The 102,772-nt window shown below is 40.5% G+C and overlaps 2 protein-coding genes across 2 annotated transcripts; one reads left to right on the top strand and one right to left on the bottom strand.

Moving 5' to 3' along the window:
* Nucleotides 1–816: 816 nt before the first annotated feature.
* On the bottom strand, nucleotides 817–88,646 carry GTF2F2 (general transcription factor IIF subunit 2). The gene is made up of 9 exons (XM_085215832.1): nucleotides 88,445–88,646; nucleotides 81,222–81,295; nucleotides 80,724–80,742; nucleotides 79,251–79,395; nucleotides 72,110–72,148; nucleotides 49,088–49,169; nucleotides 16,599–16,698; nucleotides 8,180–8,323; nucleotides 817–1,183 (listed from the first exon to the last, which is right to left on the bottom strand). Exons 1-9 carry the CDS (start codon nucleotides 88,508–88,510, stop codon nucleotides 1,064–1,066), a joined length of 789 nt encoding a protein of 262 aa, XP_085071958.1. The 5' UTR covers nucleotides 88,511–88,646; the 3' UTR covers nucleotides 817–1,063.
* Nucleotides 58,546–60,037, top strand: KCTD4 (potassium channel tetramerization domain containing 4). The gene has a single exon (XM_010728829.4). It carries the CDS (start codon nucleotides 58,805–58,807, stop codon nucleotides 59,576–59,578), a length of 774 nt encoding a protein of 257 aa, XP_010727131.1. The 5' UTR covers nucleotides 58,546–58,804; the 3' UTR covers nucleotides 59,579–60,037.
* Nucleotides 88,647–102,772: the final 14,126 nt, after the last annotated feature.

The following is a 102,772-nucleotide window of genomic DNA, read 5'->3' as shown; positions in this document are numbered from 1 at the left end:
CACAATAAGTTCTTTTTCACTGTTTTCTTTGCTCTGTTTTTTAACACACAAGCTCTGAGAATATAATTAAGTGGTCCTGTACCACCTTCCTCCCTGCTCTCTCCCAAAAAAGGATGCAACCCTACAATCTACATTTCAAAAATGGGGAACACAGAGAGACAGACACCTTAAGAAATCTTCCCCAAGCACAAGGGAACCCTGTCAAAAAGCCACCAATAAAAACATGCTGTTTAAAAAAACTGCATACTTAGACTTTCTAAATCATGACATGTCTTCAGTCAGTAAGATAGGTCATTGCTTGGTACAAATTAAAATAATGCTTTTATTGGTATGCTTAAACACAAAACATAGGTAACACTAAAAAACCAAAAGATAAATCTGTTCCCTGATGTACCTAGCAGACAGTTCTCTTTTTGCCTCAGTCATCACCTAGAAGGGACTGCCATCTTTCCTACAGAACTGTGTATCTAGTAGCCCTTGTTTTAAGGTTTTCTAGCTGTGCTGATTTGTTCCCAGGAAGTCTCAAGGCTGTGATGAGCTGTTTTGGCTGTTCTTCCTAAAGCCTGATTGCCAAAGGAGCACAGTGTCCGTGCACCAATCACTACACAAGCACTGCACGACTTTGGAGCCTTCCAGGTGAAGCCCTGAAGGATGACAGCAGAAGTGAGAGCCTGAACCTGGTTCTACTTGGATGCACAAAAAGGAAGTTACAGGTTTCTCTGGGACACGTTATCCTTCCAAGTCATTGAGGCTTAGAAGAACCAGAAAGCTATCAAGAAAAAGCAAGTCAGAACTTAAAAAGATTTCTAAGAAAGATAAATCTAATCCAAGTTTATTCTATAAATATTTTTTTTTTTTGTCAAAAGACAAACATTTATAGAAACTTAAAAGAAATATTCCTTTGAAAAACAAATGAAGCTAAGGAAAATTACAAAGTATGGTTGCTTTCATTTATATTTAACCTTGCAGAATTACGCTGTGCTCAGTCCTGTCTGCAAACCCATGACAGCTCCCTCACTGCAATCGCTCTCCGTCGTTCTCTTTTGCTTCATGAGCAGTTTCCTTAATCACTTTTGTCTTCCACTTGGTAATGTCTATATTCTGGCTTCAGCTCCCATGTGTTTTTGTGGGTCCCCTTCACATTGTAGATGCCTATTTCTCTTAGAATTTCTTTCAAGTATATCTGAAAGGAAACAAGATAACAAATTACAAAGGCAACTGCCAATATCATACATGATGTCCCATCATCCACCAAATCCCATTGACTTTGCTAACACAGATGACAGAGAAGACAAGGGGCAATGGGTACAAGCTGCACAACGAGAGGTTTCATCTTGATATAAGAGACATTTTTACAGTGGGAACAGTCAGTTGCTGGGACAACCTCCAAGGGCCATGGTTGAGTGTCCACCACTGGATGTTTTCAAGATTTGGTCGGAGGAGGTTCTAAGTGATCTCGCCCAGGCTCTCTTTTCCCATGAAGGGAAGGACCTGCTGATATTTCAAATTCCCTTCCATTCCAGTGACCCTAAAAATGGGACACTCAGAAAATCAAATGACTGAGATATAGCCAACGTACCCGAAGTGTCAGACACGCAGTTGGTCTCAAAATCTGTGCACGGCTACATTTCCTGCTAAGTGACAAAGGCGTGGGGGTGCTGCTTTGCTTTCTGCTTCGGAAGCTTGCTGCCATGCCAGACGTTAATGGGGCAGATGGCAGATCTGCATGAGGAGCACTCCCGGAGGTGGCTGTCACACAGCTCTGTCACCGCAGCCCCCCGGACGTGCTCCTGGCTCTTGCTCCCTGTGCAGTCACATCAATGTCTATTGTCTCAACAAAGTAAGGCATTATAAAAGCCTATTTCAGGCCCTTGGCTTTTCTCAGCTCCACTCTATGTACACACGTCTTTCCGTCCACAGCTCCCTGTGACCTTCACCATGAAATTCATGCAGCTTGCCTTAATGTGGCCACTGTGCCTTTTGGTAAGTTGCAGTTATCAAAGAAACCTTCCTGCTGGAATTTCACAAGCCAAGCTAAAAGCTCCTGGCTTACAGTAGGAGAATCAGCTTCCTTACATTAGGATTTTCAGTACCTTTAAACCCGCTGTTATATTCTGATCCGACCAAAGCCTCAAGCTGTTGGTTTTCAGCTGTTTTGCAAAGCTTTCAGCATTTTATTTCTGCCTTGTTTTTAGGGGAGCGTTGAGTAGGTGCCAGAGAATTTCCTAATATATTCAAATATTAAGACTAGGCAGGGAAAATAGGGAAGGAAAAAAAAAAAGAAGCAAAGCTACGATAACCAGTAGCACAAACTTTTACATAAGACAGCTCACAAATATTGCCTTCCTTTACTCCTTATAATAAACATCAATAATTTGTTGTATTTTTTAAAGAGCCATTTCCCTGCTTGCTTGTTTAAATATTTATCAGTGCTGACTTTGGAGGATCACCATGGCAACTGCAGGCCACAGTTTAAGAATCTCCACATGAAAATCACAACTGCTTTAGTCCGAATACTTCAGTCCTCATTGAGGGCATATACTGATCAGGAGCTATGGGAACCCTTGTATATTCTGTATCTCCAGTTACACCAAGTGAAAATATCGACATCTTCCGAGTCATTAATGGCAAATATTTGTTGATGACAGTAAAGAAGTACTGCCTGATCTCTTCATAGAATCACAGAGTTGCTAAAGTTGGAGAAGACCACAAAGATCAACCAGTCCAACCATCAGCCCATCCCCACCATGCCCACTGACCATATCCCTCAGTGCCACAGCTACATGGTTCTTAAGCACCTCCAGGGACCTTCCTTACACTCTATTCATTTTTTGCCAAATGAAAAAACTGGGAAGTGAAAATTATTTGCAGTGACTAAAACGAAAAGTTTTGTTTTTTTTTTTTTCAAGAAAGCTGTTGTTATTCTCTCTCCAGTTACACGTAAAAATTTACAGAGCCCAAAATAGCTTGATCCCACACTAACAATGATACTTCATTGAAGGCTCATGTAGCAAAAACGATCCTTTGAAAAGACATCCCAAAGCAATGAGATTGCTTAAAAGATCACTTTGTCCACATTAGAAAGATCCCCACACCAGACTACAGGCACAAACTAGTTCCTTAGGGTCCTATCTTTGCCTGAGGCAGCTGTGCTTCTGCTCACTGCAGGGATGACTTCCTTCAGCCTTGAGGCAAGCACGACGCAAAGCCCAGCAGGTGGCAGCAGGAGATCGGTGCGAGGCTCCTAACACACCTTCCCAATGCAACCTGATGTACAGATGCTGTCACTGTTTGAGAGTTGGGCCCCTACGACAAATCTGCTCAATAAAACAGCAATGGAAGTGCAAGCACTTTTCATAGAATCATAGAATGGCCTGGGTTGAAAAGGACCACAATGATCACCTAATTTCAACCCCCCTGCTGTGTGCAGAGTTTGCCAAGCACCAGACCAGGCTGCCCAGAGCCACATCCAGCCTGGCCTTGAACACCTCCAGGGATGGGGCATCCACAACCTCCTTGGGCAACCTGTTCCAGTGAATATTTCTGTACACTGATGCTGCTATTGTGCAATGCTTTTTCTAAAAAAGGTGATCAGAGCAGGTGGGAAAGCTATTTATCTGAGTGCATGTAGACATGTATGCATGCACATCCACTGCTTTGTTTGCTATCATTGTGTTATGCATGTATATTAGCTTTTGGTAGTGTCACCAACAGATACTTCAATAGATGGCAGCGTGGGTGGGAGAAATACGCTCAGATTCAAGGTTAAATTCTACCATGTGGACAGATTCATGAGAATTAAATACAAAATGCACCCAGTCACATGAAGCACAGCAAGATGCAGTTACTGTGCTGAGAGACCCAACCTGCAGCGTGAGAGCCAGGTCCCAAGGTGGGAATGGGAGAAGCACAACACGGTGAGCAACTTGCTGCTCCTTTGTGGCACTGCCTTTGGGTGATGTTTTGCATGATGTGATTCACAGAATCAATCATAAAATCATAAGGGCTGGAAAAAGCTTTAAGATCATTTAGACCAACTGTCAACCCATCGCCACCATGCCCACTAAGCCGTGTCACTAAGTGCCACATCTACATGCTTTTTGAAAATCTATCTCCTATCTCACCTAACGCTGCCTGCTGCGTGTCTCCGTGCCATCCACACAGTTAACAGAAGGTTACTTTCAATTTCACAGAATGACAGAATGGCCAGGATTGGAAGGGACCTCAAGGATCATGAAGCTCCAACCCCCTGCCGCATGCAGGGCCACCAACCTCCACATTTAATGCTAAACCAGGCTGCCCAGTGGCCTTGAACACTTCCAGGGACGGGGCATCCACAACCTCTCTGGGCAGCCTGTGGCAGCACCTCACCTCTCTCTCTGTAAAGAACTTCCCCCTGACATCCAACCTAAATCTTCCCTCCCTCAACTTCAAACCATTTCGCCTCGTCCTGCTGTTATCTACCCTTACAAAGAGTTGACTCCCCTCCTGTTTATAGGCCCCCGTCAGATACTGAAAGGCTGCAATGAGGTCACCCCCCAGCTGCCAATTTCAGCCCATTTTCAGATGCAGTTCCCCAGGCAGTGCCACTTCTGTCTCAAACTTTCTAGACTTCCAAGAATTTCAGTTAGACAGAAAACTAAAACGGAACAAAATTAACCCAATGTGATGAGTGAGATAACAGTTCTGCCACAAATAAGGGCAGTATAAGCCTGCAGTGACTGAGGGTTTGAAACTATCTGCCATCTCTGCTCCGAGTGGAGGAACTAAAAGCAGAATTGAGAGAAACATTTTTGAAAAGCTGAAAGAGGTATTCACTTCCAAGCTCTAAAAGCCTTTCTGAAACTTCAACAAAAAATAAAATCAAACCAGAATTAGCATAACCATTACTTAAAGCTGAATGTAGGAAAAAACTGTAATCAACCTACACTATTTTGAAAAGCTACATTTCTGATTAGATCAATGGTTCCATTCCTTCTTGGTTCCAAATACTCCAACTGTTTGACTGCTCACACAAAAAGTGTATTTCTTCTCAGCCATTGAGCCCAAATGGAGAATTACAGCAATATTTCCAGGGAGCACTGCATATTTGCATGTGGGTAGGTGACAATGGATTTGCCTAATACTGCAAATTGTTACTTTTAATTAGGAAGAAAGCCAAATAAAACCAGGCTTCTCTAAAACAACAGGAGTTTCGCATCCAGAAATGACTTGCTTTATGATTGCACAATCCCAAAATAAAGATGGCAGCAACTTCCTATGAGAGATGCAATATATTCTGCAGCAAGGATTCCATTTACTATTTACATCTACTGCTGCATAAGAAAAATACCCTCACTTATTTATTATTTTCCTGGCAGAGACTTTGATTCCCTTGGATAAGTGTATTTTACATATTATTAGTTAGAGACCACGGGTTGGCAACCCTGCACATAGCAGGGGGTTGAAACTAGATGGTCATTGTGGTCCATTTCAACCCAGGCCATTCTATGATTCTAGAGATACAGGCACCCAAGACTTCATTTCAACAAGAGCTGCAGCAACCACAACATTTTTTCCTCACTTCTGAAAATAACCCCAACGTTTAGAAATCAGAGCAGAAATTACATATCCAGAAAATCTTAGACACTATGACAGAAAATGAAGCAGTGAACACTCAGCAGAGATTAATTAACAGCCAACCTCTGTGCAGCATGTGTGTGCCTATTCAACCTGCTGGCATTTATGATTTTTCTTAGGAGGTCTGGCTGCTCTGTGAACAATAGGGTCACAGTGAGCGCAGGGAACAGATACTTCATTTTCAGTGAAGAAATAAAGTTTCACATCGGAGGTTGAAGCCCTGAGCATTAGAGAAACCTGCACACAGAGTGAAAACTGGATGAGCAGCAGGATGTGATGGGTAATGCTCTTAAATGGAAATGAATGCCATCAGCAACTCCTAACAGAAGTTTTCAAAGGGAACACAGTTGGGAAATTATCACAGCTTTACTTTTGAATTTATCAGTATATTGGCTATTCAGTGGAAGAAGAAAGGCACCAGGAAGAGGGTTTGATTCAGTTAGAGCATCCAAGCGTGAGGATGCTGTAAGGGCACAAACACCTAAGGCAAAAGTCTGCCATGGAATTAACAAGAAATCCCAATTCTTACAGTTTGAAACTGAGACTGCACAGTCCTCTTTGAGGAAACGGTCTAACAGCTGGCTGCTCTCAGGAGCCCTCAGCTAATTAGGAACAGAGGGGCTGTCACCCAGACCCTGCATACACAGATGGCGCATTGTGCTACGGGCAGAACACATTCAAGAGCATATATTGACAGCAGACACACGTAGGGAGATTTAGAAATTCATCATAAATGTAATAAAAGTATTCACCTGAGGTATTTTGCAAATACTGAATACGAAACCACAAGAAACTTGTGTCAGAAGCACAGCTTTTCCAGGCTCCTTGGAGATGAGCAGAGCAACAGGTACATTCCAGAGGTAAACTGCATTGCAGGAAGATGATGACTTTTGTTCCCCTATGGCTTAAGTGGGAGTTGCAGAAGACTATTTCTATCTGAAGTCATGTTAGATGGGATAAATCTGCTTCAGCTTACATTCAAAGTGATCAAGATAGTGACTGTCACACCTATCTCTTATTAAGAAAAGAAAAAAAACATTCTTGCCACTGCTTTCATGTCTTTCTCCTACTCCTTCCTCCTTCTCCTTTTCAATCAGCTGCATGCCTTCTATGCCACACAGATAAGGAGTTGAATCATTAGATAAATTAATGAAACAGCAGAAAGAAATACATGATCCAGAAGTAGTTTCTTCCAGGTTACTACAGTACTGTGAACCTACATGTATTTGAATTGGGAAACATCTTTGTGCAGTTTCTTGACAGATTGCATTGTGTACCTTATACTATACAAATCCACTGGTACTGATCCACTTACCTTAACCACGAAATGAGCAAAACTGGTAAGCATTTCTTTTCTTCCTCTATTCTTTTGCAGAGAAGTATTTTCGTCTACAATCCTGCTGTCACTGTTCCTTTTTCTGCCTTAGCTCTATTAACTTTTGAAATTGTAGCTCCATTTGAACTTAAACACAATTAAGTTTCCCTAAGTCTTCTGAAAACTCAGCAGGGTTGTAGACAGACATCAAAGTCAACAGTAAAAAACATCCAAAGTACAAAAGATATCCTCATCACAGTGGAAAACAGGCAACAACAGATGCTACAAGCGCTGTTCAGTGGAAGCCACTGATCAATAAAAGAAGAACAGTTTCAAACTAGAGGTCAGGAGCATGGGCAAGTGTTTGGAGCATGACTGTGGGTGAGGCTAAGGTGACACAGATCATAGGAAAACAGATTTTGTTAGTCCTACCAAATAGCCACACAGCTTCTGCAAACACTTCTAATTTTATTGTGCTAGAACTTTATCTTCTCTGTGTGTTCATTTGCAATAAAGCCAGGAGACAGGAGACAAAAGAATCAGCTACACAATTTCCTGACCAGCCATCCCATTTCCTCAAGAACTACAGCAGCATTTGGTAAGCAAGCAAACATTACCCATTTTGTCTGTTGCAGTATCCCCTCACTGTATCCTGGTCTATAAGGAAAGCTTGAAGAGTAGAAGAAGGGAAAGAACTGCAGAGTTTCTGTTGACAGATAAAGGAACTGGCAAACACTGAAGATTAGCACAACCAGCATGTGAGTGTAGGTCTTCATGCTTTTCTTGTTTGTGTATCCAAAGAAGTCTTTAAGAAAATCAAAACAGACACTCAAACCCTCTCTACTCTAAGATTTCTTCTATTTGTAAAGGAAATTAAGAGCTTTTGCAGGTGCTGACATAACGCTCAAGTTCCTAGCATGAACTACTTAGATAAATAACATTCACAGAAGACACAGAAGCATTACAGAATTTGGTTTCTAGTATTGAATAGAACCTAAATAAACAAGAGATCATTTAAGTTACTCAAACCACCTCTCTAGAAAGTTCACTCACTGCAATGCTTTGTATCCTACACAGTTCAATAAAGATGAACTTAAAAGCTGGTGATTTCCATTAGTTGTAAAAAAACACTAAAAGATTTGTTTCAAATGCATACAGTGTACATTAAACTATTTTCTGGATATGGAAAGTAAACATAATGTTAACTACTGAAAATGCTTATGTTAGAAGACTACTAGTACATACCACTGGCTGTTTGGTTATGTCCACCAGGTCTTTAATGTTGTAATACTGATGTTTCTCAAAGGCTGAAAAGAGCATGTCCAATACTTGTTGTTTATCAGCTCGAGCCCGTTTTCCATCTTCTTTCTTTTTCTTTTCATATTCAATCTATTAATGAGGTACAAAACATTTTAAATACATTCATATGTAAAACCACATGATTCTCAGCACTGAATATTAAGACATAAAAAAACTCTATATAAAAATAAAACACTGTTCAGTGCTTTTTATCTGAAAATTTTTCTTTTGAGCACTCAAATATTCTTCTATGAACATAAACTAAGCATTATGTCCTTGCACAATGAGCTTTTCAGATATGTATCTCTGCTTTAAAAAACAAAAAAACAAAAAAACAAAACCAAAATACCAGCAACAAAGCCTGCATGACGTGCCTAAACCTGAAGGGAGAATTAATATTAGTACAAGCATCCAAACTGAGCTAGTATTTTTGTTCCACCTCTGTTGATATAATAACAATAAACAACCTTCAAATTGCCATGCTCATGAAAATCCACAGAGCAACACAGCTGCACCATGACCACAGATACCACCTGCTCAAGGCATGCTTAGTTGGTCTTTAGACATTGCCTCATCTGTTTCAGAAATGGCACTCGAGACAACTACTCCATAAAGAGGAAAACAGAATTCTGAGTAACATGCACAAACTTACTGTTGTCTAAAACAAAAACTCTAATCAAGTACAGGCCCTCGTTATCATGTATCATCCTATTTCAGGATGTATATTAAAAATGTTTAATTGTTACAATCTATGCAAGTTAGCCATGTATTTTTGCAGAAACTTTTATCCAACCACTAAAAATGTTTTTTGTGTTTCACCAACTTCATCATCAGAAGCAAGACTTGTACAAACCAGCATACATCAAAGCAATAACAGACACTACTCAGCACCAATGGCAAAATTTGCCCGTACATTACCCCATTCACCCTCAAAAACATCCTCAATAGCAGAAAACCATCAAACTCCCCAGAATGTAATGCATTTCACATAATCAGTAGGTACTTTCAAGCAAAGTCTATGAAAAGCAGCATGACACAGCAGATAAAGACCTGGTTGCCTGTGGGATAATTTCATACAAGTGTCATCCCATCTCTGATGTCTCAAGATCCTGATCCTGAAGGAAGATGTTCAGAGAAGAAGCCTACAGATGAAAATTCACAGTTCTATTGGAGGCTGAAAATCATCTTTTTGAGGGGAGATATTAATTTCATTCCAAATTTTTCCTGTACTTCATTGCCAGCTAACTCCCTCCTTCTTTCTGATTGATAATAGGCTGTCTCTTGCTATCTGTCTCAAAGAGGCTAAAGCCTGTTACTACTTTGCCCTTGTTCACAGGTCTCTGGACAAAGACACCTTTCCCTTTCAAATTCTGAAACAGCTTTATTACTAAATGAATGTAGAGCAATTGCTTCCAATCTGTAACTTGAAGGTTGTTCCTTCAGCTAAAAACCTGGAGGTAGGCTCAGGCATTCACATACTTGATTGTTTTCCCAAGTATATATTAGTGCTATAAAAGATGCAGCCTATCTAATTCAATTAATTTTCATCCACTGATACACTATGGTGAAATTATTTAAATCTTGAGTCTCTGCACTAAAAAAAAAAAAAAAAAAAAGTCCTACAAAACAGCAATAGCTTTGTAATGGTAGTAAACTGTAACAACAAGTAGAACAGCTTTACGTACGTCATCTTGGTTGCTGTGATCTGTAACAAGACCGCTACACCGCACAGAAACTAGACTAGAACATAAATGAAACATTGCCCCTGTTATAAATAACAGTTTGTCAAAATATTTGCTGCTTCTAAAAGTCCAGCAGACTAATCAATAGGGTTGCCTCTTGACCTTGGAAAGATTTCAGTTGTAAGCTTTGGAAACTCCATTGTGGATTCAATTTCTTTTTACCCTTGGCACAGTCTCACAATAGTTCAAAACTACACAAAATACAGCCAGGATCCATTAATGTAATAGAAAATAACTACATAGCTTATAGAATGACAGTGTTCTTCTGGCTGTAAGGCTGAAATCTTTTCCAGGGATGTACTCAGAGTCATCTGCCTTGCAGCTCCACTAGCAAAACAGCTGGCCAATTCTCTGCTGGGTATATTTACATGGAATTTGGAGGGGCAGGGAAAATCTCATTCGTCTAGAAGTCTACAACTACATTCTGCAATGAGTCCAATGAATGGATACCAAAATAGGAAAGGGCCTGAATCACCTCTCCCATGAGGAGAGGTTGAGAGAACTAGGACTGCTCGGCTGGAGAAGAGGAGGCTCAGGGGGATCTCATCAGTGTCCATAAATTCCTGAGGGAAAGTGTCAGAGGCTGCAGCCAGGCTCTGTCAGTGGTGCCTGGTGCCAGGACCAGAGGCCATGGGCACAAACTGAAGCACAGGAGGTTCCCTCTGAACACCAGGAGCCCTTCTGTGTTGTGCAGTGATGGAGCACTGGCACAGGCTGCCCAGAGGCTGTGGGGTCTCCTCCTTGGAGATCTCCCAGAGCTGCCTGGATGTGGTCCTGGGCACCCTGCTCTGGGTGTCCCTGCTGGGGCAGGGGCTGGAGCAGAGGGACCCAGAGGTCCTGCCAGCCTCAACTGTGCTGTAATTCTATGAGTCTATACTACTATAGCCTACAGCACTTCTCCAAGTTCTGCTTGCTGAGCGGAGATTTCTGCAGCATGAAGAGTAGAAAGTAGGAGACTTGTCGTTGGTTGCATGAAACATAGGATAAAACACAACATAGGTGAGACTGCTGTCCCTTTCTGCTACCTGCAAGATAAACAGCATACTAAACTGACAGATTGATTGTCAAAATGTTCATGCATCTTATCTTTGACAGCTCTGACAGTGGTCAGCTTTTAATTTACATTTGGCTCAAGTCAGCACTTCATAAGATATATGATTATATCTGAAATATTTTTCCTGTCAGAGTAATCATCTTTCCACAGGAAGCATCTATAAATTATGCAGCTACCACTGTCAAGTCCTAACTCAATGCATAACCATAGGGACTTGCCACTATAACTTGTGCATACTGAGGAAAATGAGATATGCATGCTTTAAGACATGCATTTGGGATTTATTGCAGTATGATAGTCGTCCCTTTGGTCTGAAATACATTAATGTGTGACATCTCAGACTACAGTCTAGTTCATACTTCATTCTAACATTGAAAAGTAGCTGTAATGATCAGAATTCCATTAAACTGTCTAGTTAAGAGACTGTATTTACATCTACAAGAACAATTTTGGTTTCTATTTTCTAGTATTACTTGTATTAAAAATCTTTGCTTTGTAAGCTGGAGAAAGCTGATGGGAAAAACCCACTGTCATAAGTAATGAAATTGGAAGTGCTTCTTAATGAGTAAGATCACCACAAAGTGATCTTTACATGGAAAGACACCAAGGTAGAGACAGTACCGTGTTATATTAGGTTTTAAGAAGAAAATGAGTAAACAGTAACCCAAACATTACCCAAAATAAGCAAATGTAGTTGTGTACATCAGGCATTTTTTGTTCCTTCACTGACAATTGTTTCAGATTTTTTTTTCCCTTTGGTAGTTCACAGTCAAGCACAGGAATCGTCTTGTAGGATTTATCCTATGTTTCCTTCAACATAAAAGGAAAGAAGGAACTGCACTTTTACTGGGTCCTCTTCAAAGACCCAGCTTTCTTAAGCCTGACTTTTCAGCCTTCTCTGACTAGGGATTCACAACATTTTCTAGTTTTTCTGTGCAGCTGCTGGCATTGGTAAACAACACTGCACTGTGTTGTCCATAGAGCACCACTACATTTAAGACACTGGCATATGCCAACATTACTAACATTTTCAATGCATGCAGAGTAATCTATTACAAGAGGAAGAGAAGAATTATCCAGCTTTAAATTTGTTGCCAGAAAAGCTTCTGATACATCAGAGGTTAAGTCCAGAGAGATGGCATGAGAGATGAAGGCATTTTTATTTTCAGTGCTTGACTGAGTTCTGGTTTCCTGTATAACATCTGAGGTCACTTTTCAGTGTAAAGATCTCTGTATTTGGTTTTGGGGATAGCAACTTCTGTCTGAGTTAAAAGTACAACAGCTGAAAGATGTGGTGTGAAAGATTACAGACTGCATGGCTCTGCTACAGGAGCAGCTATTATGTCTGCTATTCCCAACCCTTCTGTGATTTTCTACCTGCCCAGAAACAAAAATAAAAGGAACACAAAGAATAAAAACAGAATCAAGCTGCAACCTCCTCGAGTAGGAAGGTCAAGCTAAAGTGATGGAAGAAAACAATCCCATCTTTTTCTGGTTTCTGGCTTGTTTTTAAGGACCAAGAACAAGAGCCAGGCACTGAGGTTGTTCATCCTGTACACGGTAGGGCTGCAGGAATAATGAGTAAATAACACAGAGTGATAAGGAAAGATACGATGACTTTCAAAACAATCTTAAAAATAATGAAAAAAAATCACAGTTCTATTTGTGCCTCTTCAAATGAAGTATAGTGAAAATGTGCTTAGCTGGCAACTAGCTACAACTCTCTCCATGTGGAGTAAAAAAACAACATTAATTTTAAAATTGATGTTTCCTGCACAAATAAAAAAAAAAGTAACAGTAAGGAAATTCTCAAAACTGCCTTTACTGATGCAAGGTCTCTGACGGGATCATTTCGTGACTAGGAATTAAATAATGTGAATAAAAGTCTTCCTACAGAATAACATTAAGTGGTATTTTAAACTGAACAATCTGTTTTTGCTGTAAATTGTACTGCTCAGCATTCTTCTTTCTCCATTATTTTTGTGACTCAGCAACTCTTCCCCAGTAGGAATTTTTATTTTACAGCCTCCTGATTCTCCAAAGCAAACCAAGTGGAAGTGTTCGGTTTCCCTATAAAAATACAAAGTGAATATTCGAAAATATTCTAAGAGCCTTCATTCATTAATGTAGAAAATGAACTCACATACAAAACTGATGACCTAACTCTCCCTTTGCTGAAAACAAGTTACATGCAAGAAGTGTCTCAGCTGCCTATGTTTTAGTTAGCAACACTCTAGCCCTTACCTCCAGCTTCAGCAACAGCCACCACTGTTGTTTAGAAACACTGAGCACATTGTGAAGTGTGTTTAAGAGAAAACCACATTGTTTCAGCTGCCATTTTCTTCTTTTGTCTTGTGAATACACTATTTACAGCAAGTTACAATGCATTCTTTCATTTCTTCCCCTTCTATTTTCTTTGCTAACAAGATGTTTAAAGAAATAGACTTAAAACACTTTCTGAGAGCCATATGAGAATATACGTACATTGGAAACGAATTAGATTTATTTAAAACTGTGTAGTTTTCAAATTTAAAGAGCATTGAAATATGATTTGATTTCAAGGACCGATCATTTTAGAACAAGCTGCCAAATGTAGAAGTTGTTAGTTTATCCCTGCAAGACTTCATACAGGAATCAATTTCTCTTTGTTTATCATCACAGTATGTTGCTCAACTTGCTGAAAAGCTGCCAAAATTGCCTTCTTGAAGGTATAATTAGTAGGAAAGCAATGTATTACACCTCTTTGTTAGACAGATAATGTAAAAATGATAGATAAGGCATTATAAAGCGAAACTAAATTTAAAGTTCCACCTGAAGATGTTACAAATATGTTTTAAAAGGTCTTATATTCTTTTTACTGTTATTACTATTTTTTTATCTAACAAATTATCAAAACAATTCCGGTGCATTGCTCTATTGACTGAAAAACAGAGATTTTAGTCCTATGCAAAGCAATGGAAACCACACCACGCAATACAGAAGTGGAGATCAGCTGGTCAAATGCAAAGCTTCCTTTCTTAAATCTGTGTCTATTAATCTAACTATGAGCTCACTACATGGCTCCAGACAGCCACCACTGTCAACAAAATATTCCACAGACTGACCGAGGTGAAAAACAGGCCAGCATGTTCAAGTAGTGCTTTTGCACGCATGCATGAGTAATTGGAAGCCCTGCTGCTTACCCATTTACTCTTATTTTGCTGATGTCTTCTCACAAGTCTCCATTCTGTCCATTAGCTGCCAGTCATGCATGCATGACTGCCTCTTCTATGCATCACTACCAATGGATGTGAGTGCATGAGACAGTACCAAGACCAATCACAAGATGAAACAATGGTCTTGGGAAGTAATAAAATACCCCAGTGGCAAGAAGTCATTTTGTTTCCAGGAAGTTTTTGCAGTTGCCCTGAGGGCCAGTTCAAGGCTTACAAGCAGTTCTGCCTGTTTATGTAGGATGGAGATGAATAGAAATGTTGGGAATATATGAGCAAGGATTTAATCCTATCTTTTTAAGATTCTCCTCCACCTACTCCTGATGTTTACTAAGTAAGAAGCATTGTTTTTAGCATCTGTTTTCAAGAATCTGACATAAATGTGGTTTGTTATTTTAAATACTGCCTTGGAAAGGAAACGATTACACCTAGCTAGCTAGCTAGCTATCAACATTTATCCATACCTACGTGCAAAGTAAAACCACAGTATTTATCACTAAACTGGGAAAAGAGACTCAGAAAGCTTTTCTATCTCTTGGAATATGAATACCAACCTCTACAGTAAGAGAAAAGGTGAACCAGGAGAACTCAAAGAAAACTCACTTTGTGTTTAAAAAAATGACTCTGTACTTCAGAACAGCAAAAGGATAAAATCAATTATTTTGTTCTTGCAAGGTCATAAATACTCTATTTTACACTAACTATATTTAAAATAATTATGTCTATTGCATGTATGACTGACATATTATCCAATTTTTGCTGAAAGAAGCGATCTGAAAGCGATGGAGGGATGACCCAGCAGGGTCTAGAGAACTTTTCTGCTGTAGTATGAACAATAATTAAGTCACAGAAAGATTCCAGCTGCAAGAACATTAATATTGCAACCATGTAGACATAAGCACCACTTGTAGATATAGAGAAAATGAAGGTCCCTTCCTCAGAGAAGAAAAGCTAAGCTGTAATCATGGCATATATTCTAATGGAATTGCAAATTCCTGTAGTGAAAAGGTAGGTTTAATGTATTTATTTTGCAGAAAAAGCAATCACTTCTCCTGTCCTTACTAAAGACAGAACTGGTCGTCAAACAAGCTGTCACTATTTCCCCTCTACAGGTAATTTTTCTCCTTCTTCCTTCCATCTGTGTGTTCATTTAGGAGTACATGGAGCAGTCATATTTATGTCCCATTTAATATTCTATCACTTCTCCCTTCAGAAAATTTTATCCTTTCTTATTTCAGTAGATGTTCATTCATTGCTCATAAACTCCCAAGAAGATGACAGGGTTACAATCAGTACACAGAAAAGCCATAACTTTTTTAACAGGCCTTGTGAAATCCTGGTTATATTGCTCAAAGCTTACACAAGACTATACTCATATGAAATTGCAATTACATAGAAGGATATAACAGTGTGACTATTTTGATTAAATGTCATTCCCCTAACTGAAATAGTTATATTGCTACGATCATCTATCTATAGATCAGACTTTTAACAGTAACTACTACAAAACAGTCCCATGAGGGAGAGAAATGATTATTTTGGGTTCTGTAGAAATAGACATTTCAGAATAATGCTTAAATATCAGCCAGTATATTGTCATTTGTTTTATGTAAATAAAATCTTAATAAAAAGTGTAAAAGTTTAAATGACTAACACACTGACTCATTTTTAGTATGACTTAACATTCTTCACATTCAACAGTAACAGTGATTATATATGCATACATACAAATTACTCAAAGAGGATCTTTAAGGAAAAGGACATTATAGTTTGTATGTACATCAACTGATCTGGAACAGCAGCGTGGGTGTAATATTGACAAAGCTAATGATGCAAATAACACGTACTATGAAGGTATGAAACTGTGAAAAATTACCAGCTGTTATTCTTTCCTACTCAGTTCCAGCAAAGGACTAGAAAATAAAGATTCATTTCATGTCTTTTACCCACCTCCATGTGGTATTTTATTTGTCTCAAAGGAGCTCTTTATTGCACTAAGGCAGAATTGCTTTTTATCCCCAAACTTTAAAACTATATTTCAAAGAAAGACTAGAGGAAGAACACAATCAAGACATTAGAGAGGGTCTGGGTAAAGGCAGTCTGCCTTCCAGCAGGTAACATGAGAAGGTAAGAATTGGCAAACCTTAACCCCAAAGGTGATGTGGCTCTTGAGGTAGAAGGAAGATTCCCAGAAGAAAAACCATGGGAGAAACAGCAGAACGTGGAAGATTTCCAAACACTGTGTTCTACTGTGAGCAACAGGGCTACAGAAAGCCTGGACTGATGGCAGCAGCACTGCAATTGTGGAGTCTGGAGCCTGGTTAGGAGAAAAAGTGAAAGTATTCAAAGCTACTTACATTATATTGATGATTAGCCACAGGTTTATAATTGGTGGTTACTGCTTTGTCCAGTTGCTGCGATAACCTTACAGGTTTAGAAGATTCTTCTATCTGAAATCTTTAAAAGAAAAGAAAAATAGAATTAATAAAAACTTTGCACAAGCACACAAACAAAATGAATTATAAAAATCTGCAAGTATGAACCATCTCTTATCAGAGGTGAGCTGCAAACAAATAATGCAATCTTTTGAACCTTTTCCTGCTCTTTTTGCTCGAGGAAAGCATGGACACTAGATGTTACTGAAGATACTGAAATACTGAAAACCAAGCAACTGCGAAGGGATGATACTAAAAGTCATGTCTGAACAGAGACTTTAAAAGTCTGACACGTGTGATAAAAGCCCTTGCTTTTAAAAATGATCAAAATCAATGGAAATGAATGCCAAATTTCCCAGCTTACTCAACCGAGGGCTGGAAAAGCTTTCAATTTACTTCTACCAATAGTCAGACAACAGTGAAAATGACCTTCTCTTTTACTCTTAATGTAAAAATAAAGATTTATTTTGCCATAATAGAGCATCAAAGCACAAATAACCATTTGAAGAGCACTTTTAAAGACACAAAGACAAAGAAATCCACACAGGTTCAAACCATGTACAATCATGTCTCAAATAAACCGTTGACAAATGCTGACCTTGAGTATAGTTTGGGAAAGATTAGGAAAAGTGCAGAGGTTTTATATACTTTGTTAAGTTAATCTCTAGTTATAGCAAATAGGAAATAAAATCAATCTTCCTCCATATATAGCTAGTACTGCTGAACTGTGTAGTTTTGTCCCATATGTATGTAGATATGTATCTGCCTGTTTCCCTTTGAATTTTTGCAAACATGTCATTTGTTCTACAGTTTTATTATCCTTAAGAACAATACAGTGCCTTGTATTCTAGATTTCTAATCTGCAGAAGGTACATTGATGCCTTCTGTCCAAATACAGCATGTCTTCTTCTTAGCTTGAAGGAAAATCAATCTGAAGTTAAATGAGTGATGAACCCTTTCTACCACCATTCTAGCATATAAGGGTAGAAGTTTTTATCAGAGGAGTTTATCTTCTGGCCTTCAATCTAATTAAACGATTTTAAAGATTTTAATGATCTCATTATCAAAGGTCTCCTAAACATTTAACTTCCACAAAGAGGAACAGACATTACAGGAAATCTAAACGCCTATATTTTCTCTAAATCTTCTCCTCATTTTTATTTTTTAATACAATCTTGTCTATATAGTGTGGCTTTATTCTTTGTTCTTACTTCAGGAAAACAGCCAAAGAATATCAGCCCTTCTGTAATTACATGACAGAATACTGCAAATATGGCTTGAACACATTTTCTCTGAAGAAAATGCTTTATAATGGCAGCATCAACCCCCCTCTAAATTCTTAATAAATTAGATATTTAAGCATGAAAATAATTGATAACTCTTTAGCCTAGAACCTGTGATGAACTTCATACCGCTGAATGCTAAAGGGCTCCTCCTGTTCTGGCATTTTAAAATTACAACACAGGAAATTTCACCACTCATTTCAGTGCAGCTTCCATAAATTAATCTTTGCTCTCCTTCTCTTTGCACAGGAGAATTCCAGCAATTTCTTTCTTGACATTTTCCACTCCAAACGATTTGCTAGGCATAGTATTGATTTCAGTGTTTTCATCTTAACTTGCAAACTGCTAATTTTTAGAAGAATAGAAAACCGTATGTGTAGAACTACTGCACTTCTCAGAGACTTCCAAAGTCTGATGGCTGTGACATTACATATAACATGTGCAGTTCCCCAGAACGCAATACAGAAAGCAAACAAAACAATCTGCATGCTTAGGAAACAGGCTGAAATCCTACAGCGTAAAAATGGAAATCTGAGTTTGTGAAATGACAGAAAAGCTCTGAAAGATCTACAAGGGTCCGGGGAGACCTCATCATGGCCTTTTAGTACTTGAAGGGAATGTATAAACAAGAGGGGGAATGATTGTTTATCATACAATAATATGAGGGTGGATAGTGATAGAACAAGGGGGGATGGTTTCAAACTGAGACAGGGGAGGTTTAGGTTAGATATTAGGAGGAAGTTTTTCCACACAGAAGGTGGTGATGCACTGGAACAGGTTGCCCAAGGAGGTTGTGGATGCCCCATCCCTGGAGGCATTCAAGGCCAGGCTGGATGTGGCTCTGGGCAGCCTGGTCTGATGGTTGGCAGCCCTGCACACAGCAGGGGGTTGAAAAGAGATGATCATTGTGGTCCTTTTCAACCCAGGCCATTCTATGATTCTACATGTACCATCTGACAAATGTATCAGCTACAAATATACGTGTCTCAGATGGAAATCTCAGACATATCAGTGTTGTACTTCAAAATCTCTTCTACCTGTGCCAGTGGTTTTCAAATTATAATCTACAGATCTCATCTATAGAAAACTGGCTAACGGTACAGTGCTGACTTTTCTTCCTGTTCCTAGTTGATCAAGTGCTGTAGTGAAAAGTAAAAATACATTACATCCCCAGCACTACTTTTTAATGCAAGCACACACAGCAGTTGCAACATGTCCGTATGGAAATCTAAATGGGAAGCACAGTGACTCATGAGGCAAATCTTTTTATTAATATGCATTTATTCAATGCATGCATCCTGCACTTCTCCCTAATGGCTGCCCTTCCCGCTCCTTTTCTGAAGTGTTCAAAATCTCCTGGAGAATGACAGTCTATGATTGCCTTCCTTCTGCCAGATTTCCAGGCTCTACACAGTCCCAAATTACCAAACTGTTGGTGTACTGAAGCACTGAAATTTGCTTAGTGCACAGCAAGGTTAAAACAAATACCCCACAATCACTTTATCCAGGTAATTTGTTCCTAAAGACACTATTTGCAGTGAAAGTATAATGGGGTGGTGGTGGTAGAGGTTCAAAATCCTGCCATAATTTTCCCATATTCATAAAGTAGTATGTCTGGGTAAATACATTTGACTTCTCTAATTTGTCTAGCTGTTGTTTGAAAAAAAATTAATGAAACATATATATTTATGTATTCTAATAATACTACAAATTTATAACAAAGGCTGTGAATTAGACATTATATTCACCTTTTAGACTGAAGTTTTCATGTTAGAGATATTACTTTAAAATGCTCATTTCTTAAAAAGAAATTAAAAAGCAGTATTAAATGAAAAATATTACAACACGTTTTAGACTGGCTGTTCTCAGAGTGGATCTGTTGAATCTTAATTGAAACTGTTGGTAGGAAAATAATTAAAAAAAAATCAATAGGCATTTTGAGTCACTGGTGACCCTGATTTAAAAGAGCAGTCAGTGGCTTTTTACCTATTACTCTTTATTACAATTTGCATGTGCGTGACAGTTAAAAGCCTTATCCAAAGATTTAAACTTTCCACATGACTTTTGTTGAAATAGCAAACACTGTAACTCATGCTGATACCAGGAGTAAAAAAAAAATAAAGAGAACGCAGATATTTTTTTTCCAAAACTGCCAGTAAATTAATGACAGATCAGCCACCAGCTTGCACACTGTAGTTTTCTCTTCTACCTCAAGGATCAAATATAGCTCTTCTGCCCTGAAATACAGCATGTAACCGGCATGTCATCAAATTCACCACAGTTATTTCCCAGTAAAATACATTTTATGCTGCAATTCTGATTTGTCATTGTGACTAGAGTTGAATAAGGGAAAAAATATTCAAGCAGGTTGGAAATAATTGTATAGGACTTGTCAACATGCAACAGACTCATAAGGGGAGACAGATGAAGGCAATATGTATATTTGGATGAGATGCTCATTGGCTTTTAAATTCATGCATCTCTCAGCAACAAGAAAATAAAACAAAGGTAAACCTTAAAATAAACCTTTAGAATAGATGATTTCCTCTGATTAATCTTCTGGCACAAAACAAATGTTTCAGAGATTAGAAGCAGGCAATAATCAGAAGTGTTGATCGAGCTTCAATTCTTGACATTTCTAAAGAAATTATTGTAAGGCTGAGACAGAACAGTTTCGAAGTTTTCATGCTTGATTTTATTTATACAGGGTACTAGCAAGGCAGGAACCAACACTACTGCTGTCCAAAAAGAGAGGTTGCTCAAGGTTGGTCTGCATCTCCTTCTGCAACCTCATCTGACAGATGAACTTTAAAGATGCATGACCACTGCTCAAAGCTTTGGAAAGGTAAGAAACACAGCTCTGGCTCTGCACAACTGTGCACCTTTTTTTTTTTTTTTTTTTTTAAATACATGAAAATGGCAACAAAGTTTTCTTCATCTTCTTATTTTGATAGAATCATAGAATCCCTAGAGTTGGAAGGAACCTTTAAAGCCCATCTAGTCCAGCTCCCCTGCAATGAACAGGGACATGCACAGCTACATCAGGTTAACAGGGCCTGATCCAGTCTTGTCTTGAATGTCTCCAGGAATTGGGCATCAATCACAACTCCGGGCAACCTGTTCTAGTGCCTCACCACCCCCACTGTAAAAAACTTTTTCCTTATATCTAACCTAAATCTACTGTATTTTAGCTTGAAACCACTTCCCCTTGCTCTATCACAACAGATCCTGCTAAAGAGCCTGTACCTTTCTTTCCTGTAGCTTCCCTTCAAACACTAAAGGTCCATCTCAAGTCTCCCTGAAGACTTCTCTTTTCCATGCTGAACAGCCCCAGCTCTCTCAGCCTGTCCTTGTAGGAGAGGTATTTCATCCTTTAGATCATTTTTGCGGCCCTCTCTGGATATGCTCTATCAAGTCTATATCTCTCCTGCACTGAGGACTCCACATTTGAACGCAGTACTCCAGGTGAGGCCTCACAGCACAGAGCAGAGGGGCAGGATCACCTCCCTTGCCCTACAGGCCACACTGCTTTGGATGCAGCCCAGGCTTTCTGGTCTGTGAGGGCACCTTGCTGGCTCATGTCCACCAGCCTGCATTGGTAATAGTATTTTTGTTTTTTGCTAAGCACAGGTATGTCCTAGAAAATCACATCCAAATCAAGCTAAGAAATTAAATAATATATGTAACAACATGGGTTCCCGCCTACTTGTCTGCATTTATTTGAACCACACTTTGGTTAGGTTTGGGCAGTGCCTTTTCTGACTTCTTTCAAGCAGAAGCATTAATTACACAACAACTGAGCAGATGAAAGACAAGAGATAGGTATTCCTAAGAGATGCTGAAACATCTAATTGAATCATAGGATAAGTCACAAGTTGCGAGGGATCACAAGTCCAACTCCTGACTACAAAAATCACCATCCAAAAATCAGACCCTGTGCCTGAGAGTGTTGTCTAGATGCTCCTTGAACTCTGGTAGCTCGGTGCTGTGCCCACTGCCCTGGGCAGGCTGTTCCATGCCCACTGCCCTCTGGTGCAGACCCTGTCCCCAACCCCCAGCTGCCCTTCCCTGACACAGCTCCATGCCGTTCCCTCGGGCCCTGTTGCTGTCACACAGACCAGAGCTCAATGCTGCCCCTCTGCTCCCTGTGAGGAGCTGCAGCCGCCATCAGGCCTCCCCTCAGCTCCTCTGCTCTGTGGTGAGCACACCAAGAAATCTCAGCTACTCCTCATAAGTCTTGCCCTCCAGATCCCTCACCATTTTCTTAAGGTTTTGTAGTTCCATGAAGATTCCATGAAGATTACAGGAAGTCACCACCCTGTGGGACACATCCCACTGTAACAATCCCATGGCACTGCCCAACCACAAACAGCACAGGAAATTAACAGAATGACTTCATTTGTAAAAACACACATTAACTAATCAGACAGATGACAGTCTGTCACTACCCAAAGTTATCTGTCATATAGTCTGAAACATAAGAATTAGCAACATGCCACTGACATGTAGAACCACTGACTGTTCTCTTTCAGACACTGAATGTTACCCTAGCACACACACCAAGTCCATTTACGGTGAGCCCAACGCTGCTCATAAGGACAAGGACAAGCTCTGAATAGAAATGGCATTACAAAGTACACTTGTCAGCCTTCATGAAGAAAATACTTTAGATTATTAGTATAGTATATGATTTGTAATTGCTTTTAAGTCCTGAAATCTTGGCATTTCAAGAGAAGTACCTCAATTATTTTACGTTCAGGAAACCTTTTCTGAAGTTGATATCTTCAACTATGTATGCTGAAGGTTGAGCAACGAATCATTTGAAAATATTTTCAGGCCTAATAGTGAGACAAGCATCACAGCCATCAATGAAGACTCTCAGTTCCTCATATTTTTTTCTAGAACAGAACACGAGATGATACGAACAATAATTCAGCAATAAGTAACAATTTCTTATCACGGAATCACCAAGGAAAAGACCTTCAAGATCATCCAGTCCAACCATCAACATCATTATATGATTTTCTGTTTGACAAGATGGGAATAACTGATTAATAAACTTTCATTTTTCTCTCTGAGTTTAGTATCACAAAGGATTTAAATCCTTTTGGGCCAAGGTTGTGACAATAAATGACGCAAAGATAAAGTAAGACAGACTTCAGCATTTTAGGAGTGATACAATTGAATATCTTTCCTTTAGCATTAGATGCTTATCATTAACCACTTTAAATGATGCTCTAATGGAATCAGTGTGAAGAAAATTACAAGGTCTGCTTGACGTCATGGATATTTTTGATCAAGCTCACATGTGTCTAACAGACTCTTCTGGAGGATGCTGACAAAGTTTGGCACTGGTGGTTGCTGGTCCATACTGTGGACATGGTATAAATGTGCCACTCTTTTTAGCCCAGAGGTTTGTCTTATGCAATGTGACTGTTAACAAAGGTTATAAGGGGCTGCTATCACCAGCTGGTTTTTTTTCGTTTGTTTTGTTTTTTTTGCTTCTTCTCTTTGCTTCTTCTCTTTACTTACTTACTCTTGGATAAGAAGGACCCTTTCCAGGTGCTTTCTCCTTCCACATGCCCTCACATTGATCACTCAGCACTGTGGAACACTCTGCATATCCCCTGCCCACCCTGGAGGCTTGGTTCAAGCCAGCACAGTACTCACGCAGGTGAAAAGCTCCTTTCACAGCTGTAAGGCACACCATGCCTCAGCCAGGATTGCCTGTTGCAGCCCATCGTACTGACTGCAAAGATACGAACACTTGCTTATTACAACTGACCTCTGCTGAAAGTGCAGAGAAGTCTGCACATCTGCAACTTCTCTAAATGTCAATGTTTCACAGTCCTCTCCATACTACAATCATCACAGTCAATCATTCAGTGTCCATAAGGGAAACAAAACCTTCCTTACTGGTTCTTAGATGTATACAATTCTGTTTGCAGCTCGTCTCAGTTTTTAAGGAGATAAAACTGCAGGACACAGAGCATTTCTATAGTTGGAAAGTTACATGCATGGCATTTTCCAGCAACGAACAGGTCTAAAACTAGGTAAAAGGAAAATGTGAGAGCACTTTTGTATAGTCCAATGCAGGCAACCTCCACCACTGACGTGAGATGTGGAAGAAAACTGGCAGGGTTACAAGGAACACAGGGAAGAAGAGATCAGGTAACATGCCAGAAGAAATCAGAGCGAAGGTGAGATCAGGAACATTAGCTATTTCTGAATTCCCTCAGAAAGAATTATATACAATTTTAACTACATACATAACTGCGCACGTATATTTCATAGTTGTTGCTATTAAAAAAAGATCCTTTAGGAGATAACTATACAGCACCACTTCTTCCTCTTCTGTGCTACACAATGTAAAAGGAAAGTTGGAAAAGAAAATAAATGGCTGCGTCATTTTTGGAAAGGCTCAGACTTCCTGACAATGCACAAATGATCTTAAATATATGCAAAAAAATGTTTTACAAAGTAAGACGAGCATAGGGAATAATTTTATCCTCCCTATTGTTGGTTGAAGGCTTTTTCTTGCTTCAAAGCCAGATGTTGGCAATTCCTGCCTCTTCCTAAAACTGTTTATCCTAAGCCATCAACAAAGCCAACAAATCCAATCCATCAAATGAGAAATAAAGTATATGAAGCGCTGCTGACAACATTCAGACTGCTAAAAACAACAGCATGGGTGAAAGGATTAAAAGCACCTTTCCTAACTCTGCACAATGCTCTACCATGTACACCTTTCTGAAAATTATGTAGTTTGAAGTTCTAGGCTTACTCAAATTTGACGGACTTCCAGACAAAGATCTTGGCAGAGCACTCTAGCCCAGTCCAGACTGCTGGGGAAAGTTAGCATTCAGTTACAGCAACTGCTTATAGGAAAGCCTGCAATTTGAGTGGCTATTTCCTCTCTTCTTCAATGGAAATGAAAAAGAAGAGAGGTGGGACCTGCAATTATCAGTGCCTGCTCTTCGCCATATCTAAATGACCACCAGCTGCGCTGCACTACCATGAACTTCCCATGCAGGCCAGCTGCCCACCTGCAGAAGGAGAAAGGTAGGGCAGAATTCATTTTTAACCACCCCACTTCCCTCCCCTCCCCCCTCCCCAGCAGCCTTTCCATCAGAGTGCTGTGCACCAAGAACCCAAAATCTCCCCCTTCCTTTCTGACATCCCTAAGAAGCCCAGGAAAGGTGACCTGTGGGGTCCTCCTCTGGCATAGCTGGTCCTACAATTCTGGTCCACCCTCACTAGCCTGCACTGCCTACTCTCCCACCAACATGAATAAACTACCCTGTTTGAAAGCATGTGCCTATACTGAGAATTTGGAGCTGTAAATAATTTCTTGCTTAAGAAAAACTTCAACATGAATAGTTTTCTTGATACCATAAACCAATTAGTTCCAACAATAGAATTGGATGCCTGAGGAGATAAGAGGAAAGACAAGATCTGACTTCCTAATGTAAAAACCTAGACAAAACAGATCTATAAAAATCAAGTTACCTTCAGGTATTTATACATTTTAAAGACAGAAATGACTATTATAATCCCTAAATTATCATTAAATTTTTCTCCAGCATATAACTGACTAAGGAGTATCCAGTGATACTTCAAGCTTATAATGTCAATTTTGCTATGCTACATCATTTACAGAAAAACATTCTGTCACAGCTTAAAAAAAAAAACACACCTAAGTATCACAATATGCTTTGGCTTTTTATTATGTTTTTAAAGATACAGCCTCCCTTTCCACTTCCATTTTCAGACACACAGCTTCCTTTCCTGTATCCATTTTCCTCAGTTCCCAAATCTCTTCATAAAAAAATGAAATGTCTTTGTTAGACATGATCTAGATTTGGCTTTTAGAGGACAAATTTTAAATTCTTAACTACTCGCTATTTCTAAAATTAAAAATTTTCCTGCCAAACCAAATCTGTTTTCACTTGTTGCTGCTTTGAGAAAAATGGTAATAAATAGCAAGGACTTCAGAACCCTGTCAACAATAAGCTACACATTTCTTTTCAGCATGCTGAGATGGAGTTAATTTTTTTCATAGCAGCTTTTGTGATGCTGTTTTAGATCTATGATCAAAAGAATGCTGATAACACAGCCATATTTTAGTTACTGCTGAACAGTGTTTGCACAGCACCTTTGCACAGCACCCAGACTACCCCTGTTTCTCACCCCTTGGTGCACAGGGGAAAGGACAAAATATGGCAGATGACCCAAAGTAACCAAAGAGACATTCCAGTTCATACAATGTCATGCTCAGCAATATAAAAGGGAGAAGAGGGGGCTTAGGGAAGTTAGCCATTTTTGCTCAGAAACTGGCAAGGCATCAGTCAAGCAGTGGCAGGTGGTTAGTGATCACTTCTGTATCACTTCTTTCACTTTTCCCCTGCTTATTAAGCATGTCTTACCTTACCCCATACGTTTTCAAAGAATAACAGAATCATTAAGGTGGGAAAAGACCTCTAGGATCATCTAGTCCAACCAACAACCCATCCCATCATGCCCACTAACCATATCCCTCAGTGCCACATCCACACGGTTCCTGAACACCTCCAGGGATGGTGACTCCGCTGCCTCCCTGGGCAACCTGTGTCAGTGCCTGACCAGTCTCCTCTCTGAGAAGTTGTTTTTCCTAATATCCAACCTGAACCTCCCCTGGTGCAACTTAAGGCCATTACCTCTCATCCTATCAGTAGTTATGCAGGAGGAGAGCTCAACGCCCAGCTCGCCTAAACCTCCTTTCAGGTAGTTGCAAGAGAGCAATAAGGTCTCCCACAGGCCTCCTCCAGACTAAACAATCCCAATTCCCTCAGCCATTCCTCATAAGATTTGTGCTCCAGACCACTCTCAAGCTTCAGTGCCCTTCTTTGGACATGCTTTTTTTCTGGTTTTTACCTCTACCCTTCCTCTTCCTCCATACTACCACAGGTGTACAGTTGTGAGGTGCTTAGCTACTACCACAGTTACCTCAACCCAGTGTCTGCAGATCCACAACTACTGTGACATTTTGCTATGAGCAACAAAAAAGAAGAACTTTATGAAGGAGTCTTTTAGACAGAAAAGCCACATCTTTACCAAATTCTCCAAAGATCTAGGTTTTGAATTACTGGTAAGCAAGTAGATGATGTACAAGCTTATTTAATTTGCTCTGCAGTTCTTTTGATGAAGCTGCTCATTTAGCTAAAGACAAGCTATAAGGAAAGAGACAGATTGTTGGTTACAAGTTCCCAAAGGAAAAGAAAAAATCTACAGCATCTCTGCTACCTCTTCTCTTGCAGTGACAACTGGAAAAAGGCTCCCCTTCACTCAGCCTTTAGGGAATTACAGATGCCAGCATTGCCTCCAACTAGGCAATTCCACCTCTAAAGCTCCACTCACAGATACCTCATCACTCCCCCAGTAGCTCTGCAAACAGCCACAGCATCTGGCTCGACTAGAGAGCTTCCAGTTAAAATTTACTGTAAACAATTTAACAGTTTGTGGCAAGCTGGGAAACATTTGGACTATGTCCCTAGAAAACCTCACTACCTCAATTTCTTAAGGTTTTTTTCCATCTATTCTTTAGTCTGCAGACCTAAAATGCCAGGCAGCAAGTCACCTTTTTGTGGATGTCTACCTCCTTTCTGGTAAAATAGACTTGGAAACAACCAGCAAGGGGCTTTTGCAAGAGACACTGAAATGAAACCACTCTGAGAAAGCACTGCACTTGGATATGTGCTGTCATGTCAAAGACTACACACTGCTGTTGGTAGCTGAAAAGGTGAGCTTGCATAGCTTATCTGCTCTCACATAGCTCACACTAAGCTACTGAATTAATCCACTCAACACTTCCCAGCAAGCAAACAGAAACAAATTATTGCCACCTGAACTTTGAAAGCATGCTTAAGCATTCTTTAAAGCAAAATCAGCATTAGGTTAAAAGGAAAAGATGCATTGCCTCAGCAGCCCTAAGGAATCCTCCATTATAAACAACACACAAAGGGAGAGAAACATATCTTTCTCCTTAGCCCGTGAAAAAGCAGCTTTGCTTATCGTCTCTAATGGGAACACCTTACCAGCTTCTGCTGTTAGTCACCAACAAAGAAATGAAGCAGAGCAAACCAAACAGTAGACTGAAAGATGCATCAGTTAAAGCAAGAGACAGATTTTTTTCTTAAATTTGATCATCATTCTTTCAGCCAACTCTAATTCCTTTGCCAACTGCACAGTACTCTGCTGCTGTGCTCTCTTTGTTCAAATATCTTAATTACATTTTACTTCCCTCGGTTTGGCAAGACCAGTGCTTCCCTCTCTTCCCATGGCTTTGCCCACCCAACCACCTCCACTGAAAACTGCTGCTATGCCATCAGGAAGGACTGTGCTTCTACAAGCAGAGCAAGGAGACACAGCAAAGCCAGAGACAAAAACCAGCAGTGTGGATGGAGCCCAGGAATAGGGAGGGATAGGAGCTGTTGAACTGCTTGGTGGCTGGGAGGGGATAAGGGGAGAGGCAAGCTCTTTCTCTCTGAGTTGGGTGAAGGATGGCTTTACATTCAGCCTTACTTTCCTCCAGGTCTTTTCTGTGAAATCCTGCAGCAGAGACCAAACACTTGTTCCATTTTCTCTAAAAAAAGCCTTCTTTGAATCACAGGAACACTGAGGTTGAAAAAGACCTCTAAGATCAACTAGTCCAACCATCAGCCCATCACCACCATGCCCACCAACCATATCCGCAAGTGCCACATCTACATGGTTCCTGAATATCTCCAAGGATGGTGACTCCACCACCTGCCTGGGCAGCCTCTTCCAATGCCTCACCACTCTGAAAAGAATTTTTTCCTTATATCCAGCCCAAACCTTCCCTCGCACAACTTAAGGCCATTACTTCTTGTTCAACTGCTGTTACCTGGGAGCAGAGGCCAACCCCCATCTTGTCACAACCTCCTTTCATGCAGTTGCACATAGAGATGAAGTCTTCCCTGACCCTCCTCCTCTTCAGACTGAACAATCCCAGTTCCCTCAGCCACTCCACATAAGATTTGTGCTTCAGGGCCTTTGGCTTCTGTGCATCATCTCTGAAGTTTATAGTGCCTGTCACAGGCACATATGTATCATTTCTAAACTCTGATACAAGCTCTCGGTATGTTGAAAATACCTTCAAGACATGCAAGCTCTGGATCAAGTCACAGCTCCAGTTTCTGCCACAACTGAAGTTGTTTTAAAAAAAACTTTCCAATACTTTCTTTTAAAAAAACATCAATGACTAAAAGAAGAAATGGCTAAGTTTTAAGGTAACTAAGTCCAAAAGCATAAGATTCAATTTTAAAGGTTAAAGGTATAACTTTATAACAAGCAAGAAAAAATCCATAACATAAGTTTGGCAGCTCAGTACATTAATTTCAGAACACTCCCTACAGAGCTTGTTTGTTAAGAAACAAACTTAAAACCCTGCAATTCTGAGCTCTGCTACATGAGTATTCTTCTCTTAATTAGTGTCTTCTGAAAAGTGTCTGTTACTGTGAACACACTGAAACTCACCCAAGCTTTGTGAAGCTGTACCTATTCTGTTATTAAATAAAAAACCAACAGATCCGATTACAGATTCATCTGGCATGACAAATTTCAAAACCAGTAAACGGCTGAAGCACAAATGTTGACTAGCTTCCCTAATAAAAAGCAGTATAATTGCGTTTGTCCATAAGATCTGTGTGAAAGCAGACTCTGCATGCGTAATTTAATTGAGCAAGTCATCCACAGAGAAAAAAAAAAAAAAAAAAAGCCTTGAAAGGCTTTGGAATCACAATATATAAAATACAAAGTGTGCTCTGCATCACCTTTCTTAATTACACCTATGGCTACAGTTCAAAATGCAGACATATACAATAAAAATACAACTTTCAATTCAGAACGCACCCATATCAAATGCCAGTATAGAACAGCATTATCACAGAATCATACAACAGCTTGGGTTGGAAGGGATCTTAAAGCTCACCCATCTCCAACCCCTGCTGTGGGCAGGGCTGCCACCCACCTGCTCAGGCTGCCCAGGGCCTCATCCAACCTGGCCTTGATTGCCCTCAGGGATGGGGCACCCACAGCTTCTCTGGGCAAATCATAGAAACATTAATAACTCTTTCAACTTTATAAGAAGTATCTTGGGATTAGATATATTGAGAACAAAAATTGTCATTTTTTTAATGGTTTAACACCAATGCAGAGTCTTCTGTATTAAGTAATGCACATACATCATCTGCAGAGGACATACAGCAGTAAATATAGGTCAGCTCAAAATGATGTGAATCGCACGGCATTCGCACACTTATCGGTGGCATACATTATATATTTCTAGGAACAATCACTGTCTATCACACATACTTACCATTTTGCAAAATGTCAGGTTTTATTTCCTCAACTCATACTTCTATTACATTCCTTTCTTTTTACATAGTACCATCACTGAGAGGGTGATGGGCATGGAACAGCCTCCCCAGGGCAGTGGTCACAGCCAGTGGTCAAGAAGCTTTTGGATAACGCAACGCTCCCAGGCATACGGTTGGATTTTCGAGTGTTCATCCTTATGGGTCTCTTCCAACCAGGGACATTCTATGATCCTAGGAAAGTACCTAAGTACCTTCTTCACAAAATAAGTACTGGATTTGTTAAAAAAAAACAACAACAACAACAACACAAAACCTAACAGGGAAACAAATCACCTTTTGTGCAAGTTGTGATGTTTAACAGCTTTGGAGTTGGTGGACAGAGTTTATACTGTGTGGGAGATGAAATTTTAGACTCTAGCCCTAAGTCCAGAGCAGCTAACAATGCTCTGAAGGCAAGAACTGGAAAAAAAATCGCTTCAAGGAAAGTAACAGTTGTAACAATCATCTAATTCTCAAAAGACAGAGAACAGTGTAAAAACCCTAACACAAGTTTCTTCCAAATGGACATTTCTGTATCACAGTACTTCTGTACTATTTTTGGAATCCTTGCTTTACTCCAATGCCTTTAATTTCATTAACTACACACGATCTTGGACAATTCTGACACAGAATCATAGAATGGCCTGGGTTGAAAAGGACCACAATGATCATCTAGTTTCAACCCCATGCTGTGTGCAGGGTCACCAACCACCAGACCAGGCTGCCCAGAGCCACATCCAGCCTGGCCTTGAATGCCTCCAGGGATGGGGCATCCACAACCTCCTTGGGCAACCTGTTCCAGTGTGTCACCACCCTCTGGGTGAAAAACTTCCTCCTAATATCTAACCTAAACCTCCCCTGTCTCAGTTTAAAGCCATTCCCCCTTGTCCTATCACTATCCACTGTCATAAACAGCCATTCCCCCTCCTGTTTATACGCTCCCTTCAAGTCCTGGAAGGCCACAATGAGGTCTCCCCAGAGCCTTCTCCAAGTCAAACAAGCCCAGTTCCCTCATTCTTTCTTCATAGGAGAGGCACATCCTTCAGTGCAGAAGGAAATGGAATGTAAATTAACTAATGCTTTCTCATCTTTATTGCTTGCAACATCTGTATCCAGAGCTGCAAACATTTTGTGCTGTAGTAAATGGGGAGAGGAAAGTTTTCCGTGTTAGTTCATTTATTCATCTACACAGAGTCTCAGGAGTTTATCATTCCTGACTAAACAGTTCCTGCTTTAGAGGCTCCAGGATCTATCTGAGCTGAAGGAGACAACACCATATACTGTAATCTTTTCTGCACTTGGCTGAGCAGACACAGAACACAAACAGCTCTTATGTTTTTGGAACAACTTTGGAAAATTCTTCATTCTGAAGGAAAGAGGAAACTTCTATTTTTTTTTTATTAACAATGGGAAATATGCCAACTTCTGTGAAGCGCTGTTATAATTAATTTGAAATTCCTCTCTACTTCACAAATTAAGAAAATAATTTGCCATCATTTCTTCTCAAGTGCAAATTTTATTAATGACTACATGAAAACAACGTTTGCAAAAGGGACTGGCAGCCCACAGCCTTAAACAGAAAAGCATAATGAAAAATGACAATACCAAATTACAAAGAATACAGTCTCGTGGATTTACATAACATGCCTTTACCTCAATGCAATGAAATGCAAACATGAAACAGGACCTCTCCCTTTGCACACATTCCACAACAGACTGTACTGGAGCGGTATTTGCTGCAAACCAGCTTAAATCAGTTTGAGAAACTGAACTCCATCGATGAACAGATTGCACCATCTGCTTCTACTAACATACATTAGAGAATGTGTATTTTTCATAGCTGCTTACTTACTCTGTAATCAAAACACCATAAGACAAACAGGTATAGCTTGGCTACGGAGAGGCTGAAAAACGTTATTATTTGTGAATGTCAAGGGTGTAAACAAAAAAAAAAACAACAAAAAACAGTTGGGTTATCTCAAGGCTGTGCTATGAAGTCATGAAAGGAAATTAGGCAAAAGAAAACTGAAGAAGCACACTGGGATATATCATGTCATATCATATCATATCATATCATATCAATGAATGGCCTGGGTTGAAAAATTCTTCATTCTGAAGGAAAGAGGAAACAATGATCATCTAGTTTCAACTCCCTGCTATGTGCAGGGTCACCAACCACCAGACCAGGCTGCCCAGAGCCACATCCAGCCTGGCCTTGAATGCCTCCAGGGATACTACCAATCACTGCAGTCATGAGACAACTACACTATTAAAAGCATAGATGTAATCAAGTTTCTTGCTAATATCATGTAGAAACAAAAGAGAAATAATCTCCCAGCAGAAGTGGAGCGGTCTGGAAATCTGAATTTTTATTACATGATTTTTGTGTTTCCAAGAAAAAAAATCTAGAATCGGGAGGTAAGCCAACGTTTCAAGTTTTCATGGAACAGAAATCCTTCAAAAAATTTTGTTTTGGAAACCCAAACATGATGTTCCCAAAACAAAATATGCTTTCCCAGTATCCTCAGCAGCTGCTGACTGCAATTAATGCAATTCTTGTTATTTCACAAGTGCTATTTCCATAGCTTGCTGTGGTGACAAAAATGACAAAAAGCAGGTTAGGTTCCAGCCTGGTGCCTCTCAGGGTTCCACGGTGTGATGTCCCCAGTAGTGTAGTCACTGGAGCTGCACTGTACACCAGAGCCCAGAGCTCCACAGACAGGAGACCAAAATGAGTTCAGAAATACCTGCTGCAGAAAGAAGACTGATGTATGGTGAGATGCTCACCTACCAGGCTGGCTGTGCAAAACCAAATGTGACTTAAACATCTGAGAGGCCAATATGAGATTTCAACACTATGATTCTATGCTTTCTCACTAGTGATGATGATAGTAGAAGCTGCAACTAATGTGACAGTATTTCCTCAAAAACAGCAATTTTCTCTTCTTTATAAGGAACTGTTTAGTCTAGAAAAGAGGAAGCTCAGGGGAGACCTCATTGCTCTCTACAAGTGCCTGAAAGGAGGTTGTGACAAGGTGGGGGTCAGCCTCTTCTCCCATGTAACAGTGGTAGGATGAGAAGTAATGGCCCTAAGTTGCATCAGAGGAGGTTTGGGTTGGATATCAGGAAATATTTCTTCTCAGAAAGAGTGATGAAGCACTGGCACAGGCTGGTCAGAGAGGTGATGTAGTCACCATCCCTGAAGGCATTCAAGAATTGAGAAGATGTGACACTTGGAGACATAATGGGCATGGTGGTGATGGTGGTTGGACTAGATGATCTTGGAGGTCTTTTCCAACCTTAATTATTCTATGAAAAGCATTAAATCCTGAAAGGTAAGTGTATTGAGGACTGTTAAATACTTGGACAACACAGCAATCGTGGAGTTAGAAACTGTTGGGGACTCAAAGATTGTGCAGCAGAAGAGTCAGCAGGCACTTGGCCAGCTCCATGGCTGTCTCTAAGCCACTCAATTATTAACTGCTCATGTTGTGGCAATGGAGATGTTCTTAGATTTAGGAGTTGGACTCAACAATCTTTATGGATCCCTTCCAACTTGGGATATCCTATGATTTTATAAAAACACGTTGTATGCATCTGATATAATCTATTGTGTTTGTTGTCAGAAGACAAGCATAAAACGTGCTGGATTTAGCAGGAAAACTGAAAGAGACTCAGCAGTGTGAAGACTGCCCTCCAGGTCATACCAGAAGTAAGCAGACGTGTGGTCTGTCCTCTGTAACTCCAGCACAGCTCTATGCAGGTCCATAAGAAGCAGATGACAATTTAGATGTGCTACATGTTCATTCCAGCTAAATAAAACTGACAGTTGACAAAGAGGAAACTTATAAGGCAAAGTGATTTCTTCTTACTCAGTTGAAGTGACAGTCCTGAGAAATGTTAATTACTGGGCTAGTAACCAAATGTCATAAACAGTTACACTACACTAGAAAAAAAAAAGACTTATAATGTCATTCCAACCGTGCAGTAGATTTAATTAACTTCTCAGAATTATCTCAACAGAAGCATAGGTTTCAATACAGGGATACAAAGGCATGTGTTGCTTCTATCCCGTGACTGGAAATAATTCCAAAAGATAAACGAAAAGTTCACTGGAAGACTTTACAAGTTGAAAAAGTATTATTTCAAAAGGATAGCTTTTGAATTTGGACTATTGGAGGGAAGAAAAATTCTCAGTGACACATATGGGAAAAAAAAAAAAAAAGAAGAAAGATTTAATACAGTTTTGCTTGAAGGTGGGAAATGATTGTGCCACCATTGTTTCACTCTTTAAATCTAGTTTGGACAGATTCTTCAGACAACTATTTCCCCACTTCAAAACACAGCATAAAATCAATCATCTAAAACGTAATGCTTTTCATGGCCCTTGAATACAAGCATAGGATAGAGAGAGTTAACAAGCCCCACTTGGCTGTGCCCTGGAGTGTGTGCATAAACCACTTTGGAATAACATGCAGGGTACACAGTTAAGCTAAAAAGAAGAAGAATGGAAAAGTTAAATATTTTTTCTTGCTGGCCAATGAAACTCCAGAGGAATTAAATTACTGCTCAAGATGGACGTCCATGACGCTTGGTATTTACACTCTGGTACAACAGAAAAGAATTAAAATGACTGAGAAAGGAAAACAACAACAACAAAGCCCAAATCACAACAGTTTCAGAGATATTGGATTTATAGAGGATAAAGTGACATGCTCATGACCTGATCAACATCACAAGCAAACAACCTTTGTACCTGTACCTCATATCTTCAGATCAGTAATCTCCTAAAGCCAGAAGCTAAGTGAAGAAGAATGAAAACATAGACAAAAGTGTTGCAAAAAATTGTTTTTGTAAAAAGGTTTTTTTTGTTGTTTTTGTTTCCTCCCCCCCCCCAAGTAGACAAAAAAATTTAACTATGTAAATAAAAGAGTCTCATTTCTTCTAAAAGGAGTAACGGAACAGTATGGATGAAAAAAGATAATCAACAAATACAGAAAGAGGGCCAACAGGCAGCAATTGTAAGATATTTATTTTCTGTACCTCACACAGGAGGTTAGGGGCATCAGACAGAACTCTGTATGCAAGGGATTCTTAGGAGAAACACATCCGTTTGTAGGTAGAGACAGTGAAGCTGTGATTGTCCTTTAATCTTCATTCAGAAATCAAACTACAGCATCCTCGAGGCATTTTAGTGAGGAATAACAAATGCTGCTGGAATCAAATATTTCTATCTGGTTTATTTTAAAAAAACCTACACAGCTTCATTTTGCTTGGGGATTGGCTACTAGCTGTTGCTTTGAGTCATTAACTTTGAACACGTTGTTTCCGAAAGGCTGCTATCTACAGCTGCCAGAAGCTATCCTGAATACAAGGATTCTCTTGTCAGCTGGATTTTGTATAGCTAAAATCACCTAAATTTGGCTTTTCTTTCCCTTATTAACTAATACTTTCATGAACTGGAAATATCTCTCCATCGTTCCAAACCTTCAACCTTTAATTTTTTTCTTTAACTTAGGAAATATTCTGAAGGTAGGAAAGATGTCTATTCTTTGAATGAAAACTACTGGTTTCTCTTAGCAGAGAGCAATAGAGTCCTGAGCACTTGCTTGTGTTCAAGGTGATTAATGAAACGACCTGTTGATCCAGTGTGAAAAGCCAGAATACCTGAAAAGCATCTGGGCAACAAAGCAATGCTCAGTCATTCTGAAGGCAGTGTTACAAAATGGTCCCAACTTTGCATTTTGCTAGGGGAAAACAACAACAAACACTACCATAACAGTATTCTCTTTTCTTACATAGAGCAGAGCAGTGAGAAAACAGCAAGGTATGACCACAGATGACAGCTAAGGCATATGACTGCAACATCATAGAATCACAGAATCACTCAGGTTGGAAAAGACCTTGAAGATCATCGAGTCCAACCATGACCTACCCTAAAGAGGTTAGTATTAAAGGGTTGGACAAGACACCTGCCGCCATCCATGGAAGTCTTCCTCCTTGATTTCACAGGGTTCAAAGTTCTGGCCCTAAAGCCTTGTAATAAGCACTTAATTGGTGCAGTATGTCACAACGCAGCAGTCAATTCAAATTTAACCTTTGCCTTTAAATTTTTGAGTCACTTTTTTATATAGACATACAAATATATCCAAGGGCCAAGTAGACATCCAAGCTGATCACATATAACGAGATTTTTCCTTACCTCTATAAAAGGTACTTATCTTTCTGAACTTAATAAGAATTTGTGTGCATGCTTTTTAGCAATTTTTGGACATTTCTACTACATATGCTTTTGCATTCACCAGGCCTCCTAAAGCCCAGGCTCAAACCCTGTGTTTGTTCTTAGATTAAAATGATTGCATATGGCTTGGACAAAAACAGTTATAAATTCTCTTCATCTTCTCTGGATGATATATAGGACACTTGTACTTCACCCATTAGTTTCTGAAATTGATCTATCCATAATCTATGCAGCTCCAAATTACTTCATACATAATTAGGCACTTCCTTGTTTTCATTACTCATGTCCCTTTCTGTAATATTTACACATCACCAGTCATACAGCTGCCTGTGTACAGATTGGAACACACCACTAATTACTGATGTTTAATTTGGCTGTGTTCCTCTATGAGAGAGGATATTGTTTTCAAGGGCCTTGTTCCATCCTCACCATCCAGATGTTCAGGGACCAAGAAGTAAGCGAGGTGCATAAATTCTGAATTTACTGACCACAAATGAAATCTGCATGCCATTTTATTTCCTTGCATATTTATTTCTAAAACATGGTTCATTAAGGCTGCTAACACTTTACCTGTGATCTCTTACATAATGTTTTACAGTCTTTTTTGTTTACTTTTATTAATATATAGGTATTTTATCTGTTCCGTTTGAAAACTTTTTTTTTTTTTTTTTAAATAGTATCTGTAGATTAGTCCATAACTTACTTGCTTTACTCTCACCAGTTTGGATGAATGTCTGCACACCCTGTTAAGCTGCTGGAGAGGATGCCTGCAGAGAAGGACCTGGGTGTTCTGTTACAGGTTAATAAAATTTAAGAAAATAGTTTTTACTATGTTTATATAATAAACGTTCTCAACAGAGTACAAAATAATATCCAAGCGACATTGAGAGTTTTGTTTGTTTGTAACAACAAAAGGATGTATCAATAGATAATTCTTTCTATGCCACACCATGCAATTCTAAGTGCACAGGACAGAAAAGAAGGAAGAATATCTTGTTTGTTTATAGTCAATTGGCTCTGAAACTGAAAGAACCATTTGCTAGCTTTGCCTTTGCTAAGGTGACACAAACTAGTAGTCTGTCAGAAGCATCCTCCACTTAAAATGGATACTGCATTGGATGTTCATCTACTAACACAAAATAGAGGTAAAAAGAGTTTAAAAAAAAACAAGACTTACAATCCACCACTTGGTTCAGGTGATGTAGGCATCAATTTATAAAACCTACACCATTACTCCTACTCTATTACGCAGCAGTGTTAACTGTGCTGTAGACGTTTCTTTTTAGTTACCCAGAACACCTTTTCTAGTCTATGTCACAGTAATAAAGAGAATTTTATATTACTTTCGATTTGTGCTAGAAAGATAGGAAAAAGGGGCTTAGGTGACTATTTAACATTCGCTACAGAGTTTGAAATGACAACAGATGCTTTTATTTTTCCACAGAGTAATAAGAAATATTTGTATGATTCAGTTTCACCTGATGTGTGACTATAAATCCGGTAGGGATTTAATTAGCTGGATTTTATCATAAATTTCATTCCCATAGACAGACGCTGCTACTGCATCATGCCGATAACAACAAAGACCAAGTGACACTGAAGACATCATCTGAAATGCGTTTTTCTGAAGATATCAGGTATAGCAAGAGAACCATTCAGCTGTGTTGAACAAAAGTACAGATGGTTTTCTCCGTCGGGTTACCACACCTACCTGAAAGGCAGCTTATTTCACGTAACATCAACAAGTTAACCTTCTTCAATTTCATGAAGATATATCTATTATTTTGCCAATCTACAGAAATTACTTTTCACTCATGATACCAAAAATACCACGAATGGGAATTCTCAGCTTGCTGTATCCATGAAGGCTTTACAAGAGCCTACAAAAACACCCACTTGCTTTGAAAATCATTATTTTGATCCTCTTTATCAGTTAAAAGGTCATTTCTTCAACACAGCCATCTCTTAATGCTCTAAGCAATTTGACCTCAGATACAAAATTTTAAGATGTGTTACTGATTCCCTGCATTTTACTTCTCGGAAAGAGCCAAAATGTCCCTTTTCAACATGGAACATCAACTGTAAAGTTGTTAAACAATCTACACAACTCTCAAAGGCAGCAGTAAGAGCCAATGTCTGAGTTCAAATTAGAATTCAGAATTATTTGAAATACAACTCGAGAAGTTGTTTTTTTTCCATATTTTAAAGTACTAAATAAATTTATCTCTCAGATATTAGCATATAACATCTCCAGTGTTGATTTTCATGTAGTCTGCTATTTTTATCATACATTTTTATGCTCCCACCTACACTTACAATACAGTGAAATTTTTCTTTCAAGATGACTTCTCAATTCAGAATATATTCCAGAAAGCTGGGATTTTCTTCCATTTTTTACACAGAGAAATCTGGCCATGAATATTTTTGTGTGCTCATTTCTCCTATCTGTTTTTCAGATGGAAAAATGAACTACAATGCAGATAACATTAAGCCTTATACTGGGTTTTGAACATTGGACTTCCTCCTAACCTCAGAAATAGAGCTGTAGTTAACACTTTTGGAGAACTAGAGAAATAGGATCCCTTCTTTTCCTTTTTTCAGATACAAGATAAGAAATTTTAAAAATAAGCTTGGCATCCCTTCTAGCTCCAACCAACCCCTTTTTTTTTGTCCCCATCAAAATGATTTCACAATTTTCTCATCACTCTCTGCTCTTAAACTGAAAGTGGTCACATGTTTGTAGATGTGATGGTCTAAGGATTAAAAAGAGTGGACTTGTGAGAAGTTAAACTCTTGTATTGGCCTATTTTTATTTTTATTTTTACAATTAGTTTGTTTACATTAAAGCTATGTCACCTTCTGGCCTTATTCTGACCAGAATTAACACAGTTCAACTGATTCTGCGGGAGGATGGATGTCCATTTGACTCCACAGCCTGCAGACTGGAATCCTGACCCCTATAAAATTCCCAATTTTTGTGTCTATTAATGGGAGCTCTGTACAAAGCCTCAGAATTGAACACAGTCCAAAAGCAGAAGGAGCAGAGGAAAGCTCTTGGGTGAGCTGTCTCTCTTCTTAATTCATTACTATTTCTTCTTTTATCTTCCTCTTTGGCAGGGTCTCAGCCAGCACTCAAGCACACACACGGTCTGAGGGAACAGCAGGACAGTAATTCAAATGTGTATTACACGTTGCAGGGTACAGTTCCTCCTCATTCTGCCACCAGCATTAAAAAAAGGGTTAGCCAGATATTTCTGCAAAAATACTGAAGCATTCAGAGATCTAACATAGATACTGAATTCTTGTTAACTCGCCGAGGACTGAGCGAAGGAGGCTGTTCACACTTCTCTCAATTACTGTTTCAGAATGTCTGGGACCTAAAAGATGCTGCTGTACCTGTTAATTTTTTGGCGGGGCTTTTTGCACTTCCAGCAAAAAAGGATTCTGACAACTGTGTGCTAGGATGGTTGGACTAACACATTAATAAAGCTGGATGTTAGTTATCTCTGGCATTATTTATTCTTACGTAAGTCACTCCAAAAGTAATGCCTTCTCTATTTTATTATGTGCGCCCACACAGCATCAGAGGCAGATGTCGGTGGCATGGCAGTAGAGGTTGAACATTCCCACCAATATTTCATTAAATTTATTGCTGTGTAACAGATGGCAGCAGAAGGACAGTCTGATAGAACAGCATTTGACACGGAAGTGCAGATGGAGCAAAGGTGTGTGACTGAATTCCTTCATGCAGAAAAAACTGCACACACTGATGTTCACTGATGCTTTCTGAGAGTCAGTGGAGACCAACCAGTGGATGTGAGCACAGTGAGGCGATGCACGGTACGTTTCAGTAGTAGAAACAGTGATGTGAAAGACCAGCCACATTCTGGATGGCCATGAAGATCTTTATGAGTGTGGCATCCAAGCTCCTGTTTATCGTTGGTGAAATACATAGCTACTGATGGTGACTATGTTGAAAAACAGTGTTTCATAGATGAGAATTTGCTCTATTAGTGTCACAATGCTCTTTGCACCTATCGTAGTTTCCATGGAAATGAGCAGGAGGCATTACTTTTGGAGTGACCTACAGAGGTGTGCCACAGAAGACAATCATATGATCCAAAAACAACCTCAAACAGAATCGCAATGCAAAGTAACACTGATCCTAAACCTTACTGATTACAGAGTAGTTGGCAAAAAATGGCTCAGCACTACAGGAAAGGAAGGAGCTGGGCAGCAGAAAGCCCACAGTGCTTTTATGTGTTTTTTTTTTTTAAAGCAGGGTACATGACTCATGGCAATCGTGGCATAAGGGAAGCTCAGGAAAAGCTTCCAGCTCCATCCTGAGAGATGGATAAAGCACCCCAGTCCCACGATGGTTTCACACAGACACTGTGCAGCAAGCATACCTTTGGCTAGCTTTTAATAGCTCTATCTAACCACTGCAGATGGTTATGTGTTCAGCTCCACTGACTATACCAGCTTATCGCATAGAGCAGAATTTCCACTAAAGCATCAGAGGTACTGAACTGGCAATGATGAAACGCTGGCCATAACCACTGGCTGCAAACAAAGGATGCAACAGCTTGCCAGACACATCATAACAGATCATAACAAATAGCTGTGTGATCATTATTTACAGGGTCCACTTCAGAAATGTATTTCATCAGATAAACACAAAGCAAATGCAAACTGCAAAGTCAATGCAGACCCATAACTAAGGAATAATTTTATGATTTGTACATCACTAACACTGGCAGGCCATATTCTATTGATAAAATATCATTTTAAATACGATGTTCATTTGAATTCAGTTCTGCAGACACTTAAAAAACGTCCTGAACTGGGGCACTGGCAGGTGGCAGAACAATATTCTCTCTTTGTAAAATGTTTCCTGTGTACTAACTGATGCTTCAGTGCTCCAGGTATCTGAGGTACCCAGGGGATGACAGACCCTCCGATTAAATGTAATGCAATTAATTTCTAAAGCTGTGATCTCTTCCACCCACAGAGCCTGTGAGTAGCACAAGAGATACCTCATTTGCTCCCTCCATGCTGTAGCTGCCCTATGGCAGTCTAACTGTTAAGCTCCTGCTGGAATTCTGCCCATATCTCGAGGAATTAAATCACTCACTGCTCACAGGGAAGCCCAGTTTGAGAGGCACTGGAGCTCTACAGTCAGATGCTGCTGCAGAAAAGAACCAGCAATGGAGGACGAATGGTTTGTCATCTATGAACTTGCTCTGAACTTGGCTATATCCCAAATAACAAGTGCTATTTGGAGGCAAGCACCCTGTCACCCTCCAGACAGTTTTACTGTTCTTACAGTGTCAAAAATCTCAGACATATTTTAATAAGCCAGGAAATCAATACATCACCAACAGAGCTTGCCACTTGGTGAGTGAGCACAAGGATAACTTTTAGTACTCACCGAGATCATACAATTTTTGGAGCTTCTTGGCAGCAGGGTGGCTGTTGGACGATACCAGTTTACTGATCTTTCCCAAATTGCAAATATCATCAGTAGTATGTGAACAAAGTTGCTTAAAAATAGAAGATGTACTGTGGTGATGACATTCTACATATTGTGTAAATTTGAGCTCGTCAGGCTGGTGGCTGCCAAAGCAGTTTTGCAGAGCCCAGAACACCCGCAGTGTTCAGCATGACTATAGCATCTGGCATAGTGGCTAGGGAGACATCCATGAGCTTCCCTGAGCTCTGCACCAGAGAAACCCACAATTAGCATCTGAACTCTGACACAGAAATGGCTTTCTAGATACCAATAAGCTACCTCATCTTGTCTGACAGGGGCAAGCATGATAGTAAACAAAAAAAACAGAAGGGTGGTAAGGTAACTCATGACAGCTAAATTTGCATTCTCTCTCAGAGGTTTTCACCCAGTACAGTGTGATAGCCACACTACAGAAGGAAAAGTAGCTGAAAAGAAGAACTGGTGCTGCTTAAGACTTGAGAACAGGAAGGATAATTGCAGTCAGTACTAATTAAGAACTTCTTTGAAATCAAGAAAACACCTTACTGGAAGAGATGCCTTTACAAATACCAAAGGCTTGGTAGCAGTAAACTATAATGACCTCCAACACTGCTGACATATCACAGGCTTTGATTCCAAGAGCAGGAAATTGTGTCACTGACATTTAGGCTCTCTGGAAACACAAGAACTGAGGACTTCTGGTGCTGGTACTGAATATGACTTTTTTCAGTCTGAAGAATTGCTAGGATTGGAGCTGGAACATATTCCAGAGTCACTATTTTTAGTCTCGCCCCTTTCAGCAAACAGCTTTTTGGCTAATTGCCACAAAGGCAAAGTAGCTACAACCTTAAATGCAATGCCTGTGATAGCAGAGGAAAAGAAGCAGAGTAATCAGAAGAATATTACTACATAAAGCCTGGATTAAAAAAAAAAAGGACAATGAAAGCTCCTCAGTTGCAACTCTGGATTTCTTTCCCCAGTGGATAAGGAAAAATCCATTCAATATTTGCCATAAGCCCCTTTTTAAATACACATCCCTAAGCATCTTTATTCTTTTTGAAAATGACCTCCCAGCCAACTTTGTCTCAGCAATGTGCCTTCCCAAAAATCGCAGGAATCATTCCACGTGCCTGCTATAAAGGAGCACAACAGCTCCCAGCAGCACCTCATCGCACAATTTCAGCTCCCAAGAAAGGCAGAAACATCTGTAACCTGGAATTGATGATGTTTAAAAGACAGCGAGAAGACAATTCTCATGTTTTACCCATTTTAAGGCAAGAGAAAAGGAGAACAGTAAGTTATCCAGCAGAGAAGCCCACTTTCTCCATCCTGTGTCTCCATGCATTTGCAAGAGGAAGGAAACTGAGATCCAATGACTATTTATGCAAAATTAAAGAATACCCTTTTTCCATAACTGATTTGACTGATATGCAAGGAAGTATATTGGGGAAAAAAGTTCCATGCTTCACTTTTTATTTTTTCATTTTTCTTTCTTTCTGGCTAGCAGAAGCTAAAGACAACAATGGGGCAGGAAGGATGTGTTGACTATGCAGGTTTAAGAGAAACTTGATAAAATATCTGCTGCATTGCAAACAGTAGTTTATTCCTTATTTGTTAGCATTTTTATAATGGCCAGAAGCAGCAACCAAAATTAGAACTGTTTCATATAACTGCACAAAATAGCATGGTAATATAACAGACCTATTAAAATACCATCTCAGAACAGCACTCTTAAAAAATGGAAGGGAAAAGAGACATAGGAAAGAGCCTAAGATCACAAAGCAATATGTAGCAAACCAACAAAACAATCTCTGAAGCGAGAAATAACCACTCCTCCGTGCTGCCGAACACATCTCACTTTAACCATGTTTTTCTTATTTGCTTCTCTTCCTTACTCTATTCCAAAAGCCTGAAAAAATCACAGAATCGTAGGGGTTGTAAGAGACCTGCAGAGACTGTAGAGTCCAACTCCTCTGCTAAAATAGGCTCCCTACAGCATGTTACACAAAAAGTGTTCAGGCAGATTCTGAATATCTCCAGAGGAGAAGACTCCATAACCTCTCTGGGCAGCCTGTTCCAGTGCTTCATCACTCTCAAAGAAGTATTTTCTCAAGTTCATATGGAACTCCCCATGTTCCAGTTTGTGCCCATTGTCCTTTTACTGGGCACTGGGCACCACTGAAAAGAGCCCACTTGACTCCCACCTCCCCTGAGATATTCAGAAGCGATGATAAGATGCCCTTTGCTTCTTATGAGGCCCCACCTGGAGTACTGTGTCCAGTTCTGGGGCCCTCAACACAAGAAGGACATGGAGCTGTTGGAGCAGGTGCAGAGGAGGGTCATGAAGATGATTAGAGGGCTGGAGCACCTCCACTATGAGGACAGAATGAGAGAGGTGGGGTTCTTCAGCCTGGAGCAGAGAAGGCTTCGAGGAGACCTTATAGTGGCCTTCCAGTGATGATTCCCCCTCCGTCTTCTCTTCTCCAAGTTACTCAGTCATTCCTTATACAGGAGATGCAACAGGCCCTTCATCACATTTGTAGCCCTCCGCTGAACTCTCTCTACAAGTTCTCTTTCTTGAACGGAGGAGCCCAGAACTGGACATAGTATTACAGATGTGGCCTCATCAGGGAAGAGTAGAGGAGGAGGATCACCTTCCTCGACCTGCTGGCCATGCTCTTTTAATACACCCCGGGATACCACTGGTCTTCTTGTCCACAAGGGCACACTGCTGGCTCACGGCCAACCTGTTGTCCAACAGAACACCCACATCCTTCTCCACAGAGCTCATTTCCAGCAGGTCAGCCTCTAACTCATATTAATGTATGTCGTTATTCCTTCCCAGGTGTAGGACTCTACGCTTGACATTATTAAACCATCACAGAAGGCAACCATATTAATAAAATGGACGAATAAACTTAAGTACTTGTGTGCCTGCTACTTTGCAGTCCAAGTCCTACTGGCTTACAAGTAGAATGGCACTTGCTTGATTGTAAAAAAATGATGGATGTCAAGGAAGTTTAGGGAAATATACAGCACCTCTCTAGACAGTATGTCTTAACCCTTATGAGCATGTACATTGTTCTCTAGAAAAATGCTAGGACTGGAAATGTTTTTCCACGAGGGAAAAAATACCAATTTAATGGTGTACTTAGGGAACATCTTTTTGAACTACAGTAAATTTTATTTCAAGACAAAGAAATGGATCTTCAATACTTGAAAACCACGGTTGCACTGACTGACAGGCAGATGCAATCTCAGCTGCGCACAGAAACAGCCTCCCACTTCAAACAAACTGAACAGCATTCGTGCAGCATGTCAGCTTTTGTGGAAAATGCATGAATTTATTCATACATATTTTCTTCAAAAGGAAATTCGTAGCCAACTGGGAATATCTACAAAAATATATGTGAGGTGGCATGCTGGTCAAATTCTTCATTTTCTTTTCCCAGTAGGGGGTATTTGAAAAAAAAATATAAAAAACAATCAATAAAATCCTGGCATAATGTTCATTTTCAGCAGCATTCTGAACTGTCAGCCAGTCAATACTCTTTAACAATATTTTTGAGATGAGAACTAATTCAACACATCCACACTAATTAAATTTCACTTTCTTGGCCTAGACTAGCAAATGTCAGGACTTACAGCAGCCTACGTAACAAAGTAGGAAGGAAATGTGACTTTTCAAAGGTAAAAGATCATTAACTCCTGAGCTTACAACCCATTTTTCCAAAAAGCCCACAACACATGTTCATTCCAGTAGTTTTCTCTAAGAACATTCATCACATTCTCCACTGAAACCTTTAAGCAGAAAAAGCAAGAAGACATACAGAATTCATGTAACCCTGTTACGAGATGCCATTTGGCAAATACCATTTTCATTAGCAACACATCAGGTTGCATTTTTAAGTTACTTGAAACAATTCTAGATATTATTGGTCTCACTGAAGCCTTAAACATCAGCTCTTATAGGCACTGTGAATACATTTTTTTAAATCTGAAACACGGTTTAGAAGAGTTCAGTAATTCAGGTTAAGTATAACTGATCTAGAGTCTCCCAAAAACCTTTCTGAAAGGCAACAAGCATTTGAGAAGCACATGTGAGAATGAAATACCTACTCTGATTTCCTTCCAGTTTTTGCTGTCCATTCATTACTTTTGGGGAAGTGCTATCAAACCACATTCATCAGATACTTGCACTGTATTTGCATTTCTCTTCAAAACCTCTCCTTAGAACTGTCAGACTGGAACCCAGCTAACATGTTGCACACATCTTGAGCAATCCTAGAGAACTAACCATTACAGTGTTAGAAAGAACAAATGCACTGTTAATTACAAAAAAATAATAATCACCTATGAAATTGATCAGCGTGAAGCTGTACTAATGCAGTGCAGCAAGTGTTTCATGGAATTTATTCCCCTTCTAGAGCCTGAAGTTCAGGAAAACAGAACAAATAGATAAACATAACTTCCAAAACAGAAACTATTGACTGAAGGTCACACAACTTCTGCTTTACTTTTCCAACTGGACACGTTTGTACCTTGCATTTAAATTGTTCTGAACATCAGCTGTCTACACTCTTCCCATAATCAAATCAAAGGCTCTTTCCCAGGAAAAAGCCCTGTAATCTGCCAGCTTTGCCAACACTTGCACCCATATGTACGTGTCATCTAATTCTGTGCACATTACCCACCCTTAAACCCACATATCTCACTCATCTCCCACCTAACTGCTGGTAGTCCCATCACAAGGCGGTTGCTCTGCCCTCTCTTTGAGAATCAGGATAGAACCCAAGCACAATGCTGCAGATCATCCCCATTAGCCTACAACCTTCAGCCAGATAAAGAGGGTGAAACAGAAGAGATCTGTATCTGCATTTGATACCAGGGAGGCATGTAACTCCTTTAGGTCACTGCCAGCTCGTAGAAAACAAATGATTGGAGTTATAGGAGTGTGCAGCTTAACTTCATTTTCTAGATCTTCAAAGTCTGAAGCAACTGCACTTATCATTTAATTTTATTTCCTTACTAAAGTCAATTTATTGTTGTAGCACTTAAGCCTACACAACAGATTTGCTGCTTTCTCAGTATTATCAATCCCATCTTTGGAGAGTCTCTCTCATGTAAAGCATAATAGTAAATAAAAAAGCAAATAAAAATAGTTTAATATAACACTATTCTATAATTTATGTGGTTTATCTTCAATGTTCTCACTTGTCTTTTAGGCACCAATACAAGCTGTAGCATGCTGAGGGTGGGAGAGAATAAAAAGGGAGTGAAAAGTCAGATTCTGCAACTGAAATACCAGAAATTCTGTTTGGACATAAACCAATTTCTTTTGAGGCTGTGACTGCTAGATCTGCTAAATCTCATGCTGATTTCCACCAGATGAGATTTTAATTTATTTTTTTTTTCCCCAACAACATGGAAAGTTAGAAAGTAGGCATGCACAACCTGCCAATTTTGCTACAGGAAAGGGAAAAAAATAAACCACGCAATACAGTCAGTTTTCAGCTTCTCAGTGCCTCCAAAGGCAAAACCCGCTTTCATGTTTGTATCTTTGGTGCTCCTGCAGTTCAACGTGGAAAAAAGCAAAGATCAGGAGGGGCTGTGTGCATGTGCACATGACAGAGTACAGAATGCTGAAAAATTGAAAGTTCAGGCAGCGTGTCATTAAAGCTATCGGTTCTGTTTTGACCTCCTGCTGTGGCCTTATCTGATCTGAATAGGAGACAGTGTACAAAATGCTAAAAAGCACTTGCATCAGGCAACCTGCAATTAAAACAATTACGAAGCAAATATATTCCACAGACTATATTCATATATATTTAAATTTGCCAGAATGGAATGAGTCCTTTTCTAGTAATATCACATTTGCTTCATACTCCATTTCACACTGATGATAGAAATCACGATAGCAATCACAGAACACAGTCTGAAATGAAGTAGTTCACTGTACATGAGCAAAGTTATGGCACTGATTTGCCAGCAGCTAAAACATAAAGTCTCAGAATTGAATAAAAACAATAAGGAAATGCTGGAGCAATTTAGATCGAAGAGGAGGTTAATAAAACAAGATACTGGAAGTGTAGTGTCTGATGCACATAAAACAGATCAGGAACTGTGGGAAAACATCAAAATACCACTTTGCTTTTTTGATTTTGAACATTCTGAAACTAAGTCTGCATTGTTAATTCTCTTCCTGAAATTTCCTGCTTTGCACTTCTCTCTAAGTAACAAACTGAAAATATTAAGAGTGATTTAATTAAAATTCACATGCTTAAAACATGCAAATATGTATTTAATATAAAGCACAACTGAATTCCAAATTGGATTTATTAAGAGAGAGCATCATCAAGTTAATTATGCAAATTATATATGAACTACGTGGCAACTCTGAGATGTATTGAATGCAATTTTGTGGTCACTAAGTGAGACTGTAAAAGAGAGAGACCATTTTGTGATCTTCATGTCACTTCTACTATCTTTTCTAGAAAGTATCTTAGTTTAGGTCTCCAAGTTTAGGGCATTTTAATATCACTGGTGCTCCTTGCCCACCATAGCACAGTATTAACTGTTCAGTGGAATTCAGGTTGGACAATCCACACAGATGTGTATACACACAAGAAGCTTGTCTGACCAAACATAGATAAACCTTTAAGCCTTCAGGAAATGTTGTTTCAAGAACATCAAAATACAGACACGTATTCATATGTTAATTAGATGTGTGCTCTAGCAAGAGTTTTGCACATGATGAAATGCACAAGCCAGTATCACCCCAACAAGTAATATAAGAGGGAGGCATAAGTGTCATGACTCCATTCGTCCCTTATGGTAAAATCCACTCCCATAGAAAGATCTATTCCAATCCTGTATAAATCTTATACAAGACCATGAAAATACTGACATTGTTCATCTCTTGGAAAACAGAAGCATCAAAGTAAGCTATCACATATCCATTTGTAGTAGAGCTGTCCTACCTTTTCAGTTTCATGTAATTTTCACTAGCTGCAGGTCTGCATTCAGCACGTTGCACCACTATTCCTTCCAGGGAAAGTTTATCTAGTACAAGACAACAAAGCAAAACTGGACATTAAAAAAAGAAAATCACCAACACAGTCAAAGTTTGCATTTCTGTGTAATTCAGCATACAATAAATACAATGTATTATTAATAAATACAATAATAAGTTCTCAAATGTCAAATTAAGTTCTAAAGTCTCTGCTATTTTGACACCGAGAAAGAAGAAGGAGAATCATTCTTGTACAGGTGGTGTTCCCAACACATCTTCATTTTGCAATCAGATGTTTTACATATTAAGAATGAATCACAAAGATGAGATTTTAAATAAAAGTGTGGGCCTAATTTCTTTAGACAGTTCCACTCACCTAGGAATGGTTTTCTAGAAATTCTCCCTGAATACAGTCAGCATAAAAAAACCAAAAGCTTATCTCCAAAGAGAACCTACCTACCAAAATATCCAAAATTATTGAAAGACAAAATGAGATTTAATTTTGTTTTTACCTTCAGAAAAAGAAATAATTAATTTCCATCTTATTACAATAAAACGTTGCTCATCAGTGGAACGTTATTTTATTGCATTATGTATGTGCTAATGCTTGGGGAAAAAGGAAATAAATTGCTGCTAGTAACCTAGAAAACCACCTACCAAGTTACATTTAATAATGTTCTCTCCACATTCACCTCAGTAGCAGTTGCTTCGTAGTCTGATGTGAACACCTTTTAGCTTAAAGCAACAGTACTTAGACTTAGCAATGCGATAGTACCAGCCTACAAAGAAGGAAAAGCCTAAAAACTAAAAGCAACCATAAGCAGAAAGGAAGAGAGACGTAACACTTTTGCCAAGCACTTAATTTTCCACTACTGTGTCCTACTGTATAAAGGGTAGCGGTGCCAACTTAACAATTTCTTTTGGGCATAGCCAGTGCAATATGTATAAAACATACACCTCTCTGGAATAGCCTTGCTTAAAAGAAAGGATGAGTTTCTTAACTTCAATACCTTGATTAATTCTCTCTATATAAAATTCCTTCTGGAAGTCTTGTCTTGCTGTTGGTGCGGGGTACTACACCGTCACTGTCAGTTCCAGCTGACAACACCACTGATGAGAACAGAAACACTCAGAAAACCAACATCTAGTAACACAAGGCAATTTATGAGATGCCTGAGATTTCTACCAATGCCTTATCAACTTAAAAACTATTACACCTGGAAATCCCTAAATAATGCAGACAGCAATTGCTTCAACAACACATATCTAGAAAATAATTTAATTTAAAAATTCCTGTTTTGATTTAAAAATTCATTAAATCATTTAAAAGGAAAAGGATACGCCACTTTTGCAAGTAATTTTGAACAAAATTTGATGAACGAGAAGCTGGACATGAGCCAGCAGTGTGTACTTGCAGCCAGGAAGGCCAACTACATCCTGGGCTCCGTAAGAAAAGGGATGGCCAGCAGGGAGAGGGAGGTGATTGTCCCCCTCTACTCGGCTCTTGTGAGGCCCCATCTGCAGCACTGCGTCCAGACCTGGGGCCCCCAGTACAGGAAGGGCGTGGAGCTCTTGGAACGAGTCAAGAGGAGGGCCACTAAGATGATCAGAGGGCTGGAGCACCTCTCCTATGAGGAAAGGCTGAGGGAACTGGGCTTGTTTAGCTTGGAGAAGAGAAGGCTCCAGGGAGACCTCATTGTGGCCTTCCAGGACTTGAAGGGAGCATATAAACAGGAGGGGGAATGGCTGTTTATGACAGTGGATAGTAATAGGACAAGGGGGAATGGCTTTAAACTGAGACCGGGGCTTTAGGTCAGGTATTAGGAGGGAGTTTTTCACACAGAGGGTGGTGACACACTGGGACAGGTTGCCCAAGGAGGTTGTGGATGCCCCATCCCTGGAGGCATTCAAGGCCAGGCTGGATGTGGCTCTGGGCAGCCTGGTCTGGTAGTTGGTGACCCTGCACATAGCAGGGGGGTTGAAACTAGATGATCATTGTGGTCCTTTTCAACCCAGGCCGTTCTGTGATTCTATGAAAATAAAGCATCATTTTTATGAAAGCATTTCTGTTTTTACTGATCCTTAAGGTTTTGATGAGAAGAAAAAACTTGGCCAATTTGCCTGACTGCCTGAGCATCACAGACAATTAAATGTTATCCTCTTTCTTCTGTGCAGAATCTAACAACTTGTGTATGACTAAAGTGCTACTAATATTGGTGCTTAATTTCCAATATGAATTTGTCTCCAGCTTCTGGCACTTGGTTCTTATTATGTCTTTCTATATTATGATAAAGAGCCTTTTAGTACCTGGTATTTTCTCTCTGTGAAAGCACTTTTACACAGCAATCAAGTCACTTCTCAATCATCTTTTCAATAAATGAAGCTAGCTAAAGTTCATGCATTATCTCACCGTAAGGCACTTTAATAAAAACCACACCTCAATAAAGTCGTGTGGCTCTTACCTGCACTAACTCAACCCTTCAATGATATTTTAACAATACGGAGACCAGAAAAGAGACGTAATACTTCTGTATCAGTCTTACCAAAACCATATAAGGAAATAAAATAACAGCTACAGGAGATGAGCTTGAAATTTATCTTGCCTCACTTTAGCCATCTCAAGGTTATTCTGCACACTCCAAATTCAACACACGGAGGGAGACTTTCAGAAGACAATTGGCCCCATCTCTTTTAGGATTCAGTGAACTGCTCTGTGTTGGTGGTTCCCCCCAAGATCGATTGTTCGGGGACTTGATGGAGGTGATTGCTTATTATAGCACCACTGCATCTATTCTGAGTCTTCCAAAGCCTCACGTTTTATCTCTGTGCTCTGCATTCCCCGTTCTTAGGGAATACATATATGTAATTGCTTCTGTCTTGGTTAAAATGCATTTTCTTTAAAAAGATTCTGTGAATTAAGTGATCCAGGTCACAGTATGACAGTCCTGTCACAGTTATTCACTGCCTGACCAGCACTGGTGTCAATCATGACACATCCTATAAGCAGTGACTCTCACTTGCTGCCATCTCTCTTGCTAATCCTGGAGAAAGCCCTTCAAACTACAGCCCAAGTGACTTCTTACTGATAATTACTTTCTGGTAACTGTCAGCTAGTTTTTAATCTTATTTCATGCTTGCAAATTTTTTTTTTTAGACAAAAATCAGAATGTCGCAAGATTCTAAATTGTGTGCAATATGAGATATTAAGCAGGCTGCAAACACGTTGTCACTTTATCAAGCACATTTGCAATCCCCCAAATAACAAATTAGGTTTGTTCGACTAGAAAACCTTTACATAAAGCCACATTTGCTAGTAGCCATCACATTTCTGTTCACTTCTGCCCATGGAACTCTGTGACCATTTTTCCATTAGTTTGTATGGCACAAAGTTACTCATCTGAACCCCCCAACCCAGCTGTCTGAACACTGACACTGCACTATCGATCTCTGCACAAAACCCTTATTGAATTTTGAAACTGATCTTCTGTTTTAAGAATCAGTATCAGTGAATTTAAAAAGTTCCCCATACCAACGAGTTAGGAAATAAAGAAAGTTGCTGGAACCTACCAGTTAAGTATGATTATCTTTAGTAGTATCTCTTGATATAGTTCTTCAGTAATATCTCCTTTTAATTACCAGTGACCTGGACTTGGTTTTTAATGATCCCAAGGGTGGGATTCCCAGTACCAGGCTGACAGCAGTGTCTGAGAAGACCTTACAGCTAACCCAGCCTGGTGTCAAATTCCATTTGCTACCCAAAGCTGAGGTTTGTGTCCCATTTTCCCTGGACTCTCCTGGGATTTTAAGTCATCCAGAGAGGCCATTAGAATAAATCCGCAGAGATGCGTGCAAACTTCCAAATGCAAGAATGCAGCAGGGAAACAGTTCTTACTCTCTTCACAGCCTAATTAGCCTTAAATCACCAAACAATCCTTGCTATCTTCAGAAACCTGAACCACTTCTCACCTGTTGCAGGGCCAGAGCTGCAATGAAAAGACATCCAAAGTGTCGTGTCTGCCTTTACACTTCCATAATACAGTCACATCAACCTAGAACCCAAAGGAGGAATAAGGCATGAAAGCAGAAATTCCCCATTAAAAAAACCTACTTAAAATAAACCAGCCAGTACAACAAGAATGAGCCAATACCTGGAAGATCAGCTAAGACCAGTGATTAGATGGGAAAAAAGACGTCTCCCCAGGTGTCTGACACCATCAGTGACCACAAACAGGGTCAGCACAGCACAAGGTAGGCTGCTCGACACGATCCCTATGTGCAGCATCAGCCACCAGATGCACTCACGCCTCTACTGAGCATCCCTATGCTAACCCATAAAGAAATTTCAGCTGCTGACTCCTTCAAAGAAATGACAGGGAGATGTCGGTTCCAGCTTCAAATTCTGCTGATGATCACCACCAAAATGCAATTAAAGTGCTTAAGGCAGTCTTAGTAAACAGGCGCTGGGGAAATTTACTGGAACTGTGCAGAAGATGTTTTGATAGGTTTTTTTTTTTTTTTTGAGAGAGAGAGAAGGAGACAAGGAGCCACAGAGAAAGACAGGCTGGCCTGGAGATTTTAATGTGTTCATTTCCTAGTCTGACTGCACTGCATCTAGCTCTAAGTTCCAGCACCTAGACCTTGTTAGACCTGTGACTGCTAAGTTGAAGAGCTGCGTATAAAAATTTCCTGCCCACCCAGGCAATTATGTATTTTCCACCTCCATTAAGCTTAACAGGCCATGTTTTCTCAAATCTTCTAGTAGGCTTATTTTTCAGTTTCTTAACTGGTCTGAGAAAGTTGAGCTCATTCATATCTCTTTCTTAATGATGCATGGAATAGGAACCAGAGCTTGCTGTGCACTGCCCACAGTGATGACCTCATTTCAGTTGTTCATGATGCATTCAGTACACACAGGACAATACCACAGTCCTTCTCCTTCCACAAACACATGGGCCACAAGCCCTGACTACACTGTATTTCTTCTCAGAAAGGGCCGTAAGGCACTGGAACAGGATGCTAAGAAGCACGTAGATGTGGCAGTTAAGAGACATGGATTTGGGGCATGGTGGTGATGGGTTGACAATTGGACTACATGCTCTTAGAGGTATTTTCCACCTTTAATGATTCTATGATTCCTAAGCATATAAACTTTATATTTAGCCATATTAAAATACTGTCTTAACCAAGTATCCAAATGATTCTCCATCAGAAATCACAGAATCACAGAAACACCAAGGTTGGAAAAGACCTACAGGATCACCCAGTCCAACCATCCACCTATAACCAATAGTTCTCACTAAACCATGTCCCTCAACACAAAATACAAATGTTCCTTGAACACCTCCAGGGTCGGTGACTCCACCACCTCCCTGGGCAGCCCATTCCATTGCCTGACCACTCTTTCAGAGAAGCAGTATTTCCTAACGTCCAGCCTAAATCTCCCCTGGAACAGCTTGAAGCCATTCCCTCTGGTCCTATCACCAGTTACATGAGAGAAGAGGCCGACCCCCACCTCACTACAACCTCCCTTCAGGTAGTTACAGAGAGCAATAAGGTCTCCCCTGAGCCTCCTCATTCTCCAAATGTGTCTCCTTGACTACTACACTTTCAGTCCGTATCATCTCCAGACTTCAGCAGTAACTATCTCCTTGATCACTGCTCGAGGACCAAGAACCAAATCACATCAATGTATAGGTGATAATCCTCTGCTTAATATTTACCAGTTTGAAACCTGGCAGACAATTTTTGTAGTTTACATAGTTTTACATTCTATATAATTTTTGCATTTTGACAAGCAGTATCTACTTAAAAGGTGAAAAGAAAAAAGCATCATCTCCTTTGCTGAACAAATTATAACCAAAAACAGGAAAAAACTTCTGGCACAGTCTATTTTGCCTACACTCACATAGATTAGCATTATATCTTTCTCCCTTAATTTTGAACTGATTGATTTCCAAGTCAGATGTTTATTGTTTTTCATGCAGTCGCTTTTTGTTTGGGTCATACAACTTATCTTTTAATGCTGGCATAGCATTTGTTTCTTCAGTCTTGCAGTGCTCAAAAGTTATTGAAAAATATCAACAGTAACTGTTGGTAAAATTTCATAGACAAAACTCTTGAATGTTCAGACTTTCTTATTTGAAGTTCTTCACTTTTAATTAGTGTGTAGAGCTTGTCTTCAATAGCCATTAATCAACATCTTGCAAATATTTACTGGGATGAGAATGGCTATGCTACTATTACTGTGAGACAGTAACCACTGAATGGTTTAATTGTCCCAACAACCTGGCCAGCTTTCTGTGTTATAACATTAAATGCTTAATACATTTCCTCAATAACCCAAGCAGATTTTATTAGTGTGGCTTCCTAACACGTTTCAAAAATTCTCCACCTCTTTTAGCTGTAGATTTCCCGTTATCATTTTGTACTGAAATAAAATTAGCTGCTTTCTGTAACCCAAGACAATTTCATTGATAACAGAATCTGAGTCAAGCTGATGCTGTTCAGATGCATAAGATGAAGCCTTGGTAAAGCACTGGTTTCTCAGTGGTGTGCTCCAGCACCAGATCCTCAGCTCTGAGGCATGCTCAAGCTCCACCAAATATTGCTTCCTGATCAGCAATCAGGAAAAAAAGACGGAGGCTGAAGAAGAGGAAGGTTTTTTCCACAAAGAAGCACAACAGTCAGAATGAGGGATAGCTCCCTAGTTCCATTATCCTCAGCTCTGCTTCCCTTGTAGCTGATGGATTCCAGAACTGCATTTTTACCATCTCTAGGACAGTGTCTGAGAAGAAACTAGATAGTTGTAGGGTGACAGTGCTACCCAAATGGTCAGTTCCAGTGACCAAGTGACACACTAGCAGCCTGGAAAGCGATGGTTACTTCAGGACTTCCAGCTACCAACATCAGCAAGCACAATTCAGTTGCACAGAGCACAAACAGAGGCAGTTCACCTGTGGCATGGAATAGCATTCAGCACCAAGTTGTTCAGTCCAAGTGGGAAGCAGAAAGGATTGAGACACGCTGAGTGCAGTTCCCTCCACTCCCAGTACACCACACAGACTCTGAGAGCAGAAAACTGGGCAAAGTCTGTAGATTTGCATACAATTAGCCTACCTTTACCAAAATGGACTTCAGGGCAATCTTCTAGAGAAAGGGAAAAGGGAATCTCGTTCTTCTGGAGTACATTAAGCTATGTGAAGCCACTGAAATATCTTCTACTTCACTAAACCTACAGGCACTGCAATAGTACATGCATCATCGAGTGTATGCAAAGAATGGGGGCTCTTTGGAAAAGACATCTTACAGTAGATCACAGGAAGTGGAAAGTTGTCACAGCGATGTGCCAGCCTCAAATTCTGTATTACAGACAACTGTCAGCTGCAGTGAAGTAAAGCTGCATGGGTCTGTCACGAGTAAAATTTTACATCAACTCTAAATGTTTCAAGCCTCAAAGGTTTAAATGCATATATTCATGATCTTCACAGTCCATTTGCCATATCAAACAGATTTTGAATATTTTATCATATGAACCACTAGAATGATTTAGTGTGATCTTTCAAAGAATATGTACTTGTTCATGAAAGCGGAAAATTTCAACTGTAAGTATCAAAATATCCAGAAGATTACGAACGTGGAAAATCGAAAGAGCAGATACTGTTCTGTAACTGCTGCCTCTTAAAATGTAGAAAGTTCAGCTCTCCTATCCTTTACAAACCTCAGCTTCTTTGAAATCCCTGCTTAATTCTGCCAGGACGTTACTTGTTCAGCTTCAAAGTGTTTCAACAACGCAACCACGCAAGACAAAAGCACTGCAGAAATCATTTTCTTAGGAGCCACTAACACTATATTTAACACTAAAGTTATATATGATACAAGCACATTAGCTGAATTTTCCATCACTGGATAATAAATTAAATTTGAACGGAAGTCTCTTGCAATGACAAAAAAAAAAAATTAAATCAAACTGTTCCAGCCTTTCATTTTCTTGATTATTCACTCAATAATTGAGAATGGAATTGATTTGGGAAAAAAAGTTTAAATGTTTAAAGATCAGAAAGTGGTTGAAATCTCTGACTGAAGCAATGCTAAACACTTCAATGGTCTCAAAGAGTTAACATTAAAACCATGACTAATTCCTGATAAAAAAAATCTAATGAATAATATCTGTTTAATATACCACACTCAACAGCAGAAAAAAATAGAGTATCAGTGGTAGGGATACCCTGGCAAGGCTGAATAGCAAATTTTAAAAGTGCATTTATTTCTACTAGGTTTAATTACCAATTAATAAAATATTATAGTGATGATTCCACAGTTTCAATAAACAGCCTTAGAGACAGTGAGAACAGTATGAGTAACATCTTTAGAAACAGAGCAGAAAAATTCACAAAAGGATCATCTGACTTTCTGTCGTTTATTGGAGCCAAGCATGAGGCATTCACCTGTAGAAGTGAAAAACTCATCTGGACAAAGATGGGCTCTGCTCCCCCAGGCCAGCCCAACATAGTGCTCACAGTGCTCACAGTGCTTGCTCACTGCTCATGCTGCCCTGGATGCACACGGTGCCTCCCACCCGCCCGTTCCCCCCCTGGCCCCAGGAAATGTGCACAAAGATGTGTGCTGAGCCTTCCCCTCCCTGCTTAAAGAGGAAACCTTTCCTAAAAGGAGCCCAAAAGCCAACCTCAGTGCAGCTTCACAGAGAGAAGACAGCCATTTGATTGTAGCATGCTCTGCCGCTGCTCCCCCCATACACAAGTGTTGCTAAGCTGTAATGTTATGTGATGTTCAGCACGCTGTCTGTGAGCACACTAACCCTTTGTTTCACGGGGCAGCCGTTGTTGCTATTGAAAAAGAAGGAATTTATGCTACTTAGAAACTTAAGAAACACCACGAATGTGAACAGCAAACCGCTCTCCTTTCCAAAACAGTTTTTAACTATGGCACAGATAAAGCCAAACCTCTTTAGGCTGCAGTGCTTGTATTGGTGAGGATGCTTCCATCAGCTGAAAATGGAAGCTTTCATCACAAACTAAAACTCACCAGACCGACAAGTCTTCAGCATCACTTCCAAAGTAATAGTATGCAAACATCTCAATGCCACACACACGTCTTATATGTGAGGAATAACCATAACTGATAACTCTTTGTGTACCACTAGGGATGCCTTCACTTTCAGCGCTGCCCTGCTATACGATCAGGTACCACAGATAATACAAGGGAAATGTGAAAAAAAGCTCTGTGCAAACTGAGATCCTTGCACCGTAAATGAAGAGGAGTGTTTAACTCCAGAAGCATTACACACAATTTGGCCAGCTGATACTACAAACACATTGCAAAGCATTAAAAACAAGGTGCCCTTTAGAACAGCATTACTCATTTCTGTGCGGAACTCTCAAAACTCTGTAAACTTCCTAGGTGTAAGGACAGAAAGAGAAGTGGTTTTTATCCCCTCCTTCCCTCACACAGTTAAATGCAAATTCCCTCTACAGTCATATTCCTACCATCTCCCTGCATACACAGCTGATACGCCACCTACTGCAAAACCCAGCTGACAGCCCGAGCAATGCTAGCAGCATTTCCATTCCAACATCGTGCCTGAGCTGAAGAAAGGTGCTCTTAAATAAAAATTTCTCTCTTTTCAAGCTGACAAGAACAAAGCAAGATCGCTGTGCTCGCTTCGATAATGGAGAGAAAATCAAACAGAAGAGCAAAGGAATCTGAAGAAAACCACAGCAACTTCGAGGGCTCTGAGCAAGACAAGGACTATAAAACCTCTCTGATTACTCTGAATGTTGGTGGCTATCTGTACATCACACAAAAACAAACACTAACCAAGTACCCAGATTCTTTCCTCGAAGGCATCATCAACGGAAAAATAATGTGCCCGTTTGATGCAGATGGACATTACTTCATAGACAGAGATGGACTCCTATTCAGACACATTCTGAACTTCCTACGAAATGGAGAACTTCTTCTACCGGAAGGGTTTCGAGAAAATCAACTTCTGGCACACGAAGCAGATTTCTTTCAGCTGAAGGTCTTATCGGATGCAGTGAAATCGAGGTGGGAGAAGGAGCAGCTCGCATCTCGAGAGACCACTTTCCTGGAAATAACTGACAGCCACGACCGCTCGCAGGGGCTCCGGATCTTTTGTAACGCTCCTGATTTCATAGCAAAAATAAAATCCCGAATCGTACTGGTGTCTAAAAGCAGGCTGGATGGATTTCCAGAGGAGTTTTCAGTCTCTTCGAATATAATTCAATTCAAATACTTCATAAAGTCTGAAAATGGTACACGACTTGTGCTGAAGGAGGACAACACCTTCGTCTGCACCCTGGAAACTCTTAAGTTTGAGGCAATTATGATGGCTTTAAAATGCGGATTCAGACTGCTGACCAGCCTGGATTGTTCCAAAGGATCTATTGTTCACAGCGATGCACTTCATTTTATCAAGTAATTACAAAGGCAGAGGAAACAAGCATGCAGTCGGCAGACCTCCTTTAACGGCAGCGTCCTGGCATCACAGATCTCGTATCTAACCAGCCCTGTACCGCACAGCTCGGCTGCTAATCACTTAATGTGAGCTAATGGTATGTAAATCTCGTAACGACATCCATCTCCGGCTTATTCGAGCTGAATGAAATTTTTATTAAATTCAGGCATCAAATTTATCTGCTAACCAGTGTAAACAGAGACCGAATGCTTTCTGGTATTTGTACTATGTTTTTTTTCATGCTGGCTTTCAACCGGGAAGTCTCGCTGAATTTCTGTGTACTTGTATGACTAACATGCATACACCTAACTGCTCTGCCGAGCAGCACCGAGACTATTCTCATACAACAGGCAGGCTCACAGTATGTTCTGCTCCTCATGAATTCAGTATGGATTTTAACTGGAATAAATGTTTTTAAATGTTCCTTAGTGTTGATGCTAATTTGTTGTTATGCTGAATTTGCAAAAAAAAAAAAACAAAAAAACAACCAACGTGGTACTGAAAGAGGGTTTTAAAATTAATCTGCTTGATTCTAAAGTTAAACAACTCTGATTTTCAACTCTCTTAAAAAGAAATTTACAGCTGTGCTACTACATTAATAGCAACTGCTAAGAACATGTCAGCCAACCAATAATGCTTTGGGGTCAGTTTCTATGATGGGAAATGAGTTGACTCTGCAGAGAATGTTACATTTTTCTGCGTATATCTATTTATCAGATGGCTAATAAAAATGTTTGGCATAAAATTTCACGTAGCAGGTTTCCAACAATTTCTTGTAACAGGTTTCCAACCTCCTACAATTTTCCAGTCACTATTTTCCACTAATCACCGGTGATCATAAAGACAGGCAATTAGCAGAGCCCTTGCTCTGCACAACAGCTTACCAAAAGCAGGTAGTAGTATTAGTTTTGAATAGATCACCTGTAGCATTTAGGAATCATCAGTATAAGCGATGGAATAAATACCTTCTTTCTCCTCATCTGTACAGTTTATTATATCTTCCCATTTGTATTTTAAACAGAGCTTACAAAGCAGTCACTCCACAAAAGCCAAATGAAAAATCATCACATAACGCAAATGGAAGCTGCTCAAACTCTGAGTTTAAGCTTTGATCGTCAGTGAACTCTACCACCACAAACAGCTCAAATGAACCCAAAAGTCAAGTGAAATCCCATTAAAGAAAGCAAACCCAGTTAAGTGGTTTCTTAGCTTTCCCAGAACATCTAGTCTGTACAGAAAAAAGAAAGCAAACATTAAGAATGTACAAAGAAAATGCAGTACAATCCATGCTAAAGTGACAACTGAGGAGAACAGACAATATCTGACGAGAACAGCCTTCTTTTGGATTTTAGAGGGAATAAATCCATCTTCAGTAACAGTGACCAGGAATACAATGGCATACAACAACTCCCTCCTTACCCTCCAATGTCAAACTCTGTTTATATGTTCATTATAACATACAACAGCTGCTGGTATCAGAGTCCCCACAGACGAACTCACAGAGGGAGACCAGACAGAAGTGACTGAACAATAAACTACTATGATTTTATCTAGTGGGAAAATCCACTATCTCCAGAATACCTCTTTAGAACAAACCCTCGGGCTAGAAACTACAAACTTTTCTGTCCTCCCTGTGTTAAAAACGTAATGATTAAAAAAGATGTGGCTTTAAGTGGAACTTTCCCAAACTGTTTGAAATTTGCATCGCTGTAAATTTCAGGCATGCAGGTTATGTGTCCCAGAACTGACCCACGTTTGTCCAAATGCATTAACCATCCACAAAAATATACAGTAAAATGTAATTTCTTACATACGCACCACTTTTACACTTTCAGGCCATTTCAGCCAGAATGCTATCACTGTGTACGTGTCTGACTCCCTCCTTCACCACCACAATTGTCAGAAATCCTCACTAATCACTAATCTTATACTTTAAACTATCTCCAGAACTTCAGTGGAAAGTAAATGCAATAGCTCACCTGAAACACATTCAAATTCCTGCTGATTGCTAGGACAAGTACTAGAAATACCCTCACATAGAACGACTGTATGAAAAGTCATTTGTAGACACACTTCTTCACGTGAGCAAAAAAATAAAAGCGCTGAGACAATCTAACCAAGCTCCTTCAATAATCTACAGGTTTGAAAGGCTGCTCTCAGCGCTGTCAAATACATAGCCTGTATAAGCACAAGGTCTGGAGAAATTTGCTCCTCAGATGTCTCATCACCCATTTTTCACTTAAGTGCTTTTGGTTGTAACATTCAGTTAGAATTAATCTTTGGTTGGGATTTAAAATGCTGTTTCAGTTGAGAAGAAGAAAAGAAATAAATTAATTTTGATTCCAAATAATTCATAAAAATCTGCTTTGGTTGCTTGCCTTTCATTTGGGCTCTTTGGAATTGTTAGCACTGAAAGCATCAGAAAGAAGCACCAGTCGCCCACCTCAGTAGAACTTCACTCATGACGAAGAAGCAGAGTTCGATGGCTCTGCATTTACTATGGAAAGTACTTTTGTAATGTAAGCTATTTACAAGTTGGTAATCATAGGAAACGTTCAAACCGCTTGAAATACCTTCTAAGAATATTTTGCAACTATTCTTAAGAGTCTTACTGGAAAGTTTTTATTTGCCAGGCATTTGGTTCGGAGTACCTACATCTTTCTAACAAAACAAAAAAAGCTCTTAAACTATTTTTTGTTATTATTTTTGAAGTGAAAAATTACATAACTATGCGTACCTCTGATCAAATGCACCCACTCAGCTGTTGGAATCACAGAGCAGAAACAGAAGGAAGATGGGGATAACAAAATCATTGTCTTCCAGCTTCACACTGAACAAATCCACAAATACATCGAATTATACAGTTACCATTGTACTGTATGTTTCCTTTTTACTCCATAAATAAATTTAATAAAATGCAAATACAGTTTGCATATGTTCACTCAGGTGGGTGCTTGTGTTCCTATGGCTGTGTCAGAAGAGACAGTGAGTTTTTCTTTTCCTACCTTGCCTTTGCAATTGGAAATTGTATACTTAAGGATACTACAACAAAAATAAATCACAAAATCAAGTGCTTAGGTCAGAAGTACTAACAGCTATTTTAACAGTACTGCTTTGAATATAATTTACATACAAGTACTTCTATTCCTCTTTCACTAAGAATTACTTATCAGTACTGAAACCTACAAGAATCACAAAAGAAATGCGTGGATTTGCAATTCAAAGGTAGGAGTAAAAAGTAACTTCCTCTTCCCCTAGGGGGCACTATGCCTGCTCTTGCTCTATGTCGACTCCACTTGCCTCTGTCTATTTTTTGGGCAAGAGAAAGGGCCATCCAGCAAACAATTCAGTAGCGAAGGAGGGAGCTGAAGGCAGGACTGACCAACACGCATTGCAGAAAGAATATTCTGGCCCCTGTAAACTCCCTGAATGACTGCTCATTAAGTATATACATATATTGATCAAATCACCCATTGTACTGCTTCCTCCTGCACTTGCATATGCCTATTTTCCATCAGTTAAGGAGAAAGCAATGGCAGTTTTATCACACTTGGCACTATGCTGTTATAGTTATCACCGATTCGGTTTATTTCTATACAGGACAGAACCTAAGAGTGGCTGTATTACATCAGACTAAGGTCTGTCTTTCCCAGTATCCCACGGTGACTGTGAACTCTATTTCCATCCCTCAGTCCTTCCTATCTTTTGGCAGGATCGCCATTACTGATCCTCTGACCTGTACATCCTTCCCTACCTCGTTTTCCCCCCCGTATCACACAGCTAATTTTCATTTTTCTCTTATGCCACTCATCCCTTTCATTAGAGGGGCTGTGGGGCTTTGTTAGGGGTGAGCATCAGCCTGACTGTAAGAAGAGAAATCAGTAAAGAATATAGGAAAGAATATAGGAAGCAGACAAACATGTATGATGCTCCCCTGAAGTATTCCCTCAGACTCCAATCACTTACTACAAATGATCTCTAGAGCCAAAGGTGGCTTCGAGAGGTGGCCTCGATGCTAGAAAATAGGGCTCTGCATCAACGTCAAATTATAGTTCTCATCTCAGTCATTACTGCCTACCCACTGATCAGTGTTCAGCATCCTAATTGCACTACTGACATTTTCACATACTTACGTCATATTTTTAACTGTACCTTTGCATTCGTACTTACTATGACTGTATAAGTGACAATTGGCTACTTCTTTTCTAAGGCAGTTAATACTTATTTAGACCTTAAAGGGAAAAACATTACATCATTTGCAGCAATCAGTGACACTGTAATTTTCACTTCCTTCTTACAAGCATTGCAAGGCTGCCATTCAATGAGATGGGAAGGTCTGAAGAAACATAAGCTCTCTAGCTCTCTCCCTATTAGCATACAGGCAGAATAAGGGCATACAATGAATATAACAATTTAACAATGGAAGTGTCTCATTCATTACTTTATTTGGGTAGAAAGGTCACGTTGCCCTAATTCTGTCAACTAATGAATCAGGATGAGTGATGGGGGCACGAGTCAACTTGGGTCTACGACAAAACAAATATTATTTTCTTAGACTAGAATTAATTCATCTTTGCTAGATACCTATTATCCAACCTCAACCTTGTCTCCTGTCTTAACATGTGTCAGAAATTCTTAGACTGACAGGAAAATGACTACTAGTTAACAAAATACAAGCATTTTCACATGAACTGTGCACAGGTCTGCATATTTTATTCAGTTGAAACGAAGCCATCATTAAAGTACACAAATTTAAGGTCAGAAAATATGATGGTTTCCAATTAATTTTGAAATTGATGTTCTGAAAGTGCTATGCAAGAGTATATCACACAGAGCACTTTCTCAAAACACTGCCTTCATAAATCATCATTCAAAGTAAAATGCCAGAAAATAAGAAACGCTGCAAGAACTCAAGACCGTAGGAGGGAGATGTACGATGGCACCAGAGCAAGCATTCTGAAAGAAATTGCATAATATTCTGCAGAACCAGACAGTTGATTTCTCTTCCTAAAAATGTGTGTAGTAGGAGTGCCACAGCTAAAGCAACAGTCTCCAAAAAAACTGTTTCTATCTGCACTGGTAACAGCTTAACATCATTGCTATTATCATATAGCACCACATTTGTTCATTTTAAGCTTCTGAAAAGAATACTGCCCTGCTGCTTCAGAAAGAAAAATGTTCAAGAAACTGGTACAAGAATTATACCCGTAAACATCAGCTACTCATTTAAAACATTATTACATGATGGCGTGCAAGCTCAACACCGTTAAGGTTTGAAAAGCAAGTAATTAGAAGATGATTTTAAAAACCAAGTCGTTCTAAAGGTCTGTAAAGTTCTGGTAATGCTAAAAATAAGCACGGTATTGCCTTGGTGACTGGTGTTAAATAATTTGGGGAGACATTACATAGGTTAGTGGAAATGAGACCAACTACACCAAGGAGAAGAGTGGTGAGATTTTAAAACCCAAAGCTGCTTCCTAGAGAAAACTCCAGCTCCAGGAAAATAGGGATCCAAGGGGCTTGCTAGAACTTGTAGTGCCAGACTGTCCAAGCAGAGAGGAGGGGGTGGTGCAGCGAGCCAGCTCACAATCCCTGAGCACCAAGGATGAGCAGAGCAAAAGGACTCTGTGAGAGGTGACTGTAACCTTGGGGCCTTGGGTTGATGATGAGGCACAGCTGCGCAGTGTAACAGTGAGATTGGACAACACAAGTTTATGGTCTAATTATCTCCAAAGTACTGCTACCACAACCAACTTTTGGTTTTTGATAAGTCATGTTTCAGAAAGATTTTTTTTTTTTTTTTTTTTTTCCTGCAGCAGCAGAAATAAGAGGAATGGAAAGATTCAATTTTTTTTACTTGTTAACAGAAAAATATCAAGCTATAAAGCTACTCCTGCAGCTCCACAGCAAGCTGCTTGCTAAGTTCTTGATTTTGTACCATAGTGAACAGATGAATAAAAAAAAGAACAGGTCAGACGTGGGTACAGACTCTCTCAATTAGAAAGAAAAAATTAAGCAAACAAACTAGCAATGAACAGCCTAAGCATCAAAAAACATAAACAGAATATGCAACTGTACCACCAAACCCAGTCATTTTCTGCTTCTCTACTACATAAGTAAAGCCTTCAGCAACTTGGGATAAAGCAGTATATTTTCTCAATGCTGAAACTGGTAATCTCATAAAAAACAAATTAAAGCTCCTGCAAATCAGGCAGATAAGAATCATCTAAAGAGAGAAAAGGGTACTCTCAGCTTCCTAGTTTTCCCAATGCTAACTCAGCATCTCAAGCATTGCAGTTCTTGTGCTATTTCCTATACATTTTCTAAAACGAATAGAAACTTGTATTCTTTCCCTACAGTTCAGAAACCTAACATATAGACTTCTTTATGCCTTCTAATACAATAATAAAAATCTATCTCTCTAATACTTTCTGCTGTGCACAATGATGATTTCTGGCTTACACACAGATTACAGTGCAGAAATCCCAAAGACAACCTGCATGAGTAAAACAATATGCTGTAGCACAGCTACACACTGTTCCTGCTCCTGTTGGCAAGGGCTGGAAAAGCCTTATAGTCCAGGGAGAGCACCAAATGAGCTCTGCCAGACTGTTTCCAGACTCAGGCACACAGAAAGCTGAGGTCCTACTGCACAACAGCCTCCAGTACTCTCGCATCCAATTGTAGCTAAGGTAAATAACTACAGGCAACCTTGGAACTGCTCTTGGCTTTGCCCTCAGAAGTCACTCCCACATTGAGCCTATTCAGTCGCTTCAAGTGGTTAAGGCTACTAATCTATGTGAAGTTTCTTCTTCCTCGCTATGAAATGGAGTAGTAATTTGTGGTAAGTAAAGAGGGGGGAAAAAAAAAAACAACCAACAAAGAGCTTATCACAAGCACGTTGTTTAAAAATGCAGGCAGATGTGCTTACCATATAACTAGACATGTAAGTTGCTCCAAAAGAAATGCCTCCTATTTATTTCCATGGAAACTACAACAGCTACAATGAACATAACATTATTTGATAGAATAAATTCTCAGCTACAAAACACTACTTTGCGACATAGACCCTAATGTTAGCTAGGCACGTCTCCATACACATTCAGCATGCATTGATGAATGTCAGTGGGTGCCATTTTTTCTGCATGGAGGAATTCACTGACACACTTTTGTTTCATATGCACTCCCATATCAGATGCCATTTTGTCAGACTGCCTCTCTGCTGCCATCTATCACACGGCAACAATCTGTAACAGAATACTGACAGGAAGGTTCAACCTCTTCTGCCATACCATCAACATCCACCTCTGACATCATGGGCCACCATAATAAAATAGGAGGTATTACTTTCAGAGCAGCCCTCATCAGTTGGAAAAAAACAAACAAAAAACTACAGTTTGAGAATAATACTACTGGGTCTGCTCAGCATCTTGTTTCCAACACAATGGGTGGATGCAGACATCCATGAAAATGCTTATGGACAGATTAAACATATTGGATTCTCATCCTAGATACGCATCAAGCCACCATCAGGCATTTGTGGGTCTGTAGAATCAGATGTCTTCTAAATCTCCAGACCTTTCAGTGGATATTTTTTTACACGTCTCTTCGGTTGTGAAAGCCTTTAATACAAAGTATCTTTACAAACACATCTTCTGGCAAGGAATTCAGCAGCTTAATTACATTTTGAGCGTAGAATCACTTCATGTTTACTTTGAAACTGCTTCCTGCTAGTTTTACATCCACTACATACTAGCCCTGTACTGGTCAAGGCAGCAAGCACTTGATCTCTTTCTGCCCCTTTGAACCACCATCTAAGGCTTTCATTTAGTCCTGTAACACTGCAAAGGACTGATGATGGAATCCACGTGATGCGATCATGCTGGCATGTAGATGAACTCCAACAATCAGCAAAATTTCTCAGAGAAGACAACAAACAACTTGTGGAGTCATGGTATGCAAGATCAGACGTGGCTGAAATTCCTGGCATTACTTGAGAGTCACAAAGAAAGACCAAAACCTCCAACACAAGCCAAAAGTGTACTGCTCAGTGAAGTAATCCAACATACTGGACGCTGGCACAGCTGAAGGAGAGAATATGCTTGGGGCATTGACTCCCACTGTTTCATACTGGGTTCTGTTCTCAGAATAGAGACTGCATGATAAAATTATAGGTCTGTACTGAAAGCTGTGAAGTTCACTATATGTAAATTTTTTTAGTATTTTTTTTTACTGAGTTTGAGACAAACTATAAATGCAACGAAAAGATGACTGCAGGCTAAACACATCAGGGCTTCTAAGTCAAGAAGATAAATACTATAATATTCATACAGTATTCTAAGATAAACAGACATTAAAGACAGTATTTATGCAAGTTGTTTTTTTTTAAACTCAGCTCCAATTAATATTTAATCTACATTAAATCCATATCCTTTATACTGTTCTACCACTTGGATATCCACAATATTTATTTTAGCCAGTATAATAGACTCTGACTACCTTGAAAGAGAAATGGTTGCCTCTCTGTGTATATTAGCAGCAACAAATGGAGCCTCATTACTTATTGTGATTCCTGGAATACTACCAAGAAGCCTGTAATTTAAGTTTTATTGCATTTACCTACCAACAGGAAAAAAAAAAAAAGTTACATTTCCAAGACAAAAACTGCTTCTGTGGCTTGAAAATGACAGATTCTGTAATTAAGTTATCTTATACTGAGGTTTCTGCTAGCATTTAAATAACTACTCCTTTACTCCTACTGATGATCATTCTTCCCCATACAGTTAAAGCTTTACTTTTGGAGTACAATTAATATATACTAACCACTTTCAAATAGATTAAAATCAAATGTGCACGTAGCAGCTTCATGCAGTTCTGCCATAATGTAAAAAGTCTGCATCCTTAACAAAAAACAACCATGCAGTTCAGCATTTAATAGAAGTACATACACTGAATTTTAAGTATTCCAACACATGTATAATCAATACCTGATTTTTTTATTACATCAAAAAATGGAACAGGTTATCATCATCTGCAGACAATTCAAATGTTACATATTTGTGTCTGCAGTCAAATATGTATGTTCACAATCGGCAAAATTTTAATACTAGGTTCATGTTCTATTGTCTGCAGCATCTCAGATAATTTAGTCCTCTTACCCAAAGTCCAATAAATGGTCCCAATGGTGCTTCTCCTCTCACTAGTAGGCTTTAGTATTACTCACTGGCAGGCACAGGGAAAGAGATGACTAACCTTGTCCTAAAGCATGTTAAGTTCTGATGGCTGCTGTTTGCCATGACCTTATGTCAAATACTTTAAGAGATGAAATTTAAACACAATGGGAGTGCAACTGGCTTGAAGCGGGTTCAAGATCTAAATACATGTAATATTCCTTGATGTACGTGTCCTTGAAAAAAATATGCACCTGGAGTTTGCATACACAGTTGACACACAGTTCCCTATGAAAGATTAGCTATGCTTTCCAAATGATGTTCTCAAAGCCTCAGTAATATTAGAATCAGCTGCTGCCTATGCAACTTTAATACACCTCCAAGAGGACAACACAAGAGAACACATTTCTTTACCATACCATGCCTAGAAGACTATATATGCTAGAGACAACAGCTTTGGGGTATTTCCACTTGGGGGCAGTTTGGAGGACAGGTCACACTTTACCTGGTACAAATGCTTGGTTTTCACAGCTTCTGTCATCACTGACAGCACTTACAGGGAGGTGCAAGAGAATCTACAAGCCAACAAGATCTACATACATGTATTTGGGTTTAAATTACTTGCTCAGAAAATATGTGATGTTGCTCAGCGTGATATAGGAAGGAGTAGGACCAATTCTCATTTCTCTTTCCTTTAGCTGACACCTTACCTGCTACCTTCCTTTCACATTCAACAAAAACCTGGCTCCAGGCACTGAACAACAGTGGCTGAATCCCTGAGCACTGTTGATTTCAAATTATCAAACTGAATTATGTGAAAAGAACTCAATTTTTTTTTTAGGTAAACTTGTTTGATGTTATACCTTAATTCCTTAATATTTTGACTATAACCTTCACATCATTCAAAGTCAGGACCGATTACATGGGCTCAAAAATCAACAGGGATACTTCACAGAAGTAAAACTGAAGAAGGCCTACTAAATAAAATACCATCACTGCTGGGTCTGGATCTCTCTGATCATTAAAGACTGGAAGAAGTATTCCTAGGGAAGCACCACAATGCTGTTACGTTGTTCTTATCCTCTTCTCATGAATTCTTAGGCACCACTGAGGACAAGATACTGAGTATATGATCATCTTTGGTCTGAACCAGTATTGTGTTGTCTCTCTATACAGTATTATGAATTGTGGCAACACTGATCCAATGATAAATGTTACTACAAATATCAAACGTAATGCTAATGATCTATAAAATAAGTTCTGAAGATTGACAGTATATTCCTAAAGCAAAAATTTTGGTTAAAATCTTAAGGAGGTAAATCAAAGGATTTCCTTATTCACTTCCTTTATTTACTTTCTAGTTACAAATAAATTTTATTGCAGAAACATCTAAAAGTAGTCATAATGGGTCTTGTTATGCTAAAATAATACACAAAAATATACAAGACATCATCTTTGCCTCAAAAGTACTTATTGTGGGACAAGATAAATTAGACCAGCAATGAAATGGAGGACTCAAGAAGTTGAATTACTTGAAGGGTAGTTAGGAAAAGGTCATTTGAGTTCCATGACGCATTTGGGAGCAAAAAAAAAGTGAATAAACAAATTCTAAACAAGTAAGTGTAACTGATGGCTAAGAGCCTTCCTTTAAATGCCTTTAAATGGCGTAACCAATTACCATCATTTATTAACTGAATCCCCAACCAGCTTAATTCTATCAGATGAGTTTGGCACTTTATCTTGTCAGTGTATTTAAACAGTGCCCAGCATGCAGTTGCTCATTCTCCTCACTGACGCAACGTAAGCAACTAAATATATACAGTCATCTTACACAATGTACCATGGCTGAGGAGCAGCAGAAAGAGTGAGACGCAGACAACTTAATCATTCACATGAAAAGCCAGAACGAAACCGAACAAAATAACTGCAAAGCACAAACAAGCATGTATGCCTACAGCTATATAGAAATATCAGAGAAATGCAACCTAAGTATTAATATGCTGACTCATTTTAGAAGTGGTCTCCTCTAATCTCCTTTAAATGCAACCACCCATGGCAGTGAGTCTCAGTGTTCAAGTGGTATACAATACCAATCTCTAGAAAGTAGCCCTTTGTAACCTTAAAGTCATATCACAATTAACTTATAATTACAATGATCAGGCTTTAACAAGTATCTGGAATAAACTGCAATTCATAAAACACACAAGAAACAGACATCTTCATGCTAACATATTCCAGAAGACAATGTGAAAGACAATTAGCATTACACTTATGTTTAGGAATTCCTTTTAAAAAGAAGGATGGGGATTGTAAGACTCTTTCCAGTTCATCTACTGCCTCTGCCATTCCTTATTGTAAGCATTGGTACAATTAAATCTGTATGCATCACAAGTAATCCTACAAACAAGACTGAGATTGATCTATATATATACTGCATTAGCCACGTCTAGTTTCCAGGACTGCAGGTTCCTTCTAACCTTGGCACTTATTTGCACTAGTATATTAATGATATTTCTGAAATCTCTTTCTTTCATAAAAGCAAAAAAGGGAATTTTTATTAAATGCTACTTGATACTAAGATTTTCATGCTGTCATGTACGTATCTGGCAATTTCAGTAATGTAAGCCCAAAGGATTCATCAGAAGTGAAGGGAGCTAGGACTGACCTCAAGAGAGTTCTGCTTGAGCTGCTAGGGAATTGCACTTGCACCTCTTCCTCTTATTCTTAGCTATTTTATGGAGCTGTCTCCTTCCTCCTCGCTGTAAAGGAAGCCTGCAGAGACTAGCTTAGATTTCAAACAAAATCTTTCGATTCCTAAGTCTGCCTGATATCCTACCTAACAGAAGCATTTTACATGAGCGAACTAAGAATTTCTGACTCTTTCCAAGGAATTGATAAATCTTTCTCAAGCATTAGAAAAATGGAATGAAGTACAACGCTAGAATGCCATAATTTAGACTAATTAGTCCACGCAATTAAAATCAAATAACACAAGATTTGGAAATCTACAAATTTTCCAACTGGGATGAAAAGAGCCAAGTTAAAAGACCTAAAAAAAAAAATAGATAAGAAATACCAAATATAAATCTAAAATAACGTTCCATAAAACATTACATTTTTAATGCTCTCCTCCATAATTTTTTTTCCGTTTATTTAAAAATGTTAATAATTTAAGCTTCTGATTGCAGAAGTTTATGATATGCTGCCCTAGAAATATAACAGACCTTTCTTTTTCTTTTAGCTACCAATTTATTGAAAAGTAAAACCGAAAAGGCTCAGTTTTAAGTCATTACTGAAGTGTTTCAAAGAAAGTGTCCACACTCACCATAGCTGCTACTTTCAGATTTTTCTTCTGATTGGTTCTCTGGAAAATAACACAAAAGAACAAAATAGGAAATGTAACATTTCTCTATTGACAACTACAAAGTAGGCTGCAAAGTAAAGAAGGATAAATTATGATAAAATCACAGTTTTGAAGATTATGTTTATAAATTTACTTTTTGAAGAAAAATTTGTCACATGGAGCAACAAAAAGTCTCTTTTAGTGCACAAACTTGTAACTTAAATGAGATAACTCCATTACACCTCTCACTGAAATCTGCATAAATGAAGTTACACAGTTATAGAAATCCAGTGGTACGATTACGCCTAAGAGAGAAACAATATCCATTTATCTCACCAGTCTCTGTAAATAAATGAATATTGGTTTTGTATATTAATAAATAAATAAATTCAAAGCTCTTCAAAGGCATACTCTTAATTAGCAGTAGGTACATAACGAACATGAACAACCTCCTCTCTAGCTTTCCTGCAACATTCTAGATAACACAATAACTTATTTTTTCAGCCTTTCCAACTTTTCATTGCTGGCCCTCAGATGATGGTATAGCCCAACTCCCTAGGTAAAAATATAAGTTTCAGATAAATCAGGAATGTGTACTGATCCATGGAGAATCAAAGTATGCATGAAAGAAAACGGAAAAAATGACACATGCTGTGGATAGCAAAAAGAAATCATCACCTAGGTGAATGGCAGAGTGCAAATCAGAAACAGCTTTCTGCATTAACTTCCAATCCAGCCTTTCAAGAGATAGTGGCCAGATGATTTTGGTAAACCGAGATTTAACACATAGAAAGCCCTATGAAAGTAAATCCCTACATGAATTTCTCAACCTGAAGTTTGACTGCACCTCCTTTATTTGTTTGTTTTACATCTCTCCTAATGTAGGGGATATAAAAAATGTTTTAACTCATCTGAAATACAGTTAAAAAGTGTACAATACTCTCATATTTAGCTTCTAACTCATATAACAAGACATGTAACAGCTATCATTAAGGACACTTTAAATATAAGCAAGAAGGAATTACCGCTGTAACTTGGAGATGAAAGTTTTCAATTGCTAGTTTGATCATTTCTGTCATTTGCAAGCTGGGTATTAACAAACTGAAAAATAGGACCTATATTACAAAAACCTTCTTCCTGCCACTGGTTCTTACTGGTTAACATGGCTGAGGTTCCTATTTTCTCAGTGAAAAGGCTGACTGCCCGAGGATCAATGCAAATAGTAGGATCCGATGACACCAAGCTAAATGGTGCAGTCGATACACTGAAGGGAGGAGAAACCAACCACGGGGACCTGGACAGGCTGGAGAAGTGGGCCCATGAAAACCTAATGAGGTTCAGCAAGGACAAGTGCAGGGTGTTGCACTTGGGCCGGGGCAATCCCAGGTGTTTATACAGCCTGGGTGAAGAACTCCTTGAGCCGCCCTGCAGAGAAGGACTTGGGGGTCCTGGTGGACGAGAAGCTGGACATGAGCCAGCAGTGTGCACTTGCAGCCCAGAAGGCCAACTGTGTTCTGGGTTGCATTAAAAAAGGGGTGACCAGCAGGGAGAGGGTGGTGATTGTCCCCCTCTACTCGGCTCTTGCGAGGCCCATCTGCAGCACTGCGTCCAGACTTGGGGCCCCCAGTACAGGAAGGATGTGGAGCTCTTGGGGTGGGCCCAGAGGAGGGCCTCTAAGATGATCAGAGGGCTGGAGCACCTCTCCTATGAGGAAAGGCTGAGGGAACTGGGCTTGTTTAGCCTGGAGAAGAGAAGGCTCCAGCGAGACCTCATTGTGGCTACTTGTGTAGAAACAGGAGGGGGAATGGCTGTTTACAAGGGTGGATAGTGATAGGACAAGGAGGAATGGTCTTAAACTGAGACAGGGGAGGTTTAGGTTAGATATTAGAAGGAAGTTTTTCACATAGAGGGTGGTGACACACTGGAACAGGTTGCCCAAGGAGGTTGTGGATGCCCCATCCCAGAAGGCATTCAAGGCCAGGCTGGATGTGGCTCTGGGCAGCCTGGTCTGGTGGTTGGCAACCCTGCACACAGTAGGGGGGTTGAAACTAGATGATCATTGTGGTCCTTTTCAACCCAGGCCATTCTATGATTCTGTGATATACAGCTATTTGAATCAGAGATACTTCTTCCACAGGTGGAGTGAGTGTGTTCACCTGTATATAGCAGAGGAATCTGCCTTTAACAGAGATTAAAAACATAAAATTCAAGTCTTGCAAAAAAATAGTACTTTTCCTGAATATAAGAAAATGTCTTTTGGTATGATCGGATTACATCTCTGCTTTTGAAGTCTTCTGAATATGAAAACATTGTGAAGGTGGTAAAGGCAGTTCTACTATGCCTATTCAATATGCCTTGTCTGTGTAGATTGCAGTTGTTCAGCCTCCTCTGTAACATACAAGATTCCCATATAGAAACCTGGGACTGGACTTTTTCCCCCATCATAGAGACTGTCATTGAAGTAGGCAGAATGCCAACTCTACTCTCATCATATTGAGTCCACGGTAATACTCCACATATTTCGAGCATTATATCCTCAAAACATTTTTTTTATGTTTGCATGGGAATTAAGACTCTGTAATTTTAATAATAAAAATGAAAAGTAAATTAGCTTACCCTAACAACCAGCTGAACTCTCTTTACAGTAATTTGTTAATCCTCACAGTGCTCGGAAGAAGCTGGTAAGTAAATACCATTTCCATCTTTTAGAGATGGAAAAGAAAGATGCCATAAGCAAACGCTTTTTTTTTGGTGGACTGCATGTCACAATAACACATATGAAATCTTGACCCATCAAAATGCTGCCGAATGTAATTACATGACAAACTCGAGTCACATATTCTGCTTCTCTGATAATGGGTTGCATCTTCTCTATGATCCTTACAAATATTTGGAAATTTACATAAGTGCCAGAGACCTGAAAGGCAGCTGTGGATTGTTTGTTTTGATCCTAAGGATGTCAATAGGGTTCCTCTCCTGCTGTTACCTGAATACTCTAAAGTCAGCCTACAGAAGATTGAAAGAAATAAAGGAACAAGGAAGTATTAATTAAGACCACAAAGCATTTTGGATACCAGAATGTTAAGTGACAGCTCAAAGAAATAGATGCAACTGGAAAAATATGCTGAAGTACACAGGCATACACCAAAACTCCTGACCAGGCAGAGCCAAAATGCAAAACAATGGGGACATTTATTTTCCAAATAACAGTTTGATGAGAAATTTGAGATGTCAAACACGTAGTAAGATTGGAAGTTGTATCCCAAGACAACAAGATTCGGAGAGCTGTGGAAACAATTAAATGTCATTATAGCAATAACTGCTTTCTTTATTGAAAGAAAATATCTTGGAAAGATGTCATTTCTTCCCTTCAGATTTCTTCAAATGGCTAGGTATAGCTGCTATTTCAAAATTCAAGCTCTGAACAATCATTTTCACTGGAATACAATCAGGCACACTGTAAGTTAAACAATAGGCATGATTCATGTACCAGCACAAAAAAAAGGGACATTCACATTAGAAGTTGTGTTTAAGTAAAATAGACAAGGGATGAACATTGGAGGGCAGTGGAAATAAAGGAGTTGATACGTAGGCAGAGTTATTGGTATTACTGAATGAATGTATAAAAACAAGAAGTTCCATTTCATGAAATGAGATTCTGAAAGAAGATGCAGAAAATTGGGTAAGAACATCTTGGTAAGAGCTTCTTCTGTGAACAGTGAAACAATCCATGCGTGGATGCTTCTCAGGAGGAAGCAAAGGTTCAGCAGTCATTCTGCCAACGCAATTCTCTAAGCACATTTTACTCAAACATCAGTAAGATGGGACAAGAATGAAGGAATTAAATGGTCACTAAATGAAACGTGAAGGAAATCTCACTTACGAAGAGGGGATTGTGAATAAATATGCAAATTTTCAAGAAAAAGAGTAATCACATCCAACTTTACAGAATTACCTTATGCTGTATTTTACCCTACAGTCTAAAATCTTTCTATCTGTCCATCAGTCCTTTACAGTTAGGATTGCAATTGTCTGCCAAGGTCTGTGTTTTTCCAAGTCACATTAGTAGTACATTTTTCCAATAACCATCTCAGTAAGAAACTTTTCTCATCATCTGTAACATAGCTGCATTTTTTATTTATATTAATAAAGTCTTAACTACCTGCTGGCAGAAAAATTAAGCAAGAGGAAATTAAAGTAGTTAAGGGAATTACAATCACAATCAGAAAAGTTTAATGTTAAACATTTAACAAAAGCATGTTCTCATTTCTTCAATCAAGACAGAAGCTGTCAAATTATAGCTCTTCCTTATGCCAGTAGGAAGATTAGAAGGATACTTTTAATCCAATATACCCCATACCAAGTCTATCATTTGCCCTTAGATAGTTCTTAGCTATACACACATAGAAAAATTCATTTTGCATATATTTCAATGTGCTGTATTGAACAAAACTCTCTCCTTTCCTCCCGCTCAAAAAAATTACAACTATGATAGCTGATGACAAAGATAAGATAAAATGACTGGAAGCACAAATAGCATTGTTGCATAGCAACTGTTGATGTACATATGGTGATGTTTATGGAACAGAATGTAGTTCATATTTAATGCTAAAATAATACTGAAATCAGCCTAGACAGCAAGAGACAACTGTGCTCCGGATCCCTCTGCAGTCATCAGTGAAGTATTAGCTCAGATCTAGTACATGCAGTAGAAGATCAAGAAACTGCACTTCATTAGACTCTGGACGTAACAAAGGGAACGTCAAAAGAACCTATTTCTGTCCATTACCTAACATGGGACAACCAGAGATGCAGAGATTCAATGTGAAGTGCTGAGTTTGCTTGGCCAGCTGGGTAAACTCCCAACAGCATCCTCTCTGATTACAAAGGATTTGAGATGCAGTTCTGTCAACCCTCATTCATTTTCTGAATTAAAAAGGTCAGAGAACATCCTGAGCTGGAAAGGACACACAAAGACTGAGACCAACCTCTGGGTCCACACAGGACTACCCAAAATCCAAATCATAGCCTGAAAGTGTTATCCAAATGCTTCCTTAACTCTGGCATCTTTGGGGACATGACCACTGCCTTGGGGAACCTGTGCCAGCGACCAACCACTCTTTGGTGAAGATGGTCACAACATAATGGGGATCACAGGATTAGAGGACAGCAGACATAAACGATCTGGAAAGGAAATATAAAGGAAATCCAACTGTTATACGCAATTTTCTCTGTTTTAGATTAAGTTCAGTCCTCAGGAAAGGTACTGACTGAGAGCAACAGTGCAGAAAGCACTTTTTGGTCCATATTTTGTTCACATTATTCCTCAGATATATCCTTACAGATGCAACATTAGAAATGCCACTGGCATAGCAGTTCTACACCAGCTTAATCACTGGACCATGTTTCAAATTAACATATCAAATCTGTAATATAGTGTACTTAGTAGAAGACAAAGCAGAATAATCACCAACAATTTGCACAAAATATATTAATTATAATTTGAAAACAAACATTGGTCTGTGAGCATAAGAATTTATGCATTTCAATTTCCTCCAACTGCTTCTTACCATGGATTGACTGGTGTTTAAAGAGTTGTTGGAGCCTTTTTCCACGGCTGACACAACATTAAAGGATCTTTTCCATTTGGACTCAGAGAGGGCAGCAGCATCTCATCTAGTTAGGCTACACTCTTCAGACACTTAAGTTTTCAAAGTACTGAAATTGTCCATGGAGCTCAAAACATATTGGAAATACGCATTCCAACACAAGAGTGGGTGCAGGAAGATGGTGTTGGTAAGCAAACAGGATGGAATTTTGGATATATTTGTCATATTCTTTTATTTTTAAACAATCAAAAAAGTAAAGCAAAAAAGTACATTGACACTTATTTTTGATTGTATTGCCAATACCAGCTTTAACACAAATTAAAACTGTTTAGATATTTTACACTAATTGCATGCCATGCTTGCTATACCCAAGCAAAAACAGTGTTGACAGGTTCTATGCTTATTCAGTGCTTCAATCCAAACATTTGCCATTCCAATAAACACTCTTTACTCCTAATTAATATTATTCTTCTTAATAGATTTATGGTCCTTGAATAACACTTTGTAGTTGCTAAGAAATGCTATTTTTTTAATCAATTAAATAAATAAAAGCAGGACAGTATCTTAATACCTAAAGGTTTGAGGACTTTGTATTACAGCTGACAAAATGGAAATTACAGAATCATAGAATGCTTTGGGTTGTAAGGGACCAAGGATTATCAAGTTCCAACCCCTCTGCCACAGGCAGTGCAGCCAACCTCCAGATCTGGCACTAGATCAGGCTGCCCAGGGCCCCATCCAACCTGGTCTTGAACACCCCTAGGGACAGAGCATCCACAACCTCTCTGGGCTCCTTCTGTTATGACTCCTTCTTTCTCCAACACCCAGAACACGACTACGTAACTTCAGTGGAAAACCTTACAGCGTATTAGACTTATAAGCAAGGCAGTCTGCTGAGCATGCCATACACTATAACACCACCGTGCAGCTTAAACCTAACATGGAATTTAGGATGTATTACCTTGAACATCCAAATCAATTACATAGATAGTTCCTGAGCCGTACTTAAGGTAGGCCAGGCAACTGGTATTCAGCAAGAAAAAAAAAAAGCAACCTTACTGCTGCAGTGTTCAGTATTATGACCTTGTCAAGCTTTAATACACTTAAAAAACAGTTTTATATGCAGAAAATGTAGTAAACAGATGTGTTTATTGCTAAAATGAACCTGGTCAACTGGACTGAGGAGCAGTCATCATTTTTATGAAACTAAATCCACAGTTGAGACCTTGGTCTTCCCAAAAGCACGTGGGAACACAAAAGCACTTTTCCAGTTAAAAGTCTAAAAGAGAATGACAATATACTGTGCTGTATGCTCTCTGTTTGTTTTAGCAGACCCACAGTTGAAATGTACAAGATAACACAAAAACAAAAAAAAACCACAATGATGATACATAAGCAGAAAACCACAAAATAACGCTTAGAGCTTACTTCTCAGTCTTCTGGTCTTTACAGCATCCAGATCATTGAAATCATGCATACTAGAACTGTAACAACTAACAGTAATTCTAATTTACCTGTTGAACTTTCTGTGAACACTGTTAAGGTCTGTCCTCCCACACTTTGCAAAAGAAATGGATGCTCCCTTGGTGCGCTGACAGAAGCGGGTTTTCCTCCAATATCACTGATGCTTGCAAGCTCTTCATTCAAAGTAAATGACACCTAGCAGTCACAATTATCAAAGTGTTACTAAACAGACTCAGTTACACAGTTTCAAGACTTACGGGGAGATACAAAGAGAAGAAAGACAAGCAGCATACAGCATTTCTATTTCAAAAACATAGAGTGAGACAAGACTCTTAATACATGAATCTCCCACTGAAATAAGGTATTCCAAGTTTTCATGTATTTAGTAAAATCTACTCATCTTTTAATGACTTTATGACTTCTTTCAGTCAAAGAATATTTTCATTTCACTTACTAAAATCTAAGGCAAATAGCTTTTCAGATATCACATAGTATGAGCGCTTTAAAATGTTTCACACAGCCAGTTTATTCCCCAAGAAAGTGCTAATGTACACAGCAAGTGTTATTAGCCTGGGAAATCTGAGCTGCATGTAGATTAGAAGTTCAAATACAGCTCCTTTGCTGTATTTACATCACATGCCCAATAAAGATTCTGAGGAGGTACTGGAGTGACTGGGTAAGCAGAATCCCTAGCTGTGGGACATGGCAAGAAACCTGACGAAGGATTGTTCAGATCAGTATTACATACTTTTCCTGCACATCTTGCTCAGCCTCACTTTGCCACACAGCTCCAGCGTCCCTGCAAAGCCAGCTGTTTTCATGGGGTTCCTCACTGCTGGGCTCTATGCACTCCATGACTCTCATCAACATCAAGGCTTGGGCGAGGGGCTCACAAAAATCAGGAAGCATGGCCCATATTCCAGCCTAGAAAAGTCCAGCAAAACATGCAGACCTCCAGTAATCTCTCCACTTATTCTATAATTTGGACAAGTTCTCAAGCGGTGAACACAGCTTGCTTCCCTGTCATAGGTTGGGCCAGAGCTTCTTCCAGTTCTATGATTCTAAGCAAACTTCAGGAACGAAGAGATTTTACAAAAGTCATAGAATCACAGAATATATCTCAGGCTGGAAGGGACCCAGCATGGATCAGAGTGAGCCCAACTCCTGGCTTCACTAAGGTCCATTCAAAATCAAACCCTATGTCAGAGAGCACTGTTCAAACGTTTCTTGAACTTTGACAGCTCAGCCTCATGACCACTGCCCTGGGCAGCCTGTTGCATGCCCACTGCCCTCCAGTGAAGAACTTTTTCCTAATACCCAACCTGACTCTCCCCTGAAAGGGAAATCCCGCAATAAACGTATGTGCAGAGGTATAAACAGAATTCTCTACTCTCAGCTGTGTGATGCAATGCTTTATCACAGGTTTAATGAAAAATATGTTATTAGAAAACATCAAGTTATGAGCAGTTTTTAGAGTTCAAAATATAACACATCCAGAGCCTTTGGATTTAATAGTTACTTACTTCTGTTCTTCCTTGATTTCTGCAAAAGAAAATATTTCATGTTTTAGTTTCTACTTCCACAAGCTTTGCTTCCCCAATGAAAAAGCAAATTCAGATTCTAGCTTTGTTACTCATTTTGATTCCTGAGCTGCTCAATTGCTTTTGGATGCTGATGCCCAAAAATCAATGGGAAAATTCAGCAGGTGAGAACAGAAGCAGCAAAATAGCACATCAGTAAGTTAAAGGAGATTTTCCAGTTAGATGTGCATATTTCTTGGGTTTAAGAAATCAATCACCACGTTATGGGTTACAGCCATTCCCCAGTATAATTTTATGTATTTATGTATAATCAATATACAAGTGTTTTTTTTTAGTTTATTGAGAAATATGCACACAGTGTTTGTGAAAAACAAAGTTATATAACATAAGAGGTGCAACATTATCCATTTTACTGCAGGTAACTTCTTCTAAGTACAATGGCTAAGAACTGGAAACAATGAAGGTACAGTAAAGGCTTACTTGGCAATCCTCAGTTTTCCCACTTCACCTCTTCCTGAGGCTTTACTCCACTGCTGAGACAAGTATTTGGGGACCTAAAAGACAACAGATTTCAAAAAGCAGATTTTAAAATTCTGTATAAATTGTGTACGTGAACAAACTTTAAATGTTCTCACACTGACCACTTCAGAACATAGTTTGAAATGCACACAGTAGACAATTTATTCCACTGGGAGAGGAAAAAAAGAATAAGAAAGCATTAAAATAAGGCCAGTGTAGAGTATGTTTGTCCCAAAAGAGGGATTAGCTTTGAACTGTCTTGAATCTTGGACACAGCACAAGCGGCAAACCAACAAGATGAAAGGTGGCTCTCTTCTTTTCCTACTAACACAGCATGAGCTGAAATCATGACCTGCCCCTCTGCTCTCTGGCCACAACAGATCAGCTCATTGCTGCCAGGAACCCTGGCTCCAACACCCAGTACTTCCATGGCCAGCCTCACACCTGGCTACAGCTGCCATGCTGCACACACACACTCAAGGCTTCCAAACACATCCTGGAGGGCAGGTGCACCTGCAACAGCACTTCATTTTTCTGGAGATAACAAGGCCAGAAAAATGTGGCCAGTGTTCAGCAGGGTTACCCAGGGTTATTACTTCTTAAAGACCAGACAAGCTTAAAGAAGATGAGTCACATTTTTTTCTGTGAAATCAAAATGTTAAGTGCTTGTGTCAATAGCCTGTGCTACCTGTTTAGCTGGCAAACAGTTCTAAAACAGAGTGGTGGTATGAAGGCATATTTCCAGAGGACTTCAGAAAGTGTCACAGACTTGTCCCAGAGAGCAGCACTACTGCATTCAGCCCCAGGGCAATGGGAACAGCACTAGTCCCCCAGCTCATGCCTATCTTTCCTTGCCACAAGTCAGCCAAAGCTTTTTTAGCACAGTGCAATCACGTAGGTTTTTTTTTCCCCACCATTCAGCAATTATGGCTGTCTTTCCAATGATGGCTTTTAATACAGACTGAACATAACATGTCAGTATAATAAATGTGAGGTGGAACAATTTACTCTCTACACACACGAGCTATTAGATATAGAAGTAACACATCAAAAGATGGAACACACACCTGTGGCAACGAGGACAATCTCATACCCGACAATTTGCAACTATCTGTAAGGTGGTTCAAGTGATATGGGAATCATGGATTGTTTTCAAAAGGAAATAGCTGAAAGCATTCTAACTGAAGTTTCTTCTTCCTACGAACTCCTTCTCTTTAATACAGACGTAGCAGTCACTGCAAGAACATTACCTCAAAAACCTGAAGCTTGGTGAACTGTTACAGGAAAAATCATTGCTCTGCACCAGTACCATTCACTAAAGAAGTATTTCAATATAGCAATTATGTACCTTTCTTCTTCACATACTTAAAACAAATCTGGACAAATCTACACTCTTTATTTTTGCGGGAATGCTTTAGTTCATTTTATTGGCACACTAAAGTTAATTCCAGCTGACACAGTCCACAGCTACTGAAAGTATCTGTGCCCATGTAGGGAAATGTTGCGAGATGCAGACACTGAGAAACTACCACATTCTATTTGTGATATTTAGTTTCAAGCAGCAAATTGACACTTTGTACTCTGATTTTGTCCTGCAGAGAATAAAAGTAAGCCAAGTTTTACTCCAGAGCTGAGGAAGCTGGGCTAGAGAAGGATTTGTGAGAGTCAACAGATGAAAGAATGAATGTGAGCCAACAATTTGTGCTTGCAGTCCAGAAGGCCAACCATATCGTGGGTTGCATCAAGAGAAGGGTGACCAGCAGGGAAAGGGAGGTGATTCTGCCCCTCTACTCTGCTCTCGTGAGACCCCACCTGGAGTACTGCATCCAGTTCTGAGGCCCCAAATACAAGAAGGGTATAGAGCTGTTGGAAGAGGGCCACGAAGATGATCAGGGGGCTGGAGCACCTCCCCTATGAGGACAGGCTGAGAGTGCTGGGGTTCTTCAGCCCGGAGAAGAGAAGGCTCCAAGGAGATCTTACAGCGGTCTTCCAGTACCTGAAGGGACCTACAGGAAAGCTGGGGAGGGACTTCTTGTAAGAGTGTGGAGCGACAGGATGAGAGGAAATGGCTTTAAACTGGAAGAGGACAGATTTAGACTCACTTTACTGTGAGGGTGGTGAGACACTGGAACAGGTTGCCCAGAGAGACTGAGGATGCTCCCACCTGGAAGCATTCAAGGCCAGGCTGGATGGGGCTTTGAGCAACCTGGTCTAGAGGGAGGTGTCCCTGCCTATAGCAGGGGGTTGGAACTACATGATCTTAAAGGTCCCTTCCAACCCAAACCATTCTATGATCCTATGATTTTATTCCAATTTGTCTATTCTGACAAACAGTAATCTGCAAAGTTCTAAAGCTCAAATCAATTTAATAATAACCTTCCATTTAACCTTTCCGGGGGATTAGGCCTAACCAGCATGGGTTCACAAAGGGCAGGTCCTGCTTGACCAACGTGATCTTCTTCTATATCTTGTGACCCATGTGGTGGATGAGGGAAAGGCTGTTGATGTACTCCACCTAGACTTCAGCAAAGCCTTTGACACCGTCTCCCACAGCATTCTCCTATAGAAGCTGGCAGCCCGTGGCTTGGACAGATGCACTCTTGGCTGGGTAAGGAACTGGCTGGAGGGTCGGGCCCAGAGAGTGGTGGGGAATGGAATTAAATCCAGCTGGTGACCAGTCACAAGTTGTGTTCCCCAGGGGTCGGTGCTGGAGCTGTCCTCTTCAATATCCTTATTGATGACCTGGATGAGGGCATTGAGTGTAACCTCAGTAAGTTTGCAGATGACACCAAGTTGGCTGGAAGTGTCGATCTACCTGGGGGTAGTGAGGCCCTACAGAGGGATCTGGACAGGCGGGGCTGAAGCCAATGGGATGAGGTTCAACAAGGCCAAATGCCAGGTCCTGCACTTTGGCCACAACAACCCCAGGCAACACTACAGGCTTGGGGCGGAGTGGCTGGAAGACTGTGTAGAGGAAATGGACCTGGGGGTATTGATTGATGCTCGACTGAACATGAGCCAGTAGTGTGCCCAGGTGGCCAAGAAGGCCAATGGCATCCTGGTTTGCATCAGGAACAGTGTTGCCAGAAAGAACAGGGAAGTGATTGTCCCCCTGTACTCAGCTCTGGTGAGGCTGCACCTCGAGTACTGTGACTAGTTTTGGGCCCCTCACTGCAAGAAAGACATTGAGGCCCTGGAGCAGGTTCAAAGAAGGGCAACAAAGCTGTTGAGGGGTCTGGAGCACAGGTCTTATGAGGAGTGGCTGAGGGAGCTGGGATTGTTCAGTCTGGAGAAGAGGAGGCTCAGGGGACACCTTATTGCTCTCTATAACTGCCTGAAGAGAGGTTGTAGTGAGCTGGGGGTCGGCCTCTTCTCTTGTGCAACTGGTGATAGGACCAGAGGGAATGGCTTCAAGCTGTGCCAGGGGAGATTTAGGCTGGACGTTAGGAAATACTTCTTCACTGAAAGAGTGGTCAGGCACTGGAATGGGCTGCCCAGGAAGGTGGTGGAGTCACCAACGCTGGAGGTGTTCAAGGAACGTTTGTATTTTGTGTTGAGGGACATGGTTTAGTGAGAACTATTGGTGATGGGTGCATGGTTGGACTGGATGATCTTGTAGGTCTTTTCCAACCTTGGTGATTCTATGATTTAGCTGTTCTTCCTTAACAAAACAAGCACAGAAAATATCTTTGAACTGGTGCTCAGCTCTTTCCTTTAGCCTCACTGCACCTTGACAGCTGCAGAACAGACAGACAGCAATGTCCTCCAACTTCCCATCCAAACACAGCATCAGTCCAGGTGCCATTAGCTGCTAGCATTGGGTCAATCATATCACAAGCACACGACAAAGCAGTGAATGAACACAACCTATTAAGATATATTTTATTCAGTTCTTGAAGTGGTAACTTTCTACAACAGATTTCACGCCAAATCAGATCTCATTTTCTTTCTAGCAACACGATAAATGCTTTGACATGTGCTCTGGCTGACTCGATGGAAATATTATGATGTGCTCATACCTCGTCAGTATCTAATTTATACTGCCAGGTAATGAGTAGACAAGCATTCAGTATAAGTGGAAAAGGACTGAAGGACTCTGATGCCATTGAAATCACTGACTTGCTATATAATATGATCAGACAGGGAATTTATTCAGACTGAGAAGCTGCAGATCAATCATATTCCTTTCAGTTGCACAGTCTCAAAGGATGCAATTAATCATCTTTTTGCCAGCCTATCTGAATCAATGGCTACTGTGCGAGAAAGAGGAAAAAGGGTAATGATGAACAACGATCAAAGGATTCTTTCTATCTGTACATGGTTACTTCGGTTAAAATTAGATGGAATGCTCAAAACCACAAGCTAAAATCTCTAGCTCCATGATAAATGGCATAAGCAATCACAGGAAAGACAAATAATGTCTTACTTAGGTAGAGAAAGCTTAACTGGAAAGTTCCTTCTAATCTTATCATGCTAAAAGTTGAACTAGCAGAAGCTAGTCCACTTTCAGAATCTTTAACATACAGAAAATGTAGTAAGAACAATGCATAAAATCTCAAAATAATGTTCAAAAAACAAGAGCTTGTCCAGAAAAACAAGAATTTTCTAAGAATCCTAACCGGGATTTTGAAAAAATGCAGTCTCACAGAAAGACTGTATTGTGGACAGAAGAACTGTCCTTCTGAAAGATTGCTTACAGTTCTTGAGACAAGTGGCCTTTATTCTGGGGCTCACAGGTGCAAATCCTCATTTCTCCATAAAGCATACAATTGAATGAGAAGGAATCAGAGGTACTAAGAAACATCACTTCGAGACCTCTTAAGACTGCTGTCCTGTTCTTGCTGTTCACATCACAAGGACACCGGGGCTCCAGCACAAGGGCCCTGCTCCATGCATCTCTCAGCTACTCTTAGAGCAAAACACACAGACAGCCCCTACCTCTAATAAACCACTGACCATTTCCTCTGTGTGTACTTTGCTCTTTACATACATAGCTATCTGTATGCTGTACGTACATCAGAAAGCAAGTAAGAAGCTGAGCTCAGTCTATGTTTCTGTTTTCCTTTATATTATTTCATCTTTTGCACGTTCAAAACTATCATTTTTTTAAATATAAACCAATGCAGCAAATTAAAAAACAAAACCACGGACAGAAAAAGAAATTAAGAACTCTAATGCCTAATACTGAACGGACTCTACTTTGCTCTATATATTACTTCCCTTTGTAGCTTTTACATCTTGCTATGCTTTACCAACGTTAGCAATTTTCTAATATTTTTTTATTTATCCAAGATGACAGCCAAATTATTAATTCAGACCACGTGCATGAATGCATACCTGCACGAACCATATTTAGGTATTCCTTTAATTCAGTTTTCTCATTAAAGCAGGCAGCACCCTGTGCTGTAAGAGCAGTGTCAGTTGCAAGCACTGATGTGCCTGAACATCCTTGTCTTGCATCAAGAACCACTAAACCATATCAGACTAAAGGACAGGAATTTTCTCACTCAGAGGGTGGTGACGCACTGGAAACAGATTGCCCAAGGAGGCTGTGGATGCCCCATCCCTGGAGGCATTCAAGGCCAGGCTGGATGTGGCTCTGGGCAGCCTGGTCTGGTGGTTGGCGACCCTGCACATAGCAGGGGGCTTGAAACTAGATCAGTATTGTGGTCCTTTTCAACCCGGGCCATTCTATGATTCTAAGACAACTGAGTTCAGAATCCTTTCCCCAGCTGCAATCAACTGCAGGCACATATGGAAGAGCAGAAAAACATCAGAAGAACAGATATTTCCACAGCACACTCTTCTAGTTTCTGTGATTTTTTACTCAGTGGTCTTGAAAGCATCTTCATTTTTAATATCTCAACACAGTATTCTTGCACCGATCTGCCTAATGGATTTTTCAGTTTCTGCAAAAGTTTGACAATCACAACTTCCTACTTCAAAATATATCAGAACTTAAATACACATTGTGCAAAGCATTGCCTACTTTGTCTGCTTGAATGCCCACCAGATGAATTAATTTGTCACTCCCCTCATTACTGCATTAGAACTGACTCTTACTTGTTCACCTTCTCCTGTTCACTTTTTTCCCCTATGCAAAGCTACTCATTACTCTTACACATCGTAGGACTGACAATTAATCATGTTCTCAGCCTGAACGGTAATAGCATATTGAGGAGCTCCCCTGGTAACTCCTCAAGCTCTTCTCTGACCTCTGACCTTCTAGGCCTGTTATGTCCCTCTCAATGCAGGGATTATAAGGCCAGGTACAGACCATACAGTGGCATGATATTTCATCTTCTGTTCTCTGTGCCATTTGTAATCATGCCTAAAATTGAATCTGCTTATTTGGCTGTTACTGATGTGGCATTTTCACAGAGCTATCCACACCTACTGTAAAATCACAATCTTCTGTCTCAAGAACAACATGCAGGACAGATCCAACTACTGTGTAAGAATAATTAGCATAGCTTATGCATGTCAGCTTACATTTCTCATCTCCGATTTTCATTTGTCATTTCACTTTCTTGTCTCTCAGTATCATCATACTTCTGCAGCTTTCTCTGTCACCTTTGATTTCTAATTCTCTGGATAAACCATTACAACATCTACAATTTCCTGAAAGGAGGTTGTAGCAAGATGGGGTTTGGCCTCTTCTCCCAGGTAACAGAGATAGGATGAGAGGTGATGGCCCTAATTTGCTCTACAGGAGGTTCAGGTTGGATATTAGGGAAATTTCTTCTCAGAAACAGCAGTGAGGCATGCCTAGGGAACTTGCTGCCTAGGGAGGTGGAGTCACCAACCCTGGAGGTGTTTGAGGAATGTGCAGATGTGGCACTGAGGGACATGGTTGGGCATCATGGCAGCTCAAGTACGTGCTACACCTCTCACCACTCAGAACCAGTGCTTGGGAACTGCCGTGTTCTCACATCTTCCTTCTCACTAACGCACCACGCCTGTTTTTTCTGTCTCTGAAAGAGGAAGAGGAGGAGAGCGGCGTTCTCCTCACCCCTGGAGGCACTCGAGACCAGGTTGGATGGGATAACTCTCCTCACTCCCCTCGCCCCGGTCCCGCCGCACTTACCGGCAGCGCCTCAGGACGCAGCCGCACAAGGCCCTACTGGGCCCACGGCGCCAAACGCGGCCCGGCTCAGCGCAGCAAGGGCCCGGCGGCCACTCACCTTCACCAGCCACATGCCCGTGTTCTGCTTAGCCCCGGTGAGGTCCAGCTCGCCCTTCTCGCTCATGGCGGCGCGGCAGCCGGGCAGGACAGCTCCTCCTGCTCCCGCTGTACCCACCCGGACCCGCACGGCAGCGCACAGCCGGCAGACGGTGGCCCGCGGCGGACAAGTTACTCCGCCCGCGAAGGGCGGAGGGGAAGGGCGGAGCGACCTCGGGTTCGAGTCCCCGCCCCGGCGTGTGATGGGCACACAAAATGGCGGGCATGGTGCGTTATTTTAGGTCGAGAGTTGTGGGGTGAAGTTCGGAGTTCCGATCTACCCACGAAGCTTCGGGTTTTGGAGGAAATGCTGGAAGAAACAATGAGAGGAGTTGCATGAAGGAGTTCAGAGGGAAAGTGAAGTGGTTGAGATGGGTCATTAAAGAAAAAAATGTATTATGTTGTCCTCGTTTCCTTCAGTCTGTTATCAGCAGATCGTTATCAGATATATGTGTGCTGCTACACAGCAGCCCAGGCAGTGTGAAGGGAGCAGAAGAGAGAGGGCAGGGTGGGAAGCATGGGACAGAGGCTCAGCTGGGTGTGAAACTGAATGCTTCATCACCGGGCACCACAGCCAAGGGTAGTGGGGGAGAGGGGAGTGAGGAATGTGCTAATATCCTTCATATATATGTATGTACGAGGGAGGAGGGAGATTTGTTCCACATGTCCCCTGTGGATAAAAAGTGAATAATTGTGCTTAGCTTTCTGAAAAAGGCTCTTACTTCGAGTAAGAAGGTTGCCCAAAGAGGAGGTGGAGTCTCGAACGCTAACAATTTCTGGCTGTTGTGCAGTTAATTCTGCTTTGAGAAGGGGTACTGGACTTAAATACTCTTCTGGATAAAGAGTGTGTCTACACTGATGAAGAGCATCACTTGTCAGTTTGCTTTTGGATGCTGTTTCACTGCTTCTCTGTGCAGTTCATAGTACAGTTTGTTCCCCGAGTCTCTTTGAGAATGACCCAGTGAAATCTCTCTAATGGAGACCCAGAGACCCACAGCCTCACTGATAGCTTAACTCTGTGAAACACTGCACCCACACCTACAGCCAAATTCTCTCAGGCCGTTTGTCAGCGTATGTCCCACCCCTTGCCCTGCTGCAAAATACCCAGAGGTGGCTCTGGCAGGAGTGAGGTGCACTCCAACACTGTTTTCCCCTTGGACAAACAGCAAATTAGTGACAAACTTATCTTCACCTTTCAGCTCTGTTTGCATGTTCTGATCACACCTGCCACCTCTCTGAAAAAAAATAAAACAAAGAAGTGGAGTGAATTTTTCTAGCATGAGTGACATCAACAGCATAGTGTCATGACTGGTGGTTTCATTTGTGTCTCATCCCCACCCTAGGACCAGCAATTAACAGAGAGGAGTGCGGTTTACAAGTGACACAGGGCCATGTGAAAGCAACATGAGGAAAGGGCTCATGACTTGCTGCAGAAGATCTTATTCCAGCACAAAGAAGCAATAGTGAACACGTCTGAGAGAGCCTGACTATTGCAGTGGCTCAGCTGGTAAACCAGCACAGAAAGCAGCGAGGCCAGGATTTCTTCTTGGTTGCTCCCTCCAGGCAGCCTCTCCAGACCCGTTTCCATGGAAACTAAATTTAAAGGGACAACAAGAAGGAAAGGCAAACTTTCATTAATTCCTCATTTAAAATCTGAACCTTATGTTTGCCACCAAGACATTTCAAACCATGGAGGAGGATCTGGGAGCCAGCTGCCGAGGAGTGGAGCTGTGCATTAATCACCAATTTTCTTCTTGTTTGCATGGAAACAGATGTTGTGTCTGAGAAAATAGATGGCAAGATTCAGACTGGGCTGCATTAGGCAAAGTATCAGGAGCAGGTCAAGGGAGGTGATCCTTCCTTTCTGTTCATTACTGGTGAGGCTGCACCTGGAGTGCTGGGTGCAGTTCTGTGCCTCCCAGTTCAAGAGGGACTTGGACGTAGTGAAGCACCTCTCCTGTGAGGAGAGACTTAGAGAGCTGGAGATGCTCAGCTGGAGAAGAGGAAGCTCGGGGGGGACTCTCACCAATGTCTACAAATACCTGGAGGGAGAGTGCCAAGAGGCAGGATCCAGGTTCTGTCAGTGGTGCCTGGTGAGAGGACCAGAGGCCATGGGCACAAACCGGAGCACAGGAGTTTCCCTCTGAATTCCAGGGGCACTTCTGTGTTGTGCAGTGACGGAGCACTGGCACAGGCTGCCCAGAGGCTGTGGGGTCTTCTTGGGGATCTCCCTGAGCCACCTGGACGTGGCCCTGGGCATCCTGCTCTGGGTGTTGGTGCCAGAGCAGAGGGGCTGGAGCAGATGGCCTACTGCCATGTCATCATCAGCTGCACACGGTTTCTTCTTAGCAGTTTTAAGAAAGGAGTAATGATGCAGTTTGACAGTGCTGATTGAAAACCACAGCAGCAGAAGACCAGAGGAACAGAAAGCCTGGTGCTGTCCTGTACCATCAGAAACTTATATGCTTTACTCAAAGCCCAGAGAAGATAAGGGCAGATGTGCACCTGACTTGGCAGTCAGAAATAGACATTATTAGATGAATTTAAAAGAAAACATTTCCTAGGAACCAAGTCAAGTCTCTACAGCAAAAGGACAAAATGGCAAATTGAGCACAGTAATGTCTTCTAAGTACTAAGCTGTATCTCCTGAGAGGAAAACCTGTTTTATTGAAGACCAGCCTTAAACTGTGCCCTGGGAATGCTTTTCAGCTCCCAGGGATGCGGACATATCTTGTCTTCTCCATAGATGCTCCCCAGGGGTAGTGCTGTGCACAATTATTTTTGTTGATTCCTGCTGGAAGGAAGCAATCTCTCTCTCCCAGCTTTGAAAGCAGATTCTCATAAACAATGTTTTTGGCCCAAAGAGGTTGCTTTCAGCAATCCATCGATAAGCTCTGGTGGAAAGAATAAGCCTGCAGAGAAGTGGGGATAGATCATGTTCTCAGCCTGCACTGCAAGAAAAGCAATCAGTGAGGGTGTGGTGGCTATGGGGAGCTGCATGGGCTCAGCCTTCTCCAGGCTGGCATGAAAAAGTCATGGGATGATGACATTTTAGAAAAATGAAAAGTCTCAATGAGCACTACATTTTCCTGGTGCAGAGAAATCTCTGGGGGAGTAAAGAAGGCTGTGTACAAAGAAGATAAAATAAATCACATGGTAATCTGTGTGTTATGAGATAAACAACATAGAAATCTGTATTGCTTTTTATGCAGATAACCCCCAAACTTCTATGTCAGGTAAAGTAGCAGATGACAAACAGTTTTCATACACCTGATCAAATGAATCAGCTATAATGACACAAAACTGCAAGTACTGAATTATATTAAGCAGGTGGATCTCAACTTGTATTTCAGTTTATAAGCAAGGCAGAGTGTGTGCATGGAATTACAACAAGAATAACACAATTTCTGTACTGCAGATGCATGACAACAGAGCAGAAAATTCTCGTTTTTGCAAGATGGAAAAATGGAGCCTCGCACCACTTTGGCTCCATTTCACAGTTTTGCTGGCCAGCTTCCTATGAGCAGACACATCCTGGCCATCTCAGAGGCCCAGTTATCTGAGACCAAAGGGTTTACTCACAGCGAGAAGTCTCTGTTTTGGTAATATTGCTGCTAATGGCAGGTATGCTCAGGAATGGCTGGAGAGCTATTGCTCCATTTCTGCCCTATAGCCTACTTCCAGACCCCCTCCCATGTGGAGGGGTTGCACTCTCAATCTGTCCAATCTTCCAGTTACTATGCATTGCAGAAACTGGGTGGTGCCTGTATCTGGGTGCACCCAGACTCAGCTGGAGCTGTGCTTAGCCTCCACAAGGTGGGAACATGCTTGGGTTTGGAGCTAGGACAAGACTCTGCAGTCAGGCACCAAAGGGAAGCTCCTGGCAGAAGCTGGCTTTCACTCAGGAGCATGTATACGGGCAGGAAACTATTCCACCAACAGCCACTGCTCTGACTTAGTTCATTCCTGCCAGTGAACACCCTGTTAAGTTAAAGACTAATTAAAGTGAGCAGGGCACACATTTGGAAGAGGAAAGCTGACAGATGTAGATTGCTACAAGAGCTTTCTTGCTGCTCAGGCACAAGTACCACACTGTGTTAGCAAAGCTCTACTGGCCAGCGAGGATCTCTGCTACCCTCTGAACATCTGATTCTGCAACCAGCAGAGAACCTGTGGCTTCTCTGTGCAAGAATCAAAACTTGAATGTAATGCTTGGGCTGCCAGGGCAGCCTCTTTGCCATCGTTAACTGTAATGCATAATTCTCTCACCAACACTGTAGATAATCTATGTAGACTGGAAAAAGAAAGGAAATAATCTGTGGAGAGACATGCACACACACACACACACAAAAAAAAAAAAAAAGAAGTCCATACACAGTGTGATACACAGTTTGATTATGTATGTTGGAATGAGAAAAAAGAGTCTGTGTAACTAATTCCCTCAAACAGAGCATGGGCCAAGAAACTACATAGCCATTTCCTCTGGCAGTGGAGGATTCTCAGTGCACCCCTTCAGAGGCTGCCAAAACATATGTTGCAGCCATTGTGTTTTCAGATTGCCTTTGAGCAATGCATTAATAACAGGCTTGTTCACCTCAAGTTGTTTTGTGCCAGAGAGTGCAAAGGCATCAGGCTCATAACGGAGCTCCCATTTCAGTACTGGGCACTGTAAAACCTTAAACATCCCACTGCTGTCTGAAAGCATGACTCACATACCCAATTGGAATAGAAGGCAGTCTTTACTCCTGATCCTTTTTTGTTCTTCCTATATGTTTATAAGCATGCACATTTTTTTATGCTATGCAGTTGAAAACATCTAGTTTTCAAGTTGGGGGAAGGAAGTGCAGCCACGCTCCATAGAGTCACAGAATCATAGAATGGCTTGGGTTGGAAGGGATCTTGAGGATCATCAAGCTCCAACCCCTCTGCTGCATGCAGAGCTGCTAACCTCCACCTTTAATACTAGGCCAGGATGCCCAGGGCCCCATCCAACCTGGCCTTGGACACCTCCATGGGTGAGGCATCCACAACCTCTCCGGGCAGCCTGTGCCAGCACCTCACCACCCTCATAGTACAGAACTTCCCCCTGACATCCAACCTAAATCTCCCCTCCCTCAACTTCAAACCATTTCCCCTTGTCCTGCTGCTATCTACCCTTTCAAAGAGTTGACTCCCCTCCTGTTTGTAGGCTCCTTTAGGTACTGAAAGGCTGCAATGAAATAATCCAGCAGCCTTCTCCAGTGCTTGTTTTCATCCATACTATGTCTTTCATCACATTAATAATGTACATTGAGTTTGACTATAGGCAGCTTGGCCTGTCATTTGTTTAGATTTTCACCATAACAAGGAGGGGAAAAAGAATAAAAATTAAAAGATGCAGCTGCAAAATAATAATAATAAAAAAAAAAAAAAGAAACAAAATATTTGACAGGGTTTTCAGAGATATTTTTCTGAACCTAATTTAAGATCATTTCATAAAAAGTGACAGTAAAATTGACATTATCTCTTGAAGTCAAGGCCTGCTTTGCCTATCCTTGGTATAAAATCTGCTAGCGACCATTTTTTCACTAGCATATTTCAATTAGTGGTTCTAAGGATGTGAATTATTAACCCACTATAAAAGTAATGTTGGCTCTGTGCAGCTTTTTGCTTTCTACAGTGCCTTTTCCTGTAGGTGAGTAGATGTTGCAGAACTAAATCCAACCTGTTCTCCGGTGCTCAATCCCTTTACCTTTTGTCTCGTCCTTGAGTTTTCTCTAGTGATGCAGCATGAAAGGTCAGCAATACCCACTGGTTGCTCATCTCCTGAACTTTCCTCTGAATACACTGTGAAGAAGAAGGCATTTAAGTTTATGGGTGCTTCACAACTGCTTGCTCCAATATCCTGCAATACCACATGCATTCATGGAAAACAACCACCAGTATTACCACCTTGAGCCTGGTGGTAGCTTGACCATAGCAAATCTTCCAGCAGCTCTCCCTGAGATAATTCACTGGAAGCATCAGTTGTATCTGCCTCATTACTGCTGCTTACTGTGCCCAGGTTCCCTCCAAAGTCTTTTCACGTGGTGCCTGATGGCTGCTACTGCCAGCTCTCTTTTTGTCCCTGAAGTGCCAGTTGTTGGTGCTTTTCTGTACCAGTGTTAATGATTTAATAAATACAATTATTTGAAAGTGGTTGATCTCATTTTGTGATCTGTTTATGCTATTACTGACCTCAAAATATGCTCTCTTGACCGTAAGGAAGGACTTTCCTGCTAAATTGAAATTATTAAACTGGAACCAATAAAAAGGGCTACAGACCTACAATCAGATTGCATTTTACTGGATTTTTTCCACAGATAAGCTTATATAAGGTCTGAAATTTTGCCTTCCGTTTATTATGAGTTAAAAATGAAAGGAAGGTAGAAAGCATTTCAGTGAGCTTAATGGAAATAAGCTGAAGGGTAACAGAAGAAAACAACAAAACCAAACAGCAATGACAAGATGATCCAGTGAGAACACAGCCAAAGGGCTGTGAGTGGGGCAGGGACTGAAGGTGACCCTGGTGGCCTCACACTGCATTCTTTTATCTACTATCAAATGGCATGTGGGGCCAGAGGAAATAAACATGGTGAGCATGGGATCATTTATTATCAGCAACTATTTCCTTCTCATAGTCTTTTTCTTGTCAAAAATCTCAGCCTTATCACTTAGAACAGTTTTTACCAGAGGCCAAGTGTTTGGAATCAGCAGCCTCCGAGGCACTCCAAAAAGCCTCCAAGGCACTTGCACCTTGCAGGATACTCCAAGCTCCTTCCAGAAGCTCTTGACCTGTTTTGGGGATTAGGGAAGACCTTAGCACTCTCTACAACTACCTTGAAAGCAGGTTGTGGTGAGGTGGGGGTGGGCCTATTCTCCCAGTTAACTAGTAATGGGGCAAGAGGTAATGGATTCAAGTTGCACCAAGGGAGAGTTAGAATGGATATTAGGAAAAATTTCTCCTTTCTAAGAGTGATGAGGCACTGGCACAGGCTGCACAGGGAGGTGGTAGAGTCACCATCCCTGGAGGTGTTCAAGACCCATACATGTGGGTGTGGCACTGAGGGATGTGGTCAGTGGGCATAGTGGGGATAGGCTGATGGTTGAAGTTGGTGATCTTTGTGGTCTTTTCCACTATTAATTGTTCTATGATTCTATACACGTTTGTCATTTCTGAGCAACCAGCTTCACTCTTCACACTGTGTATGCTTAAGGGCAGATTGCTGAAGCTTTATCTGGTGAAGTTGAATGTTAACTTCTTTCTTAGAGAAGTGGAAACTAAGTTACCAGAAGGAAGGGGGAAAAAATAATAATTAAAAAAAAAATAAAAATGTGGATTTCTGACTGCAATGAATTTCCTCTTCAGTTTCCAGTATTTTTCAATTGCTTTGCAAACTTCGCCTGATTGCTTCCTCCTGCCCTAAGGCTAGCAGGACTTTGTGAGTTCAAACTTCTGGCCTTCGTGTTATCACATTACTTAATTGCCCTCTTTTTGTAACGTGCTCCATCCACCTCAGTTGGATAATCTTACTATTACTATAGTTTTTTTGAGGCTTTACATTTAGATTCCTATTCTTACGCACACGTTGTCTTGAAACTCCCATCTCTCACTCAGCACCAGTGCTACTTCAATTGCATGCAACATAATCAGAGCATTTCCCTAACCTCTCCTTCCTCAGCCTGGGGATCAAAGCTCCTCAGCAAATTAGCTGTGCCTTGCTTTTCTGCTCTGTTTTTCAAGAAAGACTATTCCCTCTCTGCCTGCCTTGCTTTGTCCCTTGGATCAGGTTCATGCCTGCACAGCGCATTACCTAGTTACTTCTTAAAGAACAAATGAAACAAAATCCTTTTAGGAACACCTTGATATAAGGCACAGCGTGTCTCCTGCCTTTAAAATCTCTGCCCCTAATGCTTGTTAGCCCACTGATTTACTGCTAAAGATTTGCTATCGTTGCAGACTCTGACTCAGCCGTCTGGCGAATAAATGCCAAAGAGCGGAGCTGGCCCCAGCAGAGATTTTCACTGATGTCTCTCACCCTGCTCTGCTCTGCTCTGCCCTGCTGTGCATCAACAACGTCTCCAGGGTCCCTTGGCCACTGCTGAAGATCTGGACAGCAACGACTTAAAGTCACCCTTAGGCTTTATCCTCGCTTGCTGACATGTGCTTGGAAATAATATCTCCCTTGCTGCATGACAGCTACATCACCTAAATTTGCTTTGTTCGTGTGGAGATCTTCTGGAGTGTGAAAAAGGGCATAGTTCTGGCACTGCTATAAGTAATGAGGCCTGATTTCTTATCCTTTTTTGTCCCTTGCTTGACTGACCTTGAGTTCTTCCTTTCGCTTTTTTCCCATCTGACAACTGAGTCTTCTGTAGCCCTTTGCCATGTCCTCTTTTTCTGAGCTTGTTTTCTTCAAATCCAGTGGAAATACAGTAACTTCAAGACACCTACTCTCTTGCTCACATTTGGCTGAAAATCACCCGGTGTACTGAAAATTGAGGATAGAGAGCTAACCTCTACCAGTGAAAGGGCATTATAGACAAAAATGTTGATAAAATAGGTATTACAGGTTGTGACTGACACCCAAAAGATGGTGGTAGTTATATGTATGAATCTCTGTTTTTTCTGTGACCTAGGGATTGCTTCAGTTCTGGTATTTTCTCCAGCAATCCAGAAGTTGTTGTAGGCCCACGGGTCTCAGACAAGTTCATGGTGTGAGGCAGAGCATGGAAATGGCACCCACCTACCCTGTCTGCCATCACTCAGCAGTCATGTGATGGCTCACAGGCATGAAATCATAAATGTTAGCACTACATTAGCATCTATAGATTGCACTTTAACTTTTAGTTAAAACAGAAAATTTAAGGACTTTCTCATTGCATGGAGAGCTGAGGGGCAGAACTGAGAATATTTTACAAGACTTGCCTTCTTTGCCCTTTCATTCTGATCTCACAATGCTGCTGCTGAAGAAAACGCAGACAGAGGGAGTGCCTTTTATCTTGAAGTTCCCCATCAGGGGATTTTGAGGCAAATCGCAAAGGGGATTCCACTGCTTTTCTAGAAATATGGGCAATATGAAATCCTCAGTGTGACTGCTCAATAAAACTCAGCTTTTGATAATGAAGGCAGGTCATGCTAAGTGCCCTCCTATCTCGATTACTTGTGTGTTTGGCATGATCTCCAGCTTGATTGCTTTTGAATTGAGACATTTCACTCTGGTGAAACATTATTGATTGAGCCACGATTACAGTTTTGATGAGGAATATTGAAGTGACTGTTGGAGCAGCAGACAAATTCACAAGGAGAGAAGTGAATTTAAGACAAATGTATGGAAGTTTCCTTCAGGCCAGATGTGAGCTTATCTGACATGTCTGGGTATAACAAGAAGCCTGGATATTAAACCATCCATTGCCTCTTCTGGGAAATGGTGCAAATTATTTCTGAGAGCCATTCAGAGGCACTTCAGCTAAACAACCAAAATCATAGAACCATAGAATGGCCTAGGTTGAAAAGGACCACAATGATGATTGAGTTTCAACACCCCTGCTATGTGCAGGGTCACCAACCACCAGGCTAGGCTACCCAGAATCAGGCAGCTCTTCCCTAGAATATTTCCTGGTGTTTTGAAAACATGGGGATACTTGCTCAATCTAAAAAATCACTGTCAACTGACAAAGATTCCTCATGTAAGCCTCAGCCCTAATAAGTACTCTTCTAGCCTGTTAGAGACAGTGCCAGTTATTCACCTTCATCTTAGGAAATGTGAAATCTCTAACAACATTTTCAGTGTATTTACTACAATTGCCCATTCTGACCCTGTCTAGAAATGTAAATTCTGCAGGCTGCTTTTGAGAGCACAGGGAGAGTGCTGCCTGGTAGCAGATTCCTGTTTCACTGCTGTTAGTCTGCGCTTGTAAACAGTGACCCCAAAATAGCAACAAGAGTGTTCGAGCAGATAATATTTGCTGTGAAGAAAGATTTCATGACAAGGGCAGAACCCACAACCTCTGCTTGAGTGAGTCATCTGTCTGTACACAAGTAGAGCTGTCAGGTTCAATAAGCCAGTCTGTTTAGGGCTCTGGGTCCAGACTCATCTGGCTCCAATTGTCTGTTGTTGGGGATGAAGGTGTGGATGGCTGTTTGTATTGCTGATTCTCCGCATGCTGGCGCACATACTCACCTCTTTGTGATGTGTGTGTGTGTGGGATGAATGTAAAAAAGGTAAAAATTAAGGCAAATTGAAAATGTGTCTTCCTCAATGTAAAATTTAATGTGCATTCCCACAAGGATTCATAAAAAAGTTTCCCTGAAAATGTCACTGAAATTGTGAAGTTGAACAGCCGAAGGGTAAAACAGGCCAAAACACAAGCAGCTCATGCAGCATTGTTTCTGTGCCTCTATGTTTCTGTGTTATAATAGATCTCTGAATGATGTGATTACACAGCATTTAGCTTGTCCTGTATAGGTGTACATCTGCCTGATAGTTGTCCCCTCCCCAGCTTTTGAAACCATCCGCCAGTTTCAACCCAATTTGAGGATGGGATGAAAGTCTCAAAGACACTATTTTGTCACAGTTACATGGGAACTGGAGATGCAGTGGAGGAAAAAGATGCTAGTAGGCATCCTGTGAGAAAGAGCCAGCAGTGTAAACCCAGCCAGCACTAGATGTTTAGATAGGCAACCCAAGGAACAGATGCTAAAAAACCTTCAACTGTGAGAAGAGCCTCATTTGGGCTGTTGATGGACTATTTGTTTACTAAGCAGAGCAGTCCTGTTTGAACAGGTCTTCCTGGAGGGCCATTACTGCTGTAGGGAGTCCTGGAGTTCACACTGCACACTTCCTTCCCCTAGCAATGGAAGTTTTGCATGGGATCTTCTGCAGCAGCCACTGCTGTAGTATTAGTGTTTTGGAAACATTGAATAATTCCCTTCAGAAGCTCCCATTGAAGATGCCTGGCTTCCAAGACAATAGTTTTATGTCTCTGCTGTCAAGTCTCACAATAAAGATATTAATGCAGGTGCCCCAGGAAGTACAGTATCCAACTGCTTCCTACTCTCTTCTTCCCAGTGTATGCAGCATTTCAGAGTGGCAGTATTGTTGGAGCCAAAGGTCTAAAAATACGGATCTTATGTAGGTGTAATAGCTTTTAAGAAGTCAGCTCATCCAGCTGGAAAAAGCAGGTAAGATTTAGGGCACACATGCTCCTCGGGAAAGACAAAAAGAATTTTAAACCTAGCTGTGTATGGGAATATAATAAGACAACTGCCTGAGTTAGATATCTGACAGCACTTATAGAATATAAGAAGATATAGATTATCTTCTCTAGAGGAAAGAGAGATAAGTAATATGTAGAACAGTAGTGGCATGGTGTAGAGCACCGAAAGATTTTTGGACATGATGAAAACAGGAGCAGCATAATTTACTCTAAAACCTTACTATCCAGAAAGGTGATGAGATTCCCAGACTTACTGAAGGAATGTTTTGTGAATTTTCTTTGAGAATCAGGGCAGAGAGATCAGAGGTGGAATGACTATGCTGTAAGAAATATTACCTGTTGGAGACACTTTATCCCAGGTGACTCCTAGGGAGACCTGAAGACTGTATCCTTTGACAGGCTGAGGGAAAAAAAAAAAAAAAAAGCTTTCTTTTATCATTGCAAAGTTGTGCCTACTGCATTTCAAACTCCCAGCACTTGGCAGACCTTCACTATGTCAGCTTAGCTGCTAAACCATGAATTTCTCTCTGTGAAGAGTTTTAAATGTTATTTTGCAACCAAAAATGCTCAGCTGCTAATTTAAGGGTGTGCAGCAGTAAAAATAAGATGATGCCTCAGCTGCCTGTATCTCATTTAATCATGCTTGCTGTTGATATTCAGTTGTTGGTGGGGTTCCTGGCTTTTCTGTGTACTAAAAGTCATCTGAGAAATGCTAAATCCACTGTCAGGCAGTGTTTATTCTCTAGGAGAGCAGAAAGTGTCAGAGGAGGGGGGCTGCTCCTCAAACTTCACATTATGTGGAGTCTTGTGGGTTGATCAGGTGTTGCCAGTGGACAGAATATGTGAGGAAAGCTGCAAACAACTGGAAAAGAGGACTTCTAGTCCCATGAGACCATTAGTGGACTGCAGAAACCTCCTTCCCTTTTTCCTCAAGACACTCCATGAGTTTATATGAGAGCACAGCCCATGACCATCTCACTATCATCCTCCCAAGTGGTGATGGTCCCACACTGTCTCATCCCTAAAGATTCAGCCTGGCATCTGCATCCCTTTCCACGCCACGCAGCTGAGCCCTGTGAGGGCAATGAAGAGATGGCACTGGACTTCCAGTTACAGAAGGGCATAGCTTGGACGTGTGTTTGTGAGCTCTGCTGGAAGCCTGCATACAGCACAACTGAAATAAACACATCAAGCTTTCAGGAATGGCCTTGATTTCTCTACCCCTGGAAGTACTCTCTTCCTCTTTGTAGAATCCTTTTACAGTGATGTAAACATCAAAGAATTAAAGCTCTGCATTCAGTAAGTGACCACGAGTGCACCCTCATTGCTCTTGTTTTCCTCATCTGTGCTGTGTTTGAAGAGGCAATTAAAACCCAGTGACTTCTGCAGCAGGCAGCACAGAAGTAAGTGCACCTGACCCGCACGATCTGACTTGTGAATAGCTCCTGGCTTTCATTTCACAGCTAAACTTCCCCCTGGTTGCCATGGAGATGAAGTCTGGGAGGCCTTGACTCCTTTATTTCCCTTGAAGACCTCAGGAAGACCTTGAGGCCTCAAGCAAGCCGAGCACGTGGATGGTTCCTCAGGGCTGGGCAAATGCTGAGACCCTGTGCCGCTCTGAGGTGGGCATGTAAGAAAGGTCAGAGCTGATCTCAGTGGCAGTGTTCAATGCAGGTGCTGGTGAGCTGTATACTAATGGGCTCCGTGGGGTTTAGCATCAGAACTTCAGCTGGAAAATCACCTGTGGCAGTTTTGAAAGCTGGTGAGACCTCATTTCTGTCTCGGGCTTTGCTTCTTGGGCTGATCTGGATAGGCAAAGCTGGGGTAACACGTAGCACTTAGGGTACATCTCGTCTTCCACCTCAGACCTACTATTTGTATTCTGCCCATGTGCTTGTAAAGGCTGAGCCTCACCTGGGTCTGAGAAGATGGGAGTTACCTTGGAAACTGCAGCAAGCCCTTGCTGCTTACTAGACAGCTTCCTCCAGGCTGTGTGCTTTGTGCACTTCAGGAGCTGGGCAGCCTTCTTTTTCCCAAAGTTGCTCTTTTTCCAGGAAACCAAGAAGCACAGCACAAAAACACACCGATGGTTCCATGCAGGGTGTTGAAGAGCCGGGAGGTGAAACACTGGCCTCTGTTTTACCCTCTGAAAAACGTCTCTTAAAAGGAGTGTGGCTCTTTTTTTTCCAACACCAGCCTCTGTTGGGCTTCTGAGACTCCACTCCCAAGCTCATATTTGGCTCCTTAAAATTACATTGGAGGTTCCCTTCCAAATGACATTCAGGAGATCCCATACCTGGCAAACTTTTTGTATCCATGGACAACCCTCTCCTCAGAAAACCTCCTTTGCTGGAGGGTTTTGTGTGAGAGAAGAGAGATCCAGAGCAGAGCTCTAATGAGGAACTCAACATGATATGAGGTCCTTCAGAACATGCACACAGTCTTCGTGCTCTCCAAGTCTGAAGAGCCTCTCCATGCTAGAGGTATTAGCTACCTCAGTTCTCAGGGAAGGGTATGCAACCCTTATCAGGACTTACTGGACACTTACCAGAGGAGGGGTTTTCAGCTCTACAGGCACTTTCCAAGAGTGGGTTATATTTCCAACAGCGAGTTCAAGGCAGAGTCCTGGCCAGTCAGTAGCATCAGCCCTCTGAATTGATAGGCCAGGCCCATCGAACACTGTGCTAGACAGAATTATTATGTGCATACAATGGTTACTGGCTGACTGTACTCAAAGGAATCACAAATGACCACTCTCAAGCAAGGCAGGACTGGAAAAGTTGAAATGGTAGAGGAAAAAATTGAGAAGTGTCTGGAAAGATAGTGTACTGTCCTAAGAAGATTAGCAACATGTTGGAAGCCTGACTGCATGTAGATCTGCAACATTTATAGACATTATATTTTCAGGACACAGGTGATATGAATAATGAATGGTAGGTTTCACTTCGACACCCAGCAGGGCCAGAGCTGGGGCTTTGCTGCTGATCACCAGCTCAGCTTTCATAGCACAGCATACAACTGAAGCCTTGGATCTCCCTGCTCCCTGGGAAGC

Source organism: Meleagris gallopavo, chromosome 1 (genome assembly GCF_905368555.1).
Source record: "Meleagris gallopavo chromosome 1, MGAL_WU_HG_1.1, whole genome shotgun sequence".
NCBI lineage: Eukaryota > Metazoa > Chordata > Aves > Galliformes > Phasianidae > Meleagris > Meleagris gallopavo.
The sequence above is the reverse complement of the archived record's forward strand: the minus strand, read 5'-3'. Positions and strand labels throughout refer to the sequence as shown.

Bases quoted from the DNA above. Each gene is read 5' to 3' on its own strand.
- KCTD4 (XM_010728829.4), top strand. From the start codon at position 58,805: ATGGAGAGAAAATCAAACAGAAGAGCAAAGGAATCTGAAGAAAACCAC.
- GTF2F2 (XM_085215832.1), bottom strand. From the start codon at position 88,510: ATGAGCGAGAAGGGCGAGCTGGACCTCACCGGGGCTAAGCAGAACACG. The intron at 81,296-88,444 runs GTGAGTGGCCGC...GTTGTCTTTTAG, and splicing joins CGGGCATGTGGCTGGTGAAG to GTCCCCAAATACTTGTCTCA. The intron at 49,170-72,109 runs GTGAGTGTGGAC...GTCTTGTACTAG, and splicing joins ATCTGAAAGTAGCAGCTATG to ATAAACTTTCCCTGGAAGGA.